This window comes from Eumetopias jubatus, unplaced genomic scaffold (genome assembly GCF_037043125.1).
Source record: "Eumetopias jubatus isolate StellerSeaLion01/CBP00866 unplaced genomic scaffold, mEumJub1_p1.0 scaffold_11, whole genome shotgun sequence".
Taxonomy (NCBI): Eukaryota; Metazoa; Chordata; class Mammalia; order Carnivora; family Otariidae; genus Eumetopias; species Eumetopias jubatus.
Genome location: NW_028274817.1, coordinates 29,782,088 through 29,926,266, shown reverse-complemented (window position 1 = coordinate 29,926,266; position 144,179 = coordinate 29,782,088). Strand labels below are relative to the sequence as shown.

General features: G+C 40.0%; 2 protein-coding genes and 1 pseudogene across 2 annotated transcripts; 2 read left to right on the top strand and 1 right to left on the bottom strand.

The window, feature by feature from the left end:
* LOC114196985 (histone deacetylase 2 pseudogene) overlaps positions 1–1,539 on the bottom strand; it is a 3,330-nt pseudogene extending 1,791 nt beyond the window's left edge.
* Positions 1,540–21,860: 20,321 nt separating this feature from the next.
* LOC114196963 (thymosin beta-4-like) lies at positions 21,861–22,184 on the top strand. The gene has a single exon (XM_088028935.1). The coding sequence runs from the start codon at positions 21,925–21,927 to the stop codon at positions 22,057–22,059; it is 135 nt and encodes a 44-aa protein (XP_087885061.1). The 5' UTR covers positions 21,861–21,924; the 3' UTR covers positions 22,060–22,184.
* A 22,342-nt stretch (positions 22,185–44,526) lies between these two features.
* On the top strand, positions 44,527–130,030 carry WDR44 (WD repeat domain 44). The gene is made up of 20 exons (XM_028087798.2): positions 44,527–44,988; positions 74,037–74,070; positions 80,079–80,153; positions 85,229–85,865; positions 86,341–86,471; positions 87,576–87,671; positions 89,561–89,697; positions 90,606–90,689; positions 90,970–91,076; positions 91,836–91,987; positions 96,306–96,444; positions 97,698–97,762; positions 109,492–109,605; positions 121,180–121,302; positions 125,255–125,446; positions 125,627–125,728; positions 125,943–126,058; positions 126,934–127,061; positions 127,616–127,750; positions 128,911–130,030. Exons 1-20 carry the CDS (start codon positions 44,912–44,914, stop codon positions 129,003–129,005), a joined length of 2,739 nt encoding a protein of 912 aa, XP_027943599.1. The 5' UTR covers positions 44,527–44,911; the 3' UTR covers positions 129,006–130,030.
* Positions 130,031–144,179: the final 14,149 nt, after the last annotated feature.

Sequence of the window (144,179 nt, the reverse complement as noted above, 5' to 3'; positions counted from 1 at the left end):
CCCGGCCACCGCTGCCTCCAGGCTCTGGCTCCTCCTGCTGCTGAAGCTGCTGCTGGTGCCGCCGCGGCTCGGCGGGGAGAGAAAAGGGCTGGGGCGAAGGTGGGGGTGGCAGTCCCGCAAGGAACGGCTGGCCGGAGGGAGGAGAGGAAGGGATGCCGGGAGGACTCCATACCGCCCGGCCGAGGGGCCGAGAGCGCGGAGCGGGGGGGGGGGGGGGGGGGGGGGGGGGCGGCAGCGGCACCAACTCGCGACACTGGGGAGGGGGAGGGGCAATCCTCTTTAAGTTCTTAATCTAAGCCTCTGACATTTGAATTAGGAACAGTAATATATGGTTAAAATTAAACCATGAAGCAAGCCTATATAAATTATTATAAAATCTAACTCTATCACCCAGAAACTCATAAATTAAGAGATTAAAACTCTGCTTTTAATTCTTAGTATTATACCTTAATACTGCAATATATAACATGTTAAATAGATGGATATTTTGTTTTCATTTAAATTGCCTGTTATATAGAGTAAGGCCTTTTGATCTTAACTAAAAGCCAGCAATTTGCAGCTGACAAGTTATTCCTCTGAAAACCTATTTTTCCAATTAATAAAATTCCAGAAAGCATTTTTATGTCATCAAATCTACACTCCACTTATTCTAAGTAAAAGGAATGATATCCTCTTTTCTCTTAGTTGTGATTTAGGTCTAGACTCTTTCCCATCCTCTCCTCTTCCCCTTTGATGCTGGCTTTCTAAGAAGCATGGATTAGCTAAATTGTATGAGATTGAAAACTATTGCTTATAAAAAGAAAAATTACCACACTACTTCAGAGGATGCAAGGGTAGGTGGTCTTTGATTCTGTGTCCCCCAAATTATGTATGGATGGCTGCCGCATTGGGGTGGCAGTCACCATTTCCTCTCTGTTCTATCACAGGACACCCCCCCCCCTTTACCAGCCCCTCTTTGTCCTGGGGCTAAGAGTACCTCTTCCACCCAGCCCTGGTCCCATCTTGCCTAAGTGCTGGCAGGCAAATGCAGACAGGAAAAAGAAAGGGATGCTACTGACGTTCCTTGAATACTTTTTGGTGCCAGGAGCTGGGCCAAGCATTTTTACATGTCACTCCACTTATTTCTGTATCAGCCCTGCGAAATTGGAGCTATTAGCCTCATTGGACAGGTGATGCAACTGAGACCAAATGGAACCTTTAAGAAATGTGCCTGACACTTAACACAGCTAACCAAGGTCATAAAGGAAACAAGGGCAATCAAAAAACTAAAAGGAAGGGACGCCTGGGTGGCTTAGTCAGTTGAGTATCCAACTCTCAATTTCAGCTCGGGTCATGATCTCAGCGTTGTGAGATGGAGCACAGTGTTGGGCTCCACGCTCAGTGGGGAGTCTGTTTGGGAATCTCTCTCTCCCTCTCCCTCTGCTCCTCCTTCCCCTACTTGCATGCGTATGCTCTCTCTCTAAAATAAATAATTAAAGAAAATATTAAAAAAAAAAACGAAAGGAAGGCAAATTCTGCCCACCTGACTCCTTACCACATCTCTCCAGCCCTCAACCCCGGGGCTCATCTCTGTGGGACTAGGAGGACCAGTTGTCTCCAGCCTAATGTTCTCAGTGAGCCTTCACCTGTAACTCTGAATAGTCTCTTAAAGTTAACTCTTAAATGTTACCGACAATAAAGCCGTACATACAGCCTCAGAGACAAATGAAGGGATGGAAAGGTCTTTGGACTTCATTTTCAGAAATATGGAAGACTAAATCTCCTAAAAAAAAAAAAAAAAAAGATCTCCTCAGGGCACCTGGGTGGCTCAGTTGGTTAAGGGTCTGCCTTCGGCTCAGGTCATGGTCCCGGGGTCCTGGGATTGAGTCCCGCATTGGGCTCCCAGCTCAGCAGGTAGCCTGCTTCTCCCTCTGACCCTCTCCCCTCTCATGCTGTTTCTCTCTCTCTTGCTCTCTAATAAATAAAATCTTTAAAAGAAAAAATCTCCTCCTACAAAATAACTAGAAATGCTGTAGTTTTATTTTTTTTAAGATTTTATTTATTTATTTGACAGAGAGATAGAGAGAGAGCACAGGTAGTCAGAGCGGCAGGCAGAGGGAAAAGCAGACTCCCCACCGAGCAGGGAGCCTGATGCAGGACTCCATCCCAGGACTCCAGGATCATGACCTGAGCCAAAGGCAGATGCTTCACCGACTGAGCCACCCAGGCACCCCTGTAGGTTTATTTTTAATTTTTTCGATGTGTAACATAACTCAGCCATCAAGAAAGAGGAGGAAATCTCCAAAGGTCAAACACAAAAAAGATGCTGATACCAGAACAGTAAGCAGATGTTAATGCTTCAACAGCCCTGGTGTTTTTACACTTGTCTGTAACTAATATTCAAAGAGATATTAACAGAAATTTTCTGAATTTAGGAAAGTCATAAATCATCAGATTCAGAAAGCACAAACTATAAACAGGATTTTTTTTAAAAAAAGAGAAATTCCAAATTGTAAAGGAAGACTTGTCCTTCCTATGTAGGGAAAAACCTGTCTAGTCTACCTTGTGTTTTGGGAAAAACCCAGTTCTTCTCACCTGTGTTTCTTCTTTACTTTTACAAAGACGCTATCCTCACACAAGACTCCTCCCTTCCGACACTCCTGGTCCCCAAATGTGTGGAGGTTTTTCCCCACACCAAGCAACTCTCTGTGACACCAGCTTGATGTCCCATAATCTGACTCAATTCTTTTTTTTTTAACTTTTTAAAGATTTTATTTATTTATCTGACAGAGAGAGAGACAGCAAGAGAGGGAACACAAGCAGGGGGAGGGGCAGAGGGAGAGGGAGGAGCAGGCCTCCCCGCTGAGCAAGGAGCCTGATGCAGGACTCGATCCTAGGACCCTGGGATCATGACCTGAACCGAAGGCAGACGCTAAACGACTGAGCCACCCAGGCGCCCCAATCTGACTCAGTTCTAACACTATCTTTGAGATAGTGCCAGACCCCACAGGTTAAGGGCTCAGGTCCCACAAAACTGCTCACCCTCCCACTGCCTACTTCAGATGCCAATGCAAGTAGTAGGTGCCCAGATTACCCACAACTTCCATCCAATTTGGCTGCAAATGGGAGGTTGCCATGACTCCCTCCTCAGGTTCAATTAATTTGATAGAGTGGCTCACGGAACTTAAAGAAACACTTACATTTACCAGTTTCTTTAAAGATATGACAAAAGATACAGCTGACCAAACCAGATGAAGAGATATACAGGGCAAGGTCTTGGAGGATTCCCAGAGCAGGAGTCACCCACCCTGTGTGGTTGTGTTTGCCAACCTGGAAGCCCTCTGAACTGCCTACTAGTGGGATTTTATGGAGACTTCATCATGTAGGCATGACCAATTATTAACTCCATTCCCAGCACCCTTCCCCCTCTCTGGAGGATGGGGTTGAGGCTGAAAATTTCAAGCTACTAATCATCACGGCTTCGTCTTTCTGGTGACCAGACCCCGTCCAAGAGCCATCCAGGAACCCACTCACAGTCACTCCAGTAGCACAAAAGATGCTCCTAGTGCTCTTACAACTTAGGAAAATACAAGGGTTTTAGGAGCTCTATGCCAGGAACCAGGGGCAGAGGCCAATATATATATTTTTTATTATCTCACACAAATCTAAATACTTTGCTGGGGCGCCTGGGTGGCTCAGTCATTAAGCGTCTGCCTTCTGCTCAGGTCATGATCCCAGGGTCCTGGGATCGAGCCCCACATCGGGCTCCCTGCTCAGCGGAAAGCCTGCTTCTCCCTCTCCCACTGCCCCTGCTTGTGTTCCCTCTCTCACTGTCTCTCTGTCAAATAAATAAAATTTTTTTTAAAAAAATCTAAATACATTGCTGTCAAATATCAAAGCAAAATATCAGGGTGCCTGGCTGGCTCAGTTCTTAGAGTGTGTGACTCTTGATCTCAGAGTTGTGAGTTCAAGCCCCACGTTGGGCATGGAGCCTACTTAAAAATACATATATGTATGTGTGTGTGTGTATATATATATATATATATATATATATACATATATATATATATATATATCTTAGAGCAGCCAGAGGGAAAAATAGATTATTATAAAGATAAGCTGACAACAGGCATCTCAACAGCAACAAGAAAAACCAGAAGAAGGGTGCCTGACTGGCTCAGTCAGTGGAGCGAGTGACTCTTGATCTCAGGGTTGTGAGTTCGAGGCCCACATTGGGCCAAGAACTTAATTTTAAAAAATTTTAGGGACACCTGGGTGGCTCAGTTAGTTAAGCATCTGACTTGGGCTCAGGTTGTGATCTCAGGGTCCAGGGATAGAGCCCTGCATCCGGCTCCCCACCAGTGGGGAGTGTGATTGTCCCTCTGCCCCTCCCCCAACTCATGTGTGTACTCTCTCGCTCTCTCGCTCTCTCTCTCATAAATAAGATCTTTAAAAAATACATACATACATACATACATAAAATGAAAAAAAGTTTTAGGGGTGCTTGGGTGGCTCAGTCGGTAGAGTAAGTGACTCTTAATCTCAGGGTCATGAGTTCAAGCCCCTTGTTGTGAGTAGAGCCTACTCTAAAAAATTTTTTAAAGATATATATGTCAGAGGTACCTGGGTGGATCAGTCGGTTAAGTGTCCGACTCTTGATTTCAGTTCATGTCTTGATCTCAGGGTCGTGAGTTCAAGCCCCATGTTGGACTCCACGCTGGGTGTGGAGCCTACTTAAAAAAAAAAGATATGTAGGTCATATAACTTTCAACCTTTTTTCTCATTTCCAAAACTGCCTATATAGTGTACGTAAGATAAATCCTTATTTTATACAAACCCAGCAATTATTCTGAACAATTACACTGCACAGTATTGTCTGTCTTAAGAAAAAGCATTAATCTGTTAAATGCATACATTTGAAATATACTACAATTTTATCATTTAACATGTATTTTTTAATATATCCCAAAGAATAAAATTGGCCAGGCTTCTCTCTATCCAAGAGTCCTTGCTCCTCGTCACACATCCCTCTTCAACCACCTTTCCCTTTCCCCCAAATTTTGTTCTAATTTTTCACCTTTCTATTACCACCACCCCATTTCTTTCTACAGAATTCTCAGGCTAGGGGTCCTCAACTCAGGAACCTGTCATTTCTACCTCCCACCCCTACTCAGCCTGCCTTCATCTTACTGAGACAGAACTACAGACCAGGGAAGCTGTCACTAGCTGCTTGGACTTGGGCCATTTCCAGTCCCGCTTGTCAGGAATCGATACAGACCATAGAACTGGCGTAAGGAGTGCCACCTTCGCAAGGTAGCAAGATTTTGAGAACATACTTTTGCATGAGGCTGAAGTCAAAGCTTAGTAACTACCTCCAGAGCGGGGAGGAAAACGCTGGTAGATCTGGCTAAAGTTCTCACTACACATGGGTAGGACAGGTCCCCCCCCACTTTTTTTTTCTGTCCAGAACACAATCATGGTCACTGTTAGGAAACATGTAGCTCCAGAGACCATAGGTTGGCTCAACGCGGTACTGCTAACAAATACTAGTCCTTAGTAGAAGTCAGGATAGGTTGGAGTGGATTCCAGATACACACGGGGTAAACTAGCAGCTTTGCACACCAGAGCAGAGAGGACCGATCTGAGTCCCAATGATGTATGTCACTCCCAACTGTTCTGCAGCTGGTAGAAAAGACACTGCTATAGCTTCATGAGTTGCTTGGGCCAGCGGTATCTAGAACCAGGCTTCCTCCCTTTGTGACCACAAAGCCAAGTTCAAGGGAGTACAATCTGTGCAGTCACAGGGAGCTCCCACTCACAAGGGCCAGTGCTTGATTTAAGGCTCTGCTATTGTCATCTTGAAATTCTTAATATTTTTATCTTTGAATTTATGTGTTGTAAGTTAAGTTCAATGGGACAATGGACCATTCATGGGAGCCAAGAAGACAATATGGAAGAAGAAAGCTTTGTATTTTAGTACTTTTTTAAAAAAAGATTTTATTTCTTTATTTGACAGAGAGAGAAAGAGCACAAGCAGGGGGAGCAGCAGGGCACAAGGAGAGAGAGAAGCAGACTCCCCGCTGAGCAGGGAGCCCGATGCGGGACTCCATCCCAGGACCCTGGGCTCATGACCCGAGCCGAAGGCAGATGCTTAACCGACTGAGCCACCCAGGCACCCCTGTATTTTAGTACTTTTAACAGCTTTTTTTTTCTTGCTCTTGAAAAAAAGCATTTTCATTTTGTACTGAGCTCGGCCAAAGAGGTAGCCAGTCCTGCATGACCACCCCATTTTTCCTGAAAGACATCAGCAACTACCACAAATCTGCCAACCAGATACCCTAGCTCTGCTGCAAGGAATCTGGAACTTTAGGACACTTTTTGCTTTTTTATTCCCCTTCATTTCACAAAAGACATTTATTAGAAGGAAATTAGAAAATATGTTTCCTCAAAAAGAAAAATATAGGGATGAATGGGTGGCTCAGTCGGTTAAGGGTCTACCTTCGGCTCAGGTCATGATCCCAGAGTCCTGGGATCAAGTCCAGCATTGGGCTCCTTGCTCAGCAGGGAGTCTGCCTCTCCCTCTGCCTGCCGTTACCCACCCCACCCCGCCCAAGCTCGTGCTCTCGCTCTCTCTGAGAAATAAATAAATAAATAAAACCTTTAAAAAAAAGAAAAGAAAAGAAAAATATACCCAGATCATTGCAAATCCCAAGATCCAGAGCTAAACACTTTAATGTGTTGGCATCTCATTCCAGTGTTGTTTGGAGAGTAAGCTGGCTCATGTTCCCGTAACTTTCCAGAGCCTTCTCCAGATCTCAGCTACATCGATCTTAGTGTCATGGGAAACTAGGGGATGGTTTTTTTTCTTTCTTTCAATTCACCATACCATCATGTACTTTTTAACCTTTTATCTCGGTAGCATCATGTTGGACAGGATACTTCTCTAGGGGAGCCTACCATTTTCCCCACCTGCATTTAGGGTGCAGGCTGCTCTGCTGCTTTAAGAATCTCTCAAACTTATTTGGGACCGCTCCACTCTCCTTCCTAGGCCACCTCCTATAGGAACCCGAAAGGGTTATATTTTACTCCTTCCTATCTGGACAAAACAAAATGTCCCTTCTCAAAGTGGCATTCACTCCACTCTCTCCATTCCCTGGGCACTTAGTGATGGCAAGGTATCACATTATCCATAAGGAAACACATTGAGAGGTATTTCAAACACTATCCATGTCACATACATTTTAAGGTCTTACAACTTATTACCAGATTACCCTACAAAATATAGTACCAATTTAAACTGCCAGTAGCAATATATGAGGTACCCTTTCTCACAGTCCTTGAACAGTGGACACTAAACTTGGCCAAAATGTGCAAAATCTAGTTATTTCAATCTTTTAGTTTGCATTCCTTCAAGTATTAGTGAAGTTGACAAACTATGTTATGTTTATTTGTTCTTTTGTGAATTTCCTGCTCAAGATCTTTTCCTATTATTCTACTCACCTTTTTATGTTTTTCTTATTGATTTATGAGAGCTCCTTATGTCACCAACTAGACCCCAAGACCTGGCCTTTACTGCCCACCTGCTTGTACCCACTAATCTTTGTCTTACATTTTCCTCTAAGCTCTTCCTTCCAGCTTTCCTCTTGACTTGGGCAAATGAAACCCAAAATGACCCCCAGGGTAATGGCAACTGCCTGACAATACCTCACCAGCCCAGACCACCCAGACCTTTTTTTTTTTCTTTTTATTAACATACAATGTATTATTTGTTTCAGGGATACAGGTCTGTGATTCATCAGTCTTACACAATTCACAGCACTCACCATAGCACGTACCCTCCCCAATGTCCATCACCCAGCCACCCCATCCCTCCCACCCCCTACCACTCCCGCAACCCTCAGTTTGTTTCCTGAGATGAAGAGTCTCTTATGGTTTGTCTCCCTCTCTGGTTTCGTCTTGTTTCATTTTTCCCTCCCTTCCCCTATGATCTTCCGTCTTGTTTCTCAAATTCCTCATATCAGTGAGATCATAATTGTCTTTCTCTGATTGACTTATTTCGCTTAGCATAATACCCTCTAGTTCCATCCATGTCGTTGCAAATGGCAAGATTTCATTTTTTGATGGCTGCATAATATTCCATTGTGTGTGTGTGTGTGTGTGTGTGTGTGTGTGTGTGTGTGTGTGTATTATATATATATATATATATATTATATATACCACATCTTTTTTATCCATTCATCTGTTGATGGACATCTAGTCTCTTTACATAGTTTGGCTATTGTGGACATCGCTGCTATAAACATTGGGGTGCACATGCCCCTTTGGATCACTACATTTGTATCTTTCCACCCAGACCTTTTGAACTAAACCTGACATGCCCCTGTGCAGATGGACCATGAAGTGACCCCTGGAATGACCTCCAGTTACCTTTACCTCATTATAATACTAAAATCTCTGCCCAAGGAGGAGCCTCAGCCTCATTTCCATAACATACAATGTATATATAAGCATGTTTCCTTAAGGCGCATGCATGACTTTCTGCCGGCCTCTACACAGGATGACAAGGCTTCCCTATCTAAATATTCATCCTAACACTAAACAAAAGGAACCCATTCACCCTCTCTCAGGAAGTCAGGGCTTTAGAAGCCATGCCCCATGATCTCATTTGCTGCAAATAAGTTTTCCTCTGTGGGACGACTCAACCTGGTGCCACTGGACTCACCAAGGAGCAAACTCAAGTTGATTCACTAACACTTATATATAAAAATATTAACAAGTTTGCCATTTGTCTTTCAATTTTATTTATGGTACGTTTTGCTTTTCAAAATTTTTAAAAATTTTATGACATCAAATCTATCATTTTTTTTCCTTTTACATTTTCTTTGTCTTTGTGTTTAGAAGGGCCTCTACACACTGATTATATGAATACGTATCTACATTTCATTCTGTACTCTTGTGTTCTACTGTTTTCATTTAAGTGTATATTTTGGTGCAAGATGTTAGGTAAGGCTCTTTGTTTCACCAAATGATTAACAAGTTGTCATAATGTCCTTGTGCTCTTTGTAAAGAAGAAAAATATAGTGCCCTTGATTTTCCAGGACACTGTGTCTTCAATGTATTAACTGTAAGTGACCACCATAAACTTATTTTCTGACATGATACCCACTCTGAGGCATCTAGGTCTAACCTAAATTCAATCTCCTAAGGCTCATGATCATCTGGACTTGAGTGAATGTGGTAAATACAAAGTGACCTTCCAGATGTATCTTAGAGAGGTAGAATATCTGATAACGCCCTCCGCCCTGACCATTTTCCAAAGACCAATCGCTGGGATTTCTCACAATGTCCTGGCCAGAGTCTCACAAATCTTGAAGAACTCTCTATATTTCTGCTGTCACAATGTATCATTCCCGAGCCAATCCAGAAATATTTCTTTTACTAGGCTTAGAAGTACAAAGCACAAGTTCTTCAGGGCTGAGGTATCCTCAGGATGCTGGACAAAGTATCATTATCTTGGGAGTGGAAAACCCCCTAAACTCTTAAGGACATCAAACAATTACTGGAGTTCCCCCAGTTTTCCATCACCACCCTAGTAACCTTACTAGCAGACCTTGAGAAGGAAAGCTTCTACCTAATCCCTGGCTGCAGTCACCACATGCCAGCAACTGAAATCTTTGTTTTCCTCTGCCTTTACCCTTGCCTCCCATACCCCAACGTGCTCCTAAGTTATTAAAACCAAACTCCAATTCAGGGTACCTGACTGGCTCAGTCAGAAGAGCATGCCACTCTTGATTTCGAGGTCATGAGTTTGAGCCCCATGTTGGGTGTAGAGATCACTTAAAGAACAAACTTTAAAAAAAAAAAAATCAAAGGGGCACCTGGGTGGCTCATTCGGTTAAGCATCAGACTCTTAATCTTGGTTCAGGTCATGATCTCAGGGTCGTGAGATCGAGCCTCCGCATCAGGCTCCACAGTCAGAGGGGAGTCTGCTTGGGATTCTGTCTCTACCTCTCCCTCTGCCCCTCTGTCCTGCACTTTCTCTCTCAATCCTTCTCTCCTTCCCCCCCCATAAATAAATCTTTAAAAAAATTTTTTAAATAATAAAACCAACCTCCAATTCTATGGAGAGATGCATTAATCACAGGTTTCCTCCAAAATGTATTACCTTACTCTTGTACCTACATCTTAAAGAATCTGGCTTTGGCTGAAATTAAGAACATAGTATGAAAACAGGAATTCCAGTCTTTTAGCTGTAGACCTACTACTTCAAAGTCCTCAGGTCCTTGTGATCCTAAGGTTAGAACACCATTGGCTCAAGTAACTAGGCAAATCAGAAAACTGTTTTGACAAATAAGGAGGGCAGTATTTGTAGATATATTTGTTTCCCATCCAATATAGGCAGGACCACCCACCAGATGCCCTAGCACATAAAGCCAGAATACCAGGGAGTCTCAGAGATCACTCTACCCCCAATGATCCCCTGGCCTAAAAAATTATATCTACCTAGCGTCATGTGGATGCATGGCTGAGGTACAGAGCTAGCCAGGGCATCATTTGTTGAGATGAAAGCAAACGGAAGGATGGGAGGGTAGATACTCTTTCCTAAGGACTTTCCATAGGTCTGAGAGAAGCCCACACATAACTGATGTACATCTGCCACAAGTAACTCCCCATTAGCTGCAAAAATTTCCTCCCCAAATACCTTCCCACGTACCCACACTTCCGAAACATGTACCCAGATCAAGAATGCGTTAATTCAACAAACACTTCCTGCGCATTGTTTATGTGCCATATACCAGGAGAGAGGGTGAGGATGCAGTGATGAACCAAACAATCATGGTTCCAGTCCTCACAGTTCAGGGGATAGTGAAGGTAAGGAGATATTAAATACATAATTATAATAGAGTTGATCACACTACTATGATTCAGAAAGTATAGGATAGACCCAGAAGGCCCAAAGGGTTCCTATTTGGGATTCTGCTCCCAATTCTAACGTGTGTGTTGGGGATGGGGGATGTTCCACCACACCACCAACAGGCAATGCTCCGGACATCAGCTGGGTGTCCTACCACTGAACTCAATTCTGATAATATGTAGCCGGAGATGACATCAGGTCTCCCAGGTTAAGGGTTCAGTCCCACAAGACTGCAACACACACACACACACACACACACACACACACACACACACACACTCTTCAGACAGCAGAAGTGAGCACAGGTTGTTATCTGTGCTTCTGACCAGCGGGATAGAACAAGCCCCACCAACTCAGGATGCCAATTACAAGTCCAGGTTCTTACCTGTATATCTGATAGCTATAATCAGAAATTCCCCTGACCCCCTCCTTGGGTTCCTTTAATTTGCTAGAGCAGCTCTCAGAACTCAGGAAACCTGTGGTATCTCTCCCAATGGGATGGGGGCCCCCAAACATGGGGCAACGATCAGGTGGAAGCCTGTGGCACAGGCGGTGAAAGAATTCACCCACAACAGAACAAACGAGATAGAAGTTTATTGAATACACTGGAAAAGAGCTACTGGCAGGACAGCAAAGGAAAAACTGTCTGCAACAAGGAAGTGGGTGGGGGCTGTATTTAAAGTGGGAGGGTGAGGAGGAGGTATGGTGCCATATGCAATCTTCCCTTGTCTGGCAACTGTGCCTGGTTGTAAGTAGCCCATTGGTCAGTTCGGGCTGGATATTTTGAGATGGGTCACCTGATGGGCCTGTCTAGATTCAGCCAGGACTTGGCTGTGGGTCCTTTCTACATTCCATCGCTCAAGCCTGTTGCCTAAAAGCAGCCTCTACAAAACCCATTTACTTCTAGATTATTGGTTTAGTATGAAGGAATTAAATTCAGAAACAGCCACATGGAATGGATGCACAGGGCAAGGTATGGGGAGAGGGCAGGGAGCCTTCCATGCACTCCCAGTGTGCCGCTCTCCCCAGTTCTCCACAAATTCAAGACCCCAGAAGCTCTCTAAACCCTGTCCTTCTGGGTTTTTATAGAGGCTTCTTTACATAGGCATGACTGATTAAATCACTGGTCATTGGTGATGGATTCAACCTCCAGCTCCTCTCCTCTCCCTGGAAATCAAGGGGTGGGACTGAAAATTCCAATCTCCTATTCCAGGTTGATTCCCCTGGCAACCAGCCCCCATCCTAGGTGCATTCCAAAACTCACCTCCTTAACATAAGCCTAGTGGTAGTAGAAAGGGGCTTGTTCCAAATAACAAAACACCCATTTCACCTTTATGGCTCTGAAAAGATTTCAGGAACTGAGAAAAGAGACCAAATATTATAATGAAAGATGCTCCCATTACCCTTATGTTCAGGAAATTCCAAGGGTTTTGACAGGTGTAAGCCAGGAACCCGGAACAAAAACCAAGTATTTATGAGAATTATATTTTGGTCATCTGCATGACCAAATATGTTTCCTTTCTTTTTTTTTTTTTACAATTTTATTTTTAACTAATCTCTACACCCAACATGGGGCTTAAACTTCCAACCCCAAGATCAAGAGTCATATGCTCCACCGACTGAGCAAGCCAGGCACCCCTATATTTCTTATAAATCACAATATCATAGTTCCTCTACTTATTCTTAATTTCCAAATGTTCCAGAAAATTGTCTCTATTGATAATATCATGTAGCTCTCCTTAAAGCTATGATTCATCTTGCTGTTAGCAGAATCATCTTCCTAAAACACAAATCTGGTCATGATACAAATTTATTTCAAATTCTTTGGTGCCTACCAAATATATCAAGCTCCTTGGTTAGCTTGACAACCAACGACCTTCACAATTTGGCCACAATCTATTTTATTTTCAGGTTCTGCCATTTAGCACCAGATCTCTCTCAATCCACCATGCCAGCCCACACTAAACTACTCCCAAAAGATACTGTCAGGGAGTAAGACCTTCCTTTGCCCTATGGTTCTCCTAGATCGACTTAGAATCATAGTAACATGAGACTAAGTAACAGGAAAAAATCAAATTTAATAGGCGTACCTACGGGGGAGTCCACAAACACTTGGAAATTCCAAAAACAATTTTAGGCAAAACATGAAGCTTATCTGAGCTAAGGAGAGGGGTAAGGCCCTGAGGACTGTAAGAAGGTGAAAGGAAATATTTGGAAAAACCAAGTTTGCTCTATTATGCAGATAAGTTCCTTAGGTAAAGGGCAGTCTCAGTTAATAGCTCACTTCCTGGTACAGGCTCTCCTTTCCAATGTAAATTTAGGCATCTGAGGGGGAGGCAGAGAGCTTTTCCTGCATCAGCTGGGTTTTGATCACTTTTAACTCAAAATAATCCTTATGCCAAAGTGGCACCTTCTGGGGTGTCTCATCCTGCACCTCTCCAATACCATGTACTTTTAGGTTCCCAGCCAATCCTATCTTGGTGGTGGTGGGGATTGGTCATTGCTGCTGTTGTTTTAATTTTGCCATTCAAATCTATCCTCAACACAATGAACATGATGCTGTAAATGCACATCTGACCATGTAATTTCCCAGTGGTTCCCCTGCAAGTGCAGGATAAAATTCAAAATTTTTAACTTGCCATCCATGATCCAGCCTCCTCTGACTTCCCTAATTCCCTACCACTCTGCCTGGTATTTCATGCTCCGGCAACTCAAACTGCTTATAGTTCTCTACTTGTATTTTTCTCTCTGATTTGCTGGCGCTCTTGCCTTTAAGAATGCCTCAGCAACCATACGATCCAGCAATTGCACTATTGGGTATTTACCACAAAGATACAAATGTAGGGATCCGAAGGGGTACGTACACCCCAATGTTTATAGCAGCAATGTCCACAATAGCCAAACTGTGGAAAGAGCCAAGATGTCCATCGACAGATGAATGGATAAAGAAGATGTGGTATATATACACAATGGAATATTATGCAGCCATCAAAAGGAATGAGATCTTGCCATTTGCAACGACGTGGATGGAACTGGAGGGTGTTATGCTGAGTGAAATAAGTCAATCAGAGAAAGACATGTATCATATGACCTCACTGATATGAGGAACTCTTAATCTCAGGAACAAACTGAGTGTTGCTGGAGTGGTGGGGGGTGGGAGGGATGGGGTGGCTGGGTGATAGACACTGGGGAGGGTATGTGCTATGGTGAGCGCTGTGAAGTGTGCAAGACTTGTTGAATCACAGATCTGTACTTCTGAAACAAATAATGCAACATATGTTAAGAAAAAAGAAAAAGAAGAAGATAGCAGGAGGGGAAGAATGAAGGGGAGTAAGTCAGAGGGGGAGACGAACCATGAGAGACGATGGACTCTGAAAAACAAACTGAGGGTTCTAGAGGGGAGGAGGGTGGGGGGATGGGTTAATCTGGTGATGGGTATTAAAGAGGGCACATTCTGCATGGAGCACTGGGTGTTATGCACAAACAATGAATCATGGAACACTACATCAAGAACTAATGATGTAATGTATGGTGATTAACATAACAATAAAAAAGTGCCTCAGCAACCCCCCACCCCCTTGATCTGCCTCATTCCTACAGGTTCCTTAACACTCAGCTCAGATACCATTCCCTCCAGGAAATCTTCCCTGGTACCTTCTCAAGCATCTCTCGTACCTCCTCCTAGAATACAGAATGTAAAGTCCTATCACAGTTTGTCGTTCATTGTATTATAATTATATTTTTGTGCACCAGTGAGCCCACGTGATTGTAGTTTTCTCTAAAGGGAGACAGTGTCTCACCCTCCGTGTATCCCCAAAGTCTAACAATATGTGGCACACAATAGGCCTACAATAAATGCTTATTTATTAAATGAACAAATAGACTGTGTCCTCTCAATTGCTTGCCAAACCAATCTCCCTGCCCCAATACAAAACTGAAGAAATGCCTTGGGAGAGGTGAAAAAATGGGGGGGGGGAAGGGTAGGGAGAGGGAAGAAAGAAGTATGGAGAAAATCAAGGATGATTAAGGGTTTGAACCTGAACAGCTAGAACAATGGAGTCATTTGAACCCAAATAATAGAAATAAGGAAATGAGTACTAGGGATAGGTCTGGGCAGGTGTGGGCAAATCGGACTTTACATTCAATTTTGGACATGCTGAGTTTAAGGTTCCAGGAAATATCCAGCCAACATTTAAAACCTAAATCTTAATTTAAAATGCAAGAGAGGCAGGGTGCCTGGGTGGCTCAGTCATTTAAGCTTCCATTCTTTTTTTTTTTTTAAGATTTATTTATTTCAGATAGAGGGGGTGGGGAAGGGGCAAAGAGGAAGCTGACTCCCCACTGAGCGCAGAGCCCCACTCTAGGTTCAACGCAGGGCTTGATGTCCAGACATGGAGTTCATGACCTGAGCCAAAACCAGGAGTCGGATGCTTAACCGACTGAGCCACACAGGCGCCCCAAGCCTATTGATTTCGGTTCAGGTCATGATCTCAGCGTTGTGAGATGGAGCCCCACGTGTTGTGCTCTGCGCTCAGTGGGGAGTCTGCTTCTCTCCCTCTGCCTACCCCCCTGCGCGCTCTCTCTTTCTCTCTAAAATAAATAAATCTTTTTTTAATAAAAAAAATAAAATCAAGTAAAATAAAATGCAAGAGAGGGATGCCTGGCTGGCTCAGTTAGTAGAGCATGCAACCCTTGATCTCAAGGTCGTGAGTTCAAGCCCTATGTTAAGCCTAGAGCTTATTTAAAAATAATAATAATAAATATAAAAATAATTTAAAAAATACAATGAAAGAGATGCAAGCTTAACAGTCATCTATGATTGGAGCTATCAGGATTAAGTGACAAGAAAAAATATCCACTTTCACCATATTGATCTTCGTAAAAAAATTAAAAGAAGGAAGAAAATTGAGTGCTAAATATTGGAAAGTAAGAGACAACTTATTTGCTGGTAATATGATGGCCTAACTTGAAAAGGTATAAAATAAAATAAAAACTCATAAAATTATAGGAGTCAAGATAAAACATGAATACACAAAATCAATTGCTTTCAGTATAATGATAACTAACTGAAAACGCAATGAAAAAAACATTCATGACAACAGCAAAACTATAAAATACCTAGAAAAACTGTAAAATCGATATCAAGAAAACTATAAAACGTCACTGAAGCACATAAAAGAACATCTTTAAAAGTGGAAAAACAGGGACGCCTGGGGGCTCAGTCAGTTAAGCGTCTGCCCTCAGCTCATGAGCTCAGGTCATGATCCCAGAGTCCTGGGATGGAGTCCCGCCCATCACGCTCCTTGCTCATCGGGGAACCTGCTTCTCCCTCTGCCTGCCACTCCCCCTGCTCCTGTTCTCTTTCTCTCTGACAAATAAATAAATAAAATCTTTAAAAAAAATGGAAAAACAGGGGGGCCAGGCTGGCTCAGTCAGCAGAGCATGCAACTCTTGATCTTGGGGTCATGAGTTTGAGTACCACAATGGGCATAGAGTTTACTTAAAACAAAACAAAAAAAGAAGCCTAAAGAAATTTTTGGAAATGCTAAAGTTAATTATAGAATTCACCTGGAAGAGCATATCCCAGAAATTTTTTTTAAGATTTTATGTATTTATTTATTTTTTTATTTGACAGCGAGGGAGAGAGAAAGAGAGAGAGAGAGAGAGAACAAACACAGGCAGGGAAAGCAGCAGAGGGAGAGGGGGAAGTAGACTCTCCACTGAGCAGGGAGCCTGACACAGGGCTCAGTCCCAGGGATCGAGCCCCCGCATCTGGCTCCCTGCTCTGCGGGAAGCCTGCTTCTCCCTCTCCCACTCCCCCTGCTTGTGTTCCCTCTCTCGCTGTGCCTCTCTCTGTCAAATAAATAAATAAAATCTTTAAAAAAAAAATAGTTTCCTCAAATCAATAGGAAACCATCCAAAGAAAAAATAGGCAAACAGGTAATTCAAAGATGAAAAGTAGGAATTTCCAATAAGACATTTTTTTAATATTATTATTTTTTTAAGATTTTATTTATTTGTTTGAGAGCGAGAAAGAGTGAGAGAGAACAGGTGCATGCGTGCATGAGTTGGGGGAATAGAGACAGAGAGACCAGCAGACTCTGCGCTGAGCAAGGAGCCCGATGTGGGGCTCAATTCCAGGACTCTGAAATCAGGACCTGAGCTGAAGTCAGTTGCTTAACTGAGTCACCCAGGCACCCCACCAATAAGACATTTTTTAAAATTTTATTTATTTAATCTCTATACCCAACATGGGGCTCGAACTCATGACCCCGAATCAAGAGTCACATGTTCCTCTCACTGAGCCAACCCATCCAATAAAGCTTTTTTTTTTCATCTTTGAAAACTCATTTTATTATTATTCACTTTGGGATACTTAGAAATAACATTATTTAGAGTGTATTATGCGCTGGGTATTGTGGTAAGCATTTTTAAATGTTCAGCCTCACTAATAATGAAAACATGAAAATAGAAACAATGAGGCCTCTTCTTTTTACCATCACAATGGCAAAAATGAAAACAATCATGTAAACTAACTGGAATTTAAATAAAAACTAAAAAAAGGAAAGATAAAAGAAAAGAAAGAAAACAGCCATCACGGGCTTGCTCATATCCAATGGTACTTACAAAGGTGTGGAGAAATGGACTCTCCTAAACCCTATTGATGAGAGTGACTGTAAATTGCTTCAAACTTATCAGAAGGCAAATTACCGACTATTAAAGCTCTACAATAAATTCTGTTAAAATGTTCATTATAGGGGCAGTTGGGTGGCGTAGTCAGTTAAGCGTCACATCCGACTCCTGACTGCAGCTCAGGTCCTGATCTCGGGGTCATGGGATCGAGCCCCATGTCGGGCTCTGCGCTCAGCATGGAGTCTGCTAAAGTTTCTCTCTCCCTCTCTCTCAGCCCTTCCCCACCCCCCACGCTGCTCTCTCTCTTTCTAAAATAAATAATCTTTAAAAAACACAAATAAAGTGTTCATTATATATTATCTATTTCAACTTCTCGTATGTATACCCACTCATCCAGCAGTTGCATAGTGTGCCTTATGGGTCCTATTTCCTTTAGTCACAACAGCGATCCAAACCTCTTGTTTATCATAATTTATATCTTAATTCACATACTGCACTCTTCCTCTTCTAAGATAACCAAAGCTCTCACTCTCCTTACCCTCCCAAAGTCTTCTACTGTGTCCTCTGAAACTCAATTATTATCAACATTAAACTTTGCTAAACCTCAGCCTCTTCCCTAAATGTTTCCTTCCCCTTGTTGTTCTCACTAAAATCTCACACTTGGGGCGCCTGGGTGGCTCAGTCGTTAAGCGTCTGCCTTCGGCTCAGGTCAGGATCCCAGGGTCCTGGATCGAGCCCCGCATCGGGCTCCCTGCTCGGCAGGAAGCCTGCTTCTCCCTCTCCCACCCACCCTGCTTGTGTTCCCTCTCTCGCTGTGTCTCTCTCTCCCTGTCAAATACATAAATAAATAAATCTTAATAAATGAATGAATGAATGAATGAATGAATAAAATCTCACACTTCCCTGAGCACACTGCTTTCCCCAAAGCCCTGTCAAGCGGAGGCTGTTTCTCTTCCACAGAAGTCACACAACTGGACTTGGACGTAAAGTGCTCTCCTTGTTGCCCATTGTCCTCTCGGCCATCTCCAGTTCGTTCCTCGTTCAAAATCACCCATCCCATACATTGTTGCTGTCATCTAGCCCTCAGTCATGATGACTTTGCCATCAGTCTGACATCTTGCTCTCCAAAGCCACTGCTGTCATTCGTGGTGACTTTGATATTCACACGACCATGATATTCACATGGATGATCACTGAATGCCTCTAGTCAATCAGTTCCTTGACCTGGTCACATCCAGCGATGTTTTTCTCCAGGCTACCTCAGCTGCCCACTTCTTCCGTCACAACCTAAACCTTGTAATGACTTTACCTGAACCACCTCTCCATGTAACACTGGAAACTGAAACACAATAGAGCAATGCCTTCAAAATTTGAAGGAAAACTACATCCAAGCTAAAATTCTATATGTGGCCAAACCATTAATCAAGTGACATGGTAAATTAAAACATTTCAAACAGGCAAGATCTCAAATAACCTCTGATGCCCCATCAGATGAGGATTCTCATCCCCCTTCTCCCGACGCGCACACACACAGAAATGTTACGTTTGTTTTTCTTTTGTTTTGTTTTGTTTGCCTTTAAAGATTTTATCTATCCATTTCACAGAGAGAGAGTGCCTGGGTGCACACAAAAGCAGAAGGAGCGGCAGGCAGAGGGAGAGGGAGAAGCAGGCTCTCCCTGAGCAGAGACCATCCCTTGTGGGCCTCGATCCCAGGACCCTGAGATCATGACCTGAGCCGCAGGCAGACACTTAACCAAATGAGCCACCCAGGTAAGTGTTACGTTTTGACCTTAAGAGCTGGAGGTTGACAATGGTGAGCTTAAAAAATATAGGGCAGCCTGGATGCCTGGGTGACTCAGTCAGTTAAGCATCTGCCTTCAGCTCAGGTCATGATCCCAGGGTCTTGGGATTGAGCCCCGTGTCTGGCTCCCTGCTCAGCAGGGAATCTGCTTCTCCCCCCTCTGCTCTTCCTCCCACTTGTGCTCTCTCTCTTTCTCTCTCAAATAAATAAATAAAATATTGGGGCGCCTGGGTGGCTCAGTCGGTTAAGCATCTGCCTTCAGCTCAGGTCATGATCCCAAGGAACTGGGTTGGAGCCCAGTGTCTGGCTCCCTGCTCAGCAGGAGGTCTGCTTCTCCCTCTCTCTCTGCCCCTCCCACCACTTGTGCACTTGTGAGCTCTCTCACTCACTCTCTCTCAATAAATAAATAAAATCTTTAAAATAAATAAATAAAATCTTTTTTAAAATCTTTAAAAAAATAGGGGTGCCTGAGTGTCTCAGTCAGTTAAGCAGCTGCCTTTGGCTCAGTTCATGATCTCTGGGTCCAGGGATTGAGCCCCACATCGTGCTCTCCACTCAGTGGGGAGTCTGCTTTTCCCTCTCTCCCTCTGCCTGCCACTCCCCCTGCTTGTGCTCTTTCTCGCTCTCTCTCAATAAATAAAATCTTTAAAAAAAATAAAAACCTTTTTTATTATTTTATTATTTTTAATTTTTTCCTTAAAAATAAAATCTTAAAAAATAAATGAAAGTAAAAAACCTATATCTGTGTGTTATACACATAAATAACATATATAAATGTTATATATATGCTATTTTTATGCTTTTTTCTATATGCTTTTCCCTCAAAATATTTTACTATGCTTTTATGTATGTGTATACATATGTTTTTTCAATATGGTTTTATATATGTATAAATATATAAAAACATATTATACACTAATATACAATAAAAATATATACTATATATGTATTAAAAAGCATATCAAAAAGGCAGATACATATGTACACACATAGATATAAAAGCATAGGACATTTTGAAGGCAACTCACTAAACTCTTATGGTTACCTCGTGTTGGGGAATGTGACTGGGTAACAGCTGGGGGAAGACTACCAAATACAACATTTAACTTCTGTATTATTTGAATCTTCATAAGCATGTACCTGAAGATTTCTTGTATAATTGTAATATAAAATGTTAATGTTTGCACAGTTGATAGGGAAATTTTTACAAAAAAATATGTTTTGATAATTCTTAATTTAGTATAGCTTCAACTGGGGCTTCTTTTTTTTTAAGATTTTATGTACTTATTTAGAGAGAGAGAATGAGCAAGGGGAGGGGCACAGGGAAAGGGAGAAGCAGGCACCCCACGGAGCAGGGAGCCTGACATGGGGCTCGAACCCAGGACCCTGAGATCGAAGGCAGATGCTTAACCAACTGAGCCACCCAGGCGCCCCAAGTGGGACCTCTTTTAAGAGTAATCCAGATTAGTTTTGTCAAAGCAGCTTATGGATAATATGCGATCACAATCACAAAAGGGCATATCTCTGACGCCAATTCCTCTGCTCTGCAGAAGTTATAAATAACCCTTCTTAAGTTTTTCTCAGATATTTCTGGCAGTACGTCCTCAGAGGCTATCTCACATAAGCTCTATAAATGAGTCTGCTTTGCTGCTATGTGGTGCCTGCCATTTTTCTCTAGCAATGATGTCTCTTGTTCGTTTCATGACCAAGAATGCCTTGTATGCTAACAATGCCCATGAAGGCCACATGAGCTCATGTCTGAGCTGAAGTCACCGATGCTGGTTGTCAAAGACACTGAAGGTACCATTACTGAAAGAGCTACTGTCCTCAACAGCGACGCTGCTAATGTTGCTGTCACCATCACCTTCATCTTGATACCTCTCCCAAGCCCCCATGTCCCATTTATCTATAAGTTGTATGGACTCGGGTGCCTGGGTGGCTCAGTCGGTTAAGCGTCTGCCTTCGGCTCAGGTCATGATCTCAGGGTCCTGGGATCAAGCCCTACATCGGGCTCCTGGCTCAGTGGGGAGTTTGCTTCTCCCTCTGCCCCTCCTCACACTGGTTCTCTCAACCTCTTCCTCTCTCTCAAATAAATAAAATCTTTAAAATATATATATATGCCAACTTTTTTCCAAGTCCACTATTAACATCCTAACCCAAGCCACTACCATATCTTATTTGTGCTATCGCAAATACCCTACTAAGTGTTCTCCCCATTTCCATTCTTTCTCCAATCCAATCCATTTCCCACAATAGTAGTAAGAATGGTCCTTTAAAATATAAATTAGGTTTTATCATTTCCTTGCTCAAAAACATTCAATGACTCTCCATCACGCTTAGATTAAAATTCAAACTTAACAACAACAACAACAACAACACAAAATTCAGACTTCACCATGGCTTACTAGACTGCACATGATCTGGCTCACGACTACCGTTAGAACTTCATCTTATGCCACTTTCCTCAATCAATCCAGTCCAGCCACACGGCCTCCTTTCTGTTCCTTAAACATGCCAAGCTGCGGCATTCGGCAGCGGCCACTGAGCAGATCGGACTTCGCTTGTACGCGCACCTCGCTCCGCTTTCTCGGCAACCATGTCTGACAAACCCGATATGGCTGAGATTGAGAAATTCGATAAGTCGAAATTGAAGAAGACAGAAATGCAAGAGAAAAATCCACTGCCTTCAAAAGAAATGATTGAACAGGAGAAGCAAGCCGGCGAATCGTAATGAGGCGCGCGCCACCAATATGCACTGTACATTCCACAAGCATTGCCTTCTTATTTTACTTCTTTTGGCTGTTTAACTTTGTAAGATGCAAAGTGGTTGGATAAGTTTAAATGACTGTGCTACCCCTTTTCACATCAAAGAATTGAGAACTACTGACAACGAAGGGCGCCTGCCTCTCCCATCTGCCTGTCTGGCTGGCAGGGAAGGAAAAGAACTTGCGTGTTGGTGAAGGAAGAAGCTGGGTGGGACGACAGTGAAATCGAGAGTAAAAACCAAGCTGGTCCGGGGTGTCCTGCAGGCTGTCAAATGCAGTTTAATCAGAGCGCCATTTTTTTTTTGTTCAAATGATTTTAATTATTGGAATGCACATTTTTTTTAATATGCAATAAAAAGTTTTAAAACCTGAAAAAAAAAAATGCCAAGCTGCTCCTGTCTTTGGGTCATTATATTTGCTATTGCCCTTGTCTACAATGTTCTTCTCCCTGAATTTCATATGGCTCCTTCCTTCTTGTCATTCACACGTTACTTTAGTTATTTGAGAGAGAGACAGAGGTAGTGAGAGAGAGCACATGAGTGGGGAGGAGAGGGAGGAGCAGGCTCCCCAGTGAGCAGGGAGCCTGACGCGGGGCTCGATCCCAAGACCTTAGGATCATGACCTAAGCTGAAGGCAGACGTTTAACCAACTGAGCCACCCAGGTGCCCCTCACACGTTACTTTAAAGGTCCCCTCTGCAGACAGCCACCTCCCTGACCTACCATTCCAAATAGACACTCATTCTCTATCATATCACTCCATTTAATATCCTGCATAGTACTTCTCACCACCTGACATTTTGTTAGTCCTTCTGCACCAACAAAACGACTAGAATCCATGATCCAAGAGAGAAAGGACCTCGCCAATCCTGTTTGCCACTGTATCCGTAACACCTAGACTAGCACCTAGCACACAGTACAGGCTCTCAAGAAAACGTTGCTAAAGGAGTCACTGTCACCATTACTGTCAGTGTTTCTGCCAATGCCAGAGCTGTTAACTCCTTATGTTCTAACAATCCTGCTGAGTTTTGGAGGACACTGTATTTTAGCTTTTACTCCTTTTTTTTTAAGATTTTATTTTTAGGTAATCTCTACACCCATCGTGGGGCTCGAACTCACAGCCCCAAGATCAAGAGTTGAATGCTCCACAGACTGAGCCAGCCAGGCGCCCCAGCGTTGATGCTTTTGTAGCTCCTTGGGTGTAGGTCTCAAGGATGGCAATTCAGGTATGGCCACAGGTAGGACTCCCTCCACCCCTCCAGGAGCTGAACCCAGGGGCGATTTGATTGGTAGAGCCTTGCCACACCCAGAACCACTCCTCTTCTGCAGCCTCAGCCAATATCCTTGACTCAACCCTGTGTATGGGTATGTTCTCATCCTTTGGAGCAGCAGTTTCTCAATCTCGGCTGTACAAAGAATTACCTGAGGAAGTTTAATAAATATTAATGCCTGGCCAATTAATTCTGATTAATTGGTCTGGGATGCATTGTGGGCATCAGAATTTTTTTTTAAGCTCTCCAGGTGATTCTGGTGTGTAGCTGAAGGTGACACCCACAGCTGTAGAATAAATTCTTCCATGGATGACTCCCTGATTTCTCATATAAATAGATTCCTGGTAGCTCAATTTCAAATCCTCTTGACTCTCCCAGAATTAGTATAAACAACAACTTCAAGCTCCATCTGAGACCCTTGCTGCATAGATGTGCCACCACACATGAATACTGGAATATCACTACAATAATATTTTGACCAAACTAGCGTTCTGAATATCCATTTCATGATCATAGTAACTAAGGTGAGGCACTTTTATGAAATGTAGTATGTACTTAATGTCACTAGAGGGCTGTCAGGTAAGGTAAGCAAAAGTGAAAAAAACAAAAGTTTCAAACTTCAGAGACTCTTGTTTACTCCTGATTCCTATCATTTGGATGAGTACAAATCTAAACTTTCTATTGCTTGGATCAACCACTTTTCAAATGTCCGGTCCTGTACATTCAAGTGCGTCCTGGCGATGCCTTCTTGCTCGTCCGTCCCTTCACATTTACCCACTGAAATCAAACATGTGCCTCCCCACACTGACTTCTGTTTCTGTCGTGATGTTTTTATTCTCCTAGTCACCCTAATGAGAAACTCTACAGTCCCATGCCTCCTTTTTCCATTTATTTCCTCCCTCTGTGCTCCAAGGTAACTTTACCTCCTAAGTATTTCTCACATCCATTTCTTCTACTTTATCCTTTAGTATCCTTTAGTATCCTTCTACTTTATCCTATCTACTTTATCTAGTCTAGCTAGACCCACAGGACTTCTCACTTGGATTTCTGTAATAACCGCCTAACAGGTCTCTCTGACACAGTTTGGGTCCTCTACTCCTTCCTTAAAACTTCCACCAGAATAAGCTTTTAAAACCGAAAAGCTGGGGCACCTGGGGAGCTCGGTGGTTTAAGCATCTGACTCTTGATTTCAGGAGTCAGGTCATGATCTCAGGATTCTGGGATTGAGCCCCCCATCAAGCCCTCCACTGAGCCCCACATCAAGCCTAGCATCAGGCTCATGCTAAGCGGGGAGTCTGCTTGAGATTCTCTCTCTCCCTGTCCCTCAGCCCCTCTCCCTGCTTGCTCTCTCTCCCTGAAAAAATAAAATCTTTTTAAAAAATAAATAAAATAAAACTGAAAAGCTGACCATGATCATGGCAATCCCCTGCTTAAAACCCTTCAATGGCTCCATACCTAATAAAGTACATATCTCTTTAGGGCCTTTAAAGATCTGGCCCCTGCCTACTTCTCCAAATACAACTTTTTTTTTTAAGATTTTTATTTTTATTTATTTGAGAAAGAGAGAGAGTGAGCACGAGTTGGAGGAGGGGTAGAGGGAGAAGCAGACTCCCCACTGAGCAGGGAGCCCGATGTGGGGCTCCATCCCAGGACCCTGGGATCATGACCTGAGCCAAAAGCAGACACTTAACCGACTGAGCCACCCAGGCACCCTCAAATACATCTTTCATAGCCCCTTCTTTTGCACACTAGGATCTGATGTCTCCAGCCTTGCAGTTCCCCCATCTGTGCCTTTGTAAGTACAATTTCTTCTGCCTCTAAGGCCCTTCCTCTTCTTTTTAACCTGGTGAACTATTCATCCTTCAAAATTCAGCTACAGAGTTTCCTTCTCTTTCCAGGCAAAGGCCATCCCTCTGGTGCCATCTGGGCATCAGAATTTTTCCCAGCTCTCCAGGTGATTCTGATGTGTATCCAAGCTTGAGAACCACTGCCACCATATATCTCTAACACTACACTGCATTTCAATCACTTTTTAGCATATTTGTCCTCTTTTCTAAACTCTAAGGTCTTTGAGGAACTAAAATCTTACTCAACTTTGTAATCCTATGGAGAATAAATAAATGAATGAATGAATAAACCTTATAAGTGATATAAAAACACAAGTTTCCATTAATATTTATTTTGAGTAGGCTTTACACCAAACGTGGGGCTTGGACTCAACCCCGGGATTAAGAGTTCCATACTCTACCGACTGAGCCAGCCAGGTGCCCCTCCATTAATATTTTTGTTATAACCACATAAAGTTCTCTTTTGTAAAAATACGATACAATATTATCGTGTAAGAATGTAAAAATTGTCTTGCTGATTTAAACTAAATATTGTCATGAATAGTATAAAGAACATGACTGTCTTCACTGACAACTACCTCAATCTGCTCAAAGATACGGCCATAATAATTCTAGGTTCCTGTAATAATCTGTCATAAAACCATTGTAGGTAAACGAATAAATCTCTTCAGAAGCTATTTATAATTCTAGCTCATCCTATTTTGTGGGGGATAGATTTACTATTGGCATGCAGCAACATTCCAGGGCCCGGTACTAGACACAGAGTGCAATGAAGCCACCTAAAATTTTCTTTTTTAGATAGAACTTGATCCTGGCACCGAGGACAATTTATCCCCAAAGCAGCTTCCCTAGATGCCTTCACTATACCATCACATTCTTATCAACAGCTGCTTAGCTAAAAAGTCCTGAGGACAGCTCAGCCAGCCTAGCCCAAGGAACCCGAAGGTATTTCTAGGATTAGAAGGGAGCTAGTTGAGAGACCATGGAAATAGAGGACATCTGTTGTCATTCCACAACAAAGAAGACACCAGAAAACTTGAGCCTTTCTCCTAGGTAGGAGTGCCTAACCATGATTTGGAGGTCTCTAGCCACGGAGAAATGTGAAGGCCTCACCTGGGCTGGGTCTGAGACGCTAATCCGCATCCTGCTTTGGCAGGGGTGTCCCATTAAAGGGTCCTCTCAAATCCTTTCACCCCATTTACCTAGACACGCAAAGGGTATTTATGGACAGGGACCATTACCCCTTTCTAAAACAACAGATCCCTGAATATTCGACAAGGCCACGAACTGGCAGCAAGAAAGTGCCTTGGTGCATGTGTAGTCAGAACAAGAAAGCCTGGGTTCAGAAGTAGCTGGAATACATATCAACAAACTCACACAGAAGCTTTAGCTATAGACAGCCAGGAGGCTAGTTATTGGTCTCAGCCCTGGTCTAAGGAGGGCTGTTTGGATATAAAAACATTCTTCCTCTTTTCAGAACTTAAAGGGTGAGCATCTTGTTCTTCAAATGAAAGGTCTGTGGGGGTTGCTGATGGAATGAAATGGGCCTGGAGGGGTGTCTGGGTGGCTCAGTTGGTTAAGCGTCTGCCTTCAACTCAGGTCATGATTCCAGGGTCCTGGGATTGAGCCCTGCATCAGGCTCCCTGCTCAGCAGGGAGCCTGCTTCTCCCCCGCGCTCTGCCCCTCTGCCCCCCCCACCCCACTCGTGCTCTCTCTCGCTCTCAAATAAATAAATACGTAAAAATCTAGAAAGAAAGAAAGAAAAAGAGAAAGAAAGAAAGAAAGAAAGAGAAAAAGAAAGAAAGAAAGAAAGAAAAGAAAGAAAGAAAGAAAGAAAGAAAGAAAGAAAGAAAGAAAGAAAGAAAGAAAGAAAGAAAGAAAGAAAGAAAGAAAAAAGGAAGGAAGGAAGGAAGGAAGGAAGGAAGGAAGGAAGGAAGAAATGGGCCTGGATACCCTCTAGCTGGGGTCCTCATTGTTTCTCTATTGACCAGCTCCCTTGGTCTATTCCAGATGCAAGTAAATTTAAAGCACTAAGAGGAAAATCGAGGGGGGAAGCTATTTACATTTGTAGTAATGGCAAAGTATCACTCAACTTGGCACAGCTTGAGCTACTAACTAGGTCCTTCCGGTAGTCGTGCTAATTCCTTAGAGTAGAGAGGACTCCCCATAGTGAGTAGACCCTGACCTGGAAGAACAATTTTTCTAATTAATTTTCCCTACTTGCACCTTCTAATCCCAGATTACGATACAAGCCTTTTGGTCTTTTGAGGAACAAAGTCTTTTCTTATCTCGCCTTCAGCAGACATGGTTTTGGGCTTTGGATTGAAACAGCACTAACTTTCTGACCACCTCTCAACACTCACAGGGCTACTTTCCCTCTGGCTGCTCCCAGGATGTCCTGTTTCTATCTCCTCCTCCCTGAGGCCCTGAACCCACACTGTTCCTATCCCTGCCCCTGGGATTATAGCATCCTGAATGGCCTGCAGTCTCTCTCTCTCTGTTGTCTCTCTCCAGGCTCCTTGGCTGCTGTACCTTCCAATTTCCATCATATATTCTGTACCCAGCTTTCTAAAGCTTCTTGCTGTCCCCAACTCTGGTTGTCCCACACATTTTCTGTCTCTTCTCTCTTTTTCAATAAACACTTCAGAATTTTGGATCCGTTTTTTGTTTTTTTTACAAATCTACCCCTAGGTATCACACCCACCTCCCCCAACATATAGGGCTGCATTTCCTTACCTCACTCTAGTTCAGTTTTCCCCCTCATTCAGGCTTGAATGACATGTATCTTCAGAACCACCCCACATACATAGACTAACTGCCATCAACCATCTACAAAGACTTCAAATTCTTATATTTATATTTTAATAGTCCTGGGGTGCCCTGCTGGCTCATTTGGAGGAGCATGTGACTCTTGATCTCCAGGTCAGGAGTTTGAGCCCCACATTGGGTGTAGAGATTACTAATATATATATGTTTATTTCTAATATATATATGTTTATTACTAATATGGATATATATATTTATATTAATATATATAAAATAAATACATTTATAAGTATGTAAGTACACTTCTATAAGAGTATATATATGTTATACTTAACATATATAAGTATAAATATACACTAAAATATATATATTTTTTAATAGTCCCACTTTTAGACCTCCCCTCCCCAATGTCACAGTCACTTTAAGAAAGGAAGGCATTTTTTCTATAAATGTCTCTGAGTATTTATGGCTGGACTCTTCAGTTCAATGACCAAATGGCAATTCTTAGGCGTGAAAACATAATGTGAAGCTTCTTCAAATCAACCTTGTTTAAAGTGTTGCCAAAGCGCCACCTGCATCACAGTCACTTGGGAGAAGCTTCTTAAAATGCTGATTTCAGGGACACCTGGCCGGCTCAGTTGGTAGAGCATGTAGCTCTTGATCTCGGGGTTGTGAGTTTGAGCCCCACATTGGGTGTAGAGATTACTGAAATAATTTTTTTTAACTTTTGAAAAATAAATAAATAAAATGCTAATCTCAGAGCCCTCTCAGAGATCAGAATTCAATAGGTCTAGGGTAAAGTCCCAGAATCTATATTTTAACAGGCTCCCCACATGAGTGTATAGTTTGAAAATCATTGCAGTAAGACATGCTGCTTACATAGTTTTGTTTACTTTAGGTGTCAGGATCTTGACTGTGGTCATCAGATGAGGAACCCATTAACAGGATGTGGAAAGGTTTGTTTCTTTCTTTGTTAGAGAGAGAGAGATAGAGTATGAGCGGCGGAGGGGGGCAGAAGGAGAGGGAGAGACAGAATCTTAAGCAGGCTCCACGCCTAGCACAGAGCCTGATGTGGGCTCGATCTCACATCCCTGAGAGCATAACCTGAGCCAAAATCAAGAGTTGGATGCTTAACCAACCGAGCCACCCAGGTGCCTAGAGTTTTTATTTTTTAATTTTAATTTTATTTTTTTACTTATTTTTTTTAGTTTTTATCTTTTTAAGATTTTCTTTTTAAAATCAGTTTCAAACACATAGAACCTCCATACTTCCTAGGCAGACTAGATACCCTTATACTCTTCCAGAAAGAATGGAGTCTCCCTTTCTACCCAAACAATGCTTGATCCCCTTTCTGCAATTTTCCATCCCAGAAAGTGTCCTCTTCAGGACCTGTTGCTGGTATAAGTAGTTAACGCACTACCTGCTCCAGGACCTCAAACATCCTTATTTTTTCAAAGACACTATAAAATCTGATGACAACATATCCATCACCACAACTATGTCATAGCCTGATCAATATAAACCCAAAGGCAGAGCTTCTGTAGAGTCAGTTTTACTCTTTGCCTGACCCACTGCCTCCATGACAATTCTCCCAGGACTTAGCCCACCTATCCAAAGCCCTGTCTTTCTGTGGAGCAGAAATGAATTGAGGTAATACAGCAACAGAGTTGGCTGAAGAAATACCTCTAGTATAGCACATCTTAAAATGATAGATGAGACAAAGAGAGAGGACAGACAATGTCCTTTTAAAGATTTTATTTATTTATTTTGAGAGACAGAGAGAGAGAGAGAGAGAGACAGAGAGAGAGAGCATGCATGCAGGGGGAGGGGCAGAGGCAGAGAGAGAGAGAGAGAGAAAATCCTAAGCAGGCCCCACGCTCAGCACAGAGCCCCACGCAGGGCTTGAGCTCAAGACCCTGAGATCATGACCTGAGCCGAAATCAAGAGCTGGAGGCTGAGTGGCGCCTGGGTGGCGCAGTCGTTGGGCATCTGCCTTCGGCTCGGGTCATGGTCCCGGGGTCCTGGGATTGAGTCCCACATAGGGCCCCCTGCTCAGCAGGAAGCCTGCTTCTCCCTCCTCCACTCCCCCTGCTTGTGTTCCCTCTCTCGCTATCTCTCTCTCTCTCTCTGTCAAATAAATAAATAAAATCTTAAAAAAAAAAAAAAAGAGGGGCGCCTGGGTGGCTCAGTCGTTAAGCGTCTGCCTTGGGCTCAGGTCAGGATCCCAGGGTCCTGGGATCGAGCCCCGCATGGGGCTGGCTCCCTGCTCAGTGGGAAGCCTGCTTCTCCCTCTCCCACTCCCCCTGCTTGTGTTCCCTCTCTCACTGTGTCTCTCTCTGTCAAATAAATAAATAAAATCTTTAAAAAAAAATAAAAGAGTTGTAGGCTGAACCACCTGTGCCACCCGGACACCCCAGACCATGTCCTTTTAAATGCAGGCTGATGGTTGAGATGGTGGGAAAATAAGAGCCAGTAAGAAGACGTCAGCACTAATTCAGAGGAAAAAAGGAAGCTATAAAGCTGGCATTTACCTTGGGATAGCTACTGCTTCTTAGCAACCCCGGAGAGTAGTTTTAATGGGCCAATCAAGTACAAGGGACAAAAGGAACAAATCCGGGGGCCCAGGCAAGGTTACAAGTTGGATCAGGCACACAGCCTCTCCCTCCTTCTCTGCTTAAAGTCATATCCCCAAAGATGATGCCCTTAATGGATGAACAGGGGAAAAACAAAAAACAAAAAACCAACAACAACAAAAATACACTACCTAGAGGCAGATGGCAGAGATAGGCGCTTGTCTTGGTTTTGTCTCTGGATAGAATAAAAAAAGAGGAGAGAGAGAGAGAAATTCCCTTTAGACACCATAACCCCAAACCTGTACTCAGGCATGTTTGGGTCCAGAATTCATACTACCTATATGGTCAAAACACCGCACACCAGAAATTTAGCTCAAAATAGGTCTATATTGGCAATGCAATTGATCCTTGAAAAACACAGGTTTGAACTGCATGGGTCCACTTATATGAAGATTTTTTTCAATAAATACAATATAGTACTGTAAATGTATTTTCTCTTCCTTATGATTTTTTTTAAGTAAACTCTACACCCAACATGGGGCTTTGAACTCACAATGCTGAGACCGAGAGTCACATGCTCTACTGACTGAGCCAGCCAGGCACCCCTCTTATGATTTCCTTTTTTTTTTAAGATTTTATTTATTTATTTGACAAAGAGAGCACACACAGGGGGAGTGGGAGAGGGAGATCAGGCTCCGCGCTGAGCAGGGAGCCCAACACAGGGCTCGATCCCAGGACCCGAGCTGAAGGCAGACACCCAACCGACTGAGGCACCCAGGTGCCCCTTATGATTTTCTTAATATTTTCTTTTCTCTAACTTACTTTACTGTAAAATACAGTATAAAATATGTATAATATACAAAATATGTGTTAATTGGCTGTTGATGGCATCACTAAGGCTTCTGGCCGACAGTAACCTATTAATTAACTTTTTGGGGAGGCAAAAGTTATACAGATTTTGACTGCATGAGGACTTGGTACCCCTAACTCCCAAGTTGTTCAAGGGCCAACTGGATTTCCAGGTGACTTGTAGGAGTAAGTGCAACTCTTTTCCAGGAGAATTCACTTCAAACCCAGATCTCAAAGAATCTCCAAAAAGAAAGGTCCAATGAAGGTGTGCTCACAAATAAATATCACATACACACAAGGAAAAATATGACGGACAGGTTAAAATATATAAAGGATATAATGAGAAGGACCGACATGCATCTAATGGGAATTCTAGAAGGAAATATTAAAGAAAATAAGAGAGATGCGGCACCCGGCTGGCTCAGTCAGTAGAGCATGCGACTCTTGGTCTTGGGGTTGTGAGTTTGAGCCCCACATTGGGTGTGGAGATTATTTTTTTTGAGATTTTTTTTTTAATTAAAAAAAAGAGAAGAGAGAGACAATATCTAAAGATAATGGCTGAGGACGTTCCAAAAGTAGTGAAATAAAAAAAAAAATCCTCAGGTTTAGGCCACATTTAGGTAGCAGCCTTACTCTATCTACTAAACTTATTAGGCTAATGACAACCTTTCACTTGCCCACATGAGGTACCAAGTCATGTCTCATCCCCAAAAGGACGAAAGGACAATTAGTGCAGTTGCTTGAATAAGTCTCAGAAGGACTAGGCCATACCATTGTCAACCCACCACAGGGCACAATGCCTGGCGCATAGTAAGCCCTCAATATTAACATCTGTAGAATGAATGAATGGATGGATGATCACGCAACCACAGAGAAGCCAGATAACAATACTGGAAGGTCGGTAGTAAGATTAACATTGAAACTGAACCCAAATTCTGAATGCAAGCAGGTTCCCTCAAGAGTAAAAGACCACAGAAGCAGGGGATCAGACAGTCCCTAATATCACATGGGTAGCAGGATTACAAGGCTTCAGAGGAGATTTTGCAAATGGAGTTGAATTTGAGGTGCATTCTGTGTGTGAGTGTATGTGAAGCAAGATACTGCTTTCATATTGTAAATGTATGTTGGGTTATTTTTTATAAATTCACTGTTTTTCTTTTCTGTTACATTATATCTTAACGTTCACGCCAGTGTTACATTTATTCCCAAGTGCACTCAAGGACTTCAGAAAGCAAACAGCATCTGTTGACCTATTACACTTGTTTTACCATGACCTACCTAGATCTGTCGTCCTTTTTTTTTTTTTTAAGATTTTATTTTTCAGTAATCTCTGCACCCAGTGTGGGGCTTGAATTTACAACCCAGAGATCAAGAGTTGCATGCTCTGCTGACTGAGCCAGCTAAGCGCCCTTAGATCTGTCATTCTTAACTGACAGAAGGAAGACAGAGATATTTATCCCTGTAATAATTCTGGTTTTGTTTTGTTTTTTTTTTTAAGTAATCTACGCCCAACATGGGGCTTAAGCTCATGACCCTGAGATCAAGAGTCACATGCTCTACCGACTGAGCCAGTCAGGTGGCCTTCCCTGTAATAGTTTTTATTGCTTTGTAACAAATCACCCAAAAGTTAGTGGCTTTAAAAAAATACAAATTTGTTATCTTGCAGTTGTGTAAATCAGAAGTCTGGGGACAGTTGTGGCCAGGGTCTGCTCAGGATCTTGCAAGGCTGAAATAAAGGTGTTGGCCAGTCTGCATTTTCATATGGAGCTTGGGGTCCCTTTTCCCGCTTGTTCAGAGTGTTGGCTGAATTCAGTTCCTTGCAACCACAAGACAGAGGGCTCCAATTCCTTCCTATCAGCAAGGGGCCATTCTCAGTTCCTAGAGGCCACATTCCCCACCTCATCAGCAGTTCACAGCATGTTTGCTTTCTTCCAAGCCAGCCAGAGTGCATTGCTCTGACTTCCTCTTCCCTACCAGCCAGAGAAAACTCGGCTTTTATAGGGCTCATGTGATTGGGTCAAATCCACCTGTATAATCTCCCAATCTTAAAGTCAACTGATTTGGGACTTTAATGACATCTGCAAAATCCCTTCCTGGCAGCACCTAGATTAGTGTTGAATTGAATAACCGGGAGGAAGGGTGAGCATACTAGGAGCTAGGAAATCTTGGGGTCTATCTTAAAATTCTGCCTACCACAACTCCCAACGTTGAGATGTACCCATTTAGATTAAGGATACCATTACAAAATGGGGGGAAAAAAAAGAAAGAAAGAAATATCAACTACTTGCTTTAATTTTTTTTTTTTTTTGATAAGATTATAATTTCTGACACTTCACTTGTTAACATGGCTCAGTTGCTACAGGCTAGTAAGACTACAGCAAACTCTGGGGAGATAATGAATAAAATAAAATAAAAGTGTGACCTTGGGCTCAAATCTTAACCACTAAATGCTAGCTGTGAAACTTTGGGCATGTTACTTAACTGTTCTAAATCTGTTTCCCTACTTATAAAATAGCATATTCCTCATATATTATATGGATTAAGTGAAATAATATGTGCAAAGTACTTAATAAAGTACTTAGAACTAACTTAATGAGAGCAATTATTATTATTTTATTATCATTGAATGACATAAGAGATGTGACACTATCTCAGAAAGTATGGAGTTATTCTAATGTAATATAGAGTTATTCTAATGTAATATAAAAAAGTAATATATTATTACTAGGTATACAGAGAGCATACCATTAGGCAGGTTCCCTATACGTAGGTAGACACGTTTAGTATGTACACATATCCCATACTTATTTAATATACATTTGTGCATTTGAAATTCCCATTTGTCTTCGTCTCTGAACACATTTAGTGTAAACACATCAGTGTATATTCTCAAAATAAAAAATAATAAAGAGGACTGATAACCACCTTTAAATAGATTAAAGGTTTTGTATAGACTTAGTAACCAGAATTATAACCAGTAGATGTAAATTAGAAACACAGATTTGGGCTAAATACAATGAAGAAATTTGTTAACATTTATCAAAAGTGGATTGGGTCAGGGTGCCCTGGCTGGCTTAGTCAGTAGAGCATGTGACTCTTGATCTTCAGGTCATGAGCTCAAGCCCCACACTGGGTGTAGAGATTACTTAAAAAAATAAAATAAAATAAAGTAAAATAAAATAAGGGGCGCCTGGGGGGCTCAGTCAGTTAAGCATCTGCTTTTGGCTCAGGTCATGATCCTGGGGTCCTGGGATCGAGCCCTGCATCGAGCTCCCTGCTTGGTGAGGAGCCTGCTTTTCCCTCTTTCTCTGCCCTTCCCCCTCACTCATTCTCTCTATCTCTCAAAATGAATAAATAAAATCTTTTTAAAAAATTAAAAAATTAGGTCTATTCAGGTTTTCTATTTCATCCTGGTTCAGTTTTGGTAGCTGATACATCTCTAGGATCAATGGAACAGAATACAGAGCCCAGAAATGGACCCTCAACTCTATGGTCAACTAATCTTCGACAAAGCAACAAAGAATGTCCAATGGAAAACAGACAGTCTCTTCAACAAATGGTGTTGGGAAAATTGGACAGCCACATGCAGAAGAATGAAACTGGACCACTTCCTTACACCACACACAAAAATAGACTCCAAATGGTTGAAAGACCTAAACGTGAGACAGGAGTCCATCAAAATCCTAAAGGAGAACACAGGCAGCAATCTCTTTGACCTCAGCCGCAGTAACTTTTTCCTAGAAACATCGCCAAAGGCAAGGGAAGCAAGGGCAAAAATGAACTATTGGGACTTCATCAAGATAAAAAATTCTTGCATAGCAAAAGAAACAGTCAACAAAACCAAAAGACAACCGACAGAATGGGAGAAGATATTTGCAAATGACATATCAGATAAAGGGCTGGTATCCAAAATCCATAAAGAACGTATCAAACTCAACACCCAAAGAACAAATAATCCAATCAAGAAATGGGCAGAAGACATGAACAGACATTTTTCCAAAGAAGACATCCAAATGGCCAACAGACACATGAAAAAGTGCTCAACATCGCTCGGCATCAGGGAAATCCAAATCGAAACCTCAATGAAATACCACCTCACACCGGTCAGAATGGCTAAAATTAACAAGTCAGGAAACGAGAGATGTTGGCGGGGATGTGGAGAAAGGGGAACCCTCCTACACTGTTGGTGGGAATGCAAGCTGGTGCAGCCACTCTGGAAAACAGTATGGAGGTTCCTCAAAAAGTTGAAAATAGAGCTACCATACAATCCAGCAATTGCACTACTGGGTATTTACCACAAAGATACAAATGTAGGGATCCGAAGGGGTACGTGCACCCTGGTGTTTATAGCAGCAATGTCCACAATAGCCAAACTGTGGAAAGAGCCAAGATGTCCATCAACAGATGAATGGATAAAGAAGATATGGTATATATATATACAATGGAATATTATGTAGCCATCAAAAGGAATGAAATCTTGCCATTTGCAACAATGTGGCTGGAACTGGAGGGTATTATGCTCAGCGAAATAAGTCAATCAGAGAAAGACATGTATCATATGACCTCACTGATATGAGGAATTCTTAATCTCAGGAAACAAACTGAGGGTTGCTGGAGTGGTGGGGGGTGGGAGGGATGGGGTGGCTGGGTGATAGACATTGGGGAGCATATGTGCTATGGTGAGCACTGTGAATTGTGTAAGACTGATGAATCACAGACCTGTACCTCTGAAACAAATAATACATTATATGTTTAAAAAAAAAAAAAGAAGAAGATAGAAGGAGGGGAAGAATGAAGGGGGGAAATTGGAGGGGGAGATGAACCATGAGAAACTATGGACTTTGAGAAACAAACTGAGGATTCTAGAGGGGAGGGAGGATGGGTTAGCCTGGTGATGGGTATTAAAGAGGGCACGTTCTGCATGGAGCACTGGGTGTTATACGCAAACAATGAATCATGGAACACTACATCAAAAACTAATGATGTAATGTATGGTGATTAACATAACATAATAAAATAAAAAAATGCAAAAAAAAAGAAAAAGAATTAAAAAACTAAAAAAATAAAATAAAATAAAAACAATACTGGGGCTCCTGGGTGGCTCAGTCATTTAAGTGTCTGCCTTCAGTCATGGTCCTGGGGTCCTGGAATGGAGCCCCGCATCAGGCTCCCTGCCCAGTGGGGAGTCTGCTTCTTTCTGCCTCCGCCCCTCTCACTCTGCCCATCTCCTCACTGGTGCTCTCTCTCTCTCTCTCTCTCAAATAAATAAATAAATAAAATATTTTTTAAAAAAACCAATAGTTTAAAAAAAAGTGGATTGTGTAAACAGTAAACTCCATGTCCCTGAATGACCATTTATCAGGGACGCTTGTAAAAGGAATTCATACTTCAGATATGAAGTCTGGACTAGTGATTTTAAAAGTCCCTTCCAGTTGTAAAAGTCCATGAAATTCTAGTTGTTGCTGTTGAGTGTGTATGCACATGTGTGTATTAGCCTGATGAGGGATATTTCTATATAAATGTTTGCCATTTGATTCAGTTTTAGCAATTAAAAATATATGTAAATGTCACAGGAAAAAAAAATCTTCTCTAGTTTTTGACCTTAAGTAATATTTTGAAGCATAAAGGTCACATGTTTTAGTTTACCCCTGCTTAGATCAGGCCATATATATTGCTTATTGTTCTGAAAAACAAAATTATGATTAGTTCATATTATTAGACGTGAACCTCTAATATTATACTTTGCCTCTAGAAGCTTCACATCAATCCATCATTTCATAGTTGCTTTGGAAATTCCCATTACCATTCTCTGTGTGTCAGGCCTGCAGTGCAAAAAAATAGTACTTTACACTGGTAAACTACCTACATTCCAAGATTTGCTTTGTGGGTATTTTTTCCAAGTTCAGCTTCTTAGTGGCACTTATTGAACTGGTCTAGAAGCTAAGTGTGACACCTGCAATAGGCCCAGGACTCATAGTTGTGTAGTATAAGGGCAACAAATCTCAGCTCTTTATTTTGTATTTAAGTCTACTGGTTATATATTTTCTTTTACTATTTTCCCTCACTTATTTTATTTCTTTAAATTTTTTAAAAGATTATTTATTTATTTATTTATTTGAGAGAGAGTGAGAGAGAGAGAGAGAGCATGAGCAGGGAGAGAGAAAGGGAGAAGCAGACTCCGCTGCTGAGCAGGGAGCCCAACGTGGGGCTCAATCCCAGGACCCTGGGGTCATGACCCGAGCTGAAGGCAGACGCCCAACTGACTGAGCCACCCAGGCACCCCTATTTTCCCTCATTTAAAAAGTAATATGGAGCACCTGGCTGGTTCAGTCAGGGGAGCATATGACTCCTGATCTCTAGGTTGTGAATTCAAGCCCTGCTTTGGGTGTAGAGATTACTTAAAAGTAAAATCTTAAAAAATAAAAAAATAAAAATAAAAAGTAATATACACTCACTGTAGAAAACTCAATCATTATATGAAGGTATAAATAAGGTACATATTTCTTATTACTTTAATCAGCAGCCAAAGACCATCATCATCAATCATTTCTAAGCATTATTCCAGAATTCTCTATGCTTATATATACATATACATAGATAAATGATTTTACATAAATGGGATTATTCCACATGCAGTATTTCATAACATCTGTTTTCATTTAACACATCGTGAGCTTTTGTCATGTCAATGAATACAGAGACTGAACCATTATTAACTGTGGTTAGCACATTGTTCCTGTCTGCTAGTAGCCCTCTTTTGGAAAAAACAGCCATTGCATATTCCATGTGGTCCTAGTGAGAAAGATACTCACAGTAGTCTCTCCCTACTTGGTGTGTAGCAGGGAATCAGCTGGCCTAGGCCTGACAAGAGTTCTCTATGCCCTTAGCTAGAGGAATTTCCTAAGGCCAATCAGCATCATCTCTGAGACTTACTATACCACTACTGGGACAAAAAAAGTCTCACTTCCTTTGGGATTGAGAATTATTAAGACATTATAAACTAATGCCTGCAGCCCTCTTCACTGACTTCAAGAAGGAAGCTGTCTGTGATAGGAAAATTGAAGCCACATCACCAAAAGAAGCAGAGATAAGCAAAGATGAGAGATGGCAAGAAGAGAGAGAGTACTGATATATTGGACCCTGGATCCAGCCATACCTAAACTGCTTCATCTGGACTACAGTCAGAGCTGCCATGTGGTAGCATATGCTTTCCTAAAAATCACTCCACTACACAAAGTTGTTCAGTAGAAACCCCAGGGTTTATGTGGAAAATGCGGCTAGGAGTACACCATTCAAAAACTTTGTGTATAGACAGGGCACCTGGGTGGCTCAGTCAGTGAAGTGTCTGCCTTCAGTTCAGGTCATGATCTCGGGGTCCGGGGACCGAGCCCCACATCGGGCTCCCTGCTCAGCAGGGAGTCTGCTTCTCCCTCTCCCTCTGCTCCTCCCCCCTGCTCGTTCTCTTTCTCTCTCGCACTCTCTCTCTCTGAAGTAAATAAATAAAAAATATTTTTAAAAAAACTTTGTATCTAGAGATGTGAAGTCACTATATTGTACACCTGAAACTAACGTAACACTCAAATAAAACAATTTAAAAAAAAACATACCAAGAAAACATGTGCTCTGAAAACTGAATAACACCTAACTACTCTAAAAAAAACCCCAAAAACCCAAACCAAAACCTTTGTCGGTGACACATACACAAAAACATACAAACCTAATAAAAATGGTAGTGACCGAGTTTTATACCTATTAACTGGTTGTGAAATAAACACATAAATAATGAAACACATAGAGCACTTTAGTTTGAAAAAGACCTGAAGTTTGCTTGTGGAAATGGGTATCAGAGGAGTTGTAACTTGTGAGTTATTGTGAAGTGGTAGAAGGAGGGTTATCTGAAATCAGACTCTGAAGGAAAGTTCTAACGCTTAGATATGGATGCGTGTGACTCAAAACACACACAATGAACTGAGGTAGCTGGTGGTTGTCTGAGGCAGATATATGTGTATTTTGTGCATTCCTATGTGACTTGATTCAGCTGGGTGTACTTTTCTGCTTTTACCTAGTGTTTCTGGCTGACAAAAATCACACTTAAGTGAATGCAAAATTCGCTTTATGCTCAAATTCTTCTCCAATACATTTATCACAAATGAACAGACAAGCGTTATAGCAGTCTATATTTGATTATGCAAATGAATAAATTCGTTTTTTTTGTTTTGTTTTGTTTTGTTTAAGATAATCCCAGTTAGCTTTATTCCAGAGTCCTGAACAGTCATACATGGCTACTTAGTATTCCACTACATAATAGTAAGACAATTTAAATCCCAAGCTGGCTTTTCTGCATCTTTTTTTTTTTCTGCATCTCTTAACAAATTTCTAGACTCTCTTTCCCTACTTTCAGTTCTCGTGCTCAGAGATTGAAAATTCATTTTAATATTAATATCGAGAAAACATCATTAGGAAAGTGGTATGGATGGACCTAAAAAAGATATAAAGATTCCAAAGCCAAATAGAAATGATTTTTTAAATATTTACCATCATAATCTGGAACACAGCTGACCTTTCAAACATAATTGAAGGTTGATGATTACAGAATTTTAGCTTGGTCCTGAAAAATTTTGGCCAGTTTCAGAATGATTTTCTTTTATGGATTCTGATACTTCAAAATCTATAAAAACTCTCCCAGAGATTGCAATATTAAATCAGTTCATGTCAATATTGTATCTCAAATCCTCTAACTTCATATATAAAAAGTTTTTCCCTGAGTTATCACTTCAGCTCTTGTTTGTAACAAAAGCCTACACCCGTGACAGTCTTGTCACTGATGTTCCCAGTGATTACCCTTGTGGTTGGAGGAAAATTGGCTCCAAGTACACTGCCAGTTTGTATTATTCTTGCCAAGTGAAGAGAGCAATCATCCCACAGACAAATTGTTCCATACACTGACTGTGACTTGTCGCCTTTGTAATTCCTAAGTAGAGTTTATGCTGTGCAGATAAGGAGACAGAAAAAGTTCCTGAAACCCACTTTAGCCTTAGACCTGGGTAGTTTTTAAAGCCACTAGGAATGAGCCGGGTGGGAAACAGTTTTATCCTCATTCTTATCTATATGTATGATTTTGTGGCATTATACAATTCTCTTGTGAAACTAATTCAAATAACCATTTAATATGCATGTACTTTCAGTTCTGGGGTACCCTAGAAAGTAGTATCCTATGGACCAAACGTTGGCAAAATTTTCTGTAAAGAGCCTGGTAGTAAATATTTTAGGCTTTGTGGGCCATACAGTCTGTCCTAATTACTCAACTCTGCCCTAAAAGCAGACATACAATACATAGACAACTAGGCCTGGCTGTATTCCAATAAAACTTTACAGTATTCCTCCTTTATCCATGGGGAATATGTCCCAGGACCCCCACTGAAACTGAACCCCGCAGTGCCTGAAACTACAGAGAGTACCAAACCCTATATATACTATGTTTTTTCCTATACACACATACCTATGATAAAGTTTAATTTATAAATCAGGCTCAGTAGAAGATTAACAACACTAATAATACAGTAGAATAATTATAACATACTAGTAATAAAAGTTATGTGAATGTGGTCTATCTCAAAATATCTTATTGCACTGTACTCACCCTTCTTCTTGTGGTGATATGAAATGATAAAATGCCTATGTGAGGAGATAAAGGGAGGTAAATGATGTAGATGTTCTGATGTACTGTTAGATGACACGTCAGAAGGAGGAGCATCTGCTTCTGAACCACAGTTGATCTTGGGCAACTGAAACTGCAGAAAGCAAAACCATAGATAAGGGGGAATTGCTATATTTACAAAAACAGACAGTGGGAGAGATTTGTCCAGTGAACCATAATTTGCCTACCCCAGCTTTGGACCAGTAGCCTCCAGTTTTTTTAACGGTACCTTGGGGCAGTCTCTGGACCCTCAGGGACCTGAACTATTCCTGCTTCAGCTGGAGCAGTTATTCTTTTTATGATAAGTAGACTTTTGCCTGAAATTAGGTTTGATTAAAAAGTTTCATTTCTAATAAGGAGAAAAGCTTTAAAACTACTCCCTTGGACTAAACCTAAAACCTGCTGCTTTAAAAATTTAGATGATTCAGGCAAAGCATCTTTTATTTTTTTATTTTAAAAGATTCTTTTTTTAAATTTTTATTTATTGAGAGAGAGAATGATAGAGAGAGAGCATGAGAGGGTGGAGGGTCAGAGGGAGAAGAAGGCTCCCTGCTTAGCACGGAGCCCGATACGGGACTTGATCCCAGGACTCCAGGATCATGACCTGAGCCAAAGGCAGTTGCTTAACCAACTGAGCCACCCAGGTGCCCTGGGCAAAGCATCTTTTAAAATGATGACACGGGGTGGGGAGAGGTGGCTGGCTGGCTTACTTAGTGGAGTGTGTGACTCTTGATCTCAGGGTTGTGAGTTCAAGACCCACATTGGGTGTAGAGATTACTTAAAAAGAAAACCTTAAAAAAATTATGAGGGGTGCCTGGGTGGCTCAGTGGGTTGAGCATCCAACTCTTGGTTTGGGCTCAGGTCATGATCTCAGGCTTATGGGATCAAGTCACATATCAAGCCCCTGCCCCTCCCCCAACTCATGCTCTCTTTCACTCTCTAAATAAATAAATCTTTTTAAAAAATATTATGACATGTTGGGACGCCTGGGTGGTTCAGTCGGTTAAGCATCTGCCTTGGACTCAGGTCATGATCCCACGGTCCTGAGATGGAGTCCCATATAGGGCTCCTTGCTCAGCGGGGAGCCTGCTTCTCCCTCTGCCTGCCACTCCCCCTGCTTGTACTCTCACTCTCTCTCCCATGCTCTCTCTCTGGCAAATAAATAAATAAAATCTTAAAAAAAAATTATGACACTCAGTACACACGTGTTTTGATGTTACCAGAAACTCACTTCCTCACATAACTGATAAAAGCATTTAAACAGACAACTTTAATAGCTCTAAAATGTTTTCTGCTTACCATTTCTCCACTTTGATTTTTTTCTAAGCATAATGTTTAAGGTACCTTAAAAGGTCCAAGAGAGAAAAAAAAAGATCCAAGAAAGGTGATATGGTATAGTGAAAAATAGTCACCAAATTAGGAATCCATATTTGGATCTGTTCCTACATTGTGAGCTCCTGGAAGACAGGAACTAAATTATCTTATTCATCTTTCTTTTTTTTTTTTAAATAATCTCTATGCCCAACGTGGGGCTCAAACTCACGACCTCAAGATCAAGAGCCACATGCTCTACCAACTGAACCAATCAGGCACCCCAACACCAAACTTAATTTTTAAGGCAAACATATATTCACTATTAGATGACTAGGAAGAGAATAAATTCAGGTAGTCTGTCTACTTTTATCTTTTCACAATCCATAAGGAAAAAAAGCATATCTTTTCTAGTGAGCAACAAAAATAAAAAGTTAGTAGTGGAGATACAGTTTTATACCTGGGAAATTAACATGGTTAAAACACATAAAAGCTAATAATTACTAGATTGTGACAAAAGGACACAAGGACCCAGAAATCACTTGTCTGCAATTTTGAAATCCAAAAGGCTCTGGAAACTAAAAATTTTGTTTTGTATTTTTAGTAACTTACTTGACAGTCAAATTGACCTAACCTAAGCTTATTTGGCAGGACTATCTGACCTGAACTGAATGAGGCTATTCACAGCTATTCATTTACTCCATATGAATAATTATATGGTTTGCTGCAAAAAAAAATATTACCATATTTGAACATGCAGTGTTTCCCCTGAATTCCCTGAGATGTTACAGAAGTTACAGTATACGGCATTTGGTTTTACTCAAGTACACCAGACAACGCCAGGTCTTTTCCTGGTTGCTTTACAAGGAGAAATTTAGAACTTCATTTCATTTTAGCCTCTGAGGCCAAGTGCCCAGACCCAATCCAGTCTTTCCTGCTGCCATCTTGAGCAGTAGTTGAGGCTGAGCAGTTCTGAGAGCCTTCCTGTCATGACTTCAATGGGAAACAAATGCGATTCAGGGATCATATAGAAAGTCAATGTTATCACTCTGGTGGTGAATGATCCGAAAAAAAAGAACATCTGGTCTTTCCAAAAAGTACTTTTGCGGGGCGCCTGAGTGGCTCAGTCGTTGAGCGTCTGCCTTCAGCTCAGGTCACGATCCCAGGATCCTGGGATCGAGCCCCACATCGGGCTCCCTGCTCAGCGGGAAGCCTGTTTCTCCCTCTCCCACTCCCCCTGCTTGTGTTCCCTCTCTCGCTGTGTCTCTGTCAAATAAATAAAATTAAAAAAAAAAGTACTTTTGTATTTTCATCACTGGACATAGGGCAATCAAGGGTCAGAATTAAGTTACTAGCTCTTAGCTTTGCAACGGTATCTGTTCAATATATATTTACCATGGACTGATCCGCATCTTGGCCAGTCTGCAAGAATTTCTCTCACATTAAGTGTGGGCAGCAACAAATACTGTAGAGAAAGAGTAACTGGAGGCCTTATGCTGGCTCCGCTCCGGCAATAAATCCATCATTACTTCATGGAACTGGCACACTCCCCACGTATCTCTCATGGACCCCACCCTCTGGCCGGCAGGAGCGTATTTAGGGATCCCAATTAGAGATCCTGTAGTAAATAGGACGAGTTATTCCCGTAACACTCGAGGAGGTGGACCTGCCTACGCCCTAGCGTGGGATATTCCGGGCTGGGATAAATTAAGACGACGTAAATAAATGTAAACTACAGTGCCAATGCTTCCCGATAGCATTTCCTCTCAAGGGAAAAAAGCAGACTCAAAACCACCCCTCCGAAGATGCCTCTCTTTGGAACAGCAGAACTAGAGGTAAGACGATCAGCCGGACCCCACCTACGTCGGGCTCGCTCGCTCAGATCTAAGGCACCACGCCGCTCCTGCGCAGGTTGTAGGCTCCACCCTCCTCGGCTACTTCCGGCCGTCACCGAACGCCCTCAACGCGCTTGCGCCGTTTTGATAGGCCTCTCGGGTAGAAGAAATCTGAGCGCTGCCGCTCTGGAACCGCCCCCGCCTCCTCGTCGCCCCGCCCACGCTTTAACCGGCCCCTCCCGAAATCTCGCGAGGTTAGGTGCGCGTCGGTATTTTGCGGGCAACTGACTCTCCCAGCTGCTGTAACTGCTGCTGCGGGAGAAATTGGAGCTGCTGTTGTCGGCGCGCCCGCCCTCCCCCACAGAGAGCCACCGCCTCTTCTCTCGCTCTCCTTGTACACCTATCGCCCGGAGCGGCGGCTGCAACAGTTCCTGGACCCACCGCCGCCTCCTCAGGCTGCCGCTCGGCCGGTCATTCCCACAGCCCGGCAGCTGACGGCGGCCCCCCTGCCCCTCACCGGCTCCTCACTCTAGATCGTCTCCCCCGTCCCTCTCCTCGCCTGGGACCCACTTCCCCACGGTCTCGCCGGGGTGGAAGACGACGAGGAGGAGACGAAAGTCACCCTCTCTCCAGGCGGCGCCGGCCCCCTCACCCGCGGGTGTGTCCTATAAATGGCGTCGGAAAGCGACACCGAGGAATTCTTTGATGCCCCTGAAGATGTGCACCTAGGCGGCGGCTACCCTGTAGGGTAAGTAACTGGAGCTCTGGCCCAGAAGCCGGGCGCTCCAGTCCCCCGGCTTCCCCTGTGCCTTCCCCCGGCACCCCTCCCAGGTCCCTCTGTGTCCGCCACCGCTGCTCCTCTGTGTCTCACTCGGGCACTTCAGAGGGAGTCGGGGGAGGGGGAATCGCCCACCTGGGCCAAACCCCCTCCTTTTCTTGGTGAGCGGCCCCTGGGGCTAAGGAGCCCCTCTCTCGTCCTGTCCAGGCTTCTTCGAGGTGGGACAGCTTACGTGCCCGAGAGCCGGCGATTTGTATTTGTGGGGTTCAGCGCTTTACCTTCGAAACATCCGTTTTGGCCCTGGGGACCACAGATTAAAGGAGCAGTAACAGGAGAAATTGCGTTTCCCGTTGGTTTTTTTCTTTGCCGCTAACTTACCTGTTCGTTTCAGAGGTAGCTGTAACTCTGTGCCGTCCTCTTCGTTGCACAGAAAGAAAAGGAGCGGGGGAATGGTTGGGTATTTTACTTAGGAAAGTGCTCTAGCTGATGTTCTCTAGATCAACAGTGTTTTATTAAAATAGCACCTTAACGGTGAGGCAAAGGAAATCGGAGACAAGGTCCTTACCATTAGGGAGAATGCCATCCTAAAAGGGTAGCCGGACTCAGTTGTACATAACCAACTACAGAGATACAAACAAGTGCTGAGTAATCTGGTGGTTGGAAGGAGAGCCACAGCTTTGTTTTATTTATCTAATTCTGCAAGATGTTTTAGTGATGATTAGTATGAGAGATTCTGTGTAAGGAAGTGCAGTAGTTGGAATGCTTCGCTTGACTGAGACTTCTACTTACCCACTCTTCCACTTTTCAAAGTTGAAACAGGGTTTGAAGCTATTTTGCCGAACTCTTCTACGGACTTGTGTGGAAGTAGAGGCAGTGAAATATATTTTCATGCTGTAAGAACTTGAGAGTTGGTAAAATTTGTATGTTAATGGAAGTAGACACTAATACGGTTACAGGAGTTCAACTGCCTACAATTCCCAAACTTACCCCCTGGAAGAAAGACCGTGTTTGATGCAAATAAAATTATCTGTACTTTCTAGAAGTCATTCTAAAGCCTAATATATTTTATATATAACATATACCAAAAAAGTTATAGCAGCAAAATCAGAAAGAAATGTACGTTGGTAGATCACAGATGTGTTTCCACCAACCTTCCTATCACTATTATGAGATTTTTGGGTGGCAGTGGCCAATCTTGAGGTGGCATTTGAGTCTCCTTCAAGTTCAGCAAGTTAATAGCTAGATGTTAGAGGATTGAAAATACTTTTGGATTTCCAAATAGATTGGATTCCTTTGAAATTAAATTTTGTTTTTGTGGTTTTCCCCTCAAAGTAGTGAACTGTTGATTTAGGTTAAATGACAGACCTAATCTTTTAGTGCTTTTGAGTGTGTGTATGTGGAGTGGGGGAAGGAAATAATCTATGTATATGATCGTAATCAGTTTAGAAATATGTGAATATTGTTTCTTTCAATGAATGAAACATTTAATTTTGAAGGACAGTTATATCAGGAGTGTCTGTTGTCTAGCCAGCCTAGTACCTGGCACAGAGAAAGAACCCAAATGTCTATTCCCTTCTTCCTTTCTTGGAATTAACAAATTTAACTTCACACGGTGGTTACTTTGGGAGGAAGTATGCAGAACTTGGAGCTATTTAACTTATTTAAACCCAATGAGTCATTTTGATAGAATTGATAGAATGACTTCTTGGCTCATGGAATAATAGAGCTTCTCAAGCACTTTGATCCTTTGATAGTAGGTGAAAAGTAAAAACGTCTCTTGGGACCCTGCCTTCTCATTTTAACTGTGAACTCTCCAACCTCTCCAAATACTAATCCTGTTGAACTCTGTGGGTAAAGCTATAGTGTCAGTATGTGAATTTCATGGCTCCATTCTGTATTAGTGGGGGGGGGGGCGGGGAGCAGATTTGGATTCATCTGGAGACTTGCATCTGAAAAGAACTAGCAGTACTGGGAGGACTGATAAAGGTTGGCATCATTAACATTTCCTCTGTTCTTTGTGACTGGTTTTGTCTCTTGCATAAGGTACCGTGAAGAGAAATGCAGTGAGAAATCTTTTGATTTGTGGAAACAGATGCTATCACTAGATATCTGGTCATCAGAAATATCTTCTGTCCCTTGATATGAATTGGAGTGGCACACCATACAAACTCTTAAGAGGTTAACAGACTGAGTTTGCAAACTTTAAGAAATGTTCCTTGCTGTTGGGTGTGCCACGGTACACAGACCATCTTCATCAAATTGTAGTAAACTGATAGGCAAGTGAGAGTTATCTCATATGTTTTGTTAATCAGAATCCAAGTACACAATCTGTTTCCTAAAATTGTTTTATTTCTTGTTCCCCTCCAGTGGTGTCTTCAGCTTTGTTGTTCTGCTCTTTGAAAGTTCAAACTCAGCCCAGTTTTTAAATAGAAGGACTTGATTCCAGTACAGCCTCCTTTTCCACAGTGGCGGGTCTTCTCCAATCGCCCAGCTTTGCAATATTAGCACGTTTACTTTTTTTAATTTTTTAAAAGATTTTTTATTATTTATTTGAGAGAGAGAGAGCAAGAGAGCACAAGCAGAGGGAGAGGGAGAAGCAGGCTTCCTGCAGAGCAGGGAGCAAATGCGGGACTCGATCCTAGGACCCTGTGATCATGACCTGAGCTTGAAGGCAGATGCTTCACCGACTGAGGCACCCAGGTGTCCCTTATACCACATTTATAATGCTTTCTTTTGATTGATATATTAGGTCAGATTTCCTTGTTTTCTCCATTTTAACATATGAGGAACCTTTGGCTCAGAGAGGTTAATGAATTGGCCTATGAGACACAGCTTGTGACAGAACTGGGATTTGAAGCCAGTTCTTCAGACTCCAAGTCTAGTATTTTTTTTCCAGTACATCATAGCTGTCCCACACTGTGTGTATGCATTTGTGTGTAGAGATTCTGGAGTAAAATGCTTTAGGACCAGCTTGCTGAATTGAACTGATGCATCTATTTAAAACTAGCAGCCCACTTTTCAGTTCTCTTGGCTAGAAATTCCCATTTTTCTCTTTCAGGAATGTTCATTTTGTTTTGTCAGATAGGAATTTTTTTTTTTTTTTTTTTTTTGGTGGGCAGCAAAGCAAAGTTTATGGAGCGATATTGAGTGAGAGTACAAAGCTCCCAAAGAGGGAGGGGACCCAAGAGGGTTGCCCCGACAGATAGGAATTTAATAAGATCATAGCATGTTACAGCTAGAAGGGGCATCTAGTTAAATTTCTGCATATAAATTATTGTGAAAACCAAAGCCTAAGGAGGGAAAGCGACTTGTCCAAGGTGCCACAGCCAATTAATGGCAATTAGGACTAGAATCCAGGTCAGTTTCACAGTCTAGTGTTCTTTTTGCTACTATGCTGTCTTTTGATAAAGCAGGAAAGGGAGGAGGAAGTGTGGTATAGTAGAAAAAAGCCCTGGACTCTGAGTCATTTCATTTCCTCATCTTTAAATTGAGATTACACTCTGAGAACTCTTCCAACTCTAAAAGTCTCTCATCGTGTTGAGCTTTAATAGTGCTTTTATTGGTAAGTTTTTATTGGGAAATCTTGCCATGATTTTTTTTTTAGTTTTTAGTTTTAAAAAGATTTTTTTTAATATTTATTTGAGAGAGAGAGAGCACTCGCACAATCAGGGGGAGTGGCAGAAGGAGAGAGAGAGAGAAGCAGGCTTCCCGCTGAGCAAGGAGACCCATGGGATCATGACCTCGGCTGAAGGCAGACACTTAACCAACTGAGCCACCCAGGCGCCCTTTTTTTTAGTTTTTTAACAAATGATGGTATTTGGTACATGATTCAGGACCCATAGATTTTATTTTATGTTTTTTTTTAAGGTCCATAGATTTTATTTTATTTTTAAAAATTTTTTAAAGATTTTATTTGAGAGAGTGAGCACGTGCATGCATGCACAAGAGGGGGGAGGGGGGGAGAGAGAAGCAGACTACCCGCTGAGCAGGGATTTTGATGCAGGGACCCAATCACAGGACCCTGAGATAGAGACCTGAGCCAGAGTCAGATGCTTAACCACCCAGGTACCCCTAGACCCATAGATTTTAAAAAATGTTTACTGGGTAAATTATATATGAGATGAATGCTCTTGCTAGTTTGTGTGGATTTTACATACACATACTAAACGCTGGCAGTGAGAACATGTTATAAAAATAAATGTGACATTTTGAGCATTCTTTATTTTTTTAGTGGCAACCAAAATATTTTTGAGGCCTTGAAAGGATGGATAGAATGGTGACATTTTTAGGAAAGGATCAGAGATCATTCAGCCCAGCCCTCCCATTTAACTGAAAGAGAAACCTAGGCTCAGAGAGGGGAAGTCAACACATTGCTGATTAGTGGCAGACTTGAAACTAGAACCCAAGTATTCTGATTCCTCATTTATACCATATGGGCTGCCTTTTCTCTGGAAGGAGGGTAAGTATTGCTAGCTATCCCTGCTCTAGGTTACTGACACTTACCCTTTTGATGGGGGTCTTCCCCCCACCTTCTGTTAGTGGGATCTTAAGATGGTCTTCTATCTACTGTGATTCTATTTTGTTGCTGTCAGAGGACATGGACAGTTCTGTCTAGGATTCTAACTTTTGCCCACTAATTTTCTCCAAATGAGGATGAAAACTGGTGGCAGAATAGTTGCTTTAAGAATAGTGATTGTTATTTAGTTCAGTTTCAGTAGTCTAGTTAGTGTGAACCCCAGTCTATCATTTTTTTTTTTTTTAAATAGGCTCCATGCCCAACATTGGGCTTGAACTCATGACCCTGAGATCAAGAATTTCAGGCTCCACTGACTGAGACAGCCAGCTGCCCCAATAGTCTATCATTTTAGATTGGAGTAATGGTGAAATCTTGATTTTTAAGTCATGAGAACTGAGATCAAACTGTCCTGAAGAATTGTTCAATCTGAAAACAAAAAGTTGCATAGCCGCCTTTGTTGAAAACATAGCTTCTCACTTTATTTAGGCATTATTATTATTTTTTAAAGATTTTATTTATTTATTTGACAGAGCAAGAGAGCACAAGCGGGGGAACAATAGAGAGAGGGAGAAGCAGGCTCCCCGATGAACAAGGAGCCCGATGTGGGGCTCGATCCCAGGACCCTGGGATCATGACCTGAGCAGAAGGCAGTCGCTTAATCAGCTGAGCTACCCAGGTGCCCCTTTACTTAGGCATTAGAAACCTTTCCCTCCGAAGTGAAAATTGATACAGGTTTCAATAAAAAAATGTTTTTGCCATATGGGTTACTTTAGAAAAAAATCCTTAAAAGGGCTGTTCATGAGTTGGCATTTAATCAGATTATATTTATAAATCCTGGATTATTGTTGATTGCTTTTGGCTTTGTGGATTGATAGAACTGTATTTGTAAAAGCTGTTTATCACACCCACGTAACATGTTGAAGTTGGGGGGAACCTACATATAAGGTAAATTCAGGCTCTAAATTTAGTGTCATGGAGGTAGGGCAGTCCGTTTTAGTATGGCAGTTTGGGGGCTCAATTTGAATCTGTACAAACTACTGTAAACTGAAAATTTGACTCGGTTCTTGTAATAACCTACTACATAAAATAGAGTAGATGAAATTTGATTTTTAAAATGTTAAAAACCTGTATAGTTTTAGGATGTTGACAGTTAAATGGTGGGCAAACAGAACAGAAAATAGTTTCTAATTGTTGCTATTTGAGACTTACTGGGTGACCTTTATACTACACAACCATCCATGTTTTCTCTTTATTGTTTTAACTTTGACAAAGTCAGGTGAATTTGCCAGGCAAGCCCCTTAAAGACGCTGTTTGTTTCCTCCTCATACTCTGCCTGCAATTCTGGTAATTACTTCCTGGGATAGTGTAGGTGGAGGATGGGTTTGGTTGTTGGGGGTGTGGTGATTGAGGTAGAGGTGGCGAAGGTAGCCCCAGCAGCCGCTATAGAGACCAGGTTATAAGGCTGCTTCTTGGAGCATAGATAACTGAGATAAAACAAAGCACACCATTTAGTATTGTTTTAGATTCAAATTTACACAGTGTGAATTAAATAATCCTTTTTGTAGGAGATTAATAATAGCCCATAAGAAATACCTCAAACAAAATTTAGAGTAACAAAAATTATAGGTACTTTATGATGTCCTCCTGATAACTTGAATTGATAAATAACCTACATTTCTTTTTTTCTACTCAGAGCTAAACTAATTTCTATAAACTTTCACAAGGTCTGTTCTCTTTTAGCTGTGGGATATTATTCAGCTAAACAGCTAAACCTTTAATTGGGTGCTTTCCTTACTCTTCAAGCAGAACCCCATTCTCTTATTTCAAACCGAGGGATCTTTGTGTTAGTTTGTCATCTCGTGATTCAAAATTGAGGAAAAAGCACATGAAACATAATGTGGGTCTCATACCTGATGGCAACCCCAATGTTTTTCCCCAGTCAGTATACAAATTTATCTTGGTTACCATAGCAACCAGCCTATCAGTTATTCCTCTAGCTCCTTTGCCTTGTCTCAGATACTAGGATTACCATATAATCAGGTTTTACTAAAGCTCTTCAGGTTTTAGCATTTTATTACCAGCTGCAGCTGTCGGGCGATTTACAGTTTGGCATTCCATCAGGGTCAATTAGTTTTAAGTCCGCAAAACCTTTTTGTCTCCAAACATTTTAAGCATACAGAATTTAACAAGAATGCATTTAGGCCACAGTTCTCACACTAATGTTCCCAGTTCCATTGTTAGTCATTGTCTTGAGGATTGAATACATGACATCACTGACATCCAATGGCCATCCTTTTGTAATATCAGCCAGAATAAATTTCAAGATCAAGAGTGACCATTTAAGAAATAATATTTGCAAATGTGATTTTAGACTCAGTATCATCAGAAACTAGCTGAAGTGACTTAAAAGCACCTTGATTCATCAGCAGCTACCAAATAAGTAATCTGGCTTCTAACAAAAATGATTTCTGTAGGTTATAGAAAGAATGGCCCTTAGATTAATTTATTTTAATTTGAGAAAATTGTTTAGAAATTTAATAGGAAAGGTTATCTTTCTTTTGCAGCCTTCAAATAAATAGGAAAGGAAAGGTAAAGACTGAATAGTGTGGGTCATTATTATAAGCCTTTCTATTTAGTTGACAAGTGCATTCTTTTATCTCTTAAAAACCTCAGAATTCATATAAATGAAATAGTTTTGAATTATAAATGTTTACTACTTGTCTTGCTGAGAATAAGGGGCATCTGGTGACTCTTGATCTAGGGGTCATGAGTTCGAGCCCCACGTTGGATAGAGTTTACTTTAAAAAAAAGATTTTGAGGACATATTTAGGATTGATAAACTGTTTATGTGTTAGTGTTTGTGTTACTGTTTGTTTTGGTGCTCATGCTTGTTAATACTGTGTGGTGTAGTAGTGACTTCTAAATATGCACGATTAATCTCTTGGGTTAACTGAATTGGACATGATTAATCTGATAATGATTTAGCCAGTATTGGTATCTGTTTCCATAGATAAGTAATGTCTTATTAGAAATCAAAGTAGAATTTCAGTCTTAAGATTTTTTTTTTACTTTTCAAAACATGTTTATCTTGTTGAACTAGAAAATTATGTAGTAAGATGATAAGTTTGTGAAATGATTAAATTTTCCTAGTTTGAATTTTTGTTGAAATCATGATTTGAATGGCTTCATTTTAAGACTAGTATATCCTAATCAAAACTGTGGTTGAAGTCTGATAATGCTCTAGGGAGAACTTAATTTTAGTTGCACAAATAGATTTAGGGGCAGTAAAAGTTTTACTTTGTCCACAGGGCCCTAATCCTGAACATTTTTATATAGAAAGCGGGGGGGGGGGGGAGATAAAGAGTTTTGTTTTTAAAAGCGTGAAGCATAATATTTTTGGAAACTTCTGACAGAAAACCTTAACAATATTTTCCAGTAGGCAGCCTGTACAGAGCAAGCCATACTTGTGTAAAACCCACTTGAGCACTACTAATTGTCATAGACTGTTCCAGTACAAACTCATTGAATGTGGGCATTCTTAGGAACCACAGGTCAGACTTTCTAGAGAACCAATAAATAGAATGTAGAGCTGTATTCAAACCCACTTTCTCAGAAGCAAGCATCCTGGTTACTAAGTAGGCTCAAGAGAAGAGGTGGGAGTGTTTTTTTTCTGGCATTGCTCTCGAACTGGAAAAACGAGCCATGGATGAACTTAATATCCATAGTTCTCTTTCAAATTTGTTCCTGAAAGTCTGTTTAAATTGGGAGACTGAGGGAATCATTTTTCTGGTTATTAGCAGTACTATTAATAATTTGTGTGTTTTTAAAAAAATCTTTTAAAATGTGCTCATCTACTCATGTCAAACTGAAATGGCAGGTTGTTCGAACATTTCTCCAGCCCCAGTTCCACCCCATTTACCCCCATCTTTCTCCTTTGCTTACCCGATGTCATTAGTACAGAGGTTCACTAGCATATAATAACTTACTGTCCCTTAGGACTGAGAAGGGACCCTGATGGCTGAAATACAATGGGTGGGTCTTTGGGAAGAGTTAGGGAAAGATTGGTTAAATAGGGTATAGTGAATGTGTTGGTAAGTGGGATTGGTTAGCATCACAGGTGGGGGTAGGTTTATTGGGTTAGTGGAAGATAGGTGAGCAGAAAGAATAAATAGGTAGCTCGATAAAACTAGTACATTTGTGAGTGAAAGTGAGTAGGTTTGTCAATATTTTGCAATTGATATTTTATCTTTATTGGGTTGGCTTTAGAGATTAAAGCTAATGACTGAGATCAGTCTTTTTTCCTTTAGGTGAACTTTACTATCCCTATTTTGTTTCAGGTCATAGCTCTTGGCTGTTGACTTTTAACCTTTGCCTTATTTCCCAGCACAGAGATGTCTACAGCTGCTATGTAGTAGCAACAAAAGGTTTAGATGATGATAGGGATGGTAAGTAGGCATGCTTTGTGGTGTCCCACTTCTCTTCACATTTTCTTCTACTTTGGACTTCCTAGTTCTCTCAAATCTGCACCCCCACCCCAGTTCCTATAAGAGCAAAGAGGGAGGAAATGGAGGGGGCTGAGGCAAGGACAATGGTTTGGATCTATGGAACGTTTGTAACTTGAGGACATCTTGTACTCAGCACATATTAAGTGTTAACAGTGAAACCTTGGGAGGCGTTGCCAGTTATCCCATAGTCATATCAATTTCTTGTTATCAACTTTTTCTTCCAGGGATGAATGGGTTCATAATAAGAAAGAAATAGTATAGTCCTACATGTTGTTACATATAAAGGATGGTAATGACAAACCATCAGCCAGTGTTGGGCATTAGTTTTCAAGGTACTTCTTTAGTCACATAATCTCTTCTAATTATCCTGCAGCTCTGTGAGACAGGACAATTTTTGTGAGATAGGTAGGACAATTATTATCCTAATTTTGCAAATAAAACTCAGCTCAGGGTAGTTAAAGGCCAGCCAACAGAAGTGGAACTTCACTACTTTGTGGTAATTAGATGATGGCTTTGAATGAAGATATAAAACATTAGGTCTCGGGGCACCTGGGTGGCTCAGTCAGTTAAGCGTCTGCCTTCTGCTCAGGTCGGGATGCCAGGGTCCTGGGATCGAGTGTTGCATCCGGCTCCCTGGGAGCCTGCTTCTGCTTCTGCCTGTCTCTGTCTCTCATGAATAAATAAAATCTTTAAAAAAATAAAACATTAGGTCTCTCCCTACTTTCCTTTTCTAAACTATAAACATTTGTGGTTATATTTTAAATGTGAATTATTAGAATGATAAGACTTACTCTCCTGCCATTTGCGTATGTATAATTTGTTTAAAACAATAAAAAGCAGTATTTTTTAAAAAGATTTTATTTATTTTGACAGAGAGAGAGCGCGAGTGCACATGCACACACAAGCAGGGGGAGTGGCAGGCAGGGGCAGAGGGAGAGGGAGGAGCAGGCTCCCCACTGAGGGAGTCTGATGTGGCAAGACCTGAACCAAAGGCAGCCACTTAACCAACTGAGCCACCCAGGTGCCCCTAAACAGTATTTTTAATGTTCTTTTTAAGCTTTGATGGTATTGATTATGGTACAGTAGCTAGGTCAGAAAATGACCTTGCTACTGCAAGAGCTGGAATCCCGGATACTGCTAACTACATTTCTTAAGGTATGTTCTTTGTTCCTAAGGGAAAACCACTCAAGATGTAAGCCACTGCTGATTGGGCTTCTGTACCACATCAGAAAGTCTTGATCCTAGATTTTTTTCCTGTATTTGTTTTGTAGATTGTCGTCAGTTGTTCACTTAGGCCACAGTTTTGTGGGTTTTTTTTTTTCTGTTTTGTTTTTGTTTTTGTTTTAGTATAACTGATTCATATTTTTGGCTATAAGCCACTAATTGGGAACACAATGCTTCTGTGTGTTTTTTTTTCCCTTCCCCTTCAAAGGTGTTTTCTAGCAGTCACAATGAATGCATGTGGTAGTTATTAATATTTTCCACCTAATCAAACCTCTGTTGGCTGTCAAATTAATGGGAAAAATGCATTCCTTGTAGCTAAGTAATTAGAAAAATAGCATCAGTAATTACTATTTAAGATCTAAATAAGATTGAATAACCTTTTTTATAATAAATAATACACTTGCCACTCAGAATGTTTTATGTGGGTAAGCATTCTAGGTAATTTGAGATTTTTCTAGATTATTACCAAGTCTTTAATACGTGTTTCATTAAAGAATGCAGAAGTAGAAATTCAAATACATAAAGCACAGTAATCAAATTTATAAAATAAAATGCTTAATATTAAATATACTGAAATATACTCCTTTTTCTATTATTGATGATATGGAAGGAGAACATGAATAATTAAAAGCTATCAGTTACACCAAAACCTTAGTTCAGTCATTAGTTTACAACCTCCTTTCCCATCAAGCCTTTTTGTCACGGATAGCAGTAAATTAAAAAAAAACTTAAAAACAAAATAAATGGTTTGGTTTGATTTTTATTCCTCTGCCCATCTTTGGTGATGAGCAGTAAACTCCAAAAAGTAAAGAATCTCAAAGTCTGAATAATCAGTTCACTGATCATAGAATTGATTTATGTAAAAAATTTTAGAGCTGCCTGGGTGGCTCAGTTGTTGAGCATCTGCCTTCCGCTCAGGTCATGATCCCAGGGTCCTGGGATCAGCCCACATCGGGCTCCCTGCTCAGTAGGAGGCCTGCTTCTCCCTCTCCCACTCCCCTTGCTTGTGTTCCCTCTCTTGCTGTCTCTCTCTCTCTCTCTCTGTCAAATGAATAAAATCTTTTAAAAAAAAATTTTTTTTAAGGGGGGGTTGTGACAGATTCTTTAAAGCTCTAATTTTTATATAGGATGACCTTAGAAGTTATTGGCATTTACTTTTTTTTTCTTTTTTAAAGATTTTATTTATTTGACAGAGAGAGACAGCTAGAGAGGGAACACAAGCACGGGGAGTGGGAGCGGGAGCGGGAGAGGGAGGAGCAGGCTCCTGGCTGAGCAGGGAGCCCGATGTGGGACTCGATCCCAGGACCCTGGGATCATGACCTGAGCCGAAGGCGGGCGCTTAAGGACTGAGCCACCCAGGCGCCGCCGCCCTCCTTTTTTAAAAGTAAGCTCTCTGTCCAACATGGGACTTGAACTCAGAACCCAGGATCAAGAGTCGCATGCTCCACCGATGGAGCCAGACAGGCGCCCCTGGCATTTACTTTTTAAGATTAGTACACCATTGGATGTTTTAGATAACTTGCAAAATCATATCAGCACATTAACTTGCTAAAGCTTCTAATATGGCCTGTAGACCAACCTCTTGTTTGTTTACTTTTTAAAAAGTAAGTTACAGGGGCACCTGGGTGGCTCAGATGGTTAAGCGTCTGCCTTCGGCTCAGGTCATGATCCCAGGGGTCCTGGGATTGAGGCCCACATCGGGCTCCTGGCTCAGCAGGGAGCCTGCTTCTCCCTCTGCCTTTCTCCCTGCTCATGCGCTCTCTCTCTCTCTCTCTCTCTCTCTCTCTCTCTCTCTCTGTCTCTCTCTCTCTCTGTATCTCTGTGTCTCAAATGAATAAAAAAATAAAAAGTAAGTTACAAAGTGATTTAGCATGACTGCATTGGTATTGACTAGGGAAGTCATAAATTTAGTTACCTGTTTCTTTATGATTTTACTGAAAATTACTTTAAATCATTAAGAGATGTGACTTTTATCCAACCCACTTTGACAAATTGGGGCATTGTGAGAGAGATGCCCTCTCCTGGAGTTATTGTTTTAATGTGGGTATTTATTGAATGTCTGTAAATGTGCAAAAAAGAATGTTTTTAGTTTAGAACTCTTGAGTAGGCCCAGAGAATGGATATATTTTACTGTTATTTTTGTCAGTAAATAGATTATCAAGATGTTCTTTCAGGAATATGGCATAAAACTACATGAATTATGTAAATGAGTTTTGAAAAATCAGGTTATCATTTTAGACAAAATACACATCCTTGCTTAAGGATCTACTTTAAGTTTGTAATTACTTTATATGTGACTAGAATTATATTTCTTTATGAAGTTTTCTTTGATTTTATTGCAGATTATCTATAAATGTTGCCGCAAAACCTACTTTCAAAAAACAGAGCTGTTGTGCCAAATTTTCTTCACCATCTATTCCCATTAATATAATGGATAAAATAGTTATTAGGTATTTTAGATATGTTCTACTTCTTGGCTTTCATGGTATTTAAAACTCAAAATGGCCTTTCAAAGAGTAATCGAAGTAGTAATTCACATCTTGAGGATTCAGTTAATTCGCTATTTGATAATTATAACTATATTCTTGGCTTTTTGTTAATCTTGTTAATAAATCAGTGTTGCCATGTATCTAGGGAAATATGAATGAGTCCTATTTTCAACTGCTTAGTTAAAACATGACATTATGGGTTATACTAGGAAAATAAGACTCATTTGTGATTGCCTAACACCTTTTTTTCCTGCTATTCCTAGACTTTTCAGGTTTAGTTGGGATTGTCATTTTTGGTACCAGCCAACTTAAAATAGAGTTGTGAGAATGGGTGTGGTGCTGTCACAAATGATTTGATTGATTTATTTTTACAAATGATTTGATTTTGAAAGGCCAGCAAATGATTTTCTCTTAGATCTCATTTCTTTAATTTGAGTACTGTTATTAGTTGAAGGTGGTATTTGACTTACCACTTTTTTTTTTAAGATTTTATTTATTTATTTGACAGAGAGAGACACTGAGAGGGAACACAAACAGGGGGAGTGAGAGAGGGAGAAGCAGGCTTCCCATTGAGCAGAAAGCCCGATGCGGGGCTCGATCCCAGGACCCTGGGATCATGACCTGAGCCGAAGGCAGATGCTTAACGACTGAGCCACCCAGGCGCCCCTGACTTACCACTTTCTATGGGTGATTTTATTGCTTCATATATGATTAGTAGAACTTACCATAAGAATGTACCTGGGGCACCTGGGTGGCTCAGTAGGTTGGATGCCTGACTCTTGATTTTGGCCTGGGTCATGATCTCAGGGTAGTAGGATTGGGCCCCGCATCAGGCTCCACACTCAACTTGGAATCTGCTTGTTCCTCTCTCTCTGCTCCTTCCTGAGCGTGCTTGCCTGCGCGCTCTTTCAAATAAATAAATAAATAAAATCTTAAAGAATGTAATAAAATCAGTATATACACTTCAATTCTAATGAATAATACTGCATACCAAATTTTAAAAACAATACACTTAGAGCAAGATTTATTTATTTTTAATTTTTTAAAAAGATTTTATTTATTTATTTTAAAGATTTTATTTATTTATTTGAGAGACAGAATGAGAGACAGCATGAGAGGGAAGAGGGTCAGAGGGAGAAGCAGACCCCCTGCTGAGCAGGGAGCCCGATTGTGGGACTCGATCCCGGGACTCCAGGATCATGACCTGAGCCGAAGGCAGTCGCTTAACCAACTGAGCCACCCAGGCGCCCAAAGATTTTATTTATTTTTGAGAGAGAGAGAGAGAGCACAAGCGGGAGAGAGGGGCAGAGGGAGAAGGCTTCCCGCGGAACAGGGAGCCCACTGTGGGACTCCATCCCAGGACCCTGGGATCATGACCTGAGCTGAAGACAGACGCTTAACGACTGAGCCACCCAGGTGCCGCTCCCCGCCCCCCCCGCCTTTTTTTTTTTTTTAAGATTTTATTTATAGAGCAAGATTTAAAAGATAAAACAGTATCATCTAAATTTGAACTATTTGCAATTTTTGTTCAACCCTGGGGTTTTTTTGTTTTTGTTTTTGGCTTTGTGTTTGATGTCATTTTCCTGCCTGACCTAAGTGGGGAGACAATCTTCACGTCAGGGTTTTCTGATCACCAGAACCCCTCTGATTCCTAATTTAGACCTAGCCATTTGCGTGTTGGTCTTTAGTCTACCATCAGATCTTCCTGTTTCAGTTTACTGGGCTTTAGAAATCAGAACTCTTGAATTACCTGCGTACTTTAATGACTTGGTAAGGCCTTATCTGTGCTCATATCCTAGTCACCTCAGGGGCCTTACAATCCCAGCACCTTCTTTTGTACCGGCAAACTGTTCTTTGTTCTGCTCGATTCCTTTCCCTGACAGACTGCTTAAGCTCATTTTACTTTTATCTTTGCCTCATGGCAAAGGCCAGAAGAAGAGGAGGATAAAAACAAAATCAAGCTATAGGGTAATTCTCTGTTAAGCCCTTGGTAGTCACCTTCCTATAAGAAAAATGTTTCCCCAGCTTTATTCCAGCTGACTCACTCTGTACTCCTCCTTCCATGTCATTGCCCCTTCTTACCTCTTTAGGAGTCTGTCAGGAATTTTGCAACCTGACAAGAGGCTTCTTCAGAGCCAACCACCTTTTTTTTTTTTTTTTCCTCAGAGCCTAGAAAAAGGTACGTCCTCTTACTGACAGAAGAAGACTTTGTCCATTTTTCATGTTGCCAAATTGTTTTGGTATATTCTTTTCACCCAGTAGAGTATAAAGTCTGGAAATGTGAATGTTAGGTGTGAGATTGCTCTTAATATTTTTTTTGTGTGTATTTTAGGAGGGGGGGGGTCTTTGAGTTCCTAGTTGTTTAGCTGACTATGAAGCAGGTGGCAAATGTGAGTTTAGTTTGCACTCTCCTTCCTCCCTATTCTCAGAAGGCTTACAGATTGTGTTTGTTTGCTTTTCGGATAACCCTCAGGTAAGAGGTAAAGAAACACCAAGCCCAAAAGGCAGAAGGATCTGTCTTTAGCTAAAGGGTGAGAAACTAGAGGTAGGGTGGTTTAAGGGATCTGGCTCTTTGAAACCACAGAAATGCAGTGTTCTTTTCAAAAGCAGACTTAAGGGCGCCTGGGTGGCTCAGTTGGTTGAGCGACTGCTTTCGGTTCAGGTCATGATCCTGGAGTCCCGGGATCGAGTCCCGCATCGGGCTCCCTGCTCGGCGGGGAGTCTGCTTCTCCCTCTGACCCTCTTCCCTCTCATGCTCCCTCTCTCTCAAATAAATAAATAAAATCTTTAAAAAAAATTAGACTTAAGTGCTTTCACCATGATTTTAAGGCCTGATTACCCTAAAGCCATAGCACATGAGTGATGAAGATTTAACTTTAAAATTGGAAAAGGTGGGGCGCCTGGGTGGCTCAGTGGTTAAGCGTCTGCCTTCGGCTGGGATCAAGCCCCGCGTCGGGCTCCCTGCTTGGTGCGGGGCCGGCTTCTCCCTCTCCCACTCCCCCTGCTTGTGTTCTCTCTCTCACTGTCTCTTTCTCTGTCAAAAAATAAAATCTAAATAAATAAATAAATAAAATGTTTAAAAAAAAACAGTTGGAAAAGGTGATCCAATGATTGCCTGGAGAGAAACCACTTGCTGAAGCTCTGAAAAACCAAGACTCCTACCTATAGTCAGACATGTCAATACCTGATTTCAAAACGTGGGTTTTGCAGTAAGCCAGGCAAAACAGTGCATACAACTAGCTTCTATTTGGGGAATTTAATCTATAAAGGTTCTTAATACACACTTGTATTGATTGCCATTCAAATCTAGGAGCTATTAATGCTTCTGGTTGTGGAAGGATTTTGAGATTATGTAATGACAGACTTGGGAAGCAAATCCTTCATATTGCAGAAGACTCATTAGTATTTTGGTTGACAAATAATGTATCTGAAATATTTCTAGTATCCTTTTTATAAAATGAAGAGTGTTCTGAAAAGGTTTTATGTATATAGTAATTGAATCCCTTTTTATTTATTTATTTGGCACAAGAGCAGGAATGGGAGAGGGGCAGAGGGAAAGGGAGAGAGAGAGAATCTTTTTTTTTTTTAAGATTTTATTTATTTATTTGAGAGAGAGGGAACACAAGCAGGGGGATGGGCAGAGGGGGAAGAAGCTCTGCACCGAGCCGGGAGCCCGACGTGGGGTTCAATCCCAGGACTCCAGGATCATGACCCGAGCTGAGGGCAGATGCCTTACCGACTGAGCCACCCAGGCGCCCCAAGAGAAAGAATCTTAAGCAGGCTCCATGCCCAGCACAGAACCCAAGCAGGGCTTGATCTCACAACCCTGAGATCATGACCTGAGCTAAAATCAAGAATCGGACGCCTAACCAACTGAGCCACTCAGGCGGCCTTACTTATTTATTTTTAAAGATTTTAGTTTTTTAAAGTAATCTCTGTACCCAATGTCGGGCTCAAACTCACAACCCCAAGATCAAGAGTCACATGTTCCACCTACTTAGCCATCTAGGTGCCACTTGAATCCCTTTTTAATGACAACATAATTATTTTTTAACAATTTTATTTATTTATTTGACAGAGACACAGCGAGAGAGGGAACACAAGCAGGGGGAGTGGGTGAGGGAGAAGCAGGCTTCCTGTGGAGCAGGGAGCCCGATGCGGGGCTCGATCCCAGGACCCTGGGATCATGACCTGAGCTGAAGGCAGACGCTTAACGACTGAGCCACCCAGGCACCCCATAATGACAACATAATTTTAATTGATATTGGCTATTGATGTTTATTTGACCTATATAGGTTAACCTCATTTTGAACATGTTGACTGAGGACAGCTTCAAAATGATATAAATATCTTTAAATAATGGTTATAAGTCAATTTACGTATCTAGAGATTTTGTCAGTTTGTTACAGTAGCCGTCTTTTTTTTGTGAGGTGACAATCTAAGCCAAAATAATTAAGCTATTTTACTCACTGAGTGCTTTTGAAAAATGTACTTAACTGCATATGTACAGTAGTATTTGCATTTGGGCACATACACTAAATACACCATCTGGGAAAGCTTTGACTGAATTCACAGATGTGCAAATTTTTTTTTTCTGGTCAGTGAATGTTGTTGAATACTTGGATGAATATTTATGCAATGATATTGGCCATTCAATTCCTCCCACTTTTTCCCTTTATCACACACTAACAGATCATAGGATTAATTGTCCACTTAATTAACTTGGGTGTGGGGTAGATTTGCCAGATAAAATACAGGACTGTCAGTGAAATTCCAATTATAGATAAACATACTGAAAATGTATTTGTTGTTTATCTGAAATTGGAGTTTAACTGGACAGCCTATATTTGTAGTTGCTAAATCTGGCAGCCCTAGGTGGGGGAGAAGCAGAAAGAGATTGGTGGTTATGGGCACAGTTTTGAGATTTAAATACAACTAGAGTGTGCAATGATAAAGGTAGCCTTTACTCTGACAGGAATACTAAAATTTTTATTTTAGTGCAATGTTTATTTTGGAGTCCAACACTTTTTTCTTTGTGCATCAGTGAAAACAAAGCTCAGAAACTTAACAATGTATTGTTTAGGGATACCTTACTTTTTTTTTTTTAAGATTTTATTTAGGGATCACAAGTAGGCAGGGCAGCAGGCAGAGGGAGAGGGAGAAGCAGGCTCCCCGCTGAGCAGGGAGCCCGATGCGGGGCTCGGTCCCAGCACCCTGGGCTCATGATCTGAGCCGAAGGCAGACACTTCACTGACTGAGCCACTCAGGCGCCCCGATACCTTACATTTTTAAATAATAAAGTGAGGGAACAATAAATCAGATCTGGGCTAGTGGTTTCCTTTAATGGGAAGGCAGCCGATGGAATAGAGCAACACAGTAGCCGTACTGGTCTTGATGCTATTCTCATTCTCAGGTGACATGGTGAATCACTGTTCATTTTGTTATGCTTCGTAATTACATGCATATGCTACATATACTTTTTTGTACATATCAGATATAAAATAACAGTTTGGAAATTAAATTATGTTCAATGAGAAAATTAGACTATATGCAAAGTTTCACTTCCTGTACTCTCCAAAATAAATCCCAAATCCAGAGAGTAAAGAGGCATTCATTTCTTCCTTATCTTCTCCAGGTTAGCGTCTGTAGTTCTATATATCATTCTACTTGCTTTCTAGAACATTCACTAAATTGGTTTCTCTTTTTCAGATAAGTTGTTTTATCAGTGCTTCTCTTAAAATGTATCTCAGTGGTACACAATATTCTTATATTTTTTACAGAGGGAGAGAGAGAGCGGGGTGGGGGGGCAGAGGGAGAGGGAGAGAATCTCAAGCAGACTCCCCACTGAATGCAGAGCCTGACACGGGGCTCCATCTCATGACCCTAAGATTGTGACCTGAGCTGAAATCAAGAGTCGGACACTTAACTGACTGAGCCACCCAGGCATCCCTGGTACACAATACTCTTTATCAGTGTGAGGTAGATCAGAATTTACCACTCCCCTTGCCCTGGGCATAATAGTTCTGTTAACTCAGCCTAAGATTACACTAACTTTTTCGACAGCCATATCACAGCCTTTACTGAATCTAAGCAATCAACAAAAATAAATATTTTTACCTGGTTTGCTGTTAAGTCATGTCTCCCCAATCATGCATTTTACCATTACCCCTACTGCATTGCATTCTGTTAAGATTTGGCTTATTGTTCTAACGTTAAAATATTTTTGGGTCTTGTCAGCTAGTATATTCCCTATCTCTCCCACTTTCTGTCATCTGCAAATTTGGTAGATATGCCATCAGTGTCCATATTCAAGACATTAATACGAATAAGTAGGATAGAGGCGCCTGGCTGGTTCAGTCGGTAGAGCATGAGACTCTTGATCTCGGGGTTGTAAGTTCAAGCCACACGTTGGGTGTAAAGATTATTTAAAAAAAAAAAATCTTAAAAAAAAAAGGAAGTAGGATAGAGCCCAGGAGAAATTATTTAATAGTTCCTTATGGTTTTTCATTGATCCATTAATCAGCATACTTTGAATAATGTTCAACCAGTTACAAACCTACCTAAGTGTATTCTAGTCTACATCTCCTTGTTGTCTACAAGGATATTGTGGCTTGCTCAGTCGGTCAAGCATGTGACTTTTGATCTCGGGGTTGTGGATTTGAGCCCCACATTGGGTATAGAAATTACTTAAAAATAAAATCTTTTTTTTTTAAAAGGATATTGTGTGAGTATTATAAAATTTAGTGCTTAAATCCAGATTTTTTGCATGTGTACAGTATTCCCTTTATATTCCAGGCCAGTAACCCTATCAGAAAAGGAAATTAGGTTAATCTCATATGATAGGCTTTCTGTGAATGCTTACTGACTATTAATGATTATCTTTTACCCACACCTAGGGCCCTTAAACCATTTAACAATGTGCTTAAGAATTTTGCTTAGGATTGAATCTGCTTATAGTTTTTAACATTTACCTGCTTTCCAGTGTTGACTGTCGAGTGTTTTTCTCATTTTCTTCCAGACTCTGATTCTTTAAAGGTTTTAGATAAGGGAGTAAGCTGTATAAATTCTCAGGGTATGCTGGGGTATAATTTGTCTTGGACAAGAGAACTGAACTCATTTAGATTATCTAGGTACTTTTATCTCCTTGAATGCTTTGGGATTCAGTTTCCTCATTCTATAATTTGTTTTTCCTTTTGTGGTTTGACCATCAGTAATCTTAATTGGGGAGAAAAAAGAATCGAGGCAGCCTTTTACATTATACTATTTGTCTATACATATAAGCAGACCTGTACCTTTTGTTTTTCTTGTTGTGAATATAAAGAAAATCTGTGTCTGATATTTTTTTAAATCCTAGCACATTCTGAGCACTAGTCTTTGTGATATTGTTCTTACAGGTTTTTGCAGTTTTCTTTGGATATGTGCCCATTCCATCCCTCCAATTTCTAAAATTTTTTTTTAAGATTTTTTATTTATTTATTTGACAGAGACATAGCCAAGAGGGGGAACACAAGCAAGGGGACTGGTAGAGGGAGAAGCAGGCTTCCCACGGAGCAGGGAGCCCAATGCGGGGCTCGATCCCAGGACCCTGGGATCATGACCTGAGCCAAAGGCAGACACTTAACGACTGAGCCACCCAGGCGCCCCCATCCCTCCAACTTCCTCTGCATGTTTTCCTTTAAAATATTTTTTATGATATGGCATTGTGGAGATACAATCACCCAAATTCAGGCCATGAGAATTTCTACAGGATGAACAATGTAGTTTCTTTTGTTGTTGTTTGATTGGTTGGTTTTATAAGACTTTTTTTTTTTTGAGCAGTTATAGATTCACAGCAAAATTGAGAGGAAGGTACAGAGATTCCCCATTTACCTCCTCCCACTCACACATGCATATCCTCCCACATTATCAGCATCCCTCACCAGAGTGGTACACTTGTTACAGTTGATGAGTCTACACTGACACATCATTATCACCCAAAGTCCATAGTTTACCTGAGGTGAGTTCACTCTTGGTGTTGGACATTCTATGGGTTTGGACAAATGAATGACATGTACCCCTCATTATAGTATCATAAAGAGTAGTTTCATTGCCCTAAAAATCCTCTTCAGGATGAATAACATATTTCTTCAATACATGAACTGCAAGAAATAAGAGATTGGAGGGGAACCTGCTGATTGAGAGAGACATATCGACTGATTGTAACACATGGACCTTATCTGGATATTAATTGAAAGGAACCAACTGTAAAAAGTAATTGAGACACTCTGGGCAATATGAATTTGTGACTGTGTATAATAGGGTATTGTTAAATTTGATAATAGTATTGTGGTTGTGTTTTATATATATATATATTTTTAAATTTTTTAATTTATTCGTTTGAGACAGAGATAGATCACAAGCAGGGGGAGAGGCAGAGGGAAACAGAGAAGCAGACTCCCCGCTGAGCTGGGAACCTGATATGGGACTCCACATGGGGCTCGATCCCAGCACCTGGAGATCATGACCTGAGCCAAAAGCTCAACCCTCTGAACCACCTAGGCGCCCCTGGTTATGTTTTAAATAGAAGTCTTTTTTAGATACGTAACATTTTTATGGGTAAAAATAAAACAATTGCTGGGATTTGCTTCAAAATAATCTGGCAGGGGTGTGGGGGAGGAGTATTCATATCATTATTGAACATGGTCAATATGTTGTACATATGGGTTCATGATATTCTCCAATTTTGTATACATTTGAAATGGCCACAATTAAAAGTTGGAAAAACTCCCCCAAAATGTATTTTTATGGTCACATTCATTGTTACTAGCAGATTCAGGACTAAAACTCCTATCTCCTGATTCCAGTTTATGTTATTTTACTATGTAGCTAAACTTCTAGCCCTTCTACTTCCAAATTGATGTCATGGTGCCCTTTCAGTCTCTGGGCCCCCCAGGTCTTCGCTGGGCAATTTGTGGTGATTCTTTGGATTATCAAGGCTTTAATAAGTGGCCAGTTTTACTTGATTGGCTACATACCCATGTGAAACCATGAAGCGTTTTTAGAATTATTAGGGTAAGTTCACAGGCTGCATGGGTTGTTAGAATCAGCCAAGAGACTCGTGTCCTAGTCCTAACCGGGCCTTTGATCTTAGCTTAAGCTCTAGGAGGGTCAGGATCATGTTGGCTTTGTTCACTGTTTTATACCCAGTGCTTAGCACTCTGCTGGTATATGGTAAGCAGTATGTAAATGTTAAATAAATGGATTAATGTCACCTTCTTTAGCCTCATTTTCCTCACATGTGAAATGAAATCATTGGTCTAAATGGTTCTTAAGCTTCCTTCAAACACTTAAAAAAAAATTATTTTTCCCATGGTACTGGGGTGGCTCAATTGGCCAAGCATCCGATTTCGGCTCAGGTCATGATACCAGGGTTGGGATATCTAGCCCCACGTCGGGCTCCATGCTCAGTGGGGAGTCTGCTTCTCCCTCTTCCTATGCTCCAACCCCTGCTAGCTCACCAACGTGCACTCTTTCTCTCAAATACATAAAGTCTTTAAAAAAAGTTATTCTCCCCTTTTGAGTGATTTTTTAAAAATCCTTTTAGGATTTGGGGGTTTGGTTTTGTTCTCTTTACCTTTTAGGATTTTGAAAAGAATTACTGTAAATTTCTTTAACACTTGGTAACCTCAATAGATAGGTATACTCACTTCTGTCACCTGTGACAGGAAATCCACAGTTATGGTGCATCCACATCTCTTAAAAATAGCCTACGGGGGCGCCTGGGTGGCTCAGTTGGTTAAGCGACTGCCTTCGGCTCAGGTCATGATCCTGGAGTCCCGGGATCGAGTCCCGCATCGGGCTCCCTGCTCAGCAGGGAGTCTGCTTCTCCCTCTGACCCTCCCCCCCTCATGCTCTCTCTCTCTCTCTCAAATAAATAAATAAAATCTTTAAAAAAATAGCCTACTGCTATACATTTTCTGTAAGATTGATTTTGTTTTTCCAAAGTTAAATGAGTACTGTTCTTGAAATTACTAGAGAGTCAGGTTTAGCAAGTTCCAAAGTCAAGCTATCTAAGAGGGTTAATACAGCGTCCTGTTGCTTGCATAATTTGTTAAGCTTTCACTGAAATTGTATTGAATGCAGTATTACTATATCAGAGCTTATAAAGGATTGGACATTGTGCTTCCTATGGAAACTTGGTGAGCAATTTTTAGGTAGATTGCAGTTATTGTCATTGGATCCAAGTCTAGTGACTGGGCACCTACCAGGGAGTAGTGACCTTATTATTCTAATGAAATTGTGCTGGAGGTATGTAAAGGCTATCGCTGGATCAGGTCAGAGTTTATAAAAGAAAAATAATTCCTGTACTGTCTTGCACAATAACAAAGCAATGTTTTGAAGCCATGTGAATTAAAAAAATAATATGCAGACATTAAAATGAATTGTTCTAAACACAAATGCCCTAGCTGCAAAAGGAAAACTATACTTAAAATGCTAAATGGATAGGGACTTTGAGAAAGCATCTGTCACACATTATTTTATATTCAAACATGAACTTTGTTAGTATAAACTCAACATAGCGAGTACATGAAAATAACTTTCTAATACAAAACAGGATATGATGAGGGGCGCCTGGGTGGGTGGCTCATTACATTAAGCATCTGCATTGGGCTCCCTGCTCAGGAGTGAGTCTGCTTCTCCTTCCTCTTCTCCCTCTGTGATCTCTCTCACTCTCTCTCAAATAAATTAAATTAAAAAAAAATTGAATTAAGATACTCTATCTGTATTGATAGTTACTGAAGTACTAGTTTGAAAATTGCATTTATATTCAAAACGTAAGTGGCAGCACAGTAAAAATAATTTTAATGTTTGATCTGTAAGCCCTGTGGGGTTTTTTTTAGTAGAATACCAATACTTTTTTTTACAGCAGACTTTATTATGAAGCTGTCTTAGAAATTGCTTGTTTTTCATGTTTAAATTTAATAGTGCCATTGGTATATTGTATTCAATTTCAGAAACTTGCAAAATCAAAGATTTTCTGTGTTTGTAACTAGTATTAGTAATGTTGGAAGTTTTTCTTATGCTATTAGGTAATCAAGGAAGTTGAGCTTTTACTTTATATTTTTGTTCAATTTCATAAGAAGCACATTTATTATTTAAATTAAGCTTTGTCAGTCAGATATTTAAATGTGTTGAAAATATTTCATTTAAAAATACCCTATTGGGGAGCCTGGGTGGCTTAGTTGGTTAAGCATCTGCCTTCGGCTCAGGTCATGATCCCAGGGTCCTGGGATTGAGCCCTGCATCCGGCCCTCTGCTCAGAAGGGGGCCTGCTTCTCTCTCTCCCTCTGCCTGCCACTCTGCCTACTTGTGCTCTCTCTGTCAAAAGAATAAAATCTTTGAAAAACAATTTTAAAAACCCTATGATAAAATTTTCCAAATGAAAAAATGAACCTTTGAAGCTCTCATTTTGGTTAGGTTTTATTTAAGTGGGGTATACCACCAATACTTAAATATGTCTACCTGTTACTTCAGAGGGTTTTGTTGTTTTTTTAAAGCAGGCTCCGTACCCAATGTGGGGCTTGGACTCGGGACCCTGAGATTGAGTCCTTTGTTCTACTAGCCAAGTCAGCCAGGCGCCCCACTTCAGAAGTTCTTAAAGATTTCACTTGTGTGGAGTACAGTGAAAGTTATTTTATGTAGGCATTTAGACTTTTTCTGGGAAAAAATTACTGACCTTAACCTGTAAAAAGAAAGAGTCTAATTTACAATATTTAGTATCTACAGAAATTTTGAAGGAATATTTTCCTAGTTAACTAGATGTATCAAAATACTGGACATTTCTGGATGTGTATGTGTTAGATTATGTCAGTGTTTCCTACAGTATATCTCAAGTTTAAGGGAAATCAGAGTATAAAATTTAGATCATTAATCATGGTGTAAATTAACATCTTCAACTCCTGAACTAATGAAGGGTCTTAAAATTTCCTAAAATTATGGGAACTCTAAAAAACTCCTGCTTAAAAGGAGCTTAGTTTGTTGGGAAAACTTAGAGTAGAATTTAATTTTCTTGATCTCTAGACACTCATTTCTCCTGTCCCCAAACTTGAACATGAATAGTTTTCTTTAAGCACATAATCACCTTGAAATAGTATAATGTTGTTACCTCTACTTTGAAGTTAGAGACTGAGAAACAGAGAAGAGTTGAGCTGTTATCCAGGGATACCAAAGATTAGGGACCCCTCCCTTACCTGGCAGCCACTTCTTTGGTAATGGATTCTCCAGTACAGCTGAAAATAAAAAAATAATCACTTAAACAGTCTCTGACCAATCAAAAAAAGTGCCACAAAGTCCACAGTAAAGTCGTGTACAAAACTTCTCGTGGGGAGACCCTCACTCAGAATCTCTGGATTCTTCCTTTAGCATACAATTCCATTTTTGAAAACCTGGTTTCCCAGCTCAATGCAGATTAGAAGCAAAAATTAGAAGGGGATGGGGCACCTGAGTAGCTCAGTCAGTTAAGCATCTGCCTTGGGCTCAGCTCATGATCCAGGGTCCTGGGATCAAGCTTTGTGTTGGACTTCCTGCTCTGAGGGGAGCCTGCTTCTCCCTCTCCCTCTGCCTGCCACTCCCCGTTCTTGGGCTGGCGCGTGTGTGCGTGTGCTCTCTCAAATAAATAAATAAAATCTTTAAAAAAAATTAGAAGGGGATGAGGAGAGAAGCTTTTAAAGGGAGGCACATGGCCAACTGTAAAAAGTAACCAATTAAAATGACCACTTAAATTGAGGAAAGAGATTCAAACTGTAAAACAGACATTCCAAGCGTGATAGCCTAGGGTCCTGTAGTGTGAAGACAAATAAATTTCCTGCAAATAAATGTCCCTCCAGGGCATTACTATATTAAAATGTAGTGTAATATTTGAGCATAATTACTCTGAGTCAGTAAGAAAGGGAAAATTTTATATCCTTTGTTTAAGAAGGTATTTTCAAGGGAAAGATTACTGAAATGGCAAGGCTTAGCCTATAATGTACTTATTTACAAGAAGCTTTTGAAATGGAAATTCAAAAATAATTAAAATACTTTCACAAGTTTGGCACTAAAAGAGAAGCTTCGTCTCTCTTGAAATTTTATATATAGAACATTTCATTGTTTTATTCCCTAGCAGTGCCAAATCAATTAGGTGTTAATTGTAGTGGTAAAAGGCAGATCAGGATTCAGAGCTTTTGACTTAATCAGTCTAGTCCAGCTGAAGAAGCAGCACTAATTGCCTCTACTTTGGTGTTCATTCATAGCACCAATTAGGTAAGATATTTTCATAATCATCATCTTTTAAGACCTTACCCAGAAAGGAGGCAATATTGCAAAGTATTTTAGAGAGTGGGCTCTTAGCATCAGACTGCCTGGGATCTAATTCTGGCCCTACTATTTATTAGCAGTGCAATTTAAATGACCTAATCTGACCCAAGCCTCAATTGTTTTGTTGTGTAAAGTAGGGAAGGTAATAAAACTACCTCATAGGAAAGTTGTGAGGACAAAAGAAGCTAAAACAAGTCAGGTCTTAGCAAGGTTTTGGTCACATGCTTAATAAATGATGGCCATTGTTTTATTATTATTACAATGCCCCATTAGGAACACTTCCTGTGGGAATACTAAATAATGATTTACTGTTTCTTAGGGTGAAACGAATTGTTCTTTTCTCATCTTGGCGCATGATACAAATCATTTTAGCCAACTTCACAAATTACAAATGGGCTTTCACTTGTTATTAGATGCCAATGTTCTATAAATGGTTCAAAAAATGAATCACAAAAGAATTCTGGTGTTACGGGCTACCCTGGTAAAGACAGTCTTAGGCTTGATTAGCCTAGAAGAAGGTATAGTAATCTGAAACATTTTACTGCCTACCAAGACCATAACAACTTCGTAACATTTAAAATATATTTCAAACATGAGTGTCTTTTGTTACTAGTTTTTTGTTTAACGGCATCACAAAACGTAAGCCAGATCCCATTTTAATCACCAGCTCAATATAATCTGACTTTTTTCACATTCCCTGTTGGTAAGTGGGCTGGAGTTTGACAGCCTGTAGGGTATCTTTTCTGTGTTCAGAAATTGGTCTCAGGCTCCCCACAGCTGACAAACTGCCAAAGTATCTTGGAGAAACTTGCTGAAGCTCATCATTTTTGAGTTTCGATGAAGCAATTTAATGCTGCTGAAGAAACTCCCACTTACTCTGCGTGCCCCATGGCTCTCACTTAATCCTTACAGAAGTTCTGTGAAGTAGAGTGCTTTTACCCTTTTACAGAGGAGATTGAGGCTTGGAGAAATTAAATGATTTGATCAAGATCACACGTAGAATAAATGGTATAAAGACTTTAAGCAGGGACCGTATGCTTGAAAGCTCTTGTTTTTTTCACTATGTCCCCATGGCTCTCAAAAGGAAGTAATAAATTACTCTTTATAGTTTGTACATGGCTATATGTAAAGTCCTGTCAGAATCAATCTGGAATATTTCCATGTGTGTCAACAATTGGCCTGTAATTTAGATCTGTGAATCAACAGCCAGAAAGTGTTCTTTATGAAATCTGTTACATAACAGATAAATGTGGCTCCCCATTCTGTTTTTTTTTTTTTTTTTTTCTTTGACAGCTAAAAAAACCTGGTCAGATTTCTCAAAGTGAGGGTCATGGGGAAGGTAGATTTTCTTTTTCTTCCCTTCTTTACCTCATATGGGGCTTAAGTTTTTTTAAATCTTATTTCATCTTGCCGCTACACCTTTGAAGCAGGTAATTTTTTTTTCCCTAATTGGCATTCACAATATGTGCCACATAGAAATTCAAGCCCCTTCAAGGTGTTTTTGTTTTTATTTTTGTTCTTTTGATTGCACTTATATTGTTTTAGACATCCTTTGTGTGGAATCTTTTTTTTTCTTTTTTTAAAGATTTATTTATTTGAGAGAGAGTGTGCTTGAATGAGCAGGGGGAGGGACAGAGGGAGAAGGAGAGAAGCAGACTCCCCACTGAGGGTGGAGCCCAATGCAGGACTTGATTTCACCACCCTGAGATAAAATCAAGAGTCTGAGGCTTAACCTACTAAGCCAACCAAGCACCCCTCTTTTTTCCTTTTTTTAAAAATCAGAATAGCGTTGGTCCTAATTACCTCTGGATAAAGAGGATTTTGTTACATAGCAGTATAGGTTTGCCAGGGAAGTCAAATAATTGGGAATATATTTTTCATTTCTGGAAATTGTCCTTTGTTAACATGAAGTAATATTGTCCAGGTACTACAATTAAATGGTAGGCACTATTTTATATAGCTACTGGGGGTTTTTTTGTTTGTTTTGATTTTTGTTTTAAAATTTACTTATTTTTAGAGAGAGAGAGAGCACATGACCTGGGAGGGGAGGGGCGAAGGGAGAGGGAGAGAGAGAATCTTAAGCAGGCTCCACACCCAATGTGAAGCCCTACTGGGAGCTCAATCTCAGGAACCTGAGATCATGACCTGAGCTGAAGTCAAGAGTTGGAAGCTTAACCGACTGAGCCCCCAGGCGCCCCTAGAAAACTTATTTTAAAGAAATTTATCATGGGGGCACCTGGGTGGCTCAGTTGTTAAGTGTCTGCCTTTTGCTCGGGTCATGATCCCAGGGTCCTGGGATCGAGCCCCACATCAGGCTCCCTGCTCAGTGGGAAGCCGACTTCTCCCTCTCCTGCTTCTCCCCCTGCTTGTGTTCCCTCTCTCACTGTGTCTCTGTCTGTCAAATAAATTTTTAAAAAAATCTTAAAAAAGAAATTTATCATGGGGGCGCCTGGGTGACTCAGTTGGTTGGGCGACTGCCTTCGGCTCGGGTCATGATCCTGGAGTCCCGGGATCGAGTCCCACATCGGGCTCCCTGCTCAGCGGGGAGTCTGCTTCTCCCTCTGACCCTCTTCCCTCTCGTGCTCTCTATCTCTCATTCTCTCTCTCTCTCAAATAAATAAATAAAATCTTTAAAAAAAAAAGAAATTTATCATGGAGGAGCACAAAATTTTATTTACAAGGATGCTTGTTATAGTATTATACATCATAAGTACCTGGGAAAACAAAAGGTACATACTCAGATCTCTAGATTGTAGGATTATGGGTCACTTGTATTTTCTTCTCTACTTTTTTATGTTTTCTACACTTTCTATGTGCACAGAAGACTTTTTTCAATCACAAACTATATAAATGTTTTTTTAAATGTGGGCTTCTCTTTAATAAATGTATAGAAATATTTCCCTTCGTGCTTCCACTATTCAACACCTCCTTCCTTTTATTTCTGTATAGGTCTCCAGGAAAGGTTGGGATTTCAACATTAAAGGTAAGTTGTGTTTTCTGAGAGTTATATTTCTATAAGTTGTGTACACTTCTCATTCATTTTACTATTTTATGTAAATCTTCATTTTCTTGCTTTTGCTGTTACTTATTTTTTGCTAAATAATATTGTCCCTGTATCTTACTAGGTGTGATTGGGTACTCTAGAAATAACAAATATTGTGCTATAAGGAAGGGACTGTAAATTTTTCAGATTTCCACCAATTTTGTAATTTTGGAATAGAAGAATACTATAAAATACATGTGTATGTTAATTGAAAAAATAATACTTGCATGACAAAAATGTGGAATAACCAAAACACTTGTATGGGCACATGCTTTGGTGTCATCACTCTATATAAAAATCAATCCCAGCCTTAGCTCCAAGCAAAGGAGTTCAGTATTGAGACATTATGCCAGTGAGAGCTATCTTAAGTCCAAGAATTTCCAAACAGAACTATTTACATCAAATATACACTGTATGTGTATGTTTGAGTATGTCTGTATATAATGTATGTATGATCTCAAACGTGCTGTATTTTTTTTTTTTTTTAGTACCAGTGTTCCTACCTTCTATTTATACACATTGGATACTGATCTCTTTGTTAAATTGTGGTATGTTCTTATGGCATAGTCTACAGCAGTAGATATGAATGAATTGGTTATATGCAATGACATAGATGAATTTGAGCACCATAGTGTTGAGTAGGAGAAAAGTCACAGTAAGATACATACAGTAAGATTCCATTTATATTAAGTTCAAAAACATGAAAAAGGAAAGAATATGTTGTTTAGAGATAGAAACACAGTAAAACTATAAAGAAGAGCAAGGGAATGATAAACACAAAATTCAAGGTATCCATCATCTCTGAGGGAGAAAGAAGGCAATGAAAATGGAGAAGGCTATGCAAGAGATTGAAAGCTAATGGTAATGTTCTTTTTCTTAAACTGAGTGCTTAAGAAAGGTTATATCATAATTCTTCATTCCTTGTATTTTATAAAAGTTCTCGTATTTACTCTATTTGATAAAAATAATTTTTAAAAATAATGCATGAACATGGTTAAAATTTGCTCAGTACAAAAAGTAGATGGTTGAAAATGTAGCTTCCCTCTCGTTCCTCATCCTCCACCTCCCAATCCCCATATCCAGAGACAATTGCTGTTTATGCCTGAAGGTTTTAAAAGCCACTTAGCTCTAAGATATTTATAGGTTATAAGAAAATAGATTTGTGAAATTTATTTTATCTCTAATTATAGATTGTGCTTAACTTGAATAAAATTAGTTAGAAAATATACATATTTAGTAAATAAACACAAAATTGGATATTGTTCTTTTTACTTTTTATTTTGAAATAATTACAGATTACAAGAAGCTGCAAATGTAGTACAGAGAACTCCCGTGTATCCGTCATCCATTTCACCCAGTGGTTATATCTTAATTATAGTACAATATCAAAACCAGAAATTTGACATTGGTACAATATGAGTTTATGGTTTTGCTTCAGTTTATTACATATGTATATTTGTGTAACTGCCACCACAAGATGCAGATCTTTTTCATCACCGCAAAGGTCTCCCTTGTGCTACCCTTTTATAAAGTCACACCCACGCCCTCCCTCACATCATCCCTAACCCCAGGCAGCCACTAAGCTGTTTTGCATTTCTGTAATGTCATTTGAGAATATCCCATAAATGCAGTCATATAGTGTGTGACCTTTTGAGACTGGCCCAAAGGATTGAGATCCAAATTGTTGCATGTATCAATGGTTTATTCCTTTTTATTATCAAATAGTAGTCTATGGTATTCAGACTATGTACTCAGACCATTGAGTACATATCATGTATAACAGCCTATCTATTGATATTAAGCAATCCAAAGAAAAGTTTGATATTGTCCTGAGTTTATGATTTTACAGTCTCACAGAAGAGGAATGTATATGAGATATTTGTGTTTGTAGAACAGAATAGACTTTAAGTGCTCCAAGGAGTTTGGAGGAGGAAGGGGGAGATAGAACAACAGGAGAGCGTAGGTACCTGGAATAGCAGAGAAAAGTTTCAGGGAGGAGGTAGAACTTGTGTTGGGCTTTGAAAATTGGGAGAGATCTGCATAGGCAGATAGAGAAAAATCCGGAAAGCATTGTATGTTAGGCAATAATATCAGCTCATTAATATGCAAAGGTATAGAATTTGCTGGGAGCATTGAAAGACTTGTGTAACCTATGTAAATGTTTTAGCAGTGAAATGATGGAAAAGTAAAGTTGGGCCAGATTTCGATGAACCTCAAATGTCAGCTTAAGAACTCTGGGCTTTGGGACACCTGGGTGGCTCAGTCGGTTAAGCTTCGGACACTAGGTTTCTGTTCAAGTCATGATCTTAGGGTTGTGGGATTGAGCCCCACGGGCTCCGCATGGAGTCATCTTGTCCCTCTCTCTCCCCCGCCCCCCACTTTCCTATAAATAAATAAATTTTAAAAAAAGAACTCTGGGCTTTAAAATTTTGAAGCAAGACATTTTAAAAGTCAATTTTTATATGTCTTTAACAGTTGTGCTCTTCAGATTTTTTTTTTTTGCTGGGGAATTAACAACAGCTAAGTGGTGGAAGGGTGGGAAGTAGTTTGGAAGAAAGACTAAGTGCAGAGAGAACTGTTAAGAGGCAGTTAGAATGTCAAGACTTGAGACTTGGACAAAGGGAATGTGTTGATAGGAATCGATGGACGGACGTGACCACTATTTAAAAGTTGTTTCTTGGTGATTTTTTCTTTTCCTCTTCTCAGCAAAAGAGAGTAGGGGTCACATCTCTCAAACATTTTTTAAAATTTCACTTTTGGGGCACCTGGCTGCTTCAGTCGGAAGAGCATGCAACTCTTATTTGATCTAAGAGTCATGAGTTTGAGCCCCATGTTGGGGGTAGAGATTACCAAAAAATAAAAACAATAAATAAACTTTAAAAAGTAAATAAGTAAATATATAAAATTTCACTTTAGTCATTGTGAATAGCTTTCCCTTCCTCACTAGTAAAAACTAGAAGTGACCTGAATTTTTTAATAACTGAATTTTTAGCTTTAGTAGATAATAATGAAAATTTCCTAGAGTGTAGGTTACTTTTTTTTTTTTGAAGATTTCATTTATTTATTTGACACACAGAGTACAAGCAGGGGGAGCAGCCGAGGGAGAGGGAGAAGCACGCTCTCTGCTGAGCAGGGAGCCGGTTGCGGGACTTGATCCGTAGACCCTCGGATCATGACCTGAACCGAAGGCAGATACTTAACCGACTGAGCCACCCAGGCACCCCAAGTGTAGATTACTTTTGTACAAATTATTTGTGAAAATGATTTTTTTTGTTGGGTGTGCTTATTAAAATTAAAAAGCTCAAATTGTAGAACTGAATACTATGAGAAGGGTACAAGCAGCTCTCTAATATCCAACAGAGATGGAAGGAAACAGTGGAGTGAATTGCTAGAAATTGAATGATCTTACCATATCTCTCTTTTTTTAAAGGTTTTGTTTATTTGAGAGAGAGAGTACATGAGCAGTGGGGAGAGAGGGAGGAGGAGAGGGGCAGAGGGGGAGAGAGAAGCAGACTCCCCATTGAGCAGGGAGCCCGATGCGGCTCGATCCCTGGACCCTGAGATTATGACCTGAGCTGAAGGCAGACGCTGAACTGACTGAGCCACCCAGGCGCCCCCCGCTACCATACCTCTTAAGGAAGTATATTTCTGAGGTTGTGATAGGCATGGATTAAAGAAATGGCCTGATGGTGGGAAGCTGGGATTTGGTAGGCCCCGTGCTTTAATAATGCGGCAGCCCATCTCCAAAAGGAGGTAATAAATGAGGAGTGTCTGAAGTCTGAGTTGGTGTTGGTTGTCTGCAGGCACATTCTTGGCTTCCATTGCTTTACCTCCACAGCCTGATCAAGGTGCTAGGGAAAGGACCTGGACCTTAGACATCACTGAGAGAGAATCATAGATGACTATATATGCACTAAATCAGATTTTACTAAGAAACCTTCTGATTAACTTCTCTAGAGATTAGATCCTCTGGTAGGTGCCCATATCGCCCCATTAAGCTTGTGACTTAACCACAGTTTACCTTGTAGAGGTTGATACCTTTCAAAGGTTCAAAGTCCAAGAGAGTTTTGTTAAAGCTACATAAAATAGAAGTCTAACCACTGCTTCCAGTTTTGATCAGTGTGAGAATGTTAATCTGTGATGGTTGTAAGTACTTAATTCAAACAAATTAAATTGAGGTACAGGAATTATTAGTGTGTATTTTTGCTTAGGTTAATTTCGGGAACATACCTATGGAATTAATATTGTATAGTGCTTCTGATTTTCCTACTAATGAACAGTTATTGGAGGATATTTGGATAAATATAGTTAATTCGTAAGATAGTTGAAGGTGTTTCTCTAATATGCATTAATTATACTTAATGACCATCAGCCTTTCAAGTATTCTCTGTCCTTCATCTTGTCAAGATTATCTTACTAATTGGTTTTGATTAGAGTCCTTTTTCTTTTAGTTTAAAACCAGGATTTGATTAAAGATATATAAACTTAAGATATGTGTATTTACTGAAGAAAAGCCAGAGCCATGCATTATTCAACATTCATTTAGAAATGATTACTTTTGCCTGGCACTCTTTTAGGTGTACTGGGTACATAGTAGTAGACAGAACAAAGCCCTTGCTCTCATGGAGCTTACATTCTAGCGGGGCAGGGAAGAGACAAAAATATAAGTAAGTAGACAGGGTCATTTCAGATGGAGATAAGTACAGTGAAGAAACAGATAATGTGATAGACAGTTAAGCAGGTAAGGCTATTTTAAGGTGGTCAGGGAAGGTTTTTCTAATGTGATAACCCTTGAGCTATCACCCTAAGGATGGTAAAGAACCATCCAGTTGGCCAAAGTGTGATTGTGGGGTTGTGGTGGACAAGGGAGGTGAGAAATAGAGATGTCAAAGATGTAGGCCCTCATGGGTTGTGGTAGAGTTTGGATTTTACCTGACACTTAAAATTCCATGAAACAACTTTTCAGCTTGAAGAGATCGGAAGTTCTACAGAAATTTCTTTAGCACATTAAGTCTTCAGCATTATATTGATCTGGAGTAATTTTATCACAGCACCTATCATGATCATATCCTAACATTTGTATAAGTGCTACCTTGATACTTACATACATCGTTATGTGCCTTAGGTTGCTTATCTGTCAGAAGTGGTTATTGTGACCTTTAACTCTGTGATGTGTACCAAAAATTATGAAAAGTTTTTTTTTCTCAGTATCATTACTAGCATTCAAATTGTTATACTTCTGTAAACATAATGACAATTTAGGATGGAGGTGAATACTATGTTTACGTTTGCAAATGTATAATTGTCTTATTTTACCAGAATTTTTTTTTCCAGCAGAAAAGCCGTATCCATTTCTACCTTCTCTAACCTCCCAAATATATATATATATGTACGTATGTGTATATGAATGTATACGTAGATATATATGTATTTTTGGTGGGTTTAATTTCTTCTATTACTGTTTGGGGGACTTTAACTTCTGGTGTCTTGATTCCTTTCATCTAAAGCATGTAGCGTTTTTAAGAAAACTTCTCTGAATGTGGTTTTCTGCATTATGTACTTTTATATTTATGCATTTTGTGGAGCAATATTCTGAGAAAAATAGCATTTCTGATTCAGCCGTTTGCTTTAAATCCTTCATCTTTTTAAGCTACGGAGGTACTTGGTAGTTTTTATCTTCCTATACAGTTTTTAATGTTAAAAAGATGAGCTCATTTATAGGAAAATAACCTATTGCTGTAGAAATATAGAAAATTGCTGACTTGGTAACCTTATACAAATCACATTGTCCCACTTTGCATAAAATATCTGGGCATCTTTCCTTAGACAAACATCTAAGCCCTTTATGGGCTTTGCTTTGTTAATGCTATGTTTTCTAATTTGTACCCATCTTAAACAATTTTAAAGAAAAGATGTCATCATTTGATCTCTTTTTCTTTTTAATATAGGAAACTGAGAATACTGCACACAAAGTTGGAAATGAGTCTCCTGTACAAGAATTGAAACAAGATGTGTCTAAAAAGGTTGGTAAGATTAAAAAAAAAAAAAAAAGATACAATGTCAGCATTAGTTTAACAGATGTCATATATATGTATATCGTGTATTTAAAGAAAAATTTTCTATATTCTTTTAGTATAGTGCTTTGTACTTGGTGGATGTTCAATAAATGTTCCTTGAATCTTGAGTTTGAGATTGAAGACACATCAGGCTTTTTAGAGGTCATTTCATAAGCAAACTAATCCATAATTGTTCCTTGAAACAGTATTTTGAAAAAATGTTTTGTAATGTATTTTTATTTTTTATGCTTGTATTTTTATTAGAATAAGCTGTAGCTATTCTTGAAGTTACTACCAAGAGTTAAAGGTATTGAAAAGCTCAGCGCAGCAAATTCTGACGTCTTTAGCAGTTAGAGGTTACAAGAAGTCATTACTCTGAAAGTGCCTTTGATACCTTTTAAAGAATTGTTGCTTTAAAGCTTCAGAGTTTGGTTTACTAGAAGAGACTGAGCACAAGATAAAAATTTTGACAAAGGGTAGTTCACAGTATCAGGATAAAACCCAAGGAGAAAGGATGCTGTGTGTTCATTCAGTTATACTACTTGTGAGTATTTTCTGTGCCCTTGGCCCTGTTCTAGCCAGTGGGTTTCTGGAGACGAGCAACATAACACATTCTCTATCCCAGAGTTTCTCAATAGTGACACTTTGGGCTAAATAATTTTTTGTTGCAGAGGGAAGGAGAGACTTTTCTGTGCATTGTAGGATATTTAGCAGCGTCCCTGGCTTCTACCCACTAGATGTCAATAGATTCCTCCCTACCCGCACACTATCATGACAACTAAAAATGTCTAACAGACATCACCAAATGTCTGGGGAGGAGTGCTGGGCAAAATCGCCCTTGATAAAGATCCATTGTTCTACCCTTATGGAATTTATAAATTTAATAGACTCCATATTTTAAGTGTTATTTTAGTTTAGTTTATTAGGGAGGGAGAAAGAGGGGGGAGGAGCAGAGAGAAGAGAGAGAATCATGCAGACTTCACGCCGAGCATGGAGCCCAATTCCACAACCCTGAGATCATGATCTGGGCCAAAATCAAGAGTCCGATGCCAAGGGACGCCTGGGTGGCTCAGTTGGTTAAGCATCTGCCTTTGGCTCAGGTCATGATCCCAGGGTCCTGGGATCGGGTCCCACATCGGGCTCCTTGCTCAGCAGGGAGCCTGCTTCTCCCTCTGCCTGCCACTCCCCCTTCTGTTCTCTCTCTCTCTCCCTCTGTGACAAATAAATAAATAAAATCTTAAAAAAAAAAAAGTCCAATGCTGAACCCAGGCGCCCCAATGAACTCTCTCTATATATATGTTTTTAAAGATTTTTTTTATTTGTTTGAAAGAAAGAGTGAGTGAGCACCAGCGGGAAGGAGGAGCAGGCAGAGCAAGAAGCAGGCTTCCTGCTGAGCAAGGAGCCCCATGCAGGACTCAGTCCCAGGACTCTGGGATCATGACCTGAGCTGAAGGCAGACACTTAACCGACTGAGCCCCCCAGGCGCCCCTGGACTCTATATTTTAATATTGATCAACTTTTTTCCCTCAAAAGGAATTTTTGGGGGAGAAATGGTATTGTGTATCAGTATAAATAAGATAACAAAAGTAATGCCATCTTTTTTTTCTTTTTAAATCAGAAGTTGCCCACAGTTCTACACTGTAACAAACAGCTGTCTTAATTTTTCAGCATTCCTTTCTGGGTCTCACCCATTTGCATGCATTTTTGTTTTGTTTTGGTTTTCTTTGCCTAATAATAGTGTAGATAGAATTCTATATTTTACTTTTTTCTCTTACCATTATTAGTTTTCATCATATTTCTATACAATTTCAATACTCAGTTTTCATTTGATGTGTCAGTTTCTATCAAGCAAGTATATTACAACGCATCTAGCCATTTTTATTGTTGAAAACTTGAAATGTTTCTATTTTTTTCCACTAGAGTTTTTCTTTTCCTTTTTAAGAAATTTTTCTTAGGGTAAGTAATAGTGGCTAAAAATGATTTTTAAGGAGACTTTAGAAACTGAAAAAATAGTAAACATTATGGAGCAGTTGATTGAAGCTTAAGACTAGGTCTCACTTTTTAAGTTCTAGTCTTTTTAGTTGATTTAAGTATCACATATGAATGAGATAAAGGCTGTGGGGATTTACGCTGCTCCAGGCAGGACACAGTCCCTGTCCCCAGGAGCTTATGTTTTAGTAGAGGAAATTAGTTAAACACAAAACTGAATGTAAAGTGTTCATATACTTACAAACTATTATAAGAACAGAAAGGGAGACTTGACTTACTGCTTGAGGATAGGAATGGGGAAGACCTCATGGAGGAAGTAACGTCTGAGCTGGTTCTTGATGAATGGATAAGATTTGGACAGGGAAAGATGAGAGTTGAAAGGCATAACCAAAGGCATGGAGAAGAGAGATGTGCAGAATGGTTGCAAATCAGACTAGAGCCCAAAGTTAGGGCCAAACTATGGGAATGCCTCTTATGTCATACTAAAACATCTGATTTCTATTTTACAGTCACTGGAAGATCAGTGAGTTTTTTGAAGCAGGGAGGCGATGTGAAGCTAACAGTTGCTTTAGCATGTTCATCTCTATGTTGGTCTTGATTTGCACTGTTCTCTTGGTCTTTCCCTGTTTGCTACCTCCTGAAACCCAGGGGGGAAAAAAAAATACAGGGTTAGGTACTATACGTAGGTGCTATGAGGGCGTATCAAGAGGGAGAAAATATGGGCCTTGTGTTTCAAAAGCTAATTATCTGCTATGGAGAAAGTATTTATATAGAGCTAGCCCATATACTACTTTGTTTATATTATAGTTCATACTATAGTGAATGGTAAGACTGATAGTTCAGTGAAAGGATAAGGGATTGGGGAAGACTTGTGATTTTTAACCTCATTTTAATCCCTCTCTGGCATTAGCCTTTCCATTATGCATAGTGATTATTTCAGACCTTTACAGTCACTTCATGCTCACTGTGCCCACATGTATCCTGCTTGCTTTCAGCAGATAACCTTGTTTCTGACTGCACGTAGACATTAGAGACTAAGAAGCCTGTATTCACTCCTTTTCATCTGCTTTCACTTCCCTTACCTGCAAATTTGTTTTCATCTTTTGCCTCGTTTTCAAGTCTGAGAACTTAGTATTATTTTTTTTCCCTGTCCAAAGTAGCATGGTATAATATACAAAACACTGGATTTCTGAGAAAAACCTGGATTTCAATTTTGACTTTGTAGTTAACTAGCTGTGGGACCTTGGACAAAATTTTTTTTTTTCTTGGACAAAATTCTTAATGCCTTTACCTCAGATTCTTGTTTCTGTAGAAGGGAGATAATCTAGCTACCTCAAGGCCTGTGTGATGATTAAATAGAAAATATGTGTACTGGCCTAATTCTTTTCCTCTCCAGAACTTTGTTATCTTACTTTCTATTGGCTCCTTCCCCTCAGCTTTAAAAATGCTGGATCACTTTCTTGCAGCCTTTTCCATTTGTAGCCAAGCTTTTTGAAAACATAGATTGTGCTGGCTATCTCTATGTTGTCACCTCTTACTCATTCTTAAACCCACTGGCTTCTGTTATCACTAAGGTTCTCAGTGCTCAGTAACCACCGAATTGACAAAGTAGGTGGATTCTAGTTAATATTCCTGTGCTAAAAGTGTGATTAAAACTAAGATAAGGGGTGCCTGGGTGACTCAGTTGGTTAAGCATCTGTTTTCCACTCAGGTGGTCCTGGGATCCAGCCCCATGTCGGGCTCCCTGCTCAGTGGGGAGCCTGCTTCTCCCTCTCCCTCTGCCACTCCCCCCACCCCCGCCCTCCTGCTTATGCTCTCTCTCTTTATCAGATAAATTAAATCTTTTTTTTTTAAGATTTTATTTATTTATTTGACAGAGAGAGACACAGTGAGAGAAGGAACACAAGCAGAGGGAGAGGGAGAAGCAGGCTTCCCACTGAGCAGGGAGCCTGATGTGGGCCTCCATCCCAGGACCCAGGGATCACGACCTGAGCCGAAGGCAGACGCTTAACGACTGAGCCACCCAGGCGCCCCAAATAAATTAAATCTTAAAAAAAAGAGACTAGGCTAAAAATTTGAAGGTTGAGAAAAATCATTATGTGGACTATGCTGGGAAATCAGGGAGGAGTATCCCTGAGCAGCAGTCATGTCCAGTTCAGGTCAGCATGAATTTGTGGTAAGCCCAGTCAGGATGGCTGTGTGACACGTTCTGTTAACTTTCTGGAGCCAAGGAATTGAGAAAGCAGAAGTCATCCATGGTTGGGCATGGTGGAAAGATAAGTAGACTGGGAGATTTTATGTGGTAATAATGACAGTACTAGGTAGAAAATATCTTTTCTTCTAAATGTTAGTAGAAGATATAGAAACCCCATCTGTATTTTTCAGCTACAGAAAAGAAATAAAACAGGGAAAAGGCAAGGTGAGCTGAGTGTCTGAACTCTCTTCATGGTCCTGCCATTTCTCTGAATAGTGGGGTATTAGGTGTAGTTTGTTTAAGAATGTTAATCTTCCTGCATCTGCTGGCTTTTTCTGTCTTAGGCTTCAGTTCAGAACTAAACAATCCGAATTCTTGTGCTAGGTGGTTTTGATTCTCATGGTTATGTTAACTAGGCCCAAAGCAGTAGGTTGTTACTGTAACTAACTTGGCATAAGTATGTAAATGAACAATGACATGAAGAGTCTGAATGTAAATTTAGGTCTGAACTTTATTTTACAGGGTTGGTTGAACTTTTGTAATTATACATACTAACAGATTCCCTGTTATAATGCTTAAGAGTTCAGATTCTGGAACCAAACTCCCAGGATTTTTGCCAACTTATCACTTACTAGCTCTTTGTCCTTGGACAAATCACTTGATCCCTCTATACCTTTGTTCCTTCATTTGTGTAATGATAATATTAAGAGTGCTGTCTCATACGGTTATTGTAAAGATTAAAAATGTAAAGTGTTAAGAACATTCCCTGGCACGTAGTAAGTACTATGTAAATTATTAGCTGTTATGTTCGTGGAAATAGCCTCATTTTTTAAAAAACTGCTTTTTAACCTTTCATCAGATTATTGAAAGCATTATTGAGGAGAGTCAGAAAGTACTACAGCTGGAAGATAACTCGTCGGATTCCAAAGGAAAGGGACACTCTGACCAGGCTACTGGCAGTTCTCTTGTAGCTGGAACAGATCTTAGCAATATACCTGGACTGTTAGCCATAGATCAGGTACTACAGGAAGATTCCAAAAAGGCAGAGAGTCAGAATGCAATTGAAGAAACTGAATTAGAATCTAAAAGATGTTTTCCTTCTGATGACACCTATGAGAAGTCAGTAGATGAAATCACTAAGTTAACTGAAATAAGTTCAACTGAGCAGCATAATGTGCCTGAAACTGAAACAGAAGTATTGAACAAAGAAGCCATGGAAGTCAAAGGAAGTGATGTTCTAGAACCTGTGTCCTCAAACTCTTTATCTACTAAAGATTTTGCTGCCATGGAAGAAGTGGCTCCCGCTAAACCCCCAAGACAGCTTACTCCAGAACCTGACATTGTGGCTAGTACAAAGAAGCCTGTTCCAGCACGCCCTCCCCCTCCAACTAATTTCCCACCTCCTAGGCCCCCGCCTCCATCTCGACCTGCTCCACCACCAAGAAAAAAGAAAAGTGAATTGGAGTTTGAGGCCCTTAAAACGCCTGATCTAGACGGCAAGTATTTAATTGAGAAATAACTTTTTGTGAAGAGATTTTGGAGTTGAAACTATCTGACTTTCTGGTTTTGTTTCAGTTTATGCTGTATACAACCACATCGATGACCATGACCAAGTTACAGAAGTTATTTTAGTAATAAAAAGTGAAAATGTTTATATTGGTAGTAAGTTACTATGTTCGAACATTTTAGTAGACTTCAAACTTTCAAATCTGTTACCATTGGAAACTTAAGATCTGAATTCAAGATGTAGATCTCTTCGTGTATCAGTTGTATAGCTTTGAGGAATTGAAATAACTTGTTTGAACCCTGGTTTCTCCATATATAAAATGAGTAATAAAACCACTTTCTCATGGGATTGTTGTAAGAATCAAAGGTTAAAGCACTTTTCAAGCTCTATATAAGGTCCTATATAAATACTAGTTGTTGCCATTATCATCATCACCATTATTATTATCATCATCGTCATTGCAGTTCCCAAAGAGAATATTACATCTGATACTCTCCTAAGTACGAACATGGCTTCAGAGAATACAGTCAAGGATTCTCAGCCTTCTCTTGACTTGGCAAGTGCTACCAGTGGAGATAAAGTAGTTACTGCCCAGGTTGGTGAATTCATGTTATATTTGATAGAGGCTTTAACAACTTTCTGTAGCTGTCTGGCTTGTTGCTTGTTGAACCTTCTTCTCCAGGCAGAATATTTCCTTGTCCTTAAAACCTGGCCTTACATCCCTTTTTTAGCTCTGCTACTATATAGCTAGGTGATTCTAACAAACTATTTAATATCTAAGTTTCAGACTTCCCATTGATAAAAATGAGGGGAAAACCTTCCTTGAAGGTATCTTGCAAGGATGAAATGAGCTAAAGTATGCCAAGTACCTGGCATGCAGTAGGCAATCAAAAAAAATGAAAGATGCCGCTATTTGTAATATTATTATGTTAATAAACATCAACTACAGTCTTCATTTACCTTACCTATGGTGGTCAAAACTGAGGACTTTTATTTATAATTTCCTTTACTAATCATGAAAAAAACCCTTCCTATACTAGGCTATATATCCATATATGAGGCAATAGAAAACACGTGATAGCAGGAATTTTTACCATAGCCCAGTTTCTGGGACTCAAGGCTTACTTACACGGTAGCAGTGGTAGGGACAGGTTAGCAGACTGGGAGATAAGGCCCTTCAGTCTTGTCATAGCCTTAGAGCAGAGACTGGCAGTAGCCTGTTTATCTAGAGTCCCTGAGCTAAGAATGGTCTTTACATTTTTAAAGGAGTGTAAGGAAAAGAAAAAAAAAAAAAGAATATGTGACAGACACTATATGTGAAGCAGAAAGCCTAAAACATTTACTCTCTGGCTCTTTATAGTAAAAGTTTGCCAACCCCTGCCTTCGAGATAAGCACAAGTATAGCCCTGATTAATGGCACTCTGCTAATAGAGAACTGCTTTTGGGTCACATTCAAGTAGAACATTTATTTGCTTTCAAGACTAAGACATTATTTCATGGGCAGCAATGGTTTTGATACCTAATGTTTTTCAGCATGCTGGGAATAATAAAGGACCGAAATGGAGTGTTTCATTTAAATTTTCAGTAGGCTCCATTATGTGAATTATGGGATTCTTTAGAACTGTGTGTGGTAATGAATAATTGAATGTTTATAGCAATTGACTCAGTCTACTTTCTGTTTATAAAATTGTAATTTTAGGAAAATGGAAAAGCACCTGATGGGCAGACCATAGCAGGTGAAGTGATGGGCCCTCAGAGACCTAGATCCAACTCTGGGAGAGAGCTTACTGATGAGGTATAGTTAGATTCTTTTTGTTCTTAACATAAAATATAAAAATCATAATGAGAAGATGAAGAAACTCTCAAGATGAATGGTGGTAATGGTTGTACAGCATTGTGAGTGTGCTTAATACCACTGAACTATACAACTAAAAATATTTTACCATGATTAAAAAAATTTAAGTTTATTGCTGTTAAGCAAAAAGAGAAAATGAAAATTGATTTTCTTAGTTTTTAAAAATTTATTATATTTCATTTATTTTTAAGTAAACACTACACCCAGTGTGGGGCTCGAATTCACAACCCTGAAATCAAGAGTTACATGCTGTACTGACTGAGCCAGCCAGGCATCCCAGTTTGGGGGGGGGGTTTTGTTTGTTTGTTTGTTTTTGTTTTGTCTTTAAAGATTTTATTTATTTATTTGAGAGATAGAGAGAGTGACAGAGAACACAAGTGAGGAAGAGAGAGAGAGAAGCAGGCTCCCCGCTGAGCAGGAAGCCTGACTCAGAACTCATGATCATGGGATCATGACCTGAGTCAAAGGCAGATGCTTAACTGACTGAGCCACCCAGGCGCCCCAGTTTTTGTTTTTTTAATATGTTGGAGTTTGCCACTCTAACTTAAAATTACCTTTTTATACCATTATGTGGTAGAAGAAATGTATTGAAAACAAAGCCCAAATTTAATAGAAGGTGGGTTTAAAAAGAATTGATGTTATATGTTTTTATACTTGTTAGGTGATGTACAGTGTATGCAGACTCAGTGCTTACTTACCATTAAAATTTAGTATACATTGATTGACCAATTTATTCTGAATAAAGTTTTGAAGCAAAATCTTAGTTTTCATGTCTTTTTTTCTTTTTTTAAGGATTTTTTTTAAGTAATCTCTACATCCAACGTGGTGCTCAAACTGAACCCCAGTATCATGAGCCGCATGCTCCACCGACTGAGCCAGCCAGGTGCCCCAGCTTTCGTTTCTTTTAAATGATACATTTTAAAAAATTATTGTACTTTGGAAAACAGTATGGCATTTCCTCAAAACATTAGACATTGAGTTACCATGATCCAGCAATTCTACTCCTATGTATACACCAAATAGACATGAAAATATATGTCCACACAAAAAACGTACACAAGTGGGGCGCCTGGCTGGCTCAGTCAGTTAAGCGTCTGCCTTTGGCTCAAGTCATGGTCTCAGGATCCTGCATGGGGCTCCCTGCTCAGCGGGGAGTCTGCTTCTCCCTCTGCCCTTCCCCATCCCTGCCGGTGCTTGTGTGCTCTCTTCTCTCTCTCAAATAAATAAATAAAATCTTTAAAAAAAAAAAAAGTACACGAGTATTCATAATAGCCAAGTGTGGAAACAACACAAATGTTCATCTCCCATGAATGGTTAAATAAAATGTATATCCAGTCCACATGGACTGTTTTTTTGGCAATTAAAAGGAATGAAGTTCTGACACATGCTGCAGTGTGGATGACCCTTGAAAACGTGCTAAGCAAAAGAAGCCAATCACAAAAGACCACATACGGGATGATTTGATTTATATGAAATGTCTGTAATAGGCAAACCATAGAGACAAAAAGTAGAATAGTCGTTGCTAGGGGCTGGGAGGAGAGGGGAATGAGGTATGACATTTAATGGGTATGGGGTTTCTTTTTGAGGTAGTGGAAATATTCTAAACTTAAATAAAGGTGATTATTGTACAACTCTGAATTTACTCAAAATCATTGAATTAAATGAGTGCATTTTGCAATGTATGAATTGTATGTCATGAAAAAAGATAAAAATTATTGTACAGAGTACTGAAGGTGTCTAGAAAGTCCTTAGCTTAAATGTTTGAGGATTTTGCAGACTCAAAAAGATAATTAAATTATAGGTCCTCTTGGTGTTATTTTTTACCTCAGGAAATTTTAGCCAGTGTCATGATTAAGAACCTGGATACTGGAGAAGAAATACCTTTGAGTCTTGCGGAAGAGAAACTGCCAACAGGTATTAATCCTCTCACTCTACACATCATGAGAAGGACTAAGGAATATGTAAGGTATGGCCTATTGTTATTCTTTATCATTTGTAGTATTTCAGAGTGGTGAAGATTTCTCTGTTTATGAACTATAACAGTCCCTAATTTGGTTTCATTCAGTCTTCTTTTTTTAAATATGGAATTAAAATAGAGTTAGTTAATGTATGTATTCTTCAACATTATTCTCTCTTAAGACCATACAGTTACTTGGGGAAAACAGTATATATCTGAAATCTCATAGTATTTTGTTTTTCTTTTAAAATGATTTATATAATACTAGAGACATTAGTGAAACATATTGAGGGTAAAAAGCCATGTGCAATGAAGATCTGGTTTCTGGAACCTTGCTTTAAGACCACAGATTTTATAAGTATTATCTTATAATACTTATTATCTACTTATAGTACCTATTACCTTTGTAGGTCAGAAAATGGCTTTAGAGTGAGGTGATTGACTTTACTGTGAGATGTATGTAGATCGAAGAAATGATTATTGTGAAAGCAAATCTCAATAAAGTGTAATACATGATGTACCTGAAGAGCGAAGAGGTAGTTAATTTGTCATTTCTGTGCAGCACGTTTTGTCCAACAAAAAGCCTTGTTGGTAGTAGGTTTTCCATAAGTTCCTAAATTGCTTTCACTTACATTTTGTACGTTACATCATGCTTAAAGATTCTTTTCTTTGATCTCTCAAGTCTTACATTCTGAGGGTCATCAATAAAAGTAAACTTATATAGAACACTACATTAAAAACTAATGATGTAATGTATGGTGATTAACATAATAAAAAATTAAAAAAATAAAAGTAAACTTATATAAAGTATGTTAACATAGTTTTATTCTGAGTACCTGAGTATATAGTATACCTGGATTGTTGAGAGGTGTAGGGGAAATGGCTTCTTTTAAAATGCCTTCTTCCCCTTCTTGTAGTAATGATGCGGCACAGTCAGATGATGAAGAGAAGTTACAGTCTCAGACAACAGATACTGATGGTGGAAGGTTAAAACAGAAAACGTGAGTTACAGTACATCTCCTTTATTTCAAGCTTTTTAAAAAATACGAGAATTCGGGGCGCCTGGGTGGCTCAGTCGTTAAGCATCTGCCTTCAGCTCAGGTCATGATCCCAGCTCCTGGGATCGAGCCCCACATCGGGCTCCCTGCTCCACGGGAAGCCTGCTTCTCCATTTCCCACTCCTCCCGCTTGTGTTCCCTCTCTCACTCTCTTTCTGTCAAATAAATGAATAAATAAAATCTATAAAAAATAATAATTTTGGCTTTTTGTATTTTGGGTAAGGACTCAACTAAAGAAGTTCTTAGGAAAATCAGTAAAGAGAGCAAAGCACCTTGCAGAAGAATATGGTGAACGTGCTGTGAATAAAGTTAAAAGTGTTAGAGACGAAGGTAAGTGAAATAGAACATTGCAAATGAATATTTAATTGATTTGTGATCATCCAAATTTAGCCTATGATTTATAAGAAGCATTCTGTTTTATTGAAAGTAAGAAACCTTTGTAGCAGACATCTTAGCAGTTCAATAAATCATGTTATTCTAGGTATCACTTAATTTTATGAGCAGAAAGAAAAATAAATTTGTTCATATTAAACATGAATTTGTACATATTTTGTAACTGTGGCAACCTAGAAGAAATGAGTGTTCATTAATCAATTGTAAATTAGTTTTATAAGTTTATTTAGTTTTTATAAATAGTTTCAAAATTTGGAAAATTTTCTAAATTTTACAGATCTTAACTTCCTGTGCCTTTGTTGTAATTGTACTCATTTATTTTATTTAATAAGCACTAATACAGTAGTTATTTTGTGCCAGACACTCTTCTAAGCACTTGGACCTGTATTCATTCATTTAACCTTCATAAAAACCCTATGAGGTAAGTACTGTTATTATCTCCCATTTTATAGATGAGAAAACCAAGGCACAAAAAGGTCCAGTGCTTTGGCTATGGACACACAGACAATAAATGACAGCTGGATTTGGACCCAGACAGTCTGGCACCAGATCCCGTGCTCTTAACCAATATTGCTATTTAGTAATAGCTATGCTTTTCCATTTAATAAATTTTCTTGGTAAACAGTAGAATGAAAATCTGATAGTAGCTTTATCTACATTAGCTAGTGATGATTTCTATATTGCTTTTCTATTCAGTGTTTCATACTGATCAAGATGATCCTTCATCAAGTGATGATGAAGGAATGCCATATACAAGACCAGTTAAATTCAAAGCAGCGCATGGTTTCAAAGGACCTTATGATTTTGATCAGATAAAAGTGGTGCAAGATCTTAGTGGTGAACATATGGTAAGCAACCTTTATATTTTTCAGGATTGTTTTCATTGAGAGAAGTACTTTGGCTTGTACACAGCCAATCTCTTATGTATATAATTTTGCTAACCTGACTCAAGAAGAGTAAATTAATATTAATAATGGTTTAATGCCTAGGTAATGCAGAGTCTGTCTCTGAATTATTTTTCAAGAACTGAAAGGTTTCTAAAATTTTTATTTAAATTTAACATGCTGTGCAGTATTGGTTTCAGGAGTAGAATTCATTGATTCATCACTTATATACAACACCCAGTGCTCATTACAGCAAGTGCCCTCCTTAATATACCCATCACTCATCAGGCCATCCCCCCTCCACCTCCCTCCATCAACCTTCAATTTGTTCTCTATCGTTAAGAGTCTCTTATGGTTTGGGGCACCTGGGTGGCTCAGTCAGTTGAGTGTCTGACTCTTGATTTCAGCTCAGGTCATAATCTCGGGGTTTTGGGATCGAGTCCCTCACAGGGCTTTGTGCTCAGTGGGGAGTCTGCCTGAGATTCTCTGTTTCCCTCTCCCTCAGCCCCTCCCTACACTCATGTGCTCTCTCTCTCTCTCTCTCTCTCTCTCTCTCTCTCTCTCTCTCTCTCTCAAATGAATGGATAAATCCTTAAAAAAAAAAAAAAAAGAATCTCTTATGGTTTGTTTTCCTCTCCTTCCCCCCCATTACTTCCCTTATGTTCATTTGTTTTCTTTTTAAATTCTATATATGGGGACGCCTGGGTGGCTCAGTCAGTTAAGTGGCTGCCTTCAGCTCAGGTCATGATCCTAGAGTCCTGGGATTGGGCCCCACATCAGGCTCCTTGCTCAGTGGGGAGTCTGCTTCTCCCTCCCCTGCTCTTGTGCTCTCACCTGTTCTCTCTCTCTCCCTCTCAAATAAATAAAAATAAAATCTTAAAAAAAATAAATTCCACATATGAGTGAAATCATATGGTATTTGTCTTTCTCAGATTGACTTAATTTTGCTTAGCATAATACATTCTAGCTCTATCCACGTCATTGCAAATGGCAAGATAGCATTCTTTCTGATCGCTGAGTATTATCCCATTGTGTGTGTGTGTGTGTGTGTGTGTGTACCACATCTTCTTTAGCCATTCATCAGTTAGTGGACATTTGGGCTCTCTCCATAGTTTGGCTATTGTTGATAATGCTGCTGTAAACATCGGGGTGCATGTACCCCTTCGAATCTCTATTTTTATATTCTTTGGGTAAATACTTAGTAGTACAATTGCTGGATCGTAGGGTAGTTTTATTTTTAGTTCTTTGAGGAACCTCCGTACTGTTCTCCAGAGTGGCTCCACCAGTTTGCATTCCCACCAACAGTGCATGAGGGTTCCTCTTTCTCCACATCTTTGCTAACACCTGTTGTTTCTTGTTTTGTTAATTTTAGCCTTTCTGACAGGTGTGAGGTGGTATGTCATCGTTTGTTTGATTTTTATTTCCCTGATGATGAGTGACGTTGAGCATCTTTTCATGGGTCGTTAGCCATCTGGATATCTTCTATGGAAAAATGTCTATTCATGTCTTTTGCCCATTTCTTAACTGTGTTGTTTTTGGGGGTGTTGAGTTTGGTAAGTTCTTTATTTATTTTGGATGCTAACCATTTATCAGATATGTTGCTTGCAAATATCAAGAAGTGAAAGGTTTTCTTTTTTTTTTTTAAGATTTTATTTATTTATTTGACAGAGACACAGCAAGAGAAGGGACACAAGCAGGGGCAGTGGGAGAGGGAGAAGCAGGCTTCCCGCTGAGCAGGGAGCCCGATGCAGGGCTCGATCCCAGGACCCTGGGATCATGACCTGAGCTGAAGGCAGACGCTTAACGACTGAGCCACCCAGGTGCCCCAAGAAGTGAAAGTTTTTGTTTTTAAAGATTTTGTTTATTTGAGAGAGGGGGGGCATGAGCGGGGGACGGGGGCAGAGAGAGAGGGAGAAGCAGACTTTGTGCTGAGTGTGGAGTCCGATGCGGGGCTTGATCCCAGGAACCTGAGATCACGACCTGAGCCAAAGTCAGATGCGTAACCAACTGAGCCACCCAGGCGCCCTCAAGAAGTGAAAGTTATTGAATAAGTAAACTCTAGGCCCGTATCATTAAGAAAGCGGTGTAAAGGTACCAGACTTTAAAGCAGTTAAATTTACAGGGTGGTCTGTGTCTTTGGAAGACATTTAAAGTATTCCCTGGGTATATTTTTAAAAGGTTTTATTTATTTATTTGAGAGAGAAAGTGAGCGATAGGGGAAGGAGCAGAGTGAGAGGAACAAGCAGATTCCATGCTGAGCGCAGAGCCCAGTGCGGGGCTTGATCTCATGACCCTAAGATCATGACCTGAGCCGAAATCAAGAGTTGGATGCTTAACCGACTGAACCACCCAGGTACCCTTCCCTGGGTGTATTTTTTTTTTTTAAGATTTTATTTATTTATTTGAGAGAGAGAGAATGAGAGATAGAGAGCACGAGAGGGAAGAGGGTCAGAGGGAGAAGCAGACTCCCCGCCGAGCAGGGAGCCCGATGTGGGACTCGATCTGAGGACTCCAGGATCATGACCTGAGCTGAAGGCAGTCGCTTAACCAACTGAGCCACCCACGCACCCCCCCGGGTGTATTTTAAATAATTAACACAAATATTACAGTAGGTCAGTGTATTTTGTAAAATGGCAGCTAAAGCTAGGAGAGAGAGGTACAAGTTTTCTACCAGAGTTAAAATGTACCAAAGTGGGTATAAAGTGCACAAGTGATAATCCAGTTACCCTTGAAAATGCTGGGAACACAGGGAAGCTGGTAATAAACTCCTGGACTGGACAGATGATGCTGTGGGTCTTTAATCAGGGAATCTATGTATCTATTTAGATTTTAATTCCAAAATGTGGCTTAACTGGAAGGAAGCAACCATAAACATATCAGACGGCAGCCAGATTGGAATTTAAACTTTGGTGCTTATAATCTCCATATAAAATATTTGACTTGATTATAGTAACTTCCTTAAGGAACTGATGAACTTCCTTGTACTGTTTTGATTCACTTTCGTTATTTCCAGTTTTAAGTAAAGTCTCATTGTAGTAGGTTACCAATAACAAATTTCTTAATGTACTTGAATTTTATGGAAATGAATGTTATTTCAGTAAATGAGCTATTGCCTCTAACTTGGATAATCTTTTTTTTTTAAGTTTATTTATTTTTAAGTAATCTCTATACCCAACATAGGGCTCAAACTCACGACCTAGAGACCAAGAGTTGCATGGTCTCCCAACTAAGCAGGTACCCCATAAGTTAGGTAATCTTTTTGATCTGCATAGATATGTGTTGTAATAGTAGTTATGACAGTATTTGTTGTAGTAGCATTTGGCTTTTCCAATTTAAGGGTTCATGTTCTTAAATCGTGCCACCCCCACCTCCCAACACATACTCACGCACTTCCCTATTATTAGCAGTATCTGGGAATTCTAACCATACACTGTGAAATCTTGTATCTGGGGGGAAAAACAGGATGAGACCACACCATTCCAACACTTGTAAATGCCCAGTGCCATGAGGGTCACTGCTAACATGGGCCTATGTTTCCCTCAGCCTTGATCAAGGGTGGTAGTAGTATCCTGAGGGCTCTGCCTCCTCCGATGTCACTCCCGCTTGTGTTCAGCTAGGAGACTGATATCCCCAACTAGGATTTTTTTTTACAATGATTTCTGGCCACCTTGGAACTCCATTTCCATTAATTTGTAGACAAGGCTTGGGGCTTTGAACTTGTTAGTTTAGATTATGGTAAACTGCTGCTATCTTATCCTACCTTTCTCCTAAAAATTCCTCTTTGTGCTGTTGTGACATCATTGAACTGTTGGCCTTCAGTGGTGTTAGTAATATGAGCATGATCTTAATATGTATAATTCGGAATAATTCTTTACTTTGGCTTTAAAATAATGTTTCAGGGCGCCTGGGTGGCTCAGTTGGTTAAGCATCTGCCTTCAGCTCAGGTCATGATCCTGAAGTCCCGGGATTGAGTCCCGCATCGGGCTCCCTGCTCAGCGGGGAGTCTGCTTCTCCCTCTGACCTTCCTCCCTCTCATGCTCTCTCTCTACCATTCTCTCTGTCTCTCAATAAATAAATAAAAATCTTTATATAAATAAATAAAAGAATGTTTTAACTCTTAGGGGTGCCTGGCTAGCTCAGTCGGTAGAGCGTGCGACTCTTGATCTTGGGCTTGTAAGTTCGAGGCCCACGTTGGGTGTGGAGATTACTTAAAAATAAAATCTTAAAAAAGAATGTTTCAACTTTTAAAGTAGTAATTCTGAACCTTCCTTTGTTTTCATAGGGAGCTGTTTGGACCATGAAATTTTCTCACTGTGGCCGATTACTTGCCTCAGCTGGACAAGACAATGTAGTGAGAATATGGGCTTTAAAAAATGCTTTTGACTATTTCAACAATATGCGAATGAAATACAATACCGAAGGTATTTTGATTTACTTGTGGGCTTTAAAACTCTAGAGACATCTGGCATTTTTACATTTTAGGTATAATGATGCCCTCTTCTCTGGCAACCATTTGCAGCAACCACTATTTTTAATAGGGGCCACAAACCTAAAAGTAGGACAGAAGTCAACACCAAAAAAGTATCTAAATCCCATGGAAAATGCTACCATAGAGCTTTTGACTTTATCCCTTTTGAAGTATAGTGCAGAGTTTAATTCATCAACTGTTGAGAACAAAGTCACTTGGTTTCCCCTGACAACCTTTAGTTCTCTCCTGGGTTTAAATGAAATAACCTGATTAATTTAGAAAAAGAATGAGGAGAATAATATCCATGCAGTAAGTAAAGAAAAAAAGGAGACCCAACCATGAAAAGGAAATGTGATTTGTCAGTACATCAGAGGTATATGAAAAAAGGTTAAATGGCAAAGAGAAACCTCAGAATGTGATGTATGTACACCGTGATTACAACTATGTAAAATATTTCTGTATATTGGTAACTTACCAGGAAAGCATGTGGAATTGATATAAATAAGAGCTTTATATTTATGGGATTCTTCTCTTATAATTATTTAACTGTAATAAATTTTCTCCACAAGCCCCTCCATTCCACTCCCATCCTCACCCTAGCCAACTAAGGCTGAAACCAAGAAGTTAAGGGATGGGAGAAAGGAGAATAGGTGGCCACAGGCTAGAGTAGAGAGTATGTTTGAATTACCAATTTGAGGAACATAGAAATCTGGGGAGATCCACTAAACTGGTAAATGAGGCCCTGTATACTTTAGTGGCCCTGTGGGTATTGCTTTTATTATGTTATACATACCTGAAGATGATAATGGGTTGGCAAAAACTTAAACTATGTTTACAATACATTTTTTTTTTATTGCCCTGCCTAGAGCAGAAAGACTACTTTCAGTGGCCCTTGAGACTTCTACCACCCCAGACCCTTTGTGCCCCTTTATTGTTCATCTTATTTGTATTCACTATGAATAATGAGGATTTTAACAATATTTTATTAAGTTGACGATATGGTTATAAAGATTTTATGATAAAAATGATAAAACCCGTTATTTTGGTGCCCAAAGAGTTAATGCCTCACTTATTTAGAAAATGTGTTTTTTTCAGAATGTTACATTGTATGACTATTAATTAGGTGTTCCTGTGTCATTATTTCTGATTGATGTTTTGTGTGTGTGTACATACATGCCTTTTTTATAATTATTATTTTGTTTTTAGGACGTGTGTCCCCGTCACCTTCTCAGGAAAGTCTGAATTCATCAAAGTCTGATACAGATACAGGGGTATGTTCACTATTTTATGGTTACTCTTGTTAAGTACTATAATTTGATTTGTTTACCATGAAATACCTTATTGTCTATCAGAAATTAAAGTTACATGAAAGCAGTTAATACATTACAAACAAGAGGTTCTTCTATTAGAATTGGTAGATGAAAAATTGTGATATTTAAAAGCTGTCATGATACTACTCCAGCTACCAAACTACTAATGTAAACTTAAATAAAACAAAATCCCTTCCCCTCAAATCCATGTTACAATTTAAAAAAAATACTGGATACTGAATAAGGAGTGAAGAAGGAAAGAAAAGATACAGAAATATTTTAGTTTTTCCATCTTCTTGGTTTAATAAATGCTTTATCACAGTTTCAGGTAGTTTAAAATATCTTAATGGTTTTCCTTTGGTCTGATAGGTGGAAGGTTAAATACAACCAATTTTACACCTAAAAAGCAAACTGGAGAATATTATTCTAAGCTGTCCCATGTGCTTCTTGTGTATGGTGATGTAAACAAAGAACCTAAAATGTCCACCTGCTCAACAGTATTTTCCTGAAATTTCATTGTCTCTATGGTATTTGACACTAATGTTTCCCTACTCTAAACATATTCCTCTCAGCTTTCTATGGTTCTATTTTTCCTGTTCTCTTCCTACACCTTTGCTGTCTCTTTCTCTTTCTCCCATTTAAATGGTGCTGTTTTTCAGAGCTGTGTCCTTGACCATCCTTATTTAGTCATTTGACATCGGCTAATAGTCTAAAACTGAACTCCCTCAACAAATGTTTTTTGAGTGCCTGTCACATGTGCCAGATACTGCTAGCTTCTGCAAAATCAGATGAGACATAGTCTTTGCCCTCAGGGACTCTGCTGACTGGTAGAATAGATACATCCACAATTCTAGTATTGGATGGTAATATTCTACAGTAGGTACTACACAAGTATAGGAGTTATCCCAACAAATCAGAGCGTGAGGAAAATGTTCTGGAGGCTTTGTGTGTGAGCCAGGAGTTAACTGTGTGAGACAAGGAAGGAAGGAGCTCATCAGAGTGAACAGCCAGTGCAGAAACTGGAAACTGAAACGGCATGGCATGTTAATGATGCTGCCAGAAGTTCCATGTGGCTGGAGCAAAGCAGGCATGTGTGAGAGTTGGAGGAGAGGTAGGCAGGATTAGGATTTTAAATGGCCTTTTGTGTTAAACCAAGACATTTGGACTTTGTCCTGTAAGCTGCAGGGGAGGGGGGAGGGGGCTTTGAGGGGTTTCAATCAGAAGCTTAATTAAAATGTTCAGATTTTTGTTTCAGGAAGAGCATTGTGGTAAACACTGTAAACGATCGATTAGATGGGGGCTCCAGACTAGGGACGGGGAGACCACTTAAGCGGTTATTAACCCAGGAGAGAAATGGTACTTCGATTATGAAGCAGTGGGTCTAGAAACCATAATGATGAGCTGAATTTGAGAGATGTGGAAGAGGTAGGGTCTCTGGCACTTGGTGACCGACTAGCTGGGGTGGCAGGTGAATAGCCTACTACAATCCCCAGCTATCTGGCTTGAGTAACTGGTTAGACGTTAATGTTCACTCATGGAAATATTTTTATTACCTACCCACAACCCTGCTTCTCTCTTTGAGCTTTTAATGTCATCACCATCCATAAGTTACTTTTTTAACTTCGTCAGAAAATACTCCTTTTTTTCCTTACATACATATCAAATGAGTTATAAATTTCTGTCCCCTTGCCTCCACCTACAAATGCCCTTGGAATCTGTCCCCTCATTCGCCATTGTCACTCACATTATCTAGGCCCTCAACATTCATTGAGGTGTTTGCTGTAGCTTCCTAATTGCTTTTTCTGTCTCCAGTTTCCACCCAATTTATTTTCTATGTTGCCACCAGCTTTTTTCCAAAATCCAGATCTGATGCCATTTTGTGGTTTAAAATCTTTTGCTGGTTCTTTGGCACCTGTAGAATAAGGCCCTTTCTGATATTGCCTCATCTTACCCTTTTTTAAAAAAAAAATTTTATGATAGTAAATGCAGATTTTTTTTAAAAAGATATTACCTATTTGAGAGAGAGACAGAGCACGATTGGGGGGGAGGGGCAGAGGGAGAAGCAGACTCCCCACTGAGCAGGGAGCCTGAGGTGGGGCTAGATACCAGGACCCCAGGATCATGACTTGAGCCGAAGTCAGATGCTTAACCGACTGAGCCACCCAAGAGTCCCCACATCTTACCTTTTTAACTCAGTTCTAATTCCCTGGTGCCTATGCATCCTACTCACCATGCTGGACATAGGTCTGTACCCTAACCATTCTTTCACTTTCGTGCCTTTGTGCTGTTTGCTTTGCCCACATTGCCCTCCCTGTCCCCTTTTGTCACTGGGCAGAGCCCTATTCATCCTTCAAGATTCAGTTCAAAAGGAAAAAAAGATTCAGTTCAAATACCTTATTTTCTCTTAATATTTTCCCTGAATCAGGCAGGCAAAATTGTTCCTCATTTGTGTTCTGACAGAACGTTACAGGTATTTTGACACTAATATACTTACCATGTCTTCTTTGGCAGTTTGTCTCATTGGCTAGACTCTGGGCTGATTTAAAGCAAAAAACAGTACTTCACAGATTTTAGTGTTCTTGGAACCTAACCCCATGTCTGACTATGGTGGGCCTGAATCAGTGTTGAATTCCTGCTTCTGTGCCTTTGTTCCTATCCTCCTTATCTGGATACCTGTAATCTCCCTTCTTCCTGTTCAAAGCTTGCCCATTCTTCAAGGCCCACTTCCTCCATAAAGCCTTCACTGACTAATGTAGCAGTAAAAATTTTAACCACTTTGCTTTGGGGAAAAGGGTTTGTTTTTATTAGTTTAATTCACGATAAAGCTTCCAGGCATTAATTATTATTAAAAACAGGAACTATTTGTACCGTCTTGTATTATGCTTATTTCAACAGTCCTACTAACAGATTGTTTTATATATTTTTTAAAGATTTTATTTATTTTAGAGAGAGCGCAAGTGGTGGGGAGGAGCGGAGGTACAGGGAGAGAGAGAGAATACTAAGCTGAGCTCAGAGCCAGATGCGGACCTCAATCCCAGGACCCTGAGATCATGACCTGAGGTGAAATCGAGTTGGAAGTTCAACTGACTAAGCCACGCAGGCAGCCCTCTATTGACAGATTCTTAACTACGTCTATCCACCCCACCTCATCCCCCAAAAAACCTAAGTACCTCCCAATCTTGTTTGAATACAGGCCTTTTATGTATGTATTTATTAAGATTTTTTTATTTATTTGAGGGGCGCCTGGGTGGCTCAGTCATTTAGCGTCTGCCTTTGGCTCAGGTCATGATCCCAGGGTCCTGGGATGAAGCATTCATTAGGCTCCCTGCTCAGCAAGGAGTCTGCTTCTCCCACTCCGCCTGCTTGTGTTCCCTTTCTCACTGTGTCTCTCTCTGTCAAATAAATAAATAAAATCTTATTAAAAAAAGATTTATTTATTTGAGAGCAAGCGTGCGAGTATGTGGGGTGGGGAGGGGCAGAGGGAGAGAGAGAAAGAAATTCAAGCAGATTGAATGCTGAGCACGGAGCCCGACGCGGGTCTTGATCTCACGACCCTGAGACCACGACGTGAGTCAAAACCAAGAGTTGGATGCTCAACCAACTGCATCACCCAGGTGCCCCAAATACAGGCCTTTTAAATGAGGAGCATAGCAGTTCTTTGATACAAAAAGTAGTGACCCCTGGAGTACTGAGCTTTTTTCCTGTAGTAGTTGAGTATCATATCTGTTGTTTTCGAGAATAGATTGGTATTTCTTTTGCTTTTGTCATTTTGATTGGGGATGGTTAGAAGCGGCCTCTGTTTCATATGCCTTTGGATTATGGTATCTGGTATTACCTTTGAACCTAGTGCTAGCTATAGTGAGGGGCAGTGTACACAGTGTAGTTGATTAATTTATTTTCCTGATGTGTGTGTTCTTTTTTTCTTTTCTCATGATAGTGATATATTTATCTCTTTTGAACTATATCCTCAGTCTTGTTAGCATTCATGTAAAAGAGAGTACCTACAAGTACCTATAGTACAGTTGGGTATATAGAGTGACACACCCAAGATCCCTAACTTATTCATTGGTCCTGCCGAGTATTTTCCGTGTGTGTGTGTGTGTGTGTGTGTGTATCATTTTCTCATATATATATATATATATGAGGCCTTCATAGAAAAACACTGAATACCTAAAGAAGCCATTAGACTCAGGGGCTTATATATGATTTTAACGAAGAGTGGTAAGTTTGTGGAGAAGTGACAAGAAAAAAAGGAGTGGGGTTGGGCTTTAGGGGCAGTAAATTGTGACCAGGTAAAAACATTGGGGGAAACTAATGGAGGATAAGGATTACTTACTACTATCTCCAGAGGTAAGATTTATTTTCCCCTTCCTGGCAAGGAAGAGCTGAAAGGGAGATACTTTCACAAAGAGAATTTCATGCTCTGCATTTAAGAAGAAGCAGGGAGGGCAGAGACTTTTTCTTGGTTCTGTTTCTTCTCAGTTGCCTTCAGCTCAAAATAATCTTTATGTAAAGGGAATATTTTGGGGTGACACAGTCTGATCTCCTTTAAGATTATTAGAATCTAAAACTTGGATGAAAGGAGTTAACTATAAGGGGTGAGAGGTAATTTTTGTGAAATCGTACATGTACAGCATTTTATTAAAAACGCTTTGAGGGGCACCTGGGTGTCTCAGTTAGTTAAGCGTCCAACTGTTGGCTTCAGTTCATCATGATCTCAAGGGTCGTGAGATCGAGACCTGCATCAGGTTCTGTGTTCAGCAGGGAGTCTGCTTGAGATTCTCTCCCTGTCCCTCTGCCCTTCCCTCCACCCTGCACGCATGCACACACGTGTTCTCTCTCTCTCTCTCTCTCTCTCTCTCTCTCAAATAAATCTTTAAAAAAATAAATAAAAAATATGCATTCAGGGGTGCCTGGGTGGCTCAGTCAGTTAAGTGTCCGATTCTTGGTTTTAGTTCAGGTCATGATCTCATGGGTGGTGAGATCAGGCTCTGTGCTTAGAGGGGAGTCTGCTTGAAGATTCTCTCCCTCTGCTACTCCCCTCATGCATGTGTGCACTCTCTCTCTGTCTTGTCTCTGTCTCTAAAATAGATCTTTAAAAAATACGCATTGATTTAGATTTGATTTGGGTCAGTCAACAATTATGAACATTTCTACCATGTGTTAGGCACTGAAAATATAAAGATGCAATGGACAGTTCATGTCAAGGAGCTCTGCATGGGGAAAAACAGGCATCCATGATGATAATATATGTCCAAAGCAGAATTAAGTATCATTTTCCCTAGGTAACCCCTCCTTTGATAGTGTACTTGATGTCAGTTAACACCCATACCATATACTGAGTTAGAAACTGATCACTTTTTACTCTTCTCCCTTCAACGTTTGCTTACGAAATCCCGCCCACTTGATCTCAGAAATGTCTTTGGAATCTGGCCATTCCTTTCATTTCCACTGCTGTAATCTGGGCCTTTGTATCTTATTTGGACCATGATAGCTATTCTCCCAGATTCCAATCTTTCATCTGCATTGCTAACAGAATTACTTTCCTATAAAATACATCTAATCATGTTCCTTTCCTGTTTAAGCACTGTTTTTGGTTCTCTTTTTTTTCTATAGATTTATTTTTTTTTAAGATTTTATTTATTTGAGAGAGAGAGCACAAACGGGGAGCAGCAGAGGTAGAGGGAAAAGCAGGCTCCCATCAGAGCAGGGAGCCGGATGTGGGACTTCATCCCAGGACCCTGGGATCATGACCTGAACTGAAGGCAGATGCTTAACTGACTGAGCCACCCAGGCGCCCTTCCTATAGATTTAGTCCAAATTCCTTAGCATGGCTCAGTCTTGCAGAGATCTCATTATCTTTCACCCTTCCCTCTCACAAACCTTATATTCTGAGCCACTCATTTGTTCACTGTTACCCCAATAAAAATGTCAGACCCTTTGTTGATTGCATGTATTTACATATACTATTCCCCTTTGCCTGGCCAATTGGTTTAAGACTCAAGTCTCCTCTCTGAAGCATTTCTTGCTTCACCCAGTGCATAATTATTCGTATGCTCCCTCACTGCCCCCATGGTATTTTGCTCATATTTCTGCTAAAGGCACCAGCTAACATTTTATGAGCCCTTACTCTGTGCCATGTACTTTGCTTAAGTACAATTTATATCTTATCTCATTTTACCTCACAATAGCCCTGATACTGTTGTGAGGTGGTACTGTTAAGAACCCTATTTTACAGATGAAGAAGGCTTAGGAATGTTAGGCAACTCACCAGTTTCACACAGTTGGTAAATACAGCGTCAGAATTAGAACCCAACTCTGATCTGTCTTTGGAAAAACTTATGCTGTTAATCATTATGCTCCACTAGTTGGCATTGTAAGGTCTAGCACGGTGTCTTCATTTAGTCCACAAATATTTACTGAGTGCCTACTTTGTATTAATCGCTGTTCTAGGAAATTGAGGATATATAGTCGTGAACAAAAGTGACAAAAATATCTTGTTATGAAGCTTAAGTTTTCATAGTGGGAGAGAAGCAAACTAAGTAGTTTTGTAATATATTAGAAGGTGATAAGTTACATGGATAAAAATAAAGCAGATAAAGTGGGGTAACAGGGAGTAAAGGTGGATAAGCAAAGCTTTACCCAGAGGTTGTCATTTGAGCAAAATCTGAAAGAAGTGAAGGAGTGATCATATGGCTGTCTGAAGGAGACATGCATTCCAGGTAGAGGGAATGGCAAGTGAGTTCTGGTGTGTTCAAGAAATGGCATTATGGGGGGAATGGGTGAAGTAGGTGATGGGGATTAAGGAGTGCACTTCTGATGATTACTGGGTGATATACGGAATTGTTGAATCCTTATATTGTGCACCTGAAACTAATATAACACTGTATGTTAACTAACTAGAATTAAAATAAAAACTTAAAAAGCCAAAAAAAGGAGAGAGAGAGAGAGAGCATTGAGGCCTGAGTAGCCAGTGCTGGTGAGCAAGGGAGAAAGTAGAAAGTGAAGTCACAGGGGCACGTGGGTGGCTCAGTCAGTTAAGCCTCCCACTCTTGATTTTGGTTCAGGTCATGCTATCAGGGTCGTGAGATCAAGCCCCGTGTCAGGCTCCGCTCTCAGTGCAGAGTTTACTTAAGATTATCTCTCTCACTCTCCCTCTGCCCCCCATCTTTCTCTAAAAAAAAGAAAAGAATGAAGTCACAGAGGTGTGGATGGGGCAAACAATGTGTAAGCCATTACAAGGACTTCAGCTTTTACTCTAAGAGAGATGGAAGCCAGTGGAGGGTCTTTGAACAGAGAATGACATAACCTGACATATTTTATCTTTTTTTAAAGATTTTATTTATTTATTAGAGAATGAGAGAGAGAGCACGAGAGGGAAGAGGGTCAGAGGGAGAAGCAGACTCGCCGCTGAGCAGGGAGCCCGATGCGGGACTCGATCCCGGGACTCCAGGATCATGACCTGAGCCGAAGGTAGTCGCCCAACCAACTGAGCCCCCCAGGCGCCCTAACCTGACATATTTTAAAAGGTTCATTCTGGCTTTTAAATACTGAGACTAGATAATTTAGAAACTAAGAAATTTATTTTGTTATCTCAAATAACTAACACAGTATCTGGTATATAGTCAGTGCTAATAAATATCAAAAGCCTTACAAGTTTTCATAGCAGTCCAACTTTAAAATGACTTTTTTTAGGGGTGCCTGGATGGCTCAGTTGTTAAGCATCTGCCTTTAGCTCAGGTCATGATCCCAGGGTCCTGGGATTGAGTCCCATGTCAGGCTCCCTGCTCAGCAAGGAGTCTGCTTCTCCCACTCCCCCTGCTTGTGTTCCCTTTCTCACTGTGCCTCTGTCTGTCAAATAAATAAAATCTTTTAAAAATAAATAAAATGACTTTTTTAGGTGTGCTAACAGCATAGTAGTTATATTTAAAAGAGGGCTTATTAGTTAGAAATACATAAAGAATATTTACTGGTAAAATCAGTGGCGTTCAGATCTTGCTTTAAGTGCTCCAGCAAAAATAAGCACATACGTAAAAGTGGGAGGATTGCTAAAATAAGCTGTAAAATACTGATAACCATTAAAGCAGGTGATGGACGTATTGGGTTTGTTCTACCATTATTACATTGTTCTACTTCTGTGTATATTTGGAAATAGTCATAATAAAGTTGTATATATGTTTATATAGAGACATAAATATATATTTTTATATAGAACTATAAATATCTCTCTAGATGTAGATATCTGTTTATAGAGATGTATACATATAGATAAAATGCATAACATTTTGGTGATTCTACCTTTAATAATTCTACCTTTAAAAATCTATCATAAAGAAGTAATCAGATAGGGGTACCTGGCTGGCTCAATCAGTAGAGCAAGGGACACTTGATCTCAGGATCCTGAGTTGAAGCCCCACCTTAGGTGTAGAGCTTACTTTAAAAAGAAAAAAGGACTGGTGCCTGGGTGCCTCAGTTGGTTAAGTGGCTGCCTTTAGCTCAGGTGGTGATCCTAGAGTCCTGGGATCCAGCCCCAGGTCAGGCTTCTTGCTCAGCTGGGAGTCTGCTGCTCCCTCTGCCTCTGCCCCTCCCCACACTCGTGCTCACAAGCACCTGCGTGCTCGGGCCTGCACGCATGCTCTCTCTCTCAAATAAAATCTTTTAGAAGAAAAAAGGAAATCAGATAGGCTTGAGGAAGTAAATAAAAAGATTTTCATCTTAGTATTCTAACGATAGCTAAAATTTAAACAACTAAAATTTTTTAACAATTGGAAAATAAAAACATGGTATAATTCTTGAAGTAGAATACTATGCAGTCCTTAAATTGTTTTCAAAGACTATTTAATGACATCAAAAATATTCAAAATAAAATGTGAAGTGAAAAACAGAATGGAAAAATTGAATACAGTATTATCCCAGTTTTGATTAAAAATATCTAAATATAAAAATTTCAAAGAAATACACTAAATTTGGGGCGCCTGGCTGGCTCAGTCACTAGAACATGTGACTCTTGATCTCGGGGTTCTGAGTTCAAGCCCCACAATGGGTGCAGAGATTACTAAAAAAATAAAATCTTTGGGAAAGAAAAGAAATATACTAAATTATTACTAGTAGTCATCTCTAGGTGGTGGGATTTTAGGTTTTTTTTTTTAACTCCTGTGTACTTCTAAAATTTTCTTTAAGATTTTTACTTATTTATTTGAGAGAGAGTGAGCACAAGCAGGGGGAGCGGCAGGCAGAGAGAGAGAGGGAGAAGCAGGCTCCCTGCTGAGCAGGGAGCAAGGCACCCCTAAAATTTTCTTTGGTAAACATACCTGCTTTTATTAAAATAAATAACAGAAGATACTGTCAAAGTCTCCAAGTTTAAAACCTTTTGACCATAATATCCTTTATATTAGGATAAATAAATAATAAAATAAACATAAAGATTCATGTTGCAGGATGTTCATTGAATTGCTCTTCTAGCAAAAAATTGGAAGTGTCTAAATGACCAATCAACTGGAGAATGATTAAATTATAGCATATTGATAGCCAGCTAGTAAATGTTTTCAGAGAGTGAATTACTGAAAATGCTCATGGTATAATAGAAAGGAAGATACTGAATCCTCTGTGATTTAAATGAATATTTTTTAAAAAAATGAAAGATAAGGGGCGCCTGGGTGGCTCAGTTGTTAAGCATCTGCCTTTGGCTCAGGTCATGATCCCAGGGTCCTGGGATTGAGCCCCGCATCAGGCTCCCTGCTCAGCAGGAAGCCTGCTTCTCCCTCTCCCATTCCCCCTGCTTGTGTTCCCTCTCTCACTGTCTCTCTCTCTGTCAAATAAATAAGTACAATCTTTAAAAAAAAAAATGAAAGATGAAGGCAGTCATAATGTTAGCAGATTATTGTTTTTAGTTTTTCTACTTCCTGTGCTTTCTGAATTATCTACACTGGCCATGTATTTATAATCAAAAAGATGTGTTTAAGTATTTTGAAAGAAAATATAGAATACAAGGAGAAGAACATGGATGTTTGAGGAGAAAAATAAGATCTGGAATCACTGCTAGAGGAATGATGCTGAGGACTTAATGAAATGTAAATGATTATTAAAAGGTTGAGTTTTATGCAATAGGTCAAGCCTGTTTAGTTTTATGTGCGCCAGCTGTGCTCACTAGGCTGGGCGTACAAGAAGAGGCCCAAGCCGTAGTCCTCTAGGATTAGGAGCGCTTGGCAAAAGGTCAGGGCATCCCGTAGCTGCTCTCCCTCCACAGTGGATAGGAAGATGTTTTTCTACACTGTAAAGTTTCAGGCAAATAGTGGTGGTAGCTCTTACCTGTGCCATGGCTCCTGGCCTAGTTCGAGCCCTCCTTATTCTTATTTACACTTCCGGACTGCTCTTCTGCCTCCACTCTTTCTCCCCACCATCTTTTACCTTACTGCCTAGCTTTCTCTTCCTAAAGCACCAGTCACGTAGTGTTGTCCTTTCTTTTCGGAAGCCTGTGCTGGCTCTCCATTGCCTTAGAATATCCTAACTCTTAAGCCACAAATGCGAGGCCCCTTATGATCTGGTCTCAAAGTACCTTTCCGCCCTAATCCCCTGCTATATCTCCATACAACTTCTTCCTGGTCCACATCATCCTACCTGTCCTTCCTTAAATATGCAGGGCTTATTAGCTAACAGCTCCGTATTTTTGCTCATGCTACATTCTCTAAAACATTTGAGGGACAATCTTTGGACTTAGAGTTGTGTTTCTGCTTTGGTTCTGCTGTTTATAGGTGGCTGTGTGAGCTTTAATGTGTTATTTTGATCTCTTTGAGCCTCAGGTGTTTTTCTTAATTTCTTCATCTCCATAATGTTACTACCTACCTGACAGAGTTGTTAGGATTCATTCAGATAATGAATACAAAAGCATGTTGTAAACTAAATGCATGGCACACACGTATGGCATTATTTTCTACCTACCTCTGTCAGGATGCTTTTGACTTCAAATAACAGAAATCCAACTGAAAATGGCTTAAACAATGAGGAAGCAAGTCTGGAGGTAAGGCGGTTCCAGGGTTGGTTAATTCAGCAGCTCAGTAGTGTCATCAGGGACACAGGGTTCTGCCAGCCTCCTGCTTTGCTCTTCTTTGTCTGTCCTTAGGTTTGTTCCCCTCATGGTAGTAAGATGGCAACGAGTCATAGGTGTCACACAGACAGCAATGTTCAGAGGAAGGAAAGAACATCCCTGTAGTATGCCCCTTTTTAAGAGTGAGGAAATCTTTCTGGAAGCCTCTCCCCTGTCTCCACGCCCCACCCCCCAATAAACTTTCCGTCATGTCTAATTGAAAAAAATTGTAGCACATGCCCATGCCTAAACCAGTCATCACTGGGAAAGGGAATGAGCTCATTTTGATCAGCTCAGACCAATCATTTACCCCCTGGTGCTGGCTCCCACCCCTCCAGAAGGAGCAAATGCTCAGAAAAGGACAAAGTGGGAGCTCTGTTAGGGAGGGAAAGATTGTGATAGCACAGTCTTCAGGGATGATCCTGGTTTATTGGAACAAGGAGGTGAATGAGTGATAAGTCGTAGATTCATCGTAAAGGGGAGTTTGGTTTTGGTAGATCAAGATTTCAGTCAGGCAGCATACAAAATGATGAGAGAATTGATGGGGTGGGAAGAGTATGAAGCTTTTGTTTTTCTAGTTTTAACATTTGTCTTTATATCTAAATAGGTATGCAGTGGAGCTGATGAAGACCCTGATGATAAAAATGCACCATTTCGGCAGCGGCCATTTTGCAAATATAAAGGACACACCGCTGATCTCCTTGATCTTTCATGGTCTAAAGTAAGAAATTCTTACTTGAAGAGTGTATTAATTCTATGTAACTATGACTTTAGGATAAAAACAAATGTTTTGTTTTTCAAGTGTTTGAATGGTTATATATACTTCATGGGAGTTAGCTACAAAGTAATCGGTTAAAAGAGGAGCAACATCAAGTCAGGCTAATAAAATGTTTATATTAACAGCTCCTGTCTGGTTCTGTCTATACACTTGTACTTTTTGCTTCTTTATAAGGTAATTTTGCAGAGTAACTATTCTCGCATAATGGGTATGACTTCAGCTACAATGCTGATGTCTGATCTAATCAAGACTGTTTTGGTTAATCTCCTATATTTATTAAATCATTAAGTTTAACAATATATGACTCTTTAATAAGTCATCACTTTGTTTTTTTTCCCCTTAGAGCAAAATTATTTCGGAAGTAGAGGGCCTGTTTTGCCACCAAACAAATATCTTAGCAGTTTTGCAGAATTTTTTTTTTTTTAAGATTTTACTTATTTATTTGACACAGAGAGAGTGAGAGAGAGAGAGCATAAGCAGGGGTAGGCAGACAGAGGGAGAAGCAGGCTCTCTGCTGAGCAAGGAGCCCGATGCGGGACTCGATCCTAGGACTCTGGGATCATGACCTGAGCCGAAGGCAGCCGCTTAACTGACTGAGCCACCCAGGTACCCGGTTTTGCAAAAATTTAAAGAGGTACTGGGGGCGGAGCAAGATGGTGGAGGAGTAGGAGACCTGGATTTCGTCTGGTCTCAGGAATTCAGCTGAGTAGGGATCAGACCATTCTGAACACCTACGAACTCAACAGGAGATCGAAGAAGAGAGTAGCAACAACTCTCTGAACAGAAAAGTGACCACTTTCTGGAAGGTAGGACGTGCAGAGAAGTGAATCCGAGGCGATAGTCAGGAGGATAGACGGCGGGGGAGGGGGCCTCTGTCGGCCGCTTCTGGCAAGTGATAGAGCCGCAGAGCACAAAATCGGAACTTTGAGAAGCCGGCTCCGCTGAGGGACGTCGCTCTAGTGGCTAAGCGGGGGGTGGAACCCTCATGGGACAGTGTGGTCTCAGGACCCGCGGGGTCACAGAAAGACCGGGGGTGCCTGAGTGCGGCAGAGCTCCCAGGGATCGGAGCAGGGAAGCCGGCTGCAGAGACGGAGCCGAGGCGCGGGCGCTCAGCTCGGGGTTGCCATAAACTGTGATCCGCGGCCCAGTCAGGCCTCTGCTCCTCCAGCAGGGACCCAACAAGCGGCAGAGCTGGGGAGACTCCCCTTCCTCCCCGGGGAGGAGCGGCGCGGGAGCGCACCGCAGGGATCTGCTGGGTTTGGAGACTCCACACGGGGTCGGGTGCCAGAGATAGAAATGCTCGGTCACAGGCCAGGTGAGCACGGAGTGCAGCTGGAGACCGGGGAGACGGGAGTGACTGCTTTTCTCTGGGGGCGCACTGAGGAGCGGGGCCCCGAGTTCTCGGCTCTTCCAGGCGGAGATTGGGAGGCCACCATTTTCATCCTGGTCCTCCAAAGCTGTACCAAGAGCTTGCAGGGAACAAAAGCTCCTGAGAGCAAACCCAAGCAGCTTGCTTAGCCCAGACTGACAAGGGCGGGGCAGTTCCGCCTCCGGCAAAGACATTTGGGAACCACGGCAACAGGCCCCTCCCCCAGAAGATCAGCACGAACAGCCAGCAAGCCAAGACCAAGTTTACCGATTAAGGAGAATGGGAGAACTCCAGCGCTAGGGGAATACTGCACATAGAATTCATGGCTTTTTTTTACTATGATTCATTAGTTTTTCAAAGTTAATTTTTTTAACTTTTTTTTTTTTCTTTTTCCCTTTTTCAACCAACATCTTATCAATCCCTTTTTTAAAAAAACATTTCTTATTTTTCATTTTTAGAGTCATATTTTATCCCTTCATAGTAGTTACCCTTATTTTTGGCATATATATATAAGTTGTTCTCTCTTTAAAATTTTGAGATACAGTTTCTTCTAACAGATCAAAATATACCCTAAATCACAAGTGTATGGCTTGGTTCTAGTCTCCTGCCTGATCACATTGTCTCTTTTTTTTTTTTAATCTTCTTTCTTTTTTCAAACAACTTCTTATCTTATCAATTCCTTTTATAAAATCTTTTATAATTTTTATCTTTACAGTCATCTTCCATCCCTCCATGGTATCAACCTTTATTTTGTACATATGTCTTTCTTCCTTTAAAATTTTAGGAGGCACTTTTTTTCTAACAGACCAAAATATACCCAAAATCTAGTGTGTGGCACTGATCTATGCACTAGACTGATCATATTTGATCATATTCTGTTTTTTTTGTATTGTTCTGTTTCTGTTTTTATCTTTTTGTGTTTTTTTTCCTCTTTTTTCTTTCTTTCCCTTTCTTTTCCCCTGGTTTCAGGTCTTTTCTGGTTTGTATAGAGTATATTTGCTGGGGATGTTGTTAACCTGTTAGCATTTTGTTCTCTTATTCATCTATTCTCCTCTGGACAAAATGACGAAAAAAATCACCTCAGCAAAAAGAACAAGAAGTAGTACCGTCAGCCAGGCACCTACTCAATACGGACATTAGTACGATGTCGGACCTAGAGTTCAGAATCATGACTTTAAAGATACTAGCTGGGCTTGAAAAAAGCGTGGAAGTTATTAGAGAAACCCTTTCTGGAGAAATAAAAGAACTAAAATCTAACCAAGTCGAAATCAAAAAGGCTATTGATGAGGTGCAATCAAAAATGAGGGCACTAACTGCTAGGATAAATGAGGCAGAAGAGAGAATCAGTGATATAGAAGACCAAATGATGGAAAATAAAGAGGCTGAGAAAAAGAGAGAGAAACAACTACAGGATCACGAGGGCAGAATTTGAGAGATAAGCGATATGATAAGATGAAAACAACATTAGAATAATTGGGATCCCAGAAGAAGAAGAAAGAGAGAGAGGGGCAGAAGGTATACTGGAGCAAGTTATAGCAGAGAACTTCCCTAATGTGAGGAAGGAAACAGGCATCAAAATCCAGGAGGCACAGAGAACCCCTCTCAAAATCAATAAAAATAGGTCAACACCCCAACATCTAATAGTAAAACTTATGAGTCTCAGAGACAAAGAGAAAATCCTGAAAGCAGCTCGGGAGAAGAGATACATAACCTACAATGGTAGAAATATTAGATTGGCAACAGACCTATCCACAGAGACCTGGCAGGCCAGAAAGGACTGGCATGAGATCTTCAGAGCACTGAACGAGAAAAATACGCAGCCAAGAATACTATATCCAGCTAGGCTCTCATTGAAAATTGAAGGAGAGATAAAAAGCTTACAGGACAAACAAAAACTAAAGGAATTTGCAAACACGAAACCAGCCCTCCAAGAAATATTGAAAGGGGTCCTCTAAGCAAAGAGAGAGCCTAAAAGCAGCATAGATCAGAAAGGAACACAGACAATATACAGTAACAGTCACCTTACAGGCAATACAATGGCACTAAATTCATACCTTTCAGTAGTTACCCTGAATGTAAATGGGCTAAATGCCCCAATCAAAAGACAAAGGCTATCAGATTGGATTAAAAAACAAGACCCATCGATATGCTGTCTGCAAGAGACTCATTTTAGACCCAAAGACACCCCCAGATTGAAAGTGAGGGGGTGGAAAACCATTTACCATGCTAATGGACACCAAAAGAAAGCTGGGGTGGCAATCTTTATATCAGACAAATTCGATTTTAAACCAAAGACTGTAATAAGAGATGAAGAAGGACACTATATCCTACTTAAAGGGTCTATCCAACAAGAAGATCTAACAATTGTAAATATCTATGCCCCTAACATGGGAGCAGCCAATTTTATAAGGCAATTAATAACAAAGCGAAGAAACACATTGACAACAATACAATAATAGTGGGGGACTTTAACACCACCCTGACTGAAATGGACAGATCTTCTAAGCAAAAGATCAACAAGGAAATAAAGACTTTAAATGACACACTGGACCAAATGGACTTCACAGACATATTCAGAACATTCCATCCCAAAGCAACGAATACACATTCTTCTCTAGTGCCCATGGAACATTCTCCAGAATTGATCACATCCTAGGTCACAAATCAGGTCTCAACCAGTATCAAAAGATTGGGATCATTCCCTGCATATTTTCAGACCACAATGCTTTGAAACTAGAACTCAATCACAAGAGGAAAGTCGGAAAGAACTCAAATACATGGAGGCTAAAGAGCATCCTACTAAAGAATGAATGGGTCAACCAGGAAATTAAAGAAGAATTAAAAATATTCATGGAAACCAATGAAAATGAAAACACAACTGTTCAAAATCTTTGGGATACAGCAAAGGCAGTCCTGAGAGGAAAGTATATAGCAGTACAAGCCTTTCTCAAGAAACAAGAAAGGTCTCAAATACACAACCTAACCCTACACCTAAAGGAGCTGGAGAAAGAACAGCAAATAAAGCCTAAACCCAGCAGGAGAAGAGAAATAATGAAGATCAGAGCAGAAATCAATGAACTAGAAACCAGAAGAACAGTAGAACAGATCAACGAAACTAGGAGCTGGTTCTTTGAAAGAATTAACAAGATTGATAAACCCCTGGCCAGACTTATCAAAAAGAAAAGAGAAATGACCCAAATCAACAAAGTCATGAATGAAAGAGGAGCGATCACAACCAACACCAAAGAAATACAAACAATTATAAGAACATACTATGAGCAACTCTGCCAGCAAATTAGATAACCTGGAAGAAATGGGTGCATTCCCAGAGATGTATCAACTACCAAAATTGAACCAGGAAGAAATAGAAAACCTGAACAGACCTATAACCCCTAAGGAAATTGAAGCAGTCATCAAAAATCTCCCAACAAACAAAAGCCCAGGGCCAGATGGCTTCCCAGGGGAATTCTATCAGACATATAAAGAAGAATTAATACCTATTCTCCTGAAACTGTTCCAAAAAATAGAAATGGAAGGAAAACTTCCAAACTCATTTTATGAGGCCACCATTACCTTGATCCCAAAACCAAAGACCCCATCAAAAAGAATTACAGACCAATATCCTTGATGAACATGGATGCAAAGATTCTCACCAAAATACTAGCCAATAGGATCCAACAATACATTAAAAGGATTATTCACCATGACCAAGTGGGATTTATCCCTGGGCTGCAAGGTTGGTTCAACATCCGCAAATCAATCAACATGATACAATACATTAAGAAAAGAAAGAACAAGAATCATATGATCCTCTCAATAGATGCAGAAAAAGCATTTGACAAAGTACAGCATCCTTTCTTGATCAAAACTCTTCAGAGTATAGGGATAGAGGGTACATACCTCAATATCATAAAAGCCATCTATGAAAAACCTACAGCGAATATCATTCTCAATGGGGAAAAGCTGAGAGCTTTTCCCCTAAGGTCAGGAACGCGGCAGGGATGTCCACTCTCACCACTGCTATTCAACATAGTATTAGAAGTCCTAGCCACAGCAATCAGACAACAAAAAGAAATCAAAGGCATCCAAATCGGCAAAGAGGAAGTCAAACTCTCACTCTGCAGATGATATGATACTGTATGTGGAAAACCCAAAAGACTCCACCCCAAAACTGCTAGAACTCATACAGGAATTCAGTAAAGTGGCAGGATATAAAATCAATGCACAGAAATCAGTGGCATTCCTATACACCAACAACAAGACAAAAGAGAGACAAATCCAGGAGTCGATCCCATTTACAAGTGCACCCAAAACCATAAGATACCTAGGAATAAATTTAACCAAAGAGGCAAGGGATCTGTACTCAGAAAACTATAAAATACTCATGAAAGAAATTGAAGAAGACACAAAGAAATGGAAAAACGTTCCATGCTCATGGGTCGGAAGAACAAACATTGTGAAGATGTCAATGCTACCTAGAGCAATCTACACATTCATTGCAATCCCCGTCAAAATACCATCCACTTTTTTCAAAGAAATGGAACAAATAATCCTAAAATTTGTATGGAACCAGAAGAGACCCCGAATAGCCAGAGGAATGTTGAAAAAGAAAAGCAAAGCTGGCGGCATCACAATTCCGGACTTCCAGCTCTATTACAAAGCTGTCATCATCAAGACAGTATGGTACTGGCACAAAAACAGACACATAGATCAATGGAACAGAATCGAGAGCCCAGAAATGGACCCTCAACTCTATGGTCAACTAGTCTTCGACAAAGGAAAGAATGTCCAATGGAAAAAAGAGAGTCTCTTCAACAAATGGTGTTGGGAAAATTGGACAGCCACATGCAGAAGAATGAAACTGGACCATTTCCTTACACCACACACAAAAATAGACTCCAAATGGTTGAAAGACCTAAACGTGAGACAGGAGTCCATCAAAATCCTAAAGGAGAACACAGGCAGCAACCTCTTCGACCTCAACCGCAGCAACTTCTTCCTAGAAACATCGCCAAAGGCAAGGGAAGCAAGGGCAAAAATGAACTATTGGGATTTCATCAGGATAAAAAGCTTTTGCACAGCGAAAGAAACAGTCCACAAAACCAAAAGACAACTGACAGAACGGGAGAAAATATTTGCCAATAACATATCAGATAAAGGGCTAGTATCCAAAATCTATAAAGAACTTATCAAACTCAACACCCGAAGAACAAATAATCCAATCAAGAAATGGGCAGAAGACATGAACAGACATTTTTCCAAAGAAGACATCCAAATGGCCAACAGACACATGAAAAAGTGCTCAACATCGCTCGGCATCAGGGAAATCCAAATCAAAACCTCAATGAGATACCACCTCACACCCGTCAGAATGGCTAAAATTAACAAGTCAGGAAACGACAGATGTTGGCGGGGATGTGGAGAAAGGGGAACCCTCCTACACTGTTGGTGGGAATGCAAGCTGGTGCAACCGCTCTGGAAAACAGTATGGCGGTTACTCAAACAGTTGAAAATAGAGCTACCATACGATCCAGCAATTGCACTACTGGGTACTTACCACAAAGATACAAATGCAGGGATCCGAAGGGGTACGTACACCCCAATGTTTATAGCAGCAATGTCCACAATAGCCAAACTGTGGAAAGAGCCAAGATGTCCATCGACAGATGAATGGATAAAGAAGATGTGGTATATATACACAATGGAATATTATGCAGCCATCAAAAGGAATGAGATCTTGCCATTTGCAACGACGTGGATGGAACTGGAGGGTGTTATGCTGAGTGAAATAAGTCAATCAGAGAAAGACATGCATCATATGACCTCACTGATATGAGGAATTCTTAATCTCAGGAAACAAACCGAGTGTTGCTGGAGTGGTGGGGGGTGGGAGGGACGGGGTGGCTGGGTGATAGACATTGGGTAGGGTATGTGCTATGGTGAGCGCTGTGAATTGTGCAAGACTGTTGAATCACAGATCTGTACCTGTGAAACAAATAATGCAACATATGTTAAGAAAAAAGAAGAAGAAGATAGGAGGGGAAGAATAAAGGGGAGAAGTCAGAGGGGGAGACGAACCATGAGAGACGATGGACTCTGAAAAACAAACTGAGGGTTCTAGAGGGGAGGAGGGTGGGCGGATGGGTTAGCCTGGTGATGGGTATTAAAGAGGGCACATTCTGCGTGGAGCACTGGGTGTTATGCACAAACAATGAATCATGGAACATTACATCAAAAACTAATGATGTATTGTATGGTGATTAACATAACAATAAAAAAATTTTAAAAAGAGTTTTAAAAAGATACTTTAAATTTTATTTAAGGCATTTGAAGCATGAAGCAGTGTTTGAAATTCCTGCATAATACCTTACACTGCCTTTGTGTCAACATTTTTCAGTAGTCAGGATCTAAAATATATTTAGAATTTGGGCAGAAAAGTAATATCTAAAAACCTTAAACTGAGAAAAGCCAACTGAGTTAACACTAGTAGGGATACCAGTGTTGCCCATGTATTTTCACCGTGTCAGGAGAACCTCTTGTACCCCCAAAGTTACTGCTGCTGTATACAGGCAAGGCAGGCTTTCCCTTACAGGCAAGTCACGCTTTCCTTGAGCTCCAGCTTTGAATCACTCCATTTATGAATTGCTGCTCCTGTCATACTTGTTTAGATATTCTGGATGCTTTTCATAACCCATCTGTCATAATGTCTTTCTCTAACTCAGAAGAAGCTTAGACCTCACCTGGTCGTCTCGTCTGGTTTTCAACTGAGCCCTAATTGTGTCTTTATACTATTCCTGCACCCTGTGTGAAATCTGAGTTGTTAGAAGATGAAAATCTGAAATTTCCTTAATCTGATATTCATACTCATCTGGGATAAGAAGTACAAAGCACATAATTGGGAATGTTGTACTTTTACTTTCTCAAAGCAACCCAGTATTTTTTATGGTATGTAACGCTGACTGAAAGAAATGAGCTCTCCATTGACCACTTATCAGTCAAGGTTCTCCAGAGTAACACAACCAACAGGACATCATACATAAGGAGATTTATTTTAAGGAATTGGATCACTCAAGTGTGAGTGCACACAAGTTGAAATCTGTAGGGCAGGTTGGCAGGCTAGAAATTCAGCAGGAGTTGCACTAGAGTCTTAGGGCAGAACTTCTTCTCCAGGAAACTTGTTTTTGTTCATAAGGCCTTTATCTGTCCCTATGCTCTTTTCTTTACCTTTCTTTTTTACCTGTTTACTTATGTACATTTCTAGGTATTGTTTGTAACAGGATCCTAAGACCCTCCAGAGTAAGGACCAGATTTTATTTTACTATTGTTTCTCTTCAGTATCTAGCAGAATCAGTATTTATAGTGAGTTTTCTATGTGTTGGAGACCGTGCCAGGCAATGAGAATTACCTTGTTAATTCTTTTTTTTTTTTTTTTTTAAGATTTATTTGAGAGCGAGTGCATGAGAAGAGGGAGGCGGAGAGGGAGAGGGGAAGCAGACTCCCTGCTGAGCGCGGAGCCTGCCACCGCAATTGAGGGGCTTGATCTCCAGATCTGGACCCCGAGATCGTGACCTGAGCCTTGACATCATGATCTGAGCTGAAACCAAAAGCCAGATGCTTAACCAACTGAGCCACCCAGGCTCCCATCTTGTTAATTCTTAAAGTAACCTGTGAGGTAGATGATATTTCATTTTGTAGATGAGGAGACTAGGTCTCTGACCCATCCGAGATCACAAAACTAGTTATGGGTAGAATTAGGTTTGAATCTAATTTCTTTGACTCTGAAGATCATGCTTTAGTTCAAGAAAATTATTTAATTTCATTTATTCAATAAGTATTTATTGAACAGAAATTTCTTGGCATAACAGAACAAGTCTTAACATGTCTTCAGTCTTCACTTTTAGGGATGTTTTCATATTTCTTTCATATGCTTAAAGCAACAGACTATTGCAAGAATTGAATAAAATCAGGGCACCTGGGTGGCTAGTCGTTAAGCGTCTGCCTTCGGCTCGGGTCATAATCCCAGGGTCCTGGGATTGAGCCCCACATCGGGCTCCCTGCTCAGCGGGAACCTGCTTCTCCCTCTCCTACTCCCCCTGCTTGTGTTTCCTCTCTCGCTGTCTCTCTCTCTCTCTCTCTCTCTCTCTGTGTCAGAGAAATAAATAAATAAATCTTTAAAAAAATTGAATAAAATCAGTTTAATGAAGAGCAGACCATAGATTTAGGGTTTTTTTTATATTTTTCATCTGAGTATTGTTGACACATAGATTTGGTTTTTATACAGTTGTTATTAATAGAAAATATAAAACAAACTGTACATACTCTTCAGAACTTTTCTGGAACTGAGTGGAACTTGAAAATGAAAATAATTGTAACTAGATGTTTCAAAAGTTATAAATCTTTCAAAGTTTTTTTCCTGTGTAGAAACCATCTTTATTTTTTTAATTTAAAATCAGTTTGTTAACATATAGTGTATTAGTTTCAGAGGTAAAGTTTAGTGATTCATCAGTTGCATATAACACCCAGTGCTCATTCCATCAAGTGCCCATTACCCAGTTTCCCCATCCCCTACCCACCTCCCCTCCAGGAACCCTCAGTTTGTTTCCTAGAGTTAAGAGTCTCTTTCTCTATTTTGCTTAGCATAATACCCTCTAGTTCCATCCACATCGTTACAAATGGTAAGATTTCATTCTTTTAAGTGGCTAATATTCTATCAAAGTTCTGTTTTTTAGTTGTATATTACACTATCTATTTAAAAACAAGTAGGGGCACCTGGGTGGCTCAGTCAGTTAAACATCGGACTCTTGATTTCAGCTCAGGTCATGATCTCAGGGTCCTGGGATTGAGCCCTGTGTCAGCTGGGAGTCTGCTTGAGGATTCTTTCCCTCCCTCTGCTCCTCCCCCCATGTACACAGGCAGCACACACGAGCTCTCTCTCTCTCTCTAATTAATTAAATAAAAGCAGGTATACCACATAAAACATGCTTTTATTTATTTTTTTTTAAAGATTTTATTTATTTGAGAGAGAGAATGAGAGCACGAGAGGGAAGAGGGTCAGAGGGAGAAGCAGACTCCCCGCTGAGCAGGGAGCCCGATGTGGGACTCGATCCCAGGACTCCAGGATCATGACCCGAGCCAAAGGCAGTCGCTCAACCAACTGAGCCACCCAGGCACCCTAAAACATGCTTTTACAACTAGCCCCAAATAGCATATATTTATCAGTGCAGCAACATATTCAAATCAATATTTGCACTTAGTATTTAACATCTTTGTGCCTCTGTGTTCTCATTTGTAAAGGGGGATAATTACCTACCTCATAGTAGAGTGTTAAGAACAATTTTTAGCACATTGCAAGTACTCAATAACTGTCATCATTGCTTTGATTTATCACCTTTAGGCATAACAAAGAATACAGGGGTCTCATTTGTGTTTCCTCATTCAATATAACTCATAGTTCTCCTTAAATAGATTATGCTGAAAAGTTAAAGAACTTCTGCCAGCTGGAAACTTTTGACAGATGTTTGGTTCCTGGGTGATGGGCCATCACAGTGCCTAAAGCAGTTACACTACCCTCTTCTAGCTTTTGAAAATTCTATGGTATATTCTGAGATGTTTGATGATTTCTCTCATTTTCTTGCCTTGGATGTGACAGGTGTACAATAACTTTTCATTTCCAGGCTGCATTATAGGATAATCTTTTTGAAGGTATTTTAAGTGACAATTAGGGAATTTGTGTGAGTTAAAATTCGCCAGTGTTGCCAATGTCAGAATAACTGAACTGAAGTGACAATCAAATGAGTGGATGCCTTATAGTCATAGCCTAGTTTCAGTATATGGGGACTATAAAAACTAAGGCACACCTTAGTCCTCTCTTGGTGCTTAGCAGATTTCTTTTGACCTAGATCATAAGATTATCCTAAATTTAGAACAGGTAATATAAAAGAAGTCTTAGAATCGAAGAAATATGGTATGTAGCTGGGAAAAAGTGCAGTCTTCCAAGTGAATTGGATAATCTTTTGTTCTTTCTGATGCTAGGTGTAGCAATAGTAACAAAACTGTTGAGATACTGAAAGAACTGAAAGTTTGCTTTTATTGTGCAAATAGTGTGTTTTCATAGGGTGATAAAATGATCAATGTCAATTGCTCGATAGAACTACTTCCTGCTTTCTTCTTCGATGGATAAAACGGTCAGGTTATGGCACATTTCCAGAAGAGAATGCCTTTGCTGTTTTCAACATATAGATTTTGTCACTGCCATAGCTTTCCATCCAAGAGTAAGTAATTGTTTATATATATTTTTATTAGACTGTAAGGAAGGTGAAGGAACCTGGTTTCTCTGGAGGGCCGTAGGACTACAGGAAAAAAAATTATTAACAGCACATAGTTAAGAACAACTTAATTTGGTCTTTTGATTTACTTATGTATGTATTTATGTATGTATTTATTTTAAAGTAGGCTCCACACCCAGCATGGAGCCCAGTGCGGGACTTGAACTCATGACCCTGAGATCAAGACCTGAGCTGAGAACAAGAGTTGGACTCTTGGGGCACCTGGGTGGCTCAGTCGTTAAGAGTCTGCCTTCGGCTCAGGTCATGATCCCAGGGTCCTGGGATAGAGCCCCGCATCGGGCTCCCTGCTCAGCGGGGAGCCTGCTTCTCCCTCTCCCACTCCCCCTGCTTATGTTCCCTCTCTTGCTGTGTCTCTCTCTCTGTCAAATAAATAAATAAAATCTTTTTAAAAAGAAAAAAAAAGAGTTGGACTCTTAACTGAGCCACCCAGGTGCCCCTCATTTTTTTTTTTAAGATTTATTTATTTATTTTGAGAGAGAGAGATACATGAGCGCGAGTGGGGAGAGGGAGAGAGAGACTCTCCAGCAGACTCCCCACTGAGCACAGAGCCGGACAGTGTGCAGCTCAATCTCACAACCCTGAGATTGTGACCTGAGCTGAAACCAAGAGTCAGATGCTCAACCAACTGAGCCACCCAGAGGCCCCTTAAGCATTTGACTCTTGATCTCAGCTCGGGTCTTGATCTCCAGTTTGTGAGTTTAAGCCCCACATTGGGCTATAAGCGTGTAGCCTACTTAAAAAAAGAGAAAAGGAAATATTCTGCTAATCTGTATTAGAACTGGAAATGTTATAGTCTAACTCTAAGAATGAAAAGCCATCCCAAATCTTTAATAAGATGTTCAGGATATAAATAAAATAATGTATCATAGTAAAGATGAGAGGTTGGAGATGGAAGAAGAGGAGACAGCAGGTGGATAAATAAGATAGGGAAGCATATAGGCAAGAATAGTGGGCGGGTTGGGGTGGGAAGAGAAAGGTGGAGAGGTTGAAAGAGGCAAAGATCAAAATTCATTACAAGGTATACTGAATTCCTATTTAATGTCTGGAAATAGAAATACTGTTTTGGGGGTTTTTTTTGTTTTGGGGGTGTTGTAGGTTTTTTATTTGTTTTGTTTTGTTTTAGTGAGCTCTGCACCGAATGTGGGGCTTGAACTCACAACCCCAAGATCAAGAGTCACATGCTCTACCGACTGAACCAGCCAGGCACCCCTGGAAATATTGTTAATCATGAGATCCATCTTAATTCATTTTCAATTTAGAAAATCCCTCAATATCTTTCCTCTGAAAAGGAAGTGTTTCATATAATTTCAACCAAAGGAGGAAAATTCATCTTGGAATTGCTGATCTATCTTATGTTCTTGTAGGATAGAGCCACCAAATGAGTAAGGCTAAATTAATTTTTGCTCTTTGCAACTATAAGCACAAGAGAAGTCCCATGCTTGTGCTGCTCCACTAGCTAGGTTGAAATAAGTGGAGGACTTGAGCTGACCTGACTTATCTAACTCCCCCATGTTGTTGTATAAATCCTATTTCTATTCATGTCCTCATCTCTCTAATTTTAACACCCACTGTCATGTTAATGCAACATTTTAGTTATATTCACATTTCTTCCTCTTTTTCCCCAGATTAAGAAAGAAGAATGACATTTTTCCCCCCTCAATATAATTTTCCTCCCTGGGCAGGCTTATATAGACAGTAATTTTGAACCCTTAGAAGACTTTGGTTACAAACTTTGGCAAATTAAAAATGCTTAATCTATGCTGATACCTTATCAGTTTTGACCATCAAGCTTTTTGAGGCTTCTTTCTGAATAACACTCCCATCCTGTCAGCCAAGGATGCAGCAAAAAAATGGTTTTACTCCTGTCAGCAACTGTGAGCAAAATCCTTCCCTCACCTCTATTTTAACTATAATGTGTCAGGGTGGAAAGAAAGAGGTATTAGGTTGTGATAGTCATCTATGTAGTACTTTATTATTAAGGTTCCTGTTTTGTCAGTAGTTTTTCTGTACTTATATTTGGTTTTATTTTGGAGACTGAAAAGCCCTAATTCTAAAATTCTGTAGATCCGAAGGATTTTTAAGAGGGGTAGCAAAGGATGGTGTGGTGTTAACATTTTCTTAGGAAACATGACTCTATTAAATAATGTTATCTGGAAGGAAGGAAGCAGAATTACAAAAGAAATAGCAAAATGAAGATAATACATGCACACACATACACACGTATGCATGTATGTAAATAAAATTCTGAATTGTAAGAGCAACATGAAGTTATTTTTACTTGTTCCGCTCTTCTTCTGGTAATCATTAAGTAGAGCTTACTATACCACAGCCATAAGAACGTCCTTTCTGTGTAGGCTGTCCTTGACAGGCTTCAGAGGTGAGGAAGAATGATAGTCTTGAGCAGAGAAGGGAATACTTCTTGTTTTGGCACCCCAATTATTTTACTCTTAATTCTTTTTTTTTTTTTAAGATTGTATTTATTTATTTGAGAGAGAGAGAGAGAGCATGAGAAAGGGGGAGGGTCAAAGGGAGAAGCAGGCTCCCTGCTGCGGGAGATTCGGGATGCAGGAGATTTGGGGTGCGGGACATGCGGGACTTGGATGCGTGCAGGACTCAGATGTGGGGCTCCATCCCGGGACTCAATCCCGGGACCCCAGGATCATGACCTGAGCTGAAGGCAGTCGCTTAACCGACTGAGCCACCCAGGCGCCCTTACTCTTAATTCTTATGTTATCAAAAATTAGACCAGCTTTGGTGATCATTTTTGCAACATATACAAATACTGAATCATTATGTTATACACCTGAAACTAATATGACATTGTCTGTCAATGATACCTCAATTAAAAAAAAGTTAGACCAGCTTAGTGGTATGCCTGGTTTAGTGTATAGCAGGGTTTCTCACCCTTTGTACTGTTGACATTTTGAGCTGGATAATTCTTTGTTGTAAAGAGAATAAAGTCTGTCCTGTGCATTGCAGGATGTTTAACGGGGTTCCTGTCCTCTACCGATGCCAGTAACATCCCACCCCCAGTTGTGACAGTCAAAAATGTCTCCAGACTTTGCTAGATGTCCCCTGTGGGGCCAACTTGCCCCCTGTTGATAAACCCCTGCTTTGGGATTGAGAATTTGAATATTGAAGCAATTTCCTAACTGACATGATGTCAAAATTCCCACAAAATAACTGGTTCTGTGGGCTAATCGGCATTAGTCTTTTATCCAAGTATTACGTGGATCCCAGAGGAAGATACGGATAAACGTATCATTACAGGATAGTTTTTCCCAAAGCATGTTCCTTGAAGGTGCTAGCCCTGCTAAGTTTTCTTACCGATTCCCTCCCAACCACAACACCCACCGCCCCCCCCCCCCAAAAAAAGGTCCCTGGTTATATAAGTTGGAAAATGCTACCTACTTTATTCCTCTTTTGGAGATTGAGAATCCTCTTTAGCTTTCTGTAACCCAGAATCTCTCAAACTTACTTGAACCATTCTCCTACATGACCATTCTACAACACATCATCCATTAACATCCATACCTTGGGAAAAGCAGTTTAAGGATATAATAAAGTAATTAGAAAGTCATTTTTCCAAAGTGAATACTGAAGTTTCTAATTGTCATTTTTCATGAATAAAATAATGCTTGCTTGGGGGTGCCTGGCTGGCTCCATCGGTAGAGCATGTGACTCTTGATCTCCTTGGGATTGTGAGTTCAGGCCCCACGTTGGGTATAGAGATTACTTTAAAATCTTGAAGAAGAATATTTCATAAATGGGATTTACATATTTTAAACATTTTTCTAATGGGCTTTATGTTTTGATTTGCTAATGAATTTTTCTTGATCTGGTAAAATGAGAGCTTTCTCTTTTGCAACATTTTTAGGATGACAGGTATTTTCTAAGTGGGTCATTGGATGGAAAGCTCCGTCTTTGGAACATACCTGACAAAAAAGTCGCTTTGTGGAATGAAGTAGATGGTCAAACAAAATTGATCACAGCTGCAAATTTCTGTCAGAATGGCAAATACGCCGTGATTGGGACATATGATGGCAGATGTATTTTCTATGATACAGAGGTAAATGATATCTTGTGTAAATTATATAATGAAATACTCAGCAGTTTCATATAAGTTGGTGTATCCTCTCTGGGCATTACAAATTGGGGCAAATAATACTATGCCTCTCTGCAAGTTGGATCAGATGATCTTTGAGGTTCTTTCTAATCCTCATATTTTAAATTTATGATTTCTTTTTAGCATTTGAAATACCACACACAAATACATGTCCGATCTACCAGAGGACGCAACAAAGTTGGAAGAAAAATTACTGGCATTGAACCTTTACCCGGAGAAAATAAGGTACTAAGTATTCAAAACCATCTCTCTTCACGCTATATATAGACTCCTGAAAATTCTTACTGTCTTGGCTTAAGAATATATTTTCTCTCATGTGGAATACAGCCTTTTCTAGTTTTGAGGTATATTCTCTCCGTGTATGTAATACCCTTTCTGATTATACCTTAACTTAGATAAAAAGATGGTACTTTTAACTTTTCTTTTGATTTCTTTTTAGATACTGGTAACCTCAAATGACTCCAGAATCAGACTGTATGATCTTAGAGATTTGTCACTGTCCATGAAGTATAAGGGTTATGTCAACAGTAGCAGCCAGATCAAAGCAAGTTTCAGGTAAATTGGCAATGAGAAATTCCCAAAGGAGATCAGAATATTTCTCCTCTACTCCCGTATTTTCTTTGATCTATGCCTTATGTTTATAGGGTGTTTTTCGTTTCTTTGCACTTTTACAACTGATTGCTCACGTTATCATCATGCAGTACTTACCTTATCCACCTGTTTAGTAGACAGAGTTGGAATTGCCCCTATTCTGCAGACAAAGAAACCAAGACTCAGAAAATGAAGTACAATCACTGGTAGTTGCAGAGCTGGGATTAGAAGACTCACTCCCGGCTCTCCAGCATTCGTGCTTTTGTACTTCTGTGTCAGCTTTCTAAGAGGAAACTTACCTGCCACCCACCCGTGGTCTTTATCCTTTTAGGTACTGAAGCTCATAAAGCATTTTAACATCCTAAAGTACGGTATCCTGTAGTCACCCCTTTACATAACGTTATTATTTGAACTCTTAATTTGGGGTCTGCAAGCTCTCCTGAAATAGCTGCCTCCTCTTCCTTAGAGCCCTCTTTCATTCGGCCCTGTTCTTAACGGTCCTCCTTTCTGCTTGCGTTACCCAGTAATTCCTGAGAAATGTAATTGGTAATGTGTTCTGCTTCTCTCTTTCATCTCTTAAGTAGGCGTTTCTCCCTGTGTGGGTTAACTAGCAGCACAGTTGTCTCGAGCTTTAATGAACATCCTTGTGCCTCTGGGCTCCATGGCAGACCTGCATGTCCAGAACCTCTGGAGTGAGACTAGGAGTCTGTATGTCAACAAGCTCTCTTGGGTGTTTCCTTATGTATTTTAAAGCAGGAAGTGCTGATAGAGGGAAACCTAAAAAAAAAAAAAAAAAAATCCCAAAACTGATTTTTTTTTTCTTTCTTTCCCAAATTTAGCCATGATTTTAGTTACCTTGTTAGTGGCTCAGAAGATAAGTATGTTTATATCTGGAGTACTTATCATGACCTCAGCAAGTTTACTTCAGTCAGGAGAGATCGTAATGATTTTTGGGAAGGTATTAAAGGTAAGTAAATGCCCACTTCTGTGTGTCTTCTAAGTGAATAGAGTTAATGTGGAGATGTATCACAAGTAAATTTGTATAGGCATTATTTCAGACAGACAGTTTGGCAGTTATAACCGCTCTTGCTTTGTATTTGGCTTTGATTTTTCTGTACGAAGGAAGAACTTGTACAGGCATACCTCATTTTAATTAAGGTGTGTACATTGTTTTTGTAGACCTAATTCTATTGCACACTAATTGACTACAGCATAGCATAGACATAATTTTTATACATGCACTGGGAAACAAAAATGCATTTGACTTGCTTTATTGCAATATCCGCTTTTTTACAATGATCTGGAACAAAACCTGCAATATCTCTGAGGTATGCCTATATGTAGTATTTTTTTTTTACCATAAATTTTTGGATTTTAAATAGTTCTTAATTACTTATGTGTTAATTTTAAAGGATATTAGCTTATAACATACACTATTGTATTTTTTGCATATGATACTTTCTGTCTTGATGTTTAGAATCAAATTTATTAGTTATCCTGAAGTAAATTTTTTTTCCCCAGCACATAATGCAGTTGTTACATCAGCCATCTTTGCTCCAAACCCAAGTTTGATGTTGTCTTTGGATGTACAATCTGAAAAATCAGAAGGGAATGAAAAAGGTGAAGATGCTGAAGTTTTGGATACCATGCCCTCTGGTAGGTACTCATATTTTATTTGACCTACATTTTTTTCTAGTCAGCACTTAGTAGCCTCATTGACCTACATTGGGTATTGTGAGGTTTTCATGTGTATGAAGAATATTTCTTGTTTACAACATAATTGTTGTGAGTATCCCTTTCTAAACATTTCAGTAACCTATTTCTTGCAAGTTTTACTTCATTTAAATCTACCTTCGAATTAAAAATGAAAAATTTGAAAGTTCTTTTTTTTTTTAAGGTTTTATTTATTTATTTGAGAGAGAGCACAAGCGGGGGTGGGGGAGGCAGAGGTTGAAAACAGACTCCCCACTGAGCAGGGAGCCTGATGAGTGCTCCATCCCAGGACCCTGGGATCATGACCTGAGCTGAACACAGACACTTAACCAACTGAGCCACCCAGGTGCCCCTATTATTATTTTTTTTTTTTAAGATTTTATTTGAGAGAGAGAGAGAGAGAGATCATGAGCAGGGGGTGAAGGGTAGAGGGAGAAGAAGCAGACTCCCGCTGAGCAGGGAGCCCAGTGTGGGACTTGATCCAATCATGACCTGAGCTGAAGGCAGACACTTAAATCGACTGAGCCACGCAGGTGCCCCAGAAGTTCATTTATTTTTATGGGCAGTTGTTCCCCTTGGAGAAATGCAAACAAGACATAACAAATACAAAATTTCTTTATTATCTGTCTTCTCATAGACTGTCATTCTGAGGACAGAGACTTATGTCCTATATATTGTTGTAATGCCAGTGCTTGCCTGCATATAGTTGGTCCTAATAAGCATGTGTTGAACAAATGAATTAAACCAAATGGAAGTAGTGTCCTTTTCTTCTTGCCACAAACTCCCCAAGCCAGGGAAAGACCGGCTAAGACACAGTAAGTGGAAGTAAGCCTCAGAGAGGAGGAGAGTACCGGAGAATGAAAGGATTACGTAGGAGCAAGCTGAAAAAAAGAGACTGAGGGGCACCTGGCTGGCTCGGTCAAGGGAGTGTGCGACTCTTGATCTTGGGGTTGTGAGTTTGAGCCCCACTTTGGGTGTAGAGATTACTTAAAAACAAAAAATCTTGGGGAACTGAAAACTGGGGGGAAAGGTGTAGGATCATTGGCATGTGACACAACAGCAGGCTTTATATTCAACTCAAAACTTTTTTTTATGCTTTTAAGGTATTATGAAGACAGATAATACAGAAGTTCTTCTTTCTGCTGACTTCACTGGAGCAATCAAAGTGTTTATTAACAAAAGGAAAAATGTATCTTAATTTGAAATGACATTTAAAATAAAAATATCAGTAAGTTTCTATATGTATTAGAACTGAAAAAAGTATATTATAGTGTTTCAGGCTAACATCCTTTTTTTTTTTTTAATTTTTACTGGAAGTTGTTCAAATATAATATATTTTTTGAGCGGCAGTGTTAATGATCTATAAACCCTGGACTGATAGACAGAAATGTGGCTAGAATAACATTGCCAAACATTAGGCTTTATGTTTTGTTATATTTGTGTTTTTGTTATATAATTGTGAACATGCACAGGTTTCTGCATGAAAATATATTAATATATTAATCACATGTGTGTGCCTTTTGGTTACATGCACTAAATCTAACAGAGTTAAATTATTTCAGTGGCCCTTTTGGCCTCATACAGGGAGGGGTGAGTCTTGTTTCTAGCTTAAATGATTTTTTTTGCACAAAACTTCATTTTTCAGAAAAGTGGTATTGACTGAGTTACTGTTTTGAAAATGTTATACAGGTTTTCAATAGGTCAACAACCATGTGTAAATGGTTTTTATAAATTTCTCAATTTGGGGACAAGATTTTTTTTTTGGTCTAAATTGTGGACTTAAGATTCTTTTCTTTGTATGTATATATAATCTTTCTTTCTTTTCTTTCTCCCTTTTCTTGTTTTTCTTTCTTTTTTTTCTTTTCTTTTTTTTTTTTTTTTGCCACACTGGAGCACAATGTTTCTATGTAAAGAATTCTTTTCATTCTTTATCCATGAGCACCAGGCTTTGCTCACTTAAAAAAATTAAGCCACATTAAGGAGTGAGTCTTCTTTTTTACAATAATGTAAAAATGAACTGTTTACATTTTTTTAAAGCATTGTAGTTTTAAAAATTAAGCTGTTTTGTTTTGTGTTGTTGAATTTGAAAGCCTTTGTAAATATTGATATAATGTACCAATGAAATAACATCGGGGGCAATGGAACCCTGATCATGTTGTTGATGGTTATTAGCATATGTTTCTGAAAATTGAATATGTATTATTAAAAGTTGGTCGCCAAACACTTGTTAAATATGTGACTTTATTTTCACATGACTTTGGTAAACTGAGGAATGTAAGAAAAACAAAGTCTTGTTTTATACTTTGATTTTTAGCAAGCAGAAGACCAGATTTTGGACCCCTAAGTTATAATGCATTAGCCACATGCCTTTAAGAAAAAATTTTTTTCTAATTCTAAAATGAACACTGCTAAGAGTTCATCTGTGTGCTTATGTGTTCTTTACTGCATTTGTTTTCGGTATCTGAGTGAGAAGCTGGGAAGCCATGATCATATCCTTATTAATCAGCATGGTCTTGGAGTGTTCTGGATATTCTAGTTCATTACGTATTGTTTGCCTTGGTTTCACCCCTATGCTGCTTTCCTCCTCTTGCCAGTGCTGTGCTCTCCCCACTCTCTGCTTGCTCTTCTGTACCCTACCTGACACATGGAGTTGTTAAGCCATTGGCTCTGTAACCAGTCTGTTTCTTTAGTCTCAAGATCTGGCTGGCAAATGGATTGATCTAGTTTTCAGAGAATTTGATGTCTTCAACTTTTTGAGGCAGCTTGGCTTTCAATGACTGCTGCCTGAAGACTTAGAGTCTGCTGTGGTGCTAATCATTTCGGTTGCGGATAATTGGGGCATTGCCATATGAATATTTCCTGACGGGTTTTATGCGGTTTCCGGAACCAAAAGGCAAAAAATAGTTGGGATGCAAGTTTGAAAGAATAATACTAACATTTCTAAGTTTAGTTTTTAAAATGTTTGCTGTCACGCAGATTTACAAGTCAGAAGGTGAATTTCAAAACATAGAATCAAGGTGTATACTAAGAAAAACTGATTAATATTTCTCCCTAAAATGAGTATTAGAAACTCACTATAATATGTGGTGTGGAAGAAAGAGCGCAGATTGTAGAATCAGATGAACTTAGATTTGGCCCCTCTATTAGTACATTTTTTGGATAAGTTATTTATCCTGTATTAATTTCCATTTCCTTGTGTATAATATGAGAACACCTAACTGAAATTATAAAGATTTACTGAGAAATCATGTATGTATAAAGCTTGGTGCCTAGCAGGTAAGTGTTCTCAACAAATGTACATTTCTCACTGCCTTTCCCAAATCCCTGGGTGCCCACTAGACCCTCTTCCCCCATAAAAAAGTATATAGAAGTGCCTTCTAGACATCTGAGATTTCATTGATGAATAGCCTTTTAGGGATTGACATAAGGCACCAACTTTTTTTTTTTTTTTTGCCAACTTGACACTTCAAACCATCTACCATCACCTCTTCAGAAAAGAGAACACTTTAATAGTTAAAAAAAAAAGTTAAGTACAATCTTACCATCTTAGAGCAGTGAACAATCTATTAAAGTGAATAAACCTAGCTTTTGAAAAAAAAGAAAGTAACCATATTCTCTTATTTTCCAATTTCTCCATCTGTGTATTAAAAAGCTTTTTGAAAAGTCATTTTGAGCTTTTTTTTCTCTCATTTACCTTAATTGGAATTAAAATATTAATGACTCAACATAATTTAGCATGCCACTTTCTCTGATCTTCAAATGGTACAGCTGGGCAGTGACTTTTTATTCTTTGAAATATATGTTTAACAATATATTATCCCTCAGATCCCGATTTCAATTGTGTAATTTTGAGAATCAGAGGCCAGATAGCCCCACTCGTGGAAAAAAATCATCAGAATATTTTTTTAAGCATTTCAGTTATTTTTAATTAAAGAAAAACAGCCTTTTCCAAGGGTTAGACTATTTTTAAATAACTTCAATTACTATGGGGATTCAAGGTAAAGACTATTTGGGATTTAATGTTTCCCCATAACTTCTCAAAAGAAAGGCCTTTCCAGTTTTACTGGTGTCTAGCTCTCTGACTGATTTATTCATTAAGCAAATGTTCATTGAACACCTACTATATACAGAGCGCTGCTGGGACTAGGGAAGAATAAGGCAACATTCCTGTGCCAGAAGAGCTCACAGTCTGGTGGAGAAAGATGCACACAGAAACAAGTAAGAGGCTTGGAACTGTCTTGTGGCTGTGGCCCTAGAAATGCCCCTTCTAACCCTAACCCGTCTGCTCCACCCTTCCTAGTAACTCGTGGCAGCCACTTGATCTCAGGCCAATCTTCGTTCATCTGATATTACCAGCAGCAAGCATAATATGGGCAACAGAGTTTATAAGTAAGCCAGAGGTAAGGCAGAGAAAACGGATTACCCACCGTGGCGACATTTTCCCTCGTCTCTGGTCCTCTCCTCCCAGCCTGAAATCTTTGTCTTATTTCCCCCCAAAAATCTTAACTGTCTTTTGCTTTGAGCTGACTCCAGCTTAATAGACCCCTCCCCTCAACTGCTCTCTTCCCTTCGGTTCTGAAGCTTTGCCTGTTTTGTTTTGTTCTGTTTTGTTCTCTAGATTTGAGTCATCTGTGCTCCTGGGGAACCCAGGCTCCCTTTGTTAACCACAGGCACTCTTCTGGCATAGATTTATGCACATGAAATACATTCAGGTTGATGCAGCAGGGTCAAGGGAGGTGGGAGTGTAAACATGAAGGGAAAGATCTATCGCAGAGTCCCAAATGCCATCATGTAAGTTACCTAGGGTGGTCCCAGCAGATAGTTTGCTCATACATCCGGCTACCCTGCATTACTTTCTTTTAAATAAAATTTTTATTTTGGAATAACTTTAGATTTACAAAAAAGTTGCAAGATAATACAGAATTCCCATATACTCCTTTCTCAGTTTCCCCTAATGTTAACGTCTTAGATTACCATGGTGCATTAGTCAAAACTAAGAAACCAACCCTAGTACATTATTATTAAGTAAAGTCCAGACTATTCAAACTGCACCAGTTTTTCCACTAGTGTCCTTTTTCAGTTCTAAGATCCAATACAGAATACCATATTGCATTTAGTCATATTATGCTTTTTTAATTTAAATAAACATTTTATTTTAGAACATTAAGGGGCGCCTGGGTGGCTCAGTCGGTTAAGCGCCTGACTTGATTTTGGCTCAGGTCATGATCTTGGGGTTGTGGGATCGAGCCCTGTGTCGGGCTCTGCTGTGCTCGGAGTGGAGTCTGCTAGAGATTTTCTCTCTGCCCCTTCGCCCCACCCTCAAATAAATAAATCTTTTTAAAAGAAAAAGAATAGTTTAAGATTTTCAGGAAACTTTGCAAAGAGGTCGTCTCCTATACCACTTTCTCTGTTGTTAACGTCTTACATTACTGTGGTACATTTTTCACATTAAAAAACCAACATTGGTACATTACTACTAACTAAACTGTGTGCTTTATTCAGATTTCACTGGTTTTTAACCTAATGTCCTTTTTCTGTTCTGGGATCTCATCCAGGATATGATATTACATGTGGTTGTCAGGTCTCCTTAGGCTCCTCTTAGTCATTATGGTTTTTCAGATTTTTCATGCTTTTGATAACCACAACAGTTTTTGTTGAGTGTCCCTGGGTTTGAGTTTGTGTTTTTCCTCAGGATTTGACTGGGTTTATGGACTTTGGGAGAAAGACCACAGAGGTAAATTGCTCTTTTCATTACATCACATTAAGGATATGTACTATCAACATGACTTATCACCTAGCTGAGGTAGTTTGTCAGGTTTCTCCACTATAGAGTTATTTTTTTCTTTCTTTCTATAAATCTGCTCTTTGGAAATGAATCACTAAGCACAGCCCAAACTCAAAGGGTGGAGAGGAGTTAAGGCCACCTCCTCAAGGGGCAAGTAGCTATGCAACTTATTTGGCATTGTTATGTGCGGGAGATAGGTGTCTTCTCCCTCATTTATTTATTAACTCAACCCTTTATTTATGTTACCATGGGCTTGTATTTATTTTATGCTTTGAGTTTTAAACCAATACTCTTATTATTTTGTTGTTCAATTTGTTCCAGCCCTTAACAATTAAGAATTCTTTCAAGGTGCCTTCTGTGTCCAGTTGACATCCCTTTTTTTGAGCATTTCTTTACTTTCTATCACTCCAAGATGCTCCAGGCTCATCTTATATATTTTCTGCCCCAGCCATTTAATCAAGGAACCCTGGTTCCTTTTATTGGAGAAGGGTATTAGAAACCATGATCTGGGTGGTAGATGTGCTCGTTGCTACCAGGTGTCATTAATGTCTCAGGCTTTCTCAGCTGGCAGAGCAAAGAAATAAATGTGTATATGCTAATATCTGTATATACAAATTATAAATATTTCTCTGTAACTATCGATATTAAATATGAGTTATCGATGTCTCTGACTAATCCAATGGACTAATCCATTAATACATAGGTCATTCTAGTTTCCTCTTCTTGCTTATCAGTAACCTCCTTCTCCAACAGTGAGAAACCTGGCTCCCACCATTTACTATCCATTTACTTATTCAATCCCAGCATAACACATTCAGCAGTTTCAGAATTGGTGACCCAAACCCCCATGAGAAACAATTTTACCAACAGGAGTACAGTTTTTACATATAGTCCTTTATCTTTGGTGTCATAGTTTCTGGTCACAACACTGTTTTCTAAAGTTACTTAGATGAGCACCTTTCCCCCCACCCACATGATCATTAGATTAAGTTATCTGTCCCTTTATAAAATCATTTGGGATTTGATGACGTACATAGCCATCTTTATTTAATATGTAAGCTGTGACATTTTTCTGTAGAGCACTTCCTGCCTTGCTTTCAGATGCTTAGCATTTTCCTAAAGCAGTTTTACAGTTCTGTTACTGCACTGAGGTTTCACACATTCAGCAAACATTGCTTAGTCTGTGTCAAGATCTTGAGGAAGTCTAACAGGAGAAACAAACAAGAATGTAATTCTGTTAAGACTGTGTTTACATGATTAAAGGGGTCATATCTGGTTTTCTTACCTCAATGCCAAACTATTTATGGGGGGAGAGGGGAATGTATATGTGTATATTCGTGTATATAAGTAATTTATATGTAAAGAAAAGAATTTATAAAGAATATATAAGTCTATATATATGTATAAAGAATATCAGGTTACCAGAAACCCACTTCTCTAATTCAACATGCAAGCGGGTATTGATTACACTTCGCTTATATATAAGCAGTATTCTGAGTTGTCAAAAAGCAAACATTTGAGAATACACGATTTAGTGACACGAAGAATTTGTAATGCATTAAAAGATAGGAAAGCCATTCTTTCAAAGAAAGTCATTTCTAACTTAGTTATGCATAACTTAATCCTCTCTCTTGATGAAAAGGCATTGAAGTGCTACCATTCTAATGGACACTTTAAAAGTTGAGTACATTGGTTGTTGGGATTCATGCTGTGGATCTTCCTGGAGGCTAGCCTGACAGCCCATAACTCAGTTGCAGATGAGTCTGCCTGCATTCATTTGCTAGTTCTGTCATAACAAAATACCACAGCCTGAGTGGCTTAACGCAAATTTGGGGGTCCCTGGGTGGCTCAGTCATTAAGCATCTGCCTTCCGCTCAGGTCATGAGCCGGGGTCCTGGGATCGAGCTCCCTGCTCAGCGGGAAGCCTGCTTCTCCCTCTCCGACTCCCCCTGCTTGTGTTCCTGTTCTCACCATCTCTCTCTCTGTCAAATAAATAAATAAAATCTTAAAAAAAAAAAAACCAACAACACAAAAAAATTTGTTTTCTCACGGTTCTGGAGGTTAGAAATCTAAGATCAAGATGCTGGCAGCTTTGGTTTCTTAGGCCTCTCTCCTTGGCCGCCCTCATGCTGCCTCTTCACATGGTCATCCCTCTGTGCACCTGTGCCCCTGATGCCTCTCTTTATGTCCTAATCTCCATTTCTTAAAAGGACACCAGTAAAATTGGGTTAAGTCTCACCTGAAGGCCTCACTTTAATTTAATCACCTCTTTAAAGGCCCTATCTCCATATAATAGAGTCACATTCTAAGGTTTTAGGGATTAGGGCTTCAACATATGAATTTGGGGGGCAACATAAATCAGTCCGTAACACTGCCCCAACAGTCATTTTATTTAAAATGAATCTAGGGGGGCGCCTTCGTTAAGCGTCTGCCTTCGGCTCAGGTCATGATCCCAGGGTCCTGGGATAGAGCCCCACATCGGGCTCCCTGCTCCGCGGGAAGCCTGCTTCTCCCTCTGCCACACCCCCTGCTTGTGTTCCCTCTCTCGCTGTGTCTCTCTCTGTCAAATAAATAAATAAAATCTTTAAAAAAATAAAAAAAAATAAAATGAATCTAGGGGCGGCCTGGGTGGCTCAGTCATTAAGCGTCTGCCTTCGGCTCAGGTCATGATCCCAGGGTCCTGGGATCGAGCCCCGCATCGGGTTCCTGCTTGGCGGGAAGCCTGCTTCTCCCTCTCCCACTCCCCCTGCTTGTGTTCCCTCTCTCGCTGTGTCTCTCTCTGTCAAATAAAATCTTTTAAAAAAAATAAAAATAAAAAATAAAATAAAATGAATCTAAAAAATGATAAAATCGTACTAAGAAGAGGAAACACAGGGAAATTAGAAATAATAATTAACTCAGCCTCTGGGTGTTTTTTCAGGCCCTGAACTCAGAGTTATACTTGAAATCCATCTGAAACAGAAAAATCTCAAATATGAAAGTGACAGTGTAAAATAGAATGTCAAGGCTTCTAAGTTTATATATACACAGATATATATACATTATTATATATATACATACATAATATACATTTTATACACACACACACATACAGTTGGCCCTTGAACATGGGAACACAAGTTTGAACTGTGTAGATCCACTTATAAGCAGATTGTTTTTTCTTTAATAAAGGTGTTTTGTTTTTTTTTACATAATCTCTACACCCAGTGTAGGGCTTAAACTCACAACCCTGAGATCAAGAGTCACATACTTTACCAACCAAACCAGCCAGGTGCCCTTGTAAGCAGATTTTTTTTCCAGTAAATGCAGTACTATATATGTATTTTCCTTATGATTTTCTTAACGTTTTCCTTTTCCTAGCTTACTTCACTGTAACAATATATAATACATGTAACATTGAAAACATAATGTTAATCAACTGTTTATGTTATTAGTAAGGCTTCCAGCCAACAGTAGGCTATTAGTAGTTAAGTTTTTAGGGAGTCCAAAGTTAAATAAGTGGATTTTTGACGGCATGGGGGTCAGCACCGCTAACCCCTGCATCGTTGAAGGGTCAACTGTGTGTGTGTGTGTGTGTGTGTGTGTGTGTGTGTGTGTGTGTGTGTGTGTGGTGTTTAGACAGATGCAGATACTAAAACAAATGTCTAAAATCCAGTCATTCCTTCTCATGCACTTTTAAACATCTTTATTGATATATAATTCACATAACATAAAATTTACCCATGTAGCATACAACTCAAAAGTCTTGGTTGTGCAACCATCACCACCAAGTTTAGAATATTTTCATCACCCCAAGAAGAAATCCTGTACCCATAGCAATCATTTCCCACTTCCCAGTTCCATTCATCCAGCTCCAGCCCCAGCCCCACCAATCTACTTCTGTCTCCATGGGTTTGCTTATTGTGGACATTTCATAAAAATGGAATCATTAAATATGTGTTCTTTTGTCTCTGGCTTTTCTTAGTATTTTCATCCATGTTGTATCATATATCAGTATTCCATTTCATTTCCAAATAATACTCCATTGTACACGTGTCTGGTTTCCCGTCTTTGTTTTGAACGTTGGTGTACAGCTTTCAATTCTCTTGGGTATGAACCTAGGAATAGAATTGCTGGTCATATGGTAACTTTTTATTTAATTTTTGAGGACCTGCCAAGCTGTTTTCTTCAATGGCTACACCATTTTGCGCTTCCACTAGCAGCGTGTGAGGGTTCCAGTTTCTCCACATCCTCATCAACACTGGTTATTGTCCATTTTTTTAATTAAAGCTATCCTAGTGGATATGAAATCCATTTTCATTATGGTTTTGGTCTGCATTTCTCTAATGACTAATGATGTTGAGCATCTTTCTGTGTGCTTGCTCAGCATTTGTATGTCTTTGGGAAAATGTCTATTCAAATCTTTTGCCCATTCTTTTTAAAGATTTTATTTATTTATTTGAGAGAGAATGAGAGATAGAGAGCACGAGAGGGAAGAGGGTCAGAGGGAGAAGCAGACTCCCTGCTGAGCAGGGAGCCCGATGCGGGACTCGATCCCGGGACTCCAGGATCATGACCTGAGCCGAAGGCAGTCGCTTAACCAACTGAGCCACCCAGGCGCCCCTCTTTTGCCCATTTTTAAATTGAGTTACTTTTCTTTTTTTATTGACTTGTAAGAGTACTTTATATATTCTGGATACAAATCCCTTATCAGATATATGATTTGAAAATATATGTACTATGATGTGTCCTTTGAAGCACAAGTCTTTAATTTTCATTATATCGATTTTTTTCTTTTGTCATTTTTGCTTTTGATGTCATATCTAGCAAACCACTGCCAAATTCAATTAGAGATTTATTCCTCAGTTTTCTTATAAAAGTTATGGTTTTACCTCTTACATTTAGGTCTATGATCCGTTTTGAGTTAATTTTTATGTATGTTGCAAGGAACGGGTCCAACTTTATTCTTTTGCATGTGGATATCCAATTGTTCTGGCATCATTTCTTGAAAAGATTCTTTCCCTATTGAATTGTTTTGGCATCCTTGTTGAAAGTCACTTGACCATAATGTAAGGGTTTATTTCTGGAGTCTCATTCTATTCCATTGATCTATATGCCTATCCATATTCCAGTACCAAACTGTCTTGATTACTCCACCTGTGTAATAACTTTTGAAATTGGGAACTATGAGTCTTCCATCTTTGTTTCTCCTTTTCAAAATTGTTTTAGCTTTTCTGGGTCACTTGCATTTCCATGTGATTTTGAAGATCAGCTTAGCAATTTCTGCAAAAACTTTTGGTATTTAATGGGAAAAGTAACCCTAATTTGTCGGACAAAATGTATTTTTGATGTACTTCTAAAGAGCTCATCAGAATTTCAAAACTCTGTGTGAACCAAGTTTGAAGCAGCTGGTTGAGGCTAAAACAATACAGGAAAAATTTCAAAGTAAATAATTTTCAGATAATCACCTAGGTTGCCTTGAACCATTTATAATATGTATGCTTTGGATCTTAGATACTCATGAAAGAGTTACAATTACTATTTCAATCATTTTATTGCATATTTTCCGAGTTCCTACTCTATTAGGTACTGTAAAGGATAGAAAGATAATTAAAGCACCGCCCTTTCCTTCAAAAATCAGAACACCCTTCATTAATAGAAAGCTTTCCCACTATTAGAATTGGTAATAAAGCCTCTTCAGATTAATGCAAGGACATAAACAACGTGAAGATCTGTGACACGTATACTCAACTTTCAGTTTTGTGAGAAACCTAAATCTTAAGAGGATTTGGTAAAAATCTATAGAGAAGCCATGTTGTAAGGATTATTTACATGCAAAATATTACACTTGGGGCAGCATTTGTGGGAGCAAAGTTATGTGTGCTGATTGATGGCTGGGACTAGTAGCAAGGCTTAGACATTAGAGACATCAGTTGCTGGCATACCAGATCTATAAGCTGACACAAATTCATAAGAAATCCCTTTTAACTTGAGATTTTATTTATTTTACTTTAATACTTGCTCATCATAGAAAACCTGACATATACCAAACAGTATAAATAATCACCTGTAATACCGTAATTCGGAGATAACCAGTACTAATATTTTAGTGTATTTAACTTCATGCATGTATATTTTTAAGATCTTATACAGTTATACAAGGTAATTTGAATAATATGCTACATATGGGCAGTTTCCATATTTTTTTTATGGTGTATAAATGTTCCATCATGTGGACACAGTTTAAGCAATCTATTGAACATTCAGGATGCACCTGTATTTTATTACTATGAGTAACAATGAGAGATAGAGACATAAATATCTTTGTCAGAATTTTTTTTAAAAGATTTTATTTATTTATTTGATAGAGACACAGCAAGAGAGGGAACACAAGCAGGGGGAGTGGGAGAGGGAGAAGCAGGCTTCCCGCCGAGCAGGGAGCCCGATGCGGGGCTCGATGGGGGGCTCGATCCCAGGACCCTGGGATCATGACCTGAGCCGAAGGCAGACGCTTAACCGACTGAGCCACCCAGGCGCCCCTCTGTTTCCCTTTCTTTTTCTAATCAGAAATTCTGACAGGGGCGCCTGGGTGGCTCAGTCGGTTAAGCGTCTGCCTTCGGCTCAGGTCATGATCCCAGGGTCCTGGGATCGAGCCCCACATCAGGCTCTCTGCTCGGCTCAGCAGGGAATCTGCTTCTCCCTCTCCCTCTCCAACTCCCCCTGCTTGTGCTCTCTCACTCACTCTCTCTCTCTGTCAAATAAATAAATAAAATCTTCAAAAAAAAAAAAAAAGAAAGAAAGAAAGAAAAGAAAGGAAAGCAGCTCCGGGAGATAGGAATTGCTTCTGGGGCTGGCTGTGCCGGGGCCATAGCAACTAGGAACCCCAACTGAGCCAAGGCCATCCCCTGTCTCATCCAGCTGCCAGGACAGGTCAGGCTATATTGTGCTATTAATGTCTTTTTTTTTTTTTTTAATATAGGTGACACACAGCGTTCCATTAGTTTCGGGAGTACAACTTAGTGATTTGACAAGTTTACACCTTATGCTCTGCTCACCACAAGTGTAGCTCCCATCTGTCCCATTACATCATTATAACAATATCATTGACTGTATTCCTTATGCTGTGCCTTTTATTTCTGTGACTTGTTCATTCTATAACTGGAAGCCTGTATCTCCCACACCCCTTTCACCCATTTTGCCCAACCCTCCCCTCTGGCAACCATCAGTTTGTTCTCTGTATTAATAGGTCTGGTTCTGCTTTTTGTTTGTTTATTCATATGCTTTTGTTCTTAATGTCTTTATGTTGATGCTGACATTGTAACTTCTAACCTGTGGCACCAGAATGGCCCAATCAGTGACTGAGTTCTAGCCCTAGAATTTCTAATTACAACTGATGGTGCTCCACATCAGTATATTGAGAAGCATTTTCTCTAATGTTTTTTCCCCAAACACATGCATCAGCAGGATCAATAAATATTGTCTCCCTAGGTGGTACTCAGCATTGCAGTGTATATTATTCATTATCTGGATAAGAAGACCAAAAGCATGACTTAAAATTCCTAGAAGAACAAAGGCTTAGATTTTCACCATCCCTAGTTGGGGGGAGTGGGGAGGAATATTGCAGCAGATGGCAGTACTTCGCTTCTCCTGGGACCAGGCCAAACAGAGGGAACCAAAAATACAGGAGGGAACTGTATTAATCTGCTGAACCCCAAAACAAATTTCACATATTTTAGTGAACCACGAAACTAACCTGTTATTTACAAAATAAAGCACTGCTTTACTAAAAGCAGAACCAGAATGAAACAGATTTTCTTAAAATGTTGAATATGAGTAAAACTTAGTCATTAAAATAATGGCCAAAGAGAACTTAAATTGAATCTCACTTAGGTAAGCCAGAGTCCATAATCAGGAGAGTCTTCTAAAAGGTGAGTTTTGGGGGCGCCTGGGTGGCTCAGTTGTTAAGCGTCTGCCTTCAGCTCAGGTCATGATCCCAGGGTCCTGGGATCGAACCCCACATCGGGCTCCCTGCTCGGCGGGAAGCCTGCTTCTCCCTCTCCCTCTCCCCCTGCTTGTGTTCCCTCTCTCGCTGTGTCTCTCTCTGTCAAATAAATAAATAAAATCTTTAAAATAAATAAATAAATAAAAGGTGAGTTTTGGATGAGGCAAAAAAGAAAGGTACACTTGGTCTTAAGCTCTGTGTGTAGTAAGAGTGAACCCCAAATTATGAGGCCAGTGGGGTGCAGACTGCAGAGACCGCAACCGCGGGGACAGACCCAAGGGGCAATGGGCCTGGAAGGTGGTGGAATACCTTAAAATCCCCTGGGAATCAAGTCAAAATAAATACAGAAAATGAGTGAATCATTCCTCTTCCTTGTTAATTATTGTGGATTGACCCATAGATGCATATGAAAATTGATCCCAGGGCCTTATAAGTATGCGGTGCTCAACAAATGTTCCATCTGAATTGCGTCTGCTGCATTGCACAGTACAATGTGGAGAAAGTTGAAATAATAGAAGAGAGATTGGAAATTATGTGTGACTATATTGGTTCGATTTTTGCCTTGACATGAGCATTCACTAAACGAAAGGAATAAACCATTAGAGGCAGGGTTCAGTCAGCCAAACTCTCATGCTTCTCCATTAGGGAAAGGGTTTATTTTAAGCTTATAAATATAAACAATTAACATGAAAGCATTTTGCTCTCATGCATTCATGTCAAGAACAGGACATTTTGTTTCTCCTTTTTCCAGTTCCTCTCCCATCAGTACAATGGGGCAGCGCTTCTCAAATTGTGGTCTGTCTGGTTGGTCCCCCTTCCTCGGAAGCACCTGCAAGCTTGTTAAACATGCTGACTGCTGGTTCACCCTGAGTCAGAAATGGGGGGTGGGGTGGGGAGGGTCAGGAATCTATTTTGAAAAACTTTCTAGAAGATTGTTTGGATCCTCAAGTTTTAAAAAATCCCTGAGCTAGGAATGGAAGTTCAAGGAGCTAACTCATTTGGGCAAAGGCTAAGAGGCAAACAAGTAAGGCCATGGATTTGCCCAAGGCCAACACAGATAAGTGCTTTAACAGATGGCTCTCTAAAAGAAAGCCCTGGTTTACAGCATTTGCCATTCCTGTTGTGTGAATACGCTCACCGTTGCCACTTTCAGGCAACCAGTGACCTAACCCTAATGTGCACTGAGCAGAAGCACCGCAGGCAGTGCGCTTTTCTGTGGTATTTCCTCCATACAGAGGAGATCGATGTAAATAATTGCAAGATCATAACTGATAGTAAAAGGTAAGAAAATAATTAGGAAGTGACATGTTCTGAGTATTTTTTACCTTCGTCTTTATTATATTTTTATTGTGCTGCAATTTAAACTTTTCTTTTTTCTTTTTCTTTTTTTGCAATTTAAATTGTAGCTACGACTCTTTAACAAATGGCTTGCACATTTAATGACTGGCTCTCACAGGTACTATAAGCTGACACCAGCATAACACAGTCCACAGCCATTCCTGAAAGACACACAACCCGCCGCTGGCCTGTGGACCCATCACAGCACATGAGTCATCTCAGAGAAGCTGTCATCTGCCCGGTGACAAAAGGAGCAACGTGTGGGGAAAGTGGAGGATGGGCTGTTTAGGGATGGATTTTGCCAGTAGCCAACATCCATGAATTGCTATTGCTTTGTTCACTCCACTGGGGCTAATGTGGCCACACAGAGCCCACTAGGCAGCTACTTTAGCCTCATTCAGGGGCCTGCCCTAGACCCCAAGCTAAGAAAAAAGGGCCACAGGTGGTTGGGTATGTGTGTATGCCTTGCAGCCCACAGGCAAAGTGTCCTCTGCATCTTGTACTCTAGCCCAGGATATCCTGAGTGTCAAACACAGACAACCTGCACCATCTGGGAAGGAGGAGAGGGAGTGTGCTTAGAATGCAGAGTCCGGGGCCCTGCTCCAAACCTCCTGAATCAGCATCACAAGGATACAGCCTCGTAATTTGCTTCTTTACAAACTCACCAAGCCATTTCAATAAGCACTACAATTTTAGAACTCCTGGGTTGCAGCCATTGTAAAGATAAGGACACATACCTCCGAGAGTCCATGAAGACTCTCCAAGGTATGTAGAGGCACAAATAGTGCTAAAGGAATCGATTTCCAGATTCTCCACTTCCATATGTTCTCAGATTTCCTAAAATCCATCTGTCTGAGGAAGAGGCAACATGCAGAATCTCCTTTCCTGCCGCCCCTTTCCTGAGCGCCTGTCTCTCCCCTTGACAGGCAAGAGAAAATCCTACTTCTCATCCATCCCAAGACTTACTACAGGCACTGGCCCCAGGGTAGAAAAAACTCCCTAGAGACAAACAGAGGGGCAAGTCTAAATACTGGTGCTGGGGGCCAGGCAAGTGGTTTCTGATGCTTTGCTCACAGCAAAATTGAAAGAGTACATCCTTTGGGGCTCCTTCCTGGCTGCCTCATTCAGCAGAGCATGCGACTCTTGATCTCAGGGTTGTGAGTTCAAGCCCACGCTGGATGTGGAGCTTACTTTAAAAAGATAATTTTGATAATAGATCACTGCGTTCTTTATATATACTTGGAAAGCGTTCAAAGAATTGAGTGGCA

Excerpts from the sequence above, each read along its gene's own strand:
- WDR44 (XM_028087798.2), top strand. The coding sequence starts at position 44,912 with ATGGCGTCGGAAAGCGACACCGAGGAATTCTTTGATGCCCCTGAAGAT. Across the intron at positions 96,445-97,697 it reads AATGAAATACAATACCGAAG|GACGTGTGTCCCCGTCACCT; the intron begins GTATTTTGATTT and ends TTTTGTTTTTAG. Across the intron at positions 127,062-127,615 it reads TTTTTGGGAAGGTATTAAAG|CACATAATGCAGTTGTTACA; the intron begins GTAAGTAAATGC and ends TTTTTTCCCCAG.
- LOC114196963 (XM_088028935.1), top strand. The coding sequence starts at position 21,925 with ATGTCTGACAAACCCGATATGGCTGAGATTGAGAAATTCGATAAGTCG.